Source organism: Delphinapterus leucas, chromosome 19 (assembly GCF_059928025.1).
Source record: "Delphinapterus leucas isolate spDelLeu-1000000601 "Yukka" chromosome 19, BTC_Dleu_Yukka2, whole genome shotgun sequence".
In the NCBI taxonomy this organism is placed as follows: Eukaryota; Metazoa; Chordata; class Mammalia; order Artiodactyla; family Monodontidae; genus Delphinapterus; species Delphinapterus leucas.
In genome coordinates, this window is record NC_143147.1 from 22,469,566 (window position 1) to 22,608,975 (window position 139,410).

The 139,410-nt window shown below is 53.3% G+C and overlaps 2 protein-coding genes and 1 long non-coding RNA gene across 24 annotated transcripts; 2 read left to right on the forward strand and 1 right to left on the reverse strand.

The window, feature by feature from the left end:
• The first annotated feature begins 303 nt into the window (after positions 1-303).
• On the forward strand, positions 304-95,497 carry MYO18A (myosin XVIIIA). 22 transcript variants are annotated; one of them, XR_016388896.1, is made up of 44 exons: positions 2,689-2,894; positions 10,747-11,824; positions 46,941-47,018; positions 50,379-50,466; positions 50,668-50,774; positions 50,889-51,065; positions 51,428-51,641; positions 51,912-52,054; positions 52,654-52,754; positions 53,616-53,679; positions 53,827-54,037; positions 54,383-54,403; positions 56,291-56,467; positions 56,686-56,776; positions 57,035-57,227; positions 58,073-58,159; positions 60,216-60,357; positions 60,519-60,678; positions 60,886-61,072; positions 61,395-61,638; positions 64,005-64,114; positions 67,283-67,348; positions 70,404-70,532; positions 71,248-71,391; positions 71,781-71,870; positions 72,002-72,121; positions 72,320-72,431; positions 72,863-72,990; positions 73,322-73,476; positions 75,282-75,405; positions 75,494-75,694; positions 76,243-76,353; positions 76,826-76,930; positions 77,198-77,344; positions 77,708-77,821; positions 79,181-79,297; positions 79,487-79,570; positions 80,011-80,148; positions 82,233-82,418; positions 82,804-82,943; positions 83,394-83,438; positions 86,838-86,960; positions 94,101-94,515; positions 95,265-95,497. XR_016388896.1 is itself a non-coding variant. In XM_089900671.1 (43 exons), exons 2-43 carry the CDS (start codon positions 10,826-10,828, stop codon positions 94,243-94,245), a joined length of 6,318 nt encoding a protein of 2,105 aa, XP_089756797.1. In that variant the 5' UTR covers positions 304-413; positions 10,747-10,825; the 3' UTR covers positions 94,246-95,497. The 22 variants fall into 22 exon arrangements, 21 of the variants coding, with proteins under 21 accessions (XP_089756797.1, XP_089756800.1, XP_089756798.1 ...); XM_089900671.1 differs by lacking the exon at positions 2,689-2,894 and adding an exon at positions 304-413 and having other exon boundaries at positions 94,101-95,497; XM_089900674.1 differs by lacking the exon at positions 2,689-2,894 and adding an exon at positions 834-1,231 and having other exon boundaries at positions 94,101-95,497.
• A 9,016-nt stretch (positions 95,498-104,513) lies between these two features.
• LOC149744830 (uncharacterized) lies at positions 104,514-113,638 on the forward strand. The gene is made up of 2 exons (XR_016388897.1): positions 104,514-111,908; positions 112,976-113,638. It is a non-coding gene; the product is annotated as an uncharacterized LOC149744830 (long non-coding RNA).
• On the reverse strand, positions 108,048-120,331 carry PIPOX (pipecolic acid and sarcosine oxidase). Its single transcript, XM_022596150.3, has 8 exons — positions 119,025-120,331; positions 117,672-117,820; positions 111,026-111,239; positions 110,563-110,745; positions 109,889-110,035; positions 109,370-109,528; positions 108,706-108,781; positions 108,048-108,407 (listed from the first exon to the last, which is right to left on the reverse strand). Exons 1-8 carry the CDS (start codon positions 119,136-119,138, stop codon positions 108,277-108,279), a joined length of 1,173 nt encoding a protein of 390 aa, XP_022451858.1. The 5' UTR covers positions 119,139-120,331; the 3' UTR covers positions 108,048-108,276.
• Between the last annotated feature and the right edge of the window lie 19,079 nt (positions 120,332-139,410).

Below are 139,410 nucleotides of genomic sequence, written 5' to 3' on the forward strand. Positions count from 1 at the left end.
TCCTGGGCAGCACCCTCTTGGACACAGCCAGCGAGTCCACCAGTGCCTGCCGCGGACAGAGCCTGTTCCATACATTCAGCATGACCCCGGGGCCTGCCCTGGGCACGCTCAGCAGCCCCCAGTGCCCAGTGCAGACAGGATCTCCAGGCAGGGCCTCTCGGACCCGGACCGAGGCCTCCAGGGCAGCTCCCGGTGCCCGCCTGGCCCGCTCTGGAGGCGCGCCCAGGCGCTGCCAGGAAGGCCGGCCGTTTATCCCCGGAGCCGCCAGCAGGGAGCTCCCTTTCGGCTCGGCTCGTGCGGCCGCGGGGGGCGGCGCTGCGCTGCGCCGTGCTGCGCTCCTGCCCGGACCGGGCCGGGGCCGCTGGATGCCGCGTCTTCGCTCTTGCTGCCTGCCGGGCGGGCTCCGGCGGCCGGTGAGTGCGGGGCGGCGGGGATGGCCGCTCGGTAGCGGGCCGGGCCCGGGGTGGGGGTGAGGGGGGCGGCGGGGCGGGCTCGGGCCGGGAAGGCGGGCGGGCGGCGGGGCCCGCCGGCTCCTCCTCCTCCCCTGTCCCCTGGAAGCGGCGGCCCGGACTCCCGGCTCCGGTCCCTGGCCGTGCCGCGCAGCTCGGCGCCGGGACGCGGGGCCGACCGGGAGGCGGGCGGGAGGGCGAGCTCCGGCCCCTTTTGCCACCTCGAGGGGCGGGGGGAGGCCGGACAGGGTGGCCTTCAGTTTTGGGGGGGCGTTCGGGGCTCGGGGGAGCCCAGGTGGCCCCGAGCTGCGGGGTGGAGGCTGCAGCCCGGGGGGTAGGGGGCTTCTCGAGGCCAGGCCCAGGCCCCCCAGACAGACTGACGGACCGAGGCTCTGAGGAAGGCAGCGGGGAAGGCGAGCACCTCCACCGAGTCCTTTATCCCTCCCAGCGGCCTTCACCCTTTCATTGCCAGGCCGACACCGGACTCCTCTCAAAGGAGCAGCTGCCAGACAGCTGGCAAAACAATGGAGACCCTGCTTCCCTGGGCCCCCTCCCCTTGGGGCAGAAGACGGGGGGCGGGTGGGTGAACGGTAGGCTTTGGGGATTAGGGCGTGCCAGCTGTCCCCTGCGAATGGCTGCTCACCTCACCTCTCCCTGCCAAGGGGTGGGGTGCGTGTGGGAAGGTTGGACTATCTGCCCCAGGCCTCTGGGAGAGACTGCCCTGATGCCCCGCCCTGCGAACCTGTCATGCCAGTTGCTTCGCCAATGGGAAGGGGGAGATGGTAAGGTTCGCTGCCCCCCACCCCCTTGTTGGGGGTGCCGCTGGTACCAAGCCTGGTGAGGAGTGGGTCCTGTTCCTGGCTGAGATAAGGCCTGCAGGGACACACCGCACATTGGAGCTTTGTTTGGGGGTAGGGGTGCAGTGGGGGATGGCGGTGTCACCCTGTTGCAAGGCATGTGTGTCCTGCTGATTAGTTGGAAAGGCTGCCGGCCAGAATGAGCTGGCGGGGAGCGTGAGGATGGGGGAGGCTGCCAGTTCGTTTTTTAAGCGGTACTCCTTTTGCCTGGTCCCTTGGCCAATGGGGCATGTGTTTGGCAGTGTCCTCATGGTTTGTGTTTGTGTAGGGAGGCCTGGGATGGTGCTTCCTGGGAAGAGCTTTCCTGCCTAGGGCCTTCCTGCCCTCAGATGGTCCCCCCAAATTATGGAATTGGATTCCCTCCCCTCTTCACCTTGCCAATGATTTATGTAGGTTCGTTTTGTCTGTTGGAGTGCCTAGCATGTCTGTGGCTGAGGAGGCCTAGTAAATCCTCCATGGAGAGCGAATGGTGCCGAGTGTGTCTGCACTGCGGCCATGCTGGAAGGGATGGAAGGTTGTCTAGGTGATTAAGAGCAAGAACACCTTAGCAAGACATTGAACCTAGAGGTTCAAGCTGCCTTTCCATGTGCTTACCAGGTCTGGAGCCCTTTTCTTGGGCTGGTTGGTATCCTGTTGTCATGGCAATGGAGTTGGCCTTGCCTCATGTTCCCCACCCTATTAGCTCAGGGGCTACTTTCTAGTTGGAGATATTGAAAATTGCTCTCTTGAGGTCTCTGGTTTCCGGACAGACCTCACTGGGTCTTTGTCAGTGGCCTGCCCTCTGTCCTTTTGTGATGAGGACTTTCCAGGAAGCATCCTCCTGGTTGCTGGACATGACTGGTTATATATAGCTTTGGGTGGAGGTGTGCTTGTACATTTGGGGTTGGGAACATTGGAGTTGGGGCCTCAATTCCAGGAAGATGATGGGGGAAGCTATTGTGTTGGGGGGTTAGGGGAATGAGAAGCATCACAGGTGGGAGTGGAGGGTGGGTGAGGAATGGGTAGAATGCTGATGGTCACTTCCTGTGGGAGCTTTGAGCTTTGAACAGTCGATGACCTGGCACCTGGCAGCTCTGAATATCTAGTTTGTTTACTCCTGTCTCCTGGCCTGACTCAGGTGCCAGGGTGTGTGTCCCAGGGCTTCCTCTCACGATCCAGGCTCTCCTCAGAAACCTTCAGGTGGATTGTGCCCTTCCTGACTCCTGCCTGGTCCCTCAACCTCACTGCCTGGCAGTCTGGGCAGCCAGCCTGTTGGCTGGAGACCACTTCACTGGCCTAGCTTGAGGCTGTTCATTGAGGGGTGCATGTGTCTTCAGAAGCTGGGCCTGAAAACTCCAGGGTCCCCCAGTGGCAGGTACCTGAAGGTTGACTGGGAGGGGCAAAAGTGGGGCTTGTGTGAAAGGAAGAATCCACCCTCTTAGGTGGAGCAGGGAGTTGTTGGAACTCAGGAAGGCTTGATTCAGACTTGCTGTGTCACAGATCTCCAGGGCAGCAGGGCTGTTCTTACTCCTTCTCAACCAGAGGTCTGTCCCCAGCCAGACCTCCTTCACCTGGAGTGGATACCACAGACTGGAGCCAGAGCATCCACGTGAGCAGGGTCCTGTTGGTGGCCCTGAGCCCCAGTCCTAGGCCTCTCCTGGGTGTGGTGGGTAAAGCTGAGGGGCTCTGGCCTGATATAGTTTAAAGGTTTGAGGGGTTGGGAGGGCCCAGCCCACCCTGTGCTATGATTAACAGGTTTCCCCAGGACTTGGGTTGGGGGCTTGATGGAGCTTTTAAGTTCTGCTTTGGGTCAGGCCCCGGGGTTCTTTAAGATCTGCTCACTGCACCTCACCCCCCATCACCATTTTCTGAGGCAGCCTGAATTAGAGGGTGGGGTGGTGCAGTAGTGGGAACTGGATTGGGAAGGGTGGGGAGCAGACTTGGAAACCCCCGCACCCTCCGCCCCTCACTTTCCTGCCCTTTTTCTTGAGGTAGGAATTGTGTGGCTTGTAAATTATCCACATTCCCTTGACGTTTCAAATAGTTTACAGTCAGGCAGCAGTTTAAATTGTGGACTGAGGATTTTACAGGGCCCAGGGCCCTTTCTCGCAGCCAGGTACTTTATAGTCACTTACAAGGAATTATTTTTGTTATTCTCTAGTATTCAGAGATGTTGGATGATGGGCTGTAGGTCACACAGCAAATCAGAGGGAGAGCGGGATTAGAACCTCAAGTTTGTGGTTGAGCAGAATACCTCTTCAGCGAAACCCAAGTCTGAAGTCTCAGGCCCATGGAGATTTTAGAGTTGAAAAAGCTGAGGTCTAGAGAGAGGACGGGACTTGCTCAAGGTCACACAGGAGGTGGGGTGTTGGGGTGTTAGCTGAGCTTAGCGCCCAGCGGGCTGCGGCAGGCCCCGCGGGGGGCCAAGGAGGTGCATCTGGAAGAGCCGCCGGGGACCTGGCCGGGCTTCTGGCACGTCTCCCGCTCTCGTTTCTCCCGGGGCCTGCGGGATTGTTGCGTTCCAGGGGAGACGGTATCGCAGCGGAGGCGCCGCGGGGCTGCGTCTGCGCCGGCCCGGCTGCCTGGAGGTGCCGAGGGCCGAGGGTTCCCGGCGCTGCGGCGGGCAGGGCAGGGAGCCGGCTGCCGGGCGGCCGGGCCGGCTGATGTCATGTGAGAAGCGTGCAGACGGAGTGAGCGAGCACACCTGGAGCCAGAGAAGCTCCATGTGACCTGGCAGTGAGTCATGGGCCGCGGCGGGGCTCAGCAGGACCAACGGCAAGAAGCTTCACGGCGGCGGCGACAGGCGTCACCCAGCGCTGCCTGGGCCGGGCGAGCCCCCCTGGGCCACGCGTGCAATTCCTCGGTCCGGGCGGGCGGGCGGGCGAGCGCCCCATCAAGGCCTCGGGGCGGTAGGAAACGGCCGCTCAGGGAGGTCAGAGGCCAAGGGAGAGAGGCCGGCTCTCTTGGGAAAGTATTTCCTTTGTATTTATTTATGAGTGTGGTCGAGGGTGGGAGGACTGGCCTTTTTAAGTATACACCCACAGCAGCCAAGTCTGGGCGCCCTTTTCTTGGGATTCTAATGTTATAGTTTCCATTTCCTGGGGTTTCTACTTTGCCAGCTGCAGGGTGACCCATTTAAATCTGTCCCCACTTAAAGCCACAAGACACTAGTGAGATCTATTTTAACCAAGTCCCCCAAGTCACTGAAACATTTTCAAAGCATGAGATGGCCAGCTTTGAACTTGTCGTTGCAAACCGGTTTACAGCTTTAATGCCAAATGGATTGCTTATTACTTTGTCGCACCTTCCTTTTTTCTTCTTTGATCTTTAAAATCACAAAAGTAACATGCTAAAAAAAGGTTTTTTCTGTAGCAAGTCTATGAGGTAGAAAGCTGAAGTGTTACCCCTCTTTGCCATTATTCCACAGAGAAAAATCACTGATATATTTGTGTAACAGATCTTTCCAGACTATTTTTTAAAAGCTTGTTATGAATATTTTATATATTATGTATTTATAGTTTAATACTTATATGTTATATAAATAGATGTGTGTGTGTGTGTGTGTGGTACGCGGGCCTCTTACTGCTGTGGCCTCTCCCGTTGCGGAGCACAGGCTCCGGACGCGCAGTCTCAGCGGCCATGGCTCACGGGCCCAGCCGCTCCGCGGCATGTGGGATCTTCCCGGACCGGGGCACAAACCCGTGTCCCCTGCATCATCAGGCGGACTCTCAACCACTGCACCACCAGGGAAGCCCCTACCTCATTCTTTTAAATAACTGCTAAGTTCTATGATTTAGCCACTCCCCTAGTGATGGACATTTATAGAGACAGAATTTTGCTATTATGAAACAGCAAAGATTAGCCATGTTTATTGTGCTGCAAAGATTAGCCATGTTTATTGTGTGAATATATCTATAGATGTCCTATAAATGGAATGGCCCTGTCAAAGAATATGTACCTTTAAATATTTTCGTAGATACCACACACTTGCCCTCCTTTTATCAACTTATATTCCCAGCAACACATTTGGGACACCCTGCTTCTCATCCTCTGATTGATTGATGTTAGCTTGGTAGTTTTTACTAAACTGCTAAATGAATGCAGTATACCTCTGTTTTATTTCACACAGCTGTGACTATTACTCAGGCTGAATACCTGTTCATGTTTGTTGGCCATTTGTATTTCTGCATCTATGAATTGCCTGTCCTTATCTTGGCAGTAGTTATATGGGGCCTCTGGACTCGAGCCAGTGTGATCCAGCTTGGCCATGTGCTCACTGGATTGCCTTCACTTCTTTGGGCTTTACTTTCCATATACAAAGGTTCTGTAGAGCATTAAGATTGTATGTCTAGACTTATTTTTGTCATGTGTGTGCTGATAGTCATTTGTTTCCTTTATTATCCTCTCTACCATCCCATTAAATGGCATGAATGTGCCTTGCTACCACTAGGTACCATTCTTGAGGACTTAGTTTGGTCTAGGCATTGTATGAAGGGCATATATACATATTTCATTTAATTCCCATGCCTTATGTGGTAGGCACTATTATTTCCATTAAAAAAATGGGAAAATAGAGGCACAGAGGCTTTAAGTGACTTGCCCAAGATTGCATCGCTGTTAACCCGAATTTGTTTTCAGCTTTGTTACCTGACATCTGAAGCCTAAACTCTTTCATGGGTTTTATTTATCTTTATATCCCCTACATTTAGTAGGTGCTTGATAAATACATACTTATCCCAACATTTTATCACAAGGATCTGCAAACATTTAGAAAAGTTAGAGTTTTACAGTGAACACCCCATCTCCTAGACTCTACAGTGAACACTTTACTATCCTTGTTTATCACATCTTTATCCCTTGATCCAACCCTCAAGGCATCTTATATTTTTGATGCATCTCAGAGTAAATTGCAGACACCAGTATACGTTACCCCCAATACATTAGCGTACATATCATTAACTAGAGTTCGATATTTGTTTACTGTTCTTTTCTTCTTTTGAGTGAATATTTCATACAATGAAATGCACTAATCTTATGTGCACTGTTTGATGACAATTGACAAAATGTATACATGTGTCAACCCAAACCCTTATCAAGATATGTAACATGAACATTACCCCGGAAGGTTCCCTCATGCCCTTTATCAGGTAATCCCCACTCCCACTCCACCCCCACTTCCCAGAGGTAACCACTGTTCTGATTTTTTTTCACCATGGGTTACTTTTGCCTATACTAGAAATTCATATAAAAAGTACCATACCAGTATGTCGAAGTCTTCTTTTACAGTCACTTAACAGATGTTTTTGAGATCCATCCCTATTGTGTGTATCAGTAGTAGTTTCCTTTTTATTGCTGAGTAGTATCCCATGATATGAATATGTAAATTGTTTCTCCTGTTGATGAATTGATAGGTGCATACTTGAATTGAAAGGTCCTTGCCCTCAAAATGCTTTCTGTCTTAAAGTAATAAAGCAGCTGAGTTGACTGATTCAGTGGTACTTTGCTTTGATTTGGGGGATAGTAGGGTCAAGATGATTTAGGTACGTACCCTAATTTACACACAGACCTTCCCCCCACTTAAAATTAGGAAAGGCCTCCTGGAGTAGGGTGAGGGGTGAAAGGCAGAGAAGGAGGTCAGAAAAACTGTAAGGTTACCTTCGGTGGGGGGGTAAGAGACGAAGGGGAGGCAGGTAGAAACTGCAGCTTGGAATGGGAGTGGGGAGGTAGTGATTGCTGCTGGAGACTTTGGACCTAAGGACAGGAGATGCGGGAAAGTCCAAGGTCCACAGGAAGTTGACAGGGCCCAGGTCTCTGGTGAATTGGGCTCTGAGATGCATAGGAGCAGCTGCAGCTATACTGCAGGTCTGACCCTGGAGGGGCAGGTTGCAGGTAGCTCTAGACATGTGGCACAGGAGAGAACCCAGGCCACAGCCAGGCCTGGCAATTGTAGGGACAACAGTGGGGAAGGGGTACCTTGTGAGCTGTGTAGATAACAGTGGCAGGACAGGGCTGATGAGGGAAGGGCTGAAATGGACCTAGTCTCCAAAAGCCCCAGGGTTGGGATGAGAGGGGTGACTTTGGTAGAAAGTTAATAAATAACTTATGTCCACAAGAGACTTAAATATTTGGAATTTTATAGCTAGAAGAGACCTAGATCATCTAGTCCAACCTTGAGCAAAGTGACAGGCTCAAGGTCCCCTAGCGCTTTGTTGGCAGATCCAGGCCTAGATACCAGATCTTCTAACATTTCCTGCCAGCGCTATCCCCCTGTGCTGCTGCTGTGACTGTCTGTCGTTTCTGCCTGATGCAATGCTAGTGAGGGACAAGCTTTTGCCAAGACAGCCCAAAGATTCTAGAATTCTGGGGGCTTTGTACCATTGATACTGCTCAGATATGTAGTCCCCAGCAAAGAGCCAGCACTGGGTAAGGACTGCAGAGTGAGAATTGGAGACCGTAAAAGGTGTCTTGGTGGGATAGCATTGTAGGCGGTTTGGTTCTCTGTGGTTGGGCTGAGGCTGAGATACTGGTTTGTTCCCTCCAAGTCCCCAAGGTGGGTTTCTCTCTTCATTTCCCCCACATGTCCCCCTGGAGCCATCTTCTAAACTAGCCTTTTAAGAGAGTGCAGGTAGTGATGGGCAAGAGGTAAGGTGAGCAGTGACCAACCAAAGATCCTGCATCCTAGCATATGGTAGGTCTGTCCATACCCCCATCAGCGTTCAGGAGGAGAGGGAGAGACCCCCTATATTAAAGTAGAGCCCTGAAGAGAGGATGCCTGTTGCCAGGCTCCCCTTCACCCTGAATCAGTCCAGGCTCAGCTAGCCGAGGCTGTCCCTGGCTTTGCACTTCTTGGGCCCTAGATTTTCTGTCTTCCCACTCCCAGGTACTGTGCTTGGAACATTAAGAACTAAAAAGTTCAGAGGGAACTTTGTTTTACCAGGTAGGAACGGAGGTCAGAGGGGGAGAGGGGTGCCTGCTAGGTCCACAGGGAACCAATGACTGGGCCAGATTTCCTACCTCTTTGGATATGCTCTATAACTCAAGAGTTCTCTAGAACTGTACTGCCCGATCCAATAGCCGCAAGCACAGGGCTGTTGAATACTTGAAATGTGGTTTGTCTGAATTGAGATGTGCTCCAGGTGTTAAATGTGCACTGGATTTCGAAGACTTAATACGGAAAAGAGAATGTAAAATATCTCAATATTTTTTACATAGGTTACATGTTGAGATGACAATATTTTGGATATCTACATTAATAAAGTATATTGTTAAAGTTAATTTTAACCATTTCTTTTTACCTTTTTTAATATGGCTGCTAGAAAATTTACAATTCCATATATGACTTGAATTATATTTCTTGTGGACAGCGCTGCTCTAGAAAGGATACTCTGATCTCTCAGGGGCCACATGGGTCAGGGTGCTGGGCAGGGGGAAAGCAGTTAGCCAGTACCCCAGGGCCCTTGGGCACTTCTGGCCTTGATGCCTTCCTAGGCGTTGTACCTGGGCTGGGGGTCCTTCTCAGTAGAATCGGGGGGCCTGGAATGCCCTGCTTGGTTGTGGCAGTGGGGTACACAGAGAGGAAAGGCCTCTCCAGGGCTTGGCAAGAGCTCGCTGCTGCAAGGGGTAAGCTTGTAGGTCTTGTGTCTAGAACTCAGAGCGGGAGGCCTTCATGGAGAAAGAAAAAAGTACATTTAATTTCTAATTAGGTGGTACAGCCTCCTTCTTGTTCCCTGCTGGTTAGAACAAGGAAGGCTCTCTCAACTCCACCCCACCAGGTTTTTCTCCATCCTGTCCCCAGATGGGTGTGCCTAGGGGTGGGAGTAGGTTGGCGCCCTAGGCGCATAAGCCCTGGAGCTGGGGTTTTCTCTCAGGCTGCCACGACTTTCTTCCTGAGGCTATATTTAGGTGTTGGTCTGGGGAAAAGGATGTGAGCTTTTCAGGATCCTGTTTATCCAGCAGACCCCACGCCCACCCCCACCTTGCAGCTGTCTGTCCTCTATTCAGTCTGGAACTTCCCCTTACCTCCCTCCCTGCTTCACTTTGGGCACCCAGGCCCTAGAAAGAAAACAACATTTGCCATTGAATCCTGCAGTCGCCGCCTACTAGCTGTGTGACAACTAACATATACTTAATTTTCTGAGCCCTGTTTTCTCATTTGTAAAGTAGAGATAATGATACCTACCTTGCAGGGATGTTGTGAGGTTCAAATGAGATAGTGTGTGTAAAGTGCCTGGCATTATGCCTGGTGAGTGGCAGTCATTAAATAAGTGTTAGTTCTTTGAGATCTTCTGTCAGGCAGTGGCTAAGGCTGCTGCTCTAGGGATAGCAGGTTTAGGAAAGAGCACAGTAGCATGTGATACCTATTGCCTTAATGGACATTGGCTATGGGGAGGTGATGGTGCACAGAGTCCATTTCCTTTTTCCTTTGTGTTTGAATCTTTTTTTAAAAATATTCATTTATCTATTTATTTTATTTTTGGTTGTGTTGGATCTTAGTTGTGGCACGCAGGCTTCTCTCTAGTTGTGTCATGTGGGCTCAGTAGTTGCGGCGCATGGGCTTAGTTGCCCCGCAGCACGCGTGATCTTAGTTCACCGACCGAACCCGCGTCCCCTGCATTGGAAGGTGGATTCTTTTTTTTTAATTTAAAAAAAAATTATTTATTTAATTTTAGCTGCGTTGGGTCTTCGTTGCTGTGTGCGGGCTTTTCTTCTCTAGTTGCGGTGAGCGGGGGCTACTCTTCGTTGTGGTGTGTGGGCTTCTCATTGCAGTGGCTTTTCTTTTTTTTTTCTTAAATATTTTTATTTACTTATTTGGTTGCGTCTGGTCTTAGTTGTGGCAGGCAGGCTCCTTTGTTGCGGCTCGCGCGGTGGCTTCTCTTGTGGAGCACGGGCTCTAGGCACGCGGGCTCTAGAGCGCAGGCTCAGTCGTTGTGGTGCACGGGCTTAGTTGCATGTGGGATCTTCCCAGACCAGGGCTCAAACCCGTGTCCCCTGCATTGGCAGGTGGATTCTTAACCACTGCACCACCAGGGAAGCCCTGGAAGGTGGATTCTTAACCACTGGACCACCAGGGAAGTCCCTTGCATTTGAATCTTAAGTCAGATCCCAAGTTGGCTTGATGGCATCCTCTAACCAGGAGGTTAGATCTCCCAGATGCCACCACCATGCACACCTAAGCCTGGGTCTTTCAGGGATTACAGGAAATGACAGACTTTGGAGTCTGGGCTTTTATAAACTGATCTAAACCTCGTTTCCATATTTGTAAAATGGGGGTAATGACAGACCTACCCGTAGCAGTGTTGTGAAGATTACCTTAATTGAGACAGTACCGTGTAAAACAGAGCACCTGGCACATAACTGGCACTCAGTGAGGGAAAGCTGTGCTCATTAGTTGGCCGTGTCTGGATTGGAGACACAGAAAGAGGCTCTGCTCAAATAACCTTTCTCTCTGTTTCTGTTTGCAGCGGCAAGGTGGGGCACGAAGGCCCTGTGCTGAGCACCCGTAGTCCTCTGGGGTGCCACCCCTAAAAATAGCACCCCACCATGTTTAACCTAATGAAGAAAGACAAGGACAAGGATGGCACGCGGAAGGAGAAGAAGGAGAAAAAGGAGAAGAAGGAGCGGATGTCAGCGGCGGAGCTGCGGAGCCTGGAAGAGATGAGCCTGAGGCGTGGCTTCTTCAACCTGAACCGCTCCTCCAAGCGTGACTCGAAGACACGCTTGGAAATCTCCAACCCCATCCCCATCAAGGTGGCCAGCAGCTCCGACCTGCACCTGACTGACATCGACTCCGACAGCAACAGGGGCAGTGTCATCCTGGACTCGGGCCACCTGAGCACAGCCAGCTCCAGCGATGACCTCAAGGGTGAGGAAGGCAGCTTACGGGGCTCGGTGCTGCAGCGGGCAGCCAAGTTCGGCTCCCTGGCCAAGCAGAACTCACAGATGATTGTCAAGCGCTTCTCCTTCTCCCAGCGCAGCCGGGATGAGAGCGCCTCAGAAACGTCCACCCCCTCAGAGCACTCTGCCGCCCCGTCTCCTCAGGTGGAGGTGAGGACCCTAGAGGGACAGCTGATGCAGCACCCCGGCCCAGGCATCCCTCGACCAGGACCTCGGTCCCGAGCCCCTGAGCTGGTGACTAAAAGGTTCCCGGCTGACCTGCGCTTGCCCCCCGTGGTGCCCCCGCTACCCCCTGCCCTCCGGGAACTGGAACTGCAGCGACGGCCCACGGGGGACTTTGGCTTCTCCCTGCGACGCACAACCATGCTGGATCGGGGCCCTGAGGGCCAGGTCTATCGGCGGGTGGTTCACTTTGCTGAGCCCGGCGCGGGCACCAAGGACCTGGCCCTGGGGCTGGTGCCGGGTGATCGTCTGGTGGAGATTAATGGGCACAACGTGGAGAGCAAGTCCAGGGATGAGATTGTGGAGATGATCCGGCAGTCTGGGGACGGCGTGCAGCTCAAGGTGCAGCCCATCCCGGAGCTCAGCGAGCTGAGTCGGAGCTGGCTGCGGAGCAGCGAGGGACCCCGCAGGGAGCCAGCCCATGTGAGTGTTGGCCTGGGCAGCCGGGGGCAAGCAGGGATTGGGGATGTTGGCATCTCCTGCGACTGTACCTGGGTGGATGATTGGGGTACCCAGGAGCTACCGTCAGAGCCTAGTGAGGGTGTGACCTGTGAAGCCGTGCCACTCCTTGGGCTCTGGGATGACTTACCTGGCCTGTGGGGAGGAGTGACCTCAGAAGGTGTGATACACAGCGATACAAGCTTTATGATACCCTGGTGGGCTAATATGTCCTGAGCCCTGAATTGGGGCATGGGGGCTAACATGTGCCACTTCCAGATGTGAGAGCCACTCTGGGCTACTACTGGTCCAGACTGGTATCTGGACTAAAATATAGGATTTCCATTATTTAGATATTGGAGGTGAAAAAAAGATAAATTATTTTAAATCAGGGCTCACATTGGTAGCTCCTGGGGAGATGACCTCAGGCCTCCTTTTACCCCTGAGTGACTGAGGAGCTGAATACCAGGTAAGGTTGCAGAGATAATCAGTGGCCAGATCATAGAAGACCTTGTAAATAATGGTAGGAGTTCAGATTTTATCCCAGTGAAACGGGACCATTGTAGGGTGTTCAGCAGGGGAGTGACTGGATCTGATTTATAAAGATCACTCGGGCTCCAAGAGTCTTTATTATCTCTTGGAAGAAGAAAAAGCACGGCCCTGGAAAGGCAAGAGGGATCAGGCCTACACAGATAGTATGACCTGACTGTCCCTGAGATCCCAACTCTTATCCTGCCCACACAAAACAGCAGTGGAAGGGGGTGACATAGGAGCAGAAGAGACTGAGATTAGATGTATGAGCAGGTCTCTAAGGGGATGGAGATCTCTAACCCCAGGGGACTTTTGATAGGGTGGCTACATATCAGTTTGGAGTGTTCTGCCTAGAGACAGTCTAGGAGGGACAAGTTGGCCTCTAGCCATCCCTTTGTCCTGGCTGTGGGTTTTAGGATCGTTCGGATCTGGTCCCTGCAGCCTGACCACTGCATAGCCTGGCCAGGACCTTTCAGCACTAAGTGACCAGCCAGATGTGTCAAAGTCAGAAGTGGGAGGAAATGCTAAGGAAGCAAGCAGAGTCCTGGTCCTGGCTTTCTCCTGGGGAGGGGAAGTGGAAGCTCAGATGGCTGTTCAGCCTGGCAGCATCTCGGGCCCGGGGGGCCTGGGAGCGGCAGGGTTAGGCTCTGGCGGGAAGCACTGGAGCTGGGTTCCCGGCCTTCCTTTACCCTGGGGCTGGTGGGGTCAGGCAGCTTTGCTAGTCAGGAAAGGGTAGTGAGTGGAAGGGAGCCTGTTGTGGAATCCAGGGGAAGACCTGCACTCATTTATTCCGGAAGCACACATCAGGCACCTACTATGTGTTAGCCATCAGGCTAGACTGAACTCAGGGAAGTGCAACTTAGAGGGAGTAGTCTTTATTTCAGAACCAAAAATCATACCATGTTGCCATGTCTGTCTGCTTTCTACCAGGCTAACAGATGGAACTCTCTTCTTCTTAAAGAATGAATCTCCCCTGGGGGATTGTTGCCAGCTCCCTGTTGAACCACAGCACAGGCCTCTGTGGGGCCCTGGGCCTGGCATCTCGGATGCTGTTTAGTTTTGTCTTTACAGCACAGGGATCATCCTGGTATCTCCTATTTCCCAGCCACTCTCCCTTCCCAGCTAGCTGCTGCTACCTCATCCCTGGGGAAGTGGATGGCTTAGCTTTGGAGGCCCTGGTGGATTCCACATTACAGCAGGTATCCCTGAAATGCTGGCTTGTTCTCGTCCCTGTGGGGCAAACCCATCTGGTGGCCAGAGGACGTCTTTGTCCACCTGAGGGATCGGGCAGGGGACGTAGTAGAAAGCGCCATCCTCGTGAGTCTCCTAGAGCTCTCTGACAGGTTAAGAGAAGCCCTGTATCTTTTCCTACCTGGGTAGGTGGTGGGGACTCAGGCCACAGCAGAGGGGAGTGGAATGAGCCCAGCATTCCAGCTTCCTGGGACAGACCCCGGAGCGGGTGTGGGAGTGCTGCAGCCTCTTCTGCGGCTCTCATCCTCTATCTCCTCCTCTTCCTCCTGCTCCTTTTTTTGGCAGCAGTTCTAATCCCAGTTCCATGCCAAGAAAAGAGTCTTCCCGCCTCCTCCAGGCTGCTGGGTGGGGCACCCTGACAACTCCAGCCCCATGGGTACAGCTCCTGGCGGCCACCCTGCCCATCAGGCCATCCATCAACTGTGTCCACACGTTGCCTGTCCCCAGGGAGCTCTGAGGGAGCTGGTTAGCCATCTGTTCTCTTTCGGCACACAGATGGGGGCCAGGCCCCATGGCTTTTTCCGTGGCCTCTTCAGAAGGCCCCAGGGAGAGACAGCCCCTTGGGTTTCCTTCGCACATGGTGTGTGTCCAGAATGCTTGGCTCACACCTTCTTCGTGTATCCCTGTGGCTGCTAGACAGGCTTCCACTGGGAGCAGGGGTGAGCTACGGTAGTAAGATAGACTTGGGGCCTGATAGGAACCACTCAGCTGGCCTGAGAGAAGCAACTCTTCTGCGTCTTTTCTTCCGCTCACCTATCTATCAAACAGACATTTGTTGAGCACTTTCTGTGCGCTAGGTCCTGGGGTCCAGCAGTGAGCAGCACATACCCCCAGCCCCAAGGAACTCATAGTGTGGTGGGAGGGATGGTCAAGTGGCAGACAAGGGCAATGCCATTTGAGAAACTCAGTGACAGGGGCCAGGACACGGCCCTAGGGAGCACAGAAGAGGGACTTCTAGGACAGCCTTGGGAATGAGTCAGGGAGGACTGACATCTGGGTGGGAGATGAGTGTCAGGGAGACGAGAGGAGGAAGAGGAAGGCTGTAAGACACATGTCAAGGTCTAGAGGTTGGAGAGAATGACACATCTGGGGAATAAGACTGGGGGACAGTGTGGGGACATTATTGAGAGAAGCAGCAGGAGAAGCAAGCAGGGGCAGGTCACGAAGGCCCTTGTGAGTCACGCTAGGGAATGTGAACTTTAACCCAAGGGCAATGAAGCAATTTAATTAGGGAGTGTTGGGAACAGGTTTTTGAAAAATCTCTGCGTATGGAGAATGCTTTCAGATGTAGCAAGGATAGCTGTGGGGAGAATAGTGAGGGAGCTGTTGTAATCTCAGTAGGATGGATGGAGGCGTGAACTTGGGTAGAAGCAGTGGAGATGGAGAGATGTATCAGATGGGAGCAACTGAGGTAGGCTCTGTTGTCTTTTTTATTTTATTTCAGCTTTTTAAAAATTAAAATATAGTTGATTTACAATGTTGTGTTACTTTCTGGTGTACAGCAAAGTGATTCAGTTTTATATATGTATATAAAATATATATTTTTTCAGATTCTTTTCTATTATAGTTCATTACAAGATATTGAATATAGTTCCTTGTGCTATATAGTAGGACCTTGTTGTTTATCTATTTTATATATAGTAGTTTGTATCTGCTAATCCCAAACTCCTAATTTATCCTTCTCCCTCCATTTCTCCTTTGGTAACCATAAGTTTGTTTTCTATGTCTGTGAGTCTATTTCTGTTCTTTTTTCAAAATTAGTTAATTAATTAATTAATTAATTATTTTTTGGCTGTGTCGGGTCTTCATTGCTGCACACGGGCTTTCTCTAGTTGTGGCGAGCGGGGGCTACTCTTCGTTGCGGTGCGCCGGCTTCTCATTGAGGTGGCTTCTCTTGTGGAGCACGGGCTCTAGGTGCACGGGGCTTCAGTAGTTGTGGCACATGGGCTCTACAGCACAGGCTCAGTAGTTGTGGTGCACGGCTTAGTTGCTCCGTGGCATGTGGGATCTTCCCGGACCAGGGCTCGAACCCATGTCCCCTGCATTGGCAGGCAGATTCTTAACCACTGTGCCACCAGGGAAGTCCCAGTTTCTGTTCTGTAAATAAATTCATTTGTATCATTTTTTTATATTCCACATATAAGTGATAGCATAGGATATTTGTCTTTCTCTGACTTTCTTCACTTAGTATGATAATCTCTAGGTCCATCCATGTTGCTGCAAATGGCATTATTTCATTCTTTTTTATGGCTGAGTAATATTCCACTGTGTATATATACCACATCTTCTTTATCCATTCATCTGTCCAGGTCTTGGCTATTGCAAATAGTGCTGCTATGAACACTGGGGTGCATTGTAGTCTTGTTGATTGGTTGGTGTGGGAGAAGGAAGAGAAGAGGGGTCAAGCGTGACTGCCAGGTTTAGGAGAAGATGCTACGTTCTTTCCTTGGCTCCTCAGGGAAAATGTTCTAGGGACATCTGTTTTGGGATCAATTACCCTTAAGTTTTCTAAAGGCAAAGAGTTCCTTGCGTTGGCGAGATTGAGGGAGGTGTTGGTAACGATGAGGGTCTTAAAACCCCAGTTGGTTCAGAATTCCTTCCTCCAGGTCCATGAGTCTGAGTGGAAAAGTCAATAACCATTAAGAAGGGGTAGAAGCCTGGCCGGGACTAGGACCTGGGAGAGGGGAGAGCGGTCCCTTCTGTTTGTATCCTCAGTGGGCCCTTCACGGGGGACAAATGTGTTGTCTGGGAATGTAAGATGTTTCTAATGAGCTCAGAAAAGCCCAGCTGGCTAAACCCTGGCCGATGTGGTTGTCCCCCTGCCACCAAGAGCTAGAGGAGCTGGCCTGCATGGGAGCCGTACCTAGAAAGCACTGCTCCCCTGAGCTTCTGAGGATGTGGTGGGAGGGGAGAGATGGGGGTTTAAAGGAAGGCCTACCACTCCCTCCCAGTCAAGGCTAGTTTCCTGAGCTGTCAGGCATTTGCCCGAGATCTGTGGTACAGTTTCTTCTGTTGGACCTTGGGGTTTGTACTTAAAGGCTATAGGGGGCTTCCCTGGTGGCGCAGTGGTTAAGAATCCACCTGCCAACGCAGCGGACATAGTTTTGAGCCCTGGTCCGGGAAGATCCCACATGCCGCGGAGCGACTAAGCCCGTGCACCACAACTACTGAGCCTGCGCTCTAGAGCCGGTGAGCCACAACTACTGAAGCCCACACACCTAGAGCCCGTGCTCCACAGCAAGAGAAGCCCCCACTCGACGCAACTAGAGAAAGGCTGCGCCTAGCAACAAAGACCCAACTCAGCCATAAATAAATAAATAGATAAACAAACAAACAAACAAAGGCTATAGGGCTGTCAGGTTCCTTAAAAGGTCGTCGTGTCCATCTAAACCACATCCACACTCCAGAATCGGGAAGAGAGCATGTTATAGTGTAAAGAGCGTAGACTTTGGAGTCAGAAAGACCTGTGTTTGAGTTTTACTAAAGTTACCAAACTTTGTGAGCCTCAGTTTACCGACTCCCTTAAACATTGAATGAAGTGTGCTTAAGAACCGGCACTGTACCAGGCACAGGGGGATTAAATAAATAAAATATAATCTTTCCTTGAGGGAGCATAGACCTAAGTGAAGAAATGCAACCAAGCACCGTAACTGCTATCACGGAGGTCTGCACAGCTATGCAATGGGGTGAGAAGGAGGACGTGGCCAGTTGTGCTAGGGAGAAAAGGGGTGGCCATTAGGAGAGGCCTCCGAGGCAAAGTGACCCATGACCTCTATAAACCGGCTGTATTCTGTCCTCCCAGAACCTGAGAGGACTAAATCAGAGAAGGATGCACACCCAACCAACTACAGTTTTCTCTGAGAAAGAGAATAAGATTGGAGCTAAAGGGAGACTTGTTTTTTATTCTGTATACCATGCTTTGTGGGCCTTTATTTAAGATAAACATGTTTGTGTATTAGATGATGTCACTTAGATAGACTTCAGCCGGTAGTAAATGTAGGAAGATTAGTACCCTTCCCTCTGCCCAGTCTCTAATGCCATCCAGGAAAGATAATTTTGCAGCCTCTTTAATTAATCCGTCCTAGTGCTCTCCCATTCTTGCCCCTGGTGAGGTTTTCTTTCCAACGGGACGCCTAACGCTTTTGTCCAGACTTTCTCTGTAGCTCTGTCAAAAACAGCCAGCTGGCGGGAAAGATGGGGCGCTGGATGCTCTCTTTCTTTTTCCAGCTTTTTAGAGTCTGGCTTCTCAGGGCTGCAGGCATGGTCATCAGTGGCCTTGCAGCGGACTGGCTGGTCAGGGTTGCCTGCATCTGGGAGAAGGCAGGGGCCCCCTTGCTGTAGTGGAAGGCCCTAGTCCCCTGGGCGGAAACGGTATGAGCCTCACCAACCTTGTCCCCAGGGTCCCTGGGTGCTGTCAGGAGTGGGGCCTGCAAGATTCCAAGGGGAGACTTGAAATTGTGCTGCTTCCAGGCCTTGCCAGGCCAGCCAGCTTCTGGGCAGTGTGGCCTTCCCAGGGGCTTCTGGTGGTGGAGAAGTTGGGTACTGCCTGAGTTCAGGGTTCTAAAATGCTCTGTTCCTAATGTTACTCCAGGAATTTTGTGTGTGTGTGTGGTACGCGGGCCTCTCACCGCTGTGAGAGCACAGGCTCCGGACGCGCAGGCTCAGTGGCCATGGCTCACGGGCCCAGCCGCTCCGCAGCACGTGGGATCTTCCCGGACCGGGGCACGAACCCGCGTCCCCTGCATCGGCAGGCGGACTCTCAATCACTGCGCCACCAGGGAAGCCCCACTCCAGGAATTTTTTACTTCATTTTGCGCCAAAGCTTCTGGCACCTCTGGCATCAGAGTCTCACCATGTGAGAGCCCTGGTTTGGGGGCTCAGGGTGGACCCCAAACTGTGTTCTTTTGGTAATGAGAGGCGGGTGGGTAGGTGTCAAGGGTGTGAGAACTGGTGGGTGAAAGGTCTTTGGGAGCATTTTGGGGGGTTGTCTGTCCTGGATTAGTGGGGTGCATGGGACCAGCATGTAGACTAGGTCACTTTTTTCTGCTAGGTCTCCCTTTTGTCTTCAGAGGACCATTCTGCTTTTTTCCCAGTGAGATGCTAGATGAGCTACAGTCCCAGAGTGCCCTGGCCACCCAGCCCGTCGGTGGTGGGCACAGTGCCCAGGCCACATTGGACTGGGTGTGGGGACATGTCATGGTCATCGGTTGTTTTTGCAGGCACAGCTTGGAGTCCTGGTGCAGGGCAGAGCCTTGATTGAGGTAGCCTCCTCCGGCCCCTTCCAGCCCTGGCCAGAACTCCTCTGGCCCATCCTGATACCCCTGGCCACCTTGTCCTCCTCTCCCTTCTAATCTCTCTTATTTACATTGAAGTGGTTCTGGAAAATACCAGATATGCAAACACCCAGACTGGGGGTGGGTGAGGAGTGGGGTGAAGGGGGGGCGTGTGTGGCGGGTGGGAACACAAGTATTTTAAAAATGCTGCAAATCTCTACAGCATTTCCCAGAAACCACAAGCACGCGTTCCGCCTGCCAGCAAGGCTCCCACCACCCCGCTACACTAAGCTGCTGGATTCTCCTCACTGGAGCCTGGGGTGGAGAGCAGCATCGTGGGGTGGGGACCGGTGACCAGTTGGGGTGAGGGCTCCCCTGCTGCCTGGGCAGGCTGCCTGGCGCCTCCTTTGTCCGTCCGGGCAGCGGGCACGGATGTGCCCCAGGCATCTGCAGCACTGTGGGCGCGCGCTGTGCCAGACAGGCACTGCCAAGGAACGGAGTCTTCATGGCCCCCCACCTCTTGCTGTGCAGTTTGTGGGGGGTGCCCAGCCAACCCTAGAGTCCTGCGTGGTGCTTGGCAGCAGCTTCCGTCCTGTGAAATACAGGGGACAGTGTCAGCAAAGCTTATTTTTTCAGTTGTTGGCTCTAGTTTGGTTGGGAAACTATTTCCTCAGGCCTGGGTCACCACTCTGGCTCCCTTAATCTCCCACCATATGTTCCTCAGAATCAGGGCATGGCTGAGCCAGGCCGCTTTGCACAAACTCTGCAGCAGGGAAGGACGTGGCGTGTTTGCCCAGTGTCCTGTATGGCACCCAGTACAGTGCGTAGCACGTACATGCTCCCCAAGTGGTATTTAATTGATCTGGTAAAGATTCAGCCGAACAGAAATGCGTTGAGGGAAGGGCATGCAAAGTGGAAGCAAGAACAAAGATCCTGGCTGGCGTTCCCTCTGCTTTCATTAGACACTGTTCTAGACGTTTCACACATGTTAACTCATTAAGTTTTCCCAGCAACCCTTTGAAGCAGGTATTGTAATCATCTCTGTTTTGCAGATGAGGAGAAGACTGGTTTACAGAGAGGTTAAGGTTAAGTTACCTACGGTTTCACGGTTATTAAGTGACTGGTCAGGATTTGAACTCAAGGTATCAGCTTCCTGCCCTTCACTATGCATAGGAGAGATGGATATCTATATATCCATATAGAGAGCTGTATAGGGCAGGGGAAGGCAGTCTCTGGATATCCTTATACATCCACTGCCCAGCCCAGGCCTGGGCCTTCCGGTTCCCGCTGCCCTGTCACTAGAAGCCTCTTCTCCGGAAGGAAAGGGGAAGCGGCCGGGAGTGACTGGCCGCTCGTGCTCTGTGGACGGCGCTCTGCAGAAGGGCGTTGCGCTTAGTCTCTGTAGAGGATTAGCCAGAGGAAGTGAGCCCAAGTGGCAGCAGGCGGGATGTAATCTTGTGGGAGCTGGGAGAGGTACTGGAAAGGCGGCTGAGGGAAGCCGCAGGAAGACAAGTGGCGTCTGTCTTGTCAGCCTTCGGGTGTGGTCCCCCGGGGTGGGGGAGGGTGGTGCTTTTGCCCCTCATACGTCTCCCCTTCTAGATCCTGGAGGCCAGGCACGTTGCCCCCTCACCTTTTTTGGCCCTTACTGACATGCTGGTACTGACCTCTGTAGCATTTGGGGTAGCAAGATCCCCGGAACGTCACCTCTGACCAACAACATGCCCTCTTCTGTGGCGCAGGGGTGAATGTGTTCTCTCCTAGTGTGCACTGTGGGACAGAGGTGAGGAGCACGGCCTGGCAGAGCGCCTGGCAGGTGGTGGGTGTGCAACGCAGAGTTCTCACTGGCTTCTACCATCGAGTCTCTGCTGTTCCTTTTGTCTACCATGCTTTTCCCTGCCCACCCTCATGTACTCATACATACCGGCCCCGGTTTGAATATCATTTCCTGAGGGAAGCCTTCCCTGGCCCTCTCAGACCATGTCAGGTCTGCACATCCTCTGTCTCCTTTATAACTTTCATCAAGACTGTAATTAATTCGTTATCTTCTTATTTCTGCCATGCTGGAGCACTTGAGAGCAGTGGATATTTGTGGAAGGAAAGAAGATGGTTCTCTAGTCAGGAACTGGTTTCCCATTCTCTCTTGTCTGGGTTCCCTTGTTTAGCTCAGTTTGGGTTCCTAGAACCCTCCCCACTGACTGTCCTTGGTGACTTGTCTGCAGTGTGTTAGGACTTTGTTTCTTGTGTGCCTGGACCCTCGGCATCCCTCACATGAGTGGAGGGGAGATGGGCTCTAGACAGCCAGGAGCAGGGGCCTGGGGAGGGGGCTCTGGGAGGAGGGTCCCTGGGACAGCCTGCCAAGGAAGGCACCAGGCATGGGTGAGAAGCAGATTCAGGGTCACATGAGGTCACACAGTGTCCGGCCCAGGGGACCTTGGAGGAATGTGCCTGTCTTACTGGCTGCAGGTCTCTGAGGGGGTGGAATGTGGCCTGACAGGGCTCAGGGCGCCTTCTTTCCTTCTGCTTTCCCTGGGCTGCCTGTGTGCTGGAATGTCGGCAGGCTGGGAATTTTCACAGCAAGGATTTTTCCCAGTCAGAGCGACAGATTCCAGCTGGAGCCTGGGGACAGCTCCCGAAGGGGCAGGGGCTGCCGGAGAGGGCGGGGGCAGATGCGGGGCAGCCCCAGCTGCTCTGCTCTTGGGGCCTGGACTCAGTTCCCATCCTCTCTGGGAAATGCAAACATCTGTCTCCCCATTGGGCCAGGCCAGGGGGAGCCTGGGCTTCTGGAGCTGCGGGGCTCAGGAGAGGCAGCGGGAGGCCTTGGGGACCAGAGACTCAACCTCAGTGAGGCGAGAACGTGGCTGGCCGTATCCCACAGGGCCTCACTTCCTCCAGACGGTAAGTGCGTCAGGAAGGGGTACTGCCTCGATTCCATCCTCAGGTGGGGCTGTGCCTGCCAGACCCAGGTTCTCGGACCTGTAGGGGCCACCCAGCCTCGGCAGGAGGTAGCATCGCTGAGTTTGTCACCTGTATCCGTCCTCCACTCTGTGGGCCACACAGCACCTCCAGGGCCTGGTTCCCTCTCTTAGTGACCTTTCCAGCCCCTGTGCCCTCTGCCCTCTGAGCTCCATTCTGCTGGCTCCTCCCTCCAATTCCCATTTCTGCAAGGAGGTGACTCACTTCCTCCCTCCCTGCCCAGCTTCTCTCACTGCTGGGCCCTAGGACAAGCGGGTACCCACAGGGAGGGAGGTTTCTCACAGGGCACTTCCCGGGCTCTCTTCTCTGGCAGCAGGACTGTGAGGCTGCCCCGGCTGTGGGCAGAAGAGGGCTGCAGGTGGGGTGGGCCGGGGAGGGGCCTGGCTCTGGGCTGCAGGGACCAGGTGCCAGTGTCCCCCAAGCCTTGGCACACTCGAGGCAGGAGGTCAGGAAACCTTGAGGAGCACCTGCTTCCTGTCACCCTGTGGGCTTGGTTCTGTGGAGGAGAAAGGCTGAAGATGTCATCACTGTGATCTGGGAGCCTGTGCTTTCTCTAGAACAGAAGACATCTGCGAAAAGATAGATCTCAGCCCGGAGTGGCATGGGCTGGAGGCCAAGCAGTGACGGCACTGTCAGGCAGCATGAGACGGTCATGACTCTCTGTGACACCCAGTTTCATGCCCAGCCCCATCCCATCAAGGGGAAAGTGCGTGGAGAGTCCGGTGGAGCCTTCCGGGGACAAGGCGAGGGGAGGGGTCTGATACAATGTCCTTGTTCCCGCTGGCGGCCTGCATCCTGTCCCTGCCCACCCCCAGGTCCCTCATCCGTGGACTGGTTTGGTTGTGGAGCCGCCTGCAGAAGCACCGGCTTCAGAGCAGTGAAAGGTTTCCTCCCTGGGTGGGCTGGCATCTTCTATCTCACCTGGAGCTGTCCAGGCTGTGAGAGCCTGTGCGCCTGGCGCTTCAGGCGCAGGGCACCCAGCCTGTGCTGGGCCTCCTCCTCTGCAGGCGGCCTAGGTTACCTAAAGGACACAGGCACAGGGTAAGGCTGAGGCCCCACTCACTTGGCCATGCATCAAGATCAATAGAGGCGAGAGGGAAACTGGGCGCACCGCCTGAGAAACCTGGGGGTACGGCTGTGGGCTGTCTTCCTGGAATCAAGTGGCCAGCAAAATCCTTATTCCCCGTAGCACTTGGCTTTGCCTGGAGGAGCCCTCATTTCTCTGGCAGACTGCAGTGATCCTGATTCTGGCTTCAGGATTTCTGGACAATGACAGGAGTTTTTTGTTTAGATGAGGTTGGGGGCGGCAGGTGGGAATGAGGCCTAGGGTTGGAGAAGGTGAGGGGTACCAGCCTGAACACCTTTGCTTGGTAAAAGGCCCTCACCCTCCGTCGTGGGAGGTGAGCCACCCTGCCTAGTCACACAGATGCCTGTCTGCATTCCTCTCCCAGGGCTTCTTTATTGTTTCCTGCCCCCACCCATTATTTCTTGGCCCTGACCTGGGGAGAAGAACCAGGCTCTGTGACGGGACACCCAGCTTGGAAATGGCTTGGCGCACGTACACACACACATACACACACACACACTCAGCAGAATTTAGTCTGGGTTGTCCTTTTCACCCAGACCCTTCCAAAGCATTTCTGCCATCAGCTTCCAGCCCTTCTAACCAGCCCTCGCCTTCTCTGTGCAGAGGAAGGCTGGCCACAAACCAGAGGACTTGGTTTCTGGGGCAGAAGAAGGCACAGCTTTCCTGTTTTTTTATCAGGGCCCTGGGTTCCCCACCCAGCCCCTGTGTCTTCCTTAGATCACTGTTTTCTTTGTGGGTGTTTTGGGGGGCCACGCCATGCAGCATGTGGAACTTCCCCGACCAGGGATCAAGTCCGTGCCCCCTGCATTGGAAGCGCGGAGCCTTGACCACTGGACCACCAGGGAAGTCCAGACCACTGGTTCTGAGGTCTCTCTCTGTGCCTCTGAAAGAGGAGCCCCTGCTATAAAGGGTCTCCCATCTTCCCTCCCCACCCATTCCCTTCAAAATCCCCAGACTGCAGCTCTTATTGTTGCTGTAGAACCAGATGCTTGGCTAATATGAAGTTGGATGGGAAGGCTGGTTTTGGCTGTACGAGCTACTTTCAGCTCATTTGGGGGAGGAGAGGGAAGAGGAAGCCAGCATAGGCAGAAGGGCCCACAAATCGGGAGTTGTGTATGATTGTGTATGTGTTGTTGATCCATTGGTATGTACTGGGCATGGCACAGACTCTGGAGCCGGACTGCCTGGGTTTGAATCCTGGCTCTGCTGCTGACTAGCTGGGTGACCGTGGGCAAGTTGATTTCTCTGTGCCTCATTTTCCTCATGTGTAAAATAAGAACACTAGTACTTTCCTTGTGAGGCTGTTTTGAGGATTAAGGAATCAGCACATGTAAATCACTTAGAATAGTGTTATTGTCATCATCACTGATCTGTCTCTGAGGGCTGAGAAGCACTTGGTGCCTGGGAGCCTGACGGGTCATCTGCCCACAGGAATGCCACAGCCTGTTAACGACTCAGCTCAGCTCATGGAGGGTGGGGTGGGCTTTACTCTTCTCCTTAGGATGGTGCTTTTGCCCAAAGCGCCTTCCAGGTGGAGATAGGGAAATAAGGCCCAGACTGGTCCCCAAGCTTACTCAGGGCCACGTGGTAGCCTCAGAGTAGGATTGCTTTGCCCTGGACATCCAGTCCAATCTGTTTGATGCCAGTTTTCAAAACTGTGCTACTTTGCCTGTGATTTCCTTCCGTCAAATTCTTGGCTGATAACGATACCTTTCGATGACCAAACTTCTTTCCTATTTGTTTTCCAGTTGAACAAACAAACTCTACTTTCTTGTGGTCTCTTTACAACTTACTGTGTTTCCTCGCACCTGTGTTGCCTCTGACAGCCCACGTGGATCAGGGCTAAGCAGGAATTGAGGCACAGAAGAGAGAGGCAGCCCTGACCTGCCAGTTCCCGGGTCTGTTCTCTGCTCCCTCCCTCACACTTACGAGCTTCCCCAGACGCTCCCACCTTGGATTTTCTAGCTACTGTATCAAAACCTTTCAAATTAAGTGCCGGTGGTAGAATGTGATATAGCAGTCGGATCCGTGCCCTGGTCCCTCCTTCCTCCCTGGGGAGCTTGATTGAGGCTCTCTAGCAAGGTGAGCATGCCCCGGAGTCCTTTCTCCACCACGTCCTCCTCCCCCTCTTCCTCATTTGCTTTATCCATCTGGCACCACAGGGAGGTGTCCGGTTATGGTCCCCGCTACCCTATGGGAGAACTCCTAACATTCTGTTCAGTACAAGGCTTCATTGCCTTATTTGCTCTTCACAGTTCAGGGTGCTGCTGGCACTTCTTTTTCTGGGAGCACTAACATCAGATGAGTCCAGCAGCGGGTGATGTGGGGAAGCCCTCAGGCCACTACATTCCAGATGTCTTACCCATGCATGGTCCAGAGACTCTGCAGAAACAAGGAATGATTGTGTGCACTGAGGGGCTTTCTCCCAGGCCTGGGATGCCTTGGGGTGGGGGCTGGCTTCCATTCAGCCTTGCCTTTTCAGCCCTTCTGCATCTGGCTTCTGCTCCCAGGCTGGGGGTTACATTGTGGCTACCGTCCCCTCCCCCACTTCTTTCTGAGGCCTGGGGGGTCAAGGCATGGCACATGGGGATAGGAGTCTAAGCAGACTCTGGGGCAGGGGTGGGAAAGAACAGCAGGTGGTCAGGGACAACACCTGAAGGAGTATTTGGCAAGGATGACAAGGACGAGCTGAAAGGGGGATCCTCTGGACCAGACCTGTCCAGTAGAAAGTTCTGCAAAGTGATAAATGTTCGATAGTCTGTGCTTTCCAACTTGGTAGCCATTAGCCACACGTGGCTATTAAGTACTTGAAATGTGGCCAGTGTGACTGAGAAACTGAATTTTAAATTTTATGTCATTTTTAATTTAATCAGAAGCATTTCCTTGTTTCAATTTAAATAGCCACACTTAGCTAGTGGCTACTGTATTGAACAGTGCAGCTCTAGACAGCTCATTCAGAAAGAAGTGGTGGGGTGCTCTTGAACCTCGTCTCGTCTTGCCGTCCCCCTGGTGAGGCTGGGAGGGTGGTGTTTTCTCTTCCTTTCAGGAAGGAAGGCTTGTTCTCTCGGGCAATTTCTACACTTCACCAACTCAGGAATCCTGATGCCCCAGGGCCAACGGGTCCCTGGCCATGTGCCACCACAACTGGGGCAGTGCTTCCCCAGCTCGCCAAGCATGTTTTCTGCCCAGCCTGGTAATACACAGGTGCTCGCATGCCCCAGTGGATTTGGCCAGGGCTGTTAATGCAGAGGTGGGGGGTTAGTAGGAAAAGTAGAAGCTTTTGCTTCTTCCTTCCTGCTTCTATGGAGATTGGGTCTGTGCTTTATTTTGACTTCAAAGAGTGCTAGAAACAAGCCCAACAGGGGCCTCCAGAGGTGAACACACAGATCCTCAAACATTTATTGAATATCCAGTGTTTGGAGGACACTGAGGCTTATCTAAAGGAGTGTCTCTGAGAATAAATAGCACAGGCCTCCACCTCACACTCCGGGAGGCCATACTGATATTTTAAATTGGTGTGGCTGACCCTTAAACTGGGTTTCCTTTTTTTTATCCTCTGGAAATAGAGAAGAGTTGTCGTTTATGTGAAAAAGAGAAGAACGATTCTTCATTATGCTTATTCTCTCCTGTCTGCCAGAGGAGGTGGGGATGGGAATATCACGCGTGGTGCATTTAGTAGACTCAGAAGTGCCCCAAGTCTTGGTGGGATTTGGGGCAGGAGGGTGGAGGATGTTGGAAAACCAGCCTCAAGGTTGGCCCTTGGCTTTGGGCCTTGTGGGAGCTTGGCAAGCAGAGGCAGTTTGGAAAGTCCCCAGGGGCCATGAGGAAAGCCCCAGCAGCTGAGAGTCCTCAGGGAGCAGCAGGCCTACTGGAGCCACCAGTCAGGTGGTCCGTCCCCGCAGGCAGCCGGGACCTGACTTCGAGGGGATGGTCTCCTGGTCTTCTCAGAGAGGACAAGCCCAGACTTCCCTGCTTGGGCTCTGTGCCCACGAGATGGTGTGGTGTCAACAGGCTCTGAGCAAACCTTTGGGTGTGCCAAGGCAGGGGCTGGGGGAGCCCAAAGCCTCAGTGACCACCTCTGGGGCAGTGATGTGGGGCTGGCCACTCCGAGCCCACTAACCCCCCTGGATTGCTTGTCCCAGACCTCTCCCCACGACACAGGCTCAAGGCATCCCTGGAGTCTTCCGTTTATTCATGAAGTCATCCATTCATCCATTTTATTCCATCAATAAGCATTTACTGAGTGCCTGCTATACACAGGGACTGTTTTGGGCTGTGGGGATGGAGCAGTGATGAAAGCAAAGTCTGCGCCGAGCTCATCTTTGCCTCTTCTGGACGTATCCTTCCAGGGTAAAGGGAGATGCCATCTTGCCGCTTCTGCCCGCCTCAGCCTCCAGCTCCCAGGGGGCGCCTCTTGGGGGCGGGGCCGGCAGGGCGACCCCAAGGAGGTGCTATCCCGCGGCCTGGGCGCCGGCTGGCCCTTGAGAAGGGGGCGGCCGCCCTCTGCCGGGCTCCAGTGGCACTACAGGGCGGGTGCACACCGGGCTTCCAGGCGCATGTGCCGGCCGGGCCCCGCCCCCGACTCCGCCCCTGCGCTGGCGGCGGGCCCGTCGGGGCCAGGAAGCGTAGGCCTCAGGGGTTGGGGGCGGGGCCGGGGGCTGACTTGGCCGTAACCCAGCGAGGCAACTCCTGGGCATCCCATCCCTGCGCCTGCACCTTTGGTCTCGGCGGGTTTCTCCTCAGACCTCCTCCTCCTCCCTGCGGCCATCCCTAGGCTTCAAGAGGGTCTGTTCCCTTCCTTTGGGATCCACTGGTTATTGATGCCCAGTAAAATTTCAGAAAAAACCTTGGTATCTCAAAGAGTACCAGTCACTGTCTACTGACACACTTACACTGTTACTTTATAGGAGAGAAGACATTTCTTACACACCAAAAAAAAAAAAAAAAAAAGGTAATAAAGGCTAATCCTTGCCAACAGAGGGAAGGCACAGGTGCTGAGAGACCTTTGAACTGATCATCCCGAAGAATGCATCTGTCTGGTGGTGGGGAGTCTCCAGGAAGCATAAATAAATGCTCCAGGCCCTCCCCAGCCCTGAGAGCATAGCGCTGGAAACAAGACTCCCCCCAACTTCCTTACATAAAGAGTTCTATTAGTGACACTTTATACATTGCAAATTAGTCATAACACAAGCACTACATAATTAGTATCCATTTATGGAGACAGTGTTTATAGCCCCCCCCCCTTTTCTTTTAAGAGTTTTGATTTAAAGGGGAACTAGAAAGACAAATGGGGTCAGAGGAGTATTCTTTCATTAAAATGCTAATTAGAACCTCAGTCTCAATGTTTTACAAACTACCTCCCTCTAAACCAGCCTCAAGAAGTTCACAGTCTAGTGGTAAGGGGATGAAACAAACAAAAAACAAAAAACCCCAAAACAGGCATTGTGCTTCCCCGCAGTGTTCACCGTGAGGTATTACACATCATCATTAGTTGCAAGAGTAAACGACTTACTCCTCAGAGCCTCCTGTCTAGCCTGCTCCCAGCTCTGCTTAACCACTTTGCCTAACCCAGTGCCGGAAACAGAGCCAAGGCCCTTTCACTCACCCAACACTACCAACGTGGCAGAGCAGAGTAGTTGAAGTTGTTACTCAATCTGGATATTCCTTTGTTCCCCATTCTTTTCTGCGTGGCTAATTACACATGTACCTTTCAGATCAGTTAGTTAAATCCAATGGATATTTATTGAACACCTACTTTGTGCCTGGTTCTGGGGAGTAGGATGGTATCTAAAGGAAGTAGGAAATCGTCCCTGTTCTCCAGGGGGAGAAGGCTTAAACACATGACACAAATAGATTACCATCAAAACATCAGTTTAGTCATGGCATATACTCATTAAACTTCAATAAATTCAACTACAGTTCCCCCCCGCAATCCGAAAGTACAGCGTTCCTATGAAACCTTTTGGAAGCTGAAATGGTGCAAAGTAGAGAAGCAATGACCTTAAGGCACATTTTGCTAATGGACGCATTTTTAAAAATCGAGATAAAGCACACATACAGATTCACTTCAAAGCTATGACAGTCTTTTTTGTTTGTTTGTTTTTTTGTGGTACGCGGGCCTCTCACTGTTGTGGCCTCTCCCGTTGCGGAGCACAGGCTCTGGACGCGCAGGCTCAGCGGCCACGGCTCACGGGCCTAGCCGCTCCGCGGCATGTGGGGGCACGAACCCGTGTCCCCTGCATCAGCAGGCGGACTCTCAACCACTGCGCCACCAGGGAAGCCCAAAGCTACGACAGTTTGATGCTGAGATGCTGAGTGTAGTTCCTGGGGAAGGAGCTTGGCAGTGCTGCCTGGCGTGTGTCCTGTCGCTATAACGCTTGCTGCAAAACAAACACTGGACACTATTTTTGTTCTTAGCATTTTTTTGTAAAAGCGAAAATCCTCTTCAGATTTCTTTTGCTTATCGGAAACAGGTACTAATGTATGCCTTTCGTAAAAGCCAAGTGGCATAAAACAAACCTTCAAAAAATGGAGGATACCTGTATGTGGTTGTGTAGGAAACTATATATTACTGTAGTCTGAAATTATAACCATTGTATTTTGTACACTTTTATTCAATGCTGTACATGACTGTATACATTATGCTTTCAGATATATAGAATGGTATATACAAACCCATGTGTACTATACTTTGTGAGCAGGTTTAGGGATTTTTAAGAGTAATTTTGACTATACTCTATTTTTGCCTTACATGCTGACTTTAGAATCTAATTCCACATGGTATGTGACTCCCCTCTATGTGATAGAGCACCGTGTCGAGTATACTCAAGAACCACCGTGCATATGTGCTTATGTATAGGTATAGACAGTGAACACTGTGGGTTTTTTGGGTTTTTTTCTTTTCACTACACCTTGGTTTTTAATAATAATTTGATCACTACCGACAATTTGCCAGGCCTAATGCTAGGTGCTTTCCATGTACTTCTTTTTTTTTTTTTAATAAATTTATTTATTTCTTAATTTATTTTTGGTTGTGTTGGGTCTTCGTTGCTGCACTTGCGCTTTCTCTAGTTGCCATGAGTGGAGGCTACTGTTTGTTGCAGTGCGGGCTTCTCATTGCAGTGTCTTCTCTTGCCGTCGAGCACAGGCTCTAGGCACCCGGGCTCAGTAGTTGTGGCTCGCAGGCTCTAGAGCGCAGGCTCAGTAGTTGTGGCGCACAGGCTTAGTTGCTCCGCGGCATGTGGGATCTTCCTGGACCAGGGCTCGAACCCACGTCCCCTGCATTGACGGGTGGATTCTTAACCACTGTGCCACCAGGGAAGTCCCACTATTTTTTTTTTTTTAATTCTCACGACAACCCCATAAGGTAAGTGTACTATTATAAGGCAAAGAGTGGAAAATCTAAAAAATCGAGTAACTTTCCCTTAGGTCAGACTGCAAGAAAGAGTCCGAGCTGGGATTTAGACTTTGCACTCTGTTACCACGCAGGTCTTGGGTTTTGGGAAAGGCTTCATGAAGGAGGTGGAACTCACGATGGACTTTGAGAAATGGGGAAGGTGGAGGGGCTGGTGGAGAAACTTTCATAAGTAAAGGCTCTGTGGGAGATGAGGGCAGGGAGCCGTGGGAAGATCTTCCTGAGAGAGTGAGAGCCTGGAGTGCTGGGGAGAGGGCGAGGGTGAGAGGAAGGTGAGGGTGAAGCGCTGAGGAGGACCCAGATTGTGGCTGTCCTTAGAGGGAGGCTGAGGTGCCTGGAGGTGGTCTGGCTGGCTGTGGGAGTGACCGCGTGGCCCCCAGAGCCATAGGACAGGCTTAAGGACCAGGTCCTGAGACAGCACTGAGCTTTGAGCAGCAGAGGGAGTAATGGTGATTATGTGTGAAGCTGAGTGGGTTGCCAGGGCCCCAGTTTCCCCCTCTGAATGAAGAGGTTTCCCTTTTCGCTAAGGGAAGTGAAACTGCCCTGAGATGGTCTCCGTCAGTAACACCAAGCATCTCAGAGACAGAATGGACAGGATCTAGTCATCTGAGTAGAAACTCGGAACGGATGGGCCCACGGTTACTACTAGTAAGTCAGACGAGACTGTGCAGACGAAGTGACACTCGGTCACCCAGAAGTCATCTTCCAGGGCACTGCCGAATGGCAGGTGAGCCTCGAAGGCCCTCAGGCAGCCAGCGTAGAGAACACTGAGTCTGCGTGTGAAAACCCAGGCCTTTCACTCACAGGAGAGGCTGTGTGTTCGCTGACATCCCACGTGTTCTGCTCTGGACTCTTCTGTCAGGCTTGGTTATTTGGCTTTACAGCCTTTGGCAGAAACAGCATATTAGAAGGAGGTGAGACTGCGCAAGACAGGCGTGCTGACAGGCAGAGTGACAGCCGATGGTCTGGCAGGGGTAGGGGACAAAAGAACTAAACAGCAGATACACAGACACAAAGGGCGTCTGGCCTTCCTAACATGGGGGTAGCCCGAGGCTTCAGGTTGACTGCGGTGCCGAGTCGGGGCTGGTGCCCTTGGAGAGTGGTTTGGGGTGTTGGTGGGGCAGAAGCCAGGCTGTCAGTCAGGAGGTCAGAGTTTAAGATGTTAGAGATGAGTTCAGAGTATTTTACCAAAGAAAGAGAGTCTATAAAATGTTCGTTATTTTTATGATTGGAAATAGTAATAGAATTTAGAAAACTACTTAAAATAGAAAGTATTTTGTCCCTTAAAGAGGGTAGGCTTCAGTTACCTGAAAATTTTGCTTGGGATGCCTCTCCCCCACCCCAATGATCACAGATAGATGATAACTGTTAAAACTTATCGAAAACATAGGGGCTGGACCCTGTTCTTAGGGCTTTGCAAGTACTAATTCATTTAATGCCTACAATAACCCTATGTAGTAGGCACTATTACTTCCCCCATTTTATAGGTGAAGAAACGGAAGCAAGAGTGAAGTCGTGTAGTTTACTGCATGGAAGAGCCGAGATTGAACCCGGCAGTCTGGCTCTGGAGGCCTCACTAACTTAACCACAACACAGTGTGAGTAACTCCTTTAAAGCCGTGGTTCTCAGAATCACCTAGAGAGGGCTGGTAAAAACTCAGCATAAAAACATGCTGAGTTTCTGATTCAGTAGGTCTGGGGTGGGGCCCTAGAGTTTATATTTCTGACAAGTTCCTAGGTGATGCTGATCCTGTTGGTCTGGAGACCACATTTTGAAAACCAAAGCCCTTTCCCTGACTGAGACCTCACCAATTTCATGCTAAGAGAGTCAGTGCAGCATAATCCTCATTTTGCGGATGAGGGAAGTCTAAGTCACCTGCCCGTGGCCACACAGCTAAGTCATTCATTCCTTCATTCACTGACTCTCTCATTGATATAACAAATGGGCACCTCTGCACTAGGCCTCATGTTGACCTTGCAGTCAAGCAGCTCTCAGCTGTGGCTGTATGTAAGAATCACCGCGGGAGCTTTTAAAAATCCCAGTGCCCGGGCCGCCCTCCCAGACCAATTAACTCAGAAACTAGGGGGAAGAGGTGGGATGGAGGCATCAGTATTTTTAAAGTCCCACTGGGAATTTCAGTGTGCCACTGAGGCAAGTGATACCACTGTGTCAAGAAAGCACTGGAGGTACGAAGACCTGTGACATGGCACGTGCCCCCGAAGGGCCAGACCATCTCCCCGGGAAGACACACCACTCCCTAGAAAGCAGACTCACGAGCCCAGCGTCCTAATGGCTTGTACAGCGAGTGGCAGGTAGGAGCCGGAGCTGGGCTTCGGTCCTCTTGGGCAGTGCTTAGCAACCTCTTCACAGAGAAAGTAATACTGTTTACAGGACCCGCTGGGCTCACAGGACCGGCCAGGGTGACAGGCCTGGGGTCTCCAGACACCCTGTTGGGTATTGGTTAGGAGACAGCTCTGCTCTGGCTTCTCAGCAACCCCCCCTCCCCTCCCCATTCCCCTCCCCCCCGCCCCTTTTCTTCCTGGAGAGGAAGAGGGAGGCAACCACTGTTTCCTTTTTTGCTGCAGAGCTGACAGCTTCTGAGACAGCTTCAAAAGACCTGTCTTTTGGCTCCTTCCCACCTGCGCCCATCTCCCATTTCAGCCTCACCGGTGTCCCCAGCCCTGGTCTGGGTACCCTGTGGTGCTAACTGAAGAGCCAGGCCAGGTTTCTCTTCATGAGGAACGCTGGCCTCTCACTGGCAGCCCTCGCTCATCCGCCAGACACCCAAGATTTCCTCTGTCTGCAGGGCCAGGGCCCACCCACCACACCCCACCTACCCCACCTACCCCACCCTCCTCTGTGCCTGTGCAGTCACTGGCTGTGTGGGAGGGATGTCTACGCAGAGTGTGCGGTTGATCCTTTGCACGTCCCCGGTGTATTTATTACAGGGGGGCGGCCACAGTGGGCCTCAGACTGATGGTGCGGGTCTCTGCTCCTGCAGGACTTTATAGGATGGCTGTGTTTGCGCACAGTGGGCAGTGGGCCCTGTGTGTTGTATTGGATGTGACGTTGGTGGTTGTCTTGGCCTCTGCCGCAGTTATTAGATGGCTGGGGTGAGCCTATGATTTGTGTGTTCTCAGGAGCACTGTGCTGTGATCGAGTGTTCATGCATGCTGGTGTGTGTATGTGTGTGTGTGTGTGTGTGTGTACACGTGAACGCGCATGTGCCTGTCTTGACTCTGGCCTGTAGGGCTGGGGGGCTGCAGGTCTCAAATTCCTCTGCTATTTTTAGGGGCCATATCAGCTCAGCTGTCGGGAGCTTGGGTGTGTGTCAGTCGGAAAGTCTCACCCTCCGCGTCCCTTGCCCCTAACCCTCCAACACTGCCTGCCCCCCACCCCACGTCCTCACTCCAAGAGCCTCCTCCGTCTCTTCCACGCGTGCTGTATCACCCTCTCCCCCCGGCATACCTGGTACCCGCAGTCCTCCAGGCCACTCACTCTCGCACTCTCTCCCACTGGCTCTGGCCTGGGTTGGGCAGCTCTGGGCGGGAGGGGCCTGGAGAGAGGGAGGGGAACAGGGGCGGGGCTGCTGCCAGTGCTATTTTGAGCTGCTAACGGAGCAGCATCGGAGAGGAGACTCCTTGCTCTGGCCTGCTCCAGGCCAGGCTATGCGGGTGAGTGTCCCTCTGACCCCCCACCCCGGAAATGTCCCAGGCTCCTCATGCTGTTTCCTCATTGAGGAAAGGAGGGGACTTTTTGTTATTTCCTTCGAGGGGGCTGAAGTAGGTGGGGAGGGAGGCGTGAGGCTGCCTTGGTGGGGAGAGAACCATCCATCCCCGCAGCCTCTACCTCTCAGAGGCGAGGGGCAGGGCTTCCTGGGCCTGACTCATGACTCGGGAGGTCTTGTCCCTGCTTTGCGGGAGGTCTTGTCCCTGCTTTGCGTTGCCAGCATGGCCCTCCACCCCCGCTTCCCCCTGGTGGACAAGAGAGAGGGGCTTGAGAGGGGCGGCTTTTGGAGTTGTCAGGGATCCCCCTTTCATTGTCCCCGAGAGTGGACTCACCATGGGCTCCTCCATTTCTGTGGATCGGACGCTCGGAAGGGCCACAGATGGCATCTTGGGGAGTAAGTTCCTTAAAAAAGCAAGTGAGGACAGACACAGCGGCCTCCCAGTCCGTTCCGTTCCCCCACGCCGCCCCTCCCGGCCACCAAGGGTAAGGTTTTCAGTTGTGTCAGCAGTTGGCAGAGAGTATGGACTGGCCTGGTGCGGAGGTGTATCAGGAGCCTGAGATGTGCCTCGGAGCATTTGTATCTCCCTGTGCCCAAGGACTGCCCCGCTCCAGCCACAAAACTGGCACCAGCGCCAACGTGTGTGGGCGGGCTGGGGGTGGGGCCCGAGAGGCTTCTTACCCTGAGAGTGGGTGCTTCCTGGTAGAGCTTATAACCCACCCCACCTTGGGCCTCCAGGTCCCGGCACCAGGTCACAGACTTGGGGCCATGCACGCCGGTGGCCAGGCAGTTGGCAAAGTGCCCTGCAGAGGGGCAGTGAGTATCCCCAGAGAAGGGGGGGCCTCCAGCAGGTCTGGCCGTTGGAGGAGGAAGCCTGGGCCTTTTGCAACTGCAGTGGCAGCAGGAAGCCATCCCAGCGCACCTGCTTCCTCTAGGCTGGCCTGGCCGACAGTGGCCGCGCGCTTGGCTACTTTCTGTTCCGCCCTGGGCGGGGGGAGGGCTCTCGCTGGAGGCTGGACCAAAGGGGCCAGGGTGTCCATGCCAAGCTCTTCTCCCCTTTCTTCTCTGACAGCATGGCCTTTAGGCCACTCCCTGCAGAACCCTCCCAAGCGGCTCTGTATAAAGCTTATCCCAGTCATGGGTGGCTGGAGGGGTAGAGGCCATCTCTGGAAACCCCAGCTTTCTACCCAAACTCTTGCTCTGGCAGGTGATTTCATGGAAGGACAATGGCACAGGTGAACCAAGGGAGGTGGGGGCAGGGCTTCCTTCCATCCCCTAACATGAGCCTCTGAGGTTCTTGCTGGAGGACAGACCTGGGCGTAAGTCCCAATCAGCCACTCACTGCTGTGAGACCTTGGGCAGGTCATTTCTGAGCCTCCTTTTTCTCATTTGTAAAGTAGGAATCATCCTAGTATCTACTGCAGAGGGATGTTGTGAGGATTAAATGAGATCATGCGTGTAAAGCGTTCAGCACAGTACCTGGCACTTAGTAATGCTCAAGAAAGACTAACTGTTCTTACTGTTACTTCTTCCCTGCACCTTCCTCCTCCTCCACATCCTTAGATTAGTCGGTGCTAGGCTAGGACTGGCAGGGATAGGGTCAAGTGGGAGCTCCCTTCTGTGTTCGAATGGGAAAGGAGAGAGAGGAGGATGCCATGAGAAGCCCGGAGCGTGTGTGCGAGTTGGTAGAGGGAAGAGCTGCCACGTTCCCTTGGCCACAGGCAGCAGGATCTTCTCTTCCCCTAGGCAGTCTTTCTCAGGGTGTCCACTGCCCTCGGGGGCTTGCAGTGGGTGGACATCTGGCATGGATGTCCGCGATACATTTGTCCAGGCTGAGCACTCCAGGCCTGAGGGGTGCCTGGTGGGTGGAACGATCCCCCTGGGGGCATTTGTGCACCTGTACCCTCCTGTGCGGGGCACAGAGGATGATAAGTGAAGGGTGGATGGTCCTTGCTCATGATGTAGAGGGTAAAACCCAGCCTGACCCAGACCCCTGAGCCTTGGAAGCCTTCGGGGCTGAGGGTAGATGGGTCCCTCAGCACATTTCTTGGATTTCTCCTCTTTGAGAACAAATGCTTTTAGCTATTATCTCCTCTGCTTTTTCTTTTTTATTGACTGTTTAGCCATCTTTATAAGAGAAATAAATAGTAAGTAACAAATACATAACAAAATAAATACCAAATGTCTCTATTATGTCTAATTTGTACAAGGTTGTTAGGATCACTGTTTGCTTTCTATTTAGGTGCTAGTTTTTTTGTGAATCACTGTTCTTTTAGGAGGAGTTTTCCATATGGTTACATTGGCCACATGTTTGTTCGTTTAAATGGCAACACAACAGTGTATTGTACTGAAGTAACATAGTTTACCTAACCCCTCCCTAACTCTAGGGAGTTAACTATCTCCAAGTTAGGGCTATTATAGACAGTGCATTTTTGTATTGGTCTGTGGAGGTTTTCTTTCTCTTCCTTTCTTTAAGTCAGCTCGTCGCTTATACGTTCCTGAAGGTGGGACAGCCAGGCCAGAGGCTGATGCGTCTCATGGCTTTTGTTGGCTCCAGGGAGAGCTACTAAGCAATTTCAGAGTGTCCTGCCCTCCCTTCAGCCCCATGGCAATCGGGTTTACTATCTACTTATTGTTGCTACATTTAGAGATTATACCTCCCTTGTTTTCCCCACCTCCCTGGGAATCAGGATCGACAAGTCTTATTCTCCGTAGTTTACAGCTGACAGAAGAGACCAGATGGGAATAAGAGGTTTGTACAGAGAACCCACTGCAGGGCCGTCAGGCAGCAAACATTTATTTAGTGCCCACAGTACGATGAGTAAAACAGAGTCCTGCCTGTGAGGAAATCACAGTCTGGGGAGTGTTATAGACACACAAACAGCCCCCCAAGATCCATCCTGGGTGTGAATCCCAGTGCTGCCACTTACCAGCTGGGGGGGGGGGCCCTCAGCAAGGTACTCGCCTTCTCGGTTTTCTTACCTAGGAAGTGGGTTTTTGTGAGGATTGGAGGAGGAGACGGCGTAAAGCGCCTACCACTGTGCCAGATACCACAGTGAGTGTTTGGTGAGCATTGGTTTCTCTTCCCTTCCCCGAAGAGAAGAGGCCAGAAGTGCCAGAGAGGGAGGAGGTGGTCAGAGCCTCAGAGAATGGCAGGGTCGTGGTCCCTTTGCAAGTCCAGAAACTCAGTTTGGGCACGTTGAACGCTAGTAAGCTCCACATTATCGATCCATGCTGTGGCTGGACCCAGACCTCTTGAACCTCAACGCTGACGCAGATCTTAACCAGAGTTGGCTACTAAGGATGACTCAGCCCCTCTGACCCTGCCTAACCTAGCAGAAAAGGTGGGCCTCCAAGGGAGCAGCACAGGCTTGCAGTCAGAGCCACCTGGGTTCAAATCCCAGCTCCATCACTTACCAGCTTTGTGACTTAATCTCTTTCTGAGTCTTTCTCCTCATCAGTAAAGCGGAAATAATAATAATTCCCATGTCGTGAGGCTGTCATAAGATTTACATACGAAAATATACTTTAAATATTTTTACGGGGCCCATCTCATTGTAGGTGTTCCATACTCAGTAATTAATGTTGCTGGAAATGTCTGAACTCTCCAGAGATGGAACAGGTCAGGGAAGAGAGGCTTTGGCTCCCAGGCACCCTTGCTGAGAACCGTAAGTTCTCAGCTCTGGAGGTGACTGTGCCAGAGATATGGCCACCATCTTTGGGAATGTGTTGCCTACCTGTTCTGTATTGGATAAAGATAGGTTATTCTTTTTTTTCTTTTTTTGCGGTACGCGGGCCTCTCACTGTTGTGGCTTCTCCCGTTGCGGAGCACAGGCTCCGGACACGCAGGCTCAGCGGCCATGGCTCATGGGCCCAGCTGCTCCGTGGCATGTGGGATCTTCCCGGACCGGGGCACGAACCCGTGTACCCTGCATCGGCAGGCGGACTCTCAACCACTGCGCCACTGGGGAAACCCAAAGATAGGTTATTCTTGATCCTAAGCAAATCTTAGTTAAAATCTAGTGATAAGGAAGAGAGGAGAAAGATCCAGGCAATTTTGCACAGAAGCCACAGAGAGAATTTCCTCCAGGGAAAAACCCATGTTTGCATTCAGTGATGCTCATGAGGAACAGGCCCAGGTGTGAACGGCCTGGTGTCCTTATAGCCGGAGGCTGATGGGCTCCTCTCTGGACACACAGGAGAACTGGAGCAGGACATCAGAGAACGAATGAGTTAATTAAACAAACAAACAAACAAACAAGCTTGGGGCTTCCCTGGTGGCGCAGTGGTTGATAATCTGCCTGCTAATGCAGGGGACACGGGTTCGAGCCCTGGTCTGGGAGGATCCCACATGCTGCGGAGCAACTAGGCCCATGAGCCACAACTGCTGAGCCTGCGCGTCCGGAGCCTATGCTCCGCAACAAGAAAGGCTGCGATAGCGAGAGGCCCGCGCACCGCATGAAGAGTGGCTCCCCGCTCGCCGCAACTAGAGAAAGCTCTCACACAGAAACGAAGACCCAACAAAGCACAAATAAATTAATTAATTAATAAACTCCTACCCCCAACATCTTCTTAAAAAAAAAACACACAAAAAAAACAAACAAAGCCTAGCATATGAACTGGATAATAGGATAGAAACATCAACAAAGCAAATTTAAAGTAATTCACTGAAAACAAAACATTCTCTGTTTTTTCGCTATTCATTCAGGATAAGTAAGAATAAGAATGAACCAGTTTTTTAACTCCACTGACTTGAACGGATTCTTGAGATGAAGCCTCTCCCTGGGCTGAGGCCAGTTCTGCCTGTTGAATTTCAAGAGGACCCGCTCTAGTTTCTAACCCCCAGACGGGGCAGCTGTGCAGTGCTCCAGGCCTCTTGCCCCTGGCAGGTGCTGGTGAGTTGCAGGTAAAAGGCAAAGCCACAGGAGTCCTAGAGCAGCTTCCTTAATCCCCTCCTGGCTCCCAGGCCCGCACCTTTGGTTCACTGAATTAAGGGCTTGCGTGCCTCTCACCACCCACCCAGCCTCCTAGGGTGCCAGACCTGGAAAGGACTTTAACCATCACCTGGACTAGTCCATCCCCGAATTCCACAGAGAGGTCCAGAGAGGTGAAGTGGCTTATTCAAGGGCGCACAGCTTCCAAGGGCTGTGTCGATGTTCTGTACCTTACCTTGCCTTCTCTTTTCTCTAATATTTTATCCCTTACTCCTTCTCTGACCTTTTGAGCTTTGTAATCCTTCCCCCTCCACTGCATCCCTCCTTTCCCCTGTTGCCCACAATCTTTGTCCCGGCAGGTCCTGGCCTTTAGGAAGACTCCAAGTCCCTGAGAGACCCTGCCCCCCATTTCTTCTCTGGCCCAGAGTGCAGGCTACTTTCGGCACCATGGCCTTTTCATCAAGGTTCGCCTTCTGGGAGCAAAAGGAAAGTTGTATTTCAAAACTCTTTATGCTTTTCTTATGTGTTTGGCATGGTGTGTGCAGGCAGGAGACTGGCTTGTGGGAGCGGGAGCTTTGGAAGCTAGAGACGGGTTGGGGCATGTGTGTGTATTTGGGGGCCGAGGAGAATGACCAGGGGATCCAGGAACTCACTCTTCTGTCTGGATGGGCTCCTGCGCTGAGTCATGCTCCTCCCCTGAGCTCCACCTCTGGTGAGCTGAGCTGCCTTTTGTCCCACTGGTGCCCCTCCAAGTTAACCCCTCACACCCTTCCCACTGCCGCTGCTCTGACTCACCCCTGGGAATGTGAGCTGCTATGAAGGGGCCGCTGGGAATGGCTTTGGCTCTGAGGCCTCAGAGCTGGGTCTCCCCGAGTCTGGGGGCTGTGATGGATAGGGGGAGAGGAGCCAAGAGAGGGGAACCAGGCCAGTGGGCCACCTGGGGCCAGAGGGTGATTCAGGCTGCAGACCTGGGCGTGCCTTTGTGCTGTGCGCAGTCCCCAGCTGGGCAATGACCTACAACTGACAGAACCCTTCGGGTGGGGGTGGGGCAGTGAGTCAGCCTCCGGCTAAATCCAGAGCTGAGCTCAGAGCTAGGTCTAGTGTCCCACACATTTCAGGGGGCAGCCGCTGTTTCCCTCAATGCCTCGCCACTGGGGGAAGACCCTTGAGGTCCCAAGCTTGAGCCAGTGGAAGGAGGACAGATTTGGAGCTGCTGAAGGACACGGAGTGGACTTGGAATCTGGGCCATCCCTGAGCCCGAGCTAACAGCACTGTGTGCAGTAATGAGTGTGTCTGGGTGTGAACACTTGCTGTCCCTCTAACCTGTGTGTCTGGGAGCTCATGCACGGTGTGATGGTGCGGGGGGGGGGGCAGTGATGGGCATTTGTAGGGGCAGCAGGTGCAGACCTAGACTCTCCCACTTCTCTTCCTTTCCTCTCCATCAGCCCCTCCCTTCCTTTTCTCCGCTCCAATCCTAATTTCTAAAGTCGTGGAGTCCACTCTGATGAATAATCGCCATTTTCCCTCTGGCCGTGGCACTGTGTACTAACGCTGAAGCTTGAGCCCATTGTAAAAAGCTCTATGGGCTCTTAGCTTTAAAACTGCAGCGGCCATCATGCTGGTCAGTGCCCCAGGCAATGCTAATTAGAGCTCAAAATTAGCCATGGACCCTGGTTGCAAATGGAGAGTCCCCCCAGGTGGATGATTAAAATGATTTTGGATGAGTTTTAAAGGATCTTTTCCATTAGGAATCAAGGACACCTTCCCATGCTCCTGCCCCCTGTGCTGGGAAAGAGTCATGCTGAGGATGGGGTAGGGCTGGTGGCAGACCTGTCTTTTTCCTACAGTCATAAGTGACTGGGGAAAGAAGAGAAATGAAATCCATGAGGACTGCCTGAGCTTTTGGAGGAAGAGATGCTGGTGAGGGGGAGGGGAGAAGCCTCTCTCAGAATTGAGGCCTGGTCCTCTGGGTCTGTTCTGAGCCAGGCTCTGAGCTGAAAGAACCATCAGAGTGGCCATATTGTCTGTCCTTTGACCGAATATATTATGGTCTCTGCCCTTTGGCCCTGACTCTACTCCTCCCCTCTGACTTGGGCCAACCAGCTCCTGGGCTGGGCACAAACCCCAGACCCCAGGCATCTTTCCTTCCTCCACGCCCCACCCCGAACCTTGGGGTTGCCTCCCTCAGCTGCATGGTTGGCAGAGTTTTGTGGGTCTGAGGTTGGGAAGTTATCTGGCCTCCTGAATCCCCGCCTCTGCCCGACTTCCTGCCTCCAGCCAGAGCTCAGCCCTCTGGTTGGGAAGGCACGCAGGCTCTGTGCTGGGGGAAATCATACGGTCCTAGAAGCAAGCCTGAGCCAGCCTGATAGGGGCCACCTATTACCCCACACTGAGCTCTGCTGGCCCAGCCGGCCCCCCCACGCTGGGGTCATTCCCTCCTCCTCAGTCCCTAGGTCAGGGAGGCTCTTGTTCAGACCACTTCCTGTCTGAGCTGGGAATGGCTCTTGTAGTTTAGCCCGAGTTGAATTCGCTGGATCTTTCTCTCCACCCTGTAACCAAGGCCATGATGTCGCTCTCATGGGTGGACCTCTTTAGGCAGCCTAGGTGGGTCACGTGGCTGGTCACTGAGGGCAAAGGGTACTTAGCTTTAACCACCCCCAGAGACTTCATTCTTGAAGTTGTCACTGGACAATTTTGACCCCAGGATAGGCTATCTGTTGCTCAAGTCCATAGGCCCAGGACTCCTAAGCACTCAGGAGCTCTTGCCTCTCAGAGAGAGCGACTGCTTGGATGTTTTCCTTCTGTGCTTTTAGTGCTGGGTCTCCCCACCCTGACCTCTGACCTGCAAAGTGACTTCTTTGTCTGCTCCCTCAGGTTAAAGAGGAGGACAAAACTCTGCCGAAGCCTGGTCCTCCTGCCAAGGAGGAAGGGGCTGTAAGTGCTTCTCCTAGACCCGTGTGTGTGTGTGTGTGTGTGTGTGTGTGTGTGTGTGTGTGTGTGTATGAGAGAGAGAGAGAGAGAGTTGTGTGTCCAGGTGGGTTGTGTCCACAAGCCCAGGCCTAGTCTGGGAGGCAGTTCCACGGAGCAGGCAGGCACGGCAGGGTGCCCCTTCCCGTGTGGGGTGGCTAGAGGGAATTGCAGTAAAATGCCAAAGTGCAGCATGTGTGATGCCAACCTGGTGTGTGTGAAGGAGATGGCAATGCCAAGGCACGTTGGGGGCCTCTCCCTAAGCCCCCTCTTTAGTTCCTACCTATAGTTCTGGTTTCCTGAACTCTTTGGGGCTGGAGAGGCCTAGGCAGACAAATGAGAGCTCAGCTGTTGGCACTCTTCGTCCTGCTCTGGGTGGCACAAGCCAAGGGCAGGGAGGGGTTTCACTGCAGCTGCTGCTGTCTCTTCCCAAGACCCTGTCAGCTGCTCAGCGCGGGTGACCTAGAGGCAGGCTCCAGCCGTGCAGTGCCACTACCCCCCCCACACAAGTCATTCTGCCTTGGGACAGAGACCCTGAATAAAGTTGGACACTTTTAAGGCAAGAGAGGGGACACGGTTCTAGAATAGCCAGGTCCAGAGACGTGTAGTCAGGAGAGGGCTGCTGTTGATCTAGCGGGCAGGAGTGCCCAGGGCTCGGGAACAGGGCTGGATCACAAAACAGATCTGTACTTCGTTACCCCGCATGGTGCCTGCCCCCCGCCCCCCCCCTACACCCCTTCCTTGAGTGGAGATTTGATTAGCCAGGTGTTATGGCTTCCACCTGATCTGTAGGCAGTGCTGCAAGGTCGGGGTGATTTCAAGGGGATATGTTTGAGATTTGTGAGGGAGGGACCTGGGAGAATGCCAGATTTGGGGGGAAATCACGTGTAAAGTGCTTAGAAGACTGCCTGGCACATAATGAGCTCCGTTTAAGTTAGCAGTTACTATCATCATTGTCACTGTCAACATGAGCTTCAGTTAGAAGGCATGGGAGGAAAGCCAGAAGTGGGGGGCAGGGAGTGAGGCCCAGCAGCTGGGGCCACGGCAGCTCCGCAGGGCCCTGACATGCCACTGAACACTCTTGGCCCAAGAGGTTGAGGAAGAGGCCCCTTCAAGGCCTCCCTTTCCCACCCCTGCAGCAGGGCCACCCTGTACCTGAGGCCTGGGCTGAGGTCGTTTGGCTCAGCTCTGCTCAGGACGTGGGTCTCTGTCCACACGGCAGCCAGAGGCCTGTCCACTCTGTGAGCGCCCTCCTGCATTTCAACAGAGGTGGCCGCCAGGTACACCCTAGAACCAAGGTCACTGTTTGGGGAACGAGGACTCAAGCACAGCTCATTAGTGGCAGGGCACTGCCTGACCAGCAAGGAGCCCCTAGGTTGACCTGGCTCTCCCAGGCCATGTGGCTTGGCTTTGCAGGAAACTGCCCTGCCATTAGCCAGCCGGGCCTGCCCAGTGGCAGTCCCTCGAGACCGCAGACAGTCCCCACCAGGCAGAGTGTGCCAGCATCTTCAGTGGACTCCTGGGTGCCCAGAGGCTGGCTGAGCCTAGACAGAGTGGAGCTGTGGTCGCTTGAGTGCTTAACCCTTTGAGTGCTGCAGCTGCCACCTCTTCCTCCACGTGCACACTCTGGGAGCTAGGAGGCCTCCAGCCCTGGAGAGGTTTGCACAAGGAAAACTGCAGGGAGACTGGCAGAAAGCAGGCTGAGGTGGAAGCTTCCTGGGCCAGCACTGGGTTTCTGCAGCTCTGGAGAGTGTGGGTGAGGGGTAGACAGTGGCCTCAACCCAGAGGAGTGGGGAGGGAGGAGGCTTGGCATGTCTGCGGGCCAAGAATTACTTCCTAACTACGGTTTTCATTCGGATGGGCAGGCTCTGGGTCTGACTACAGAGGAAGTAGTTGGGTGATAGAAGGACTAGGGACCACAAAGGCAGGAAGCCCCAGAGTTAGGCCCAGGATTGATGGTAGGAATTGGTGTTTGACCTCGCCATGCTCCGTCTCTGCTGTGTTTGGGCTGTGAGGGAGCGGGCTTCCTGGGATCCAGGCTTAGTTGCTGTCCTGACATAAGCCAGTAACTCTGGGGTACCTCATGGGCCTCTGGACACCCTGTGCTGGCCTCTCACAGCTCCTTGCTAAGCCTGGAGATGGACAGCAGGTGACCTGCTGTGCTTTATGGGAGAGAGAAGCCAAACTCTTTGATGCAGTTGTTCTATCTGGAAGATGGAAAGAGGGCTTCCTGGGGTGGCCTCTTGGAGCTTGTGTTGTTTGTTGGATGAATGGAAGGTCTGTTCCACGACTAGATGTGAGGTCACACCTCTTACTTCCTCTGTGTGGGGCGGGCAGGGACACGGGCTGATGCTAATGTCTCCCTGTATTTGTGTGACTGTAGCTAGAGGGCAGCTCAAAGGGCAGCAGTGGCCCATCTAAGAGTCCTCAGCCTTCCACCAGCCCTGTACCCTCAAAGGCTCCCCAGAGAGCCAAGAGCCCTGCATCCACACTCGCCATGAACGGCCCGAGGACTGCCTCAGCGGAAGGCCCCAGTGAGGAGGCCCAGGGCCTGTCCCGGAAGAGGGTGGCGAATGCAGTGAGGAAGGTGGTGAGCAAGGTGCTGCCTGGCGAGGAGCCTGGGAGCGCCAAGGAACCTGCGGGCAGAGGGGTCAGATCTCCTGAGCACCCAGCTCGAGGCAGGAAGGGAGAAAAGACAGCCACTCCTACTCCCCCTGCTCGGCCTAAGTCCGAAGCAGAGAAGGAGGCCGCCAAGGATGAGCTCTCCATGGGCCTGCGGAGCCTGATGTCTCGGGGCAGGGGCAAGGACCACAGGCCACGTAGCAGGCAGTCTCCCGGGAAGGGGGAGAAGCCCTCCAGCCAGGAGCCAGGCTCCTCGGGGAAACCAGCCTCCCCAGAGACAGTGGACGCCTCAGAGAAGCTAGGCTCCCCAGCCCAGTCGGAAGAGCTGGCGGCCCCAGGCTCCGCCGACCCGAACCTCAAGTCGAACCTCACTGGATTGCAACAGAACAAGTCACCAGCCCCTGACGTGCAGCAGGAGGTACCTGAGTGTGTCACTAACCTCTGACCCTCCCTTGCCACCCTCACCTGAGGACTGGCAGCCAGCTTTCCCAAGGCTCTTCCACAGGCCCTGCATGATGGCGAAGCTGGGCCCGGGCCACGTGCCGATGGCAGGGCTGCATGGCTTTCCTTCACCGAATGCCAGAACCCAGGGGACCCGTTAACTGCATGCTGCTGCTCTTCCACACTTGCGAGGGAGTTGGGGCCTGGCCCCCAGCTACATGGCATCAGCTTGAGGCCCCAGATCCCAAGTTGAGGATCAGAGTCTTAGCAGATCAGTGAGAGGGTAGAAAGACAGAATTTCTGGGGTCAGGTGGCCTGTGCTCACATCCCATCCCCAACCACTCACTCCTGTGGGACCTCAGCATCTCTGAGCCCTCATCTGTCGAGTAGGGATCACATAGGTCTACCATCCCTCCTCTGAAGCCCCTGGACCAGAAGTATTTTGGAAATTAGCGATTTTTTATATTTGAGACTGTCATGCAATGTACATAATGAGCAGCAACTCGTGACCAAACACATTAATATTCCCACAGGAAAATTATGACTGTTCATGGTGCAGGCGGGGGGGGGGGGGGGCGGGGATTAAACAGTCAGGTTTTGCCACCAAAACTGTTACGAAAAATCTTTTGTTTTGGAGGGCTTTTTGGATTTCAGAATTGCAAATAAGGGATAATACCTACTTTGAAGGGTTGCTGTGAACATTAGAAAGGATACAGGGAATGAATGCTCTGAGCCTAATCCCTGGTGTGGTGGGTGCTCCGTAAATGGTAGCGTCCATAGTGATGCTGGTAACAGTGCTTATTGGTACCATCATCGCCATCACTGCTTCTTCAGGCCTGGCCAGCTGTCCCTCTGGCAGCAGGACTCTTGAGGAGCTCTGGGCCTGGGTGGCAAAGGCGCACAGTTGGTCCCCTTTGTATCGGCGGTCCTGTCTGCACAAAGTGCCCTCTGGGTGGGACAGGAGGCTGAGAGGCACAGGGGAGGGCCAAGGACGATCTGTCCAGCCCTTTCCCTTGGAAGGCGATGCCTGCTTGGCTGGTCCTTGGGTTGGGGGGCATTTCTCTTCAAGCTTTCCCATTTTGTGGACCCTTCTGGGGCCTCAGGAGTTGGGTGGGTGGGTGGGTGGAGGGACGCGTCAAGTCTCACTACTGCTTCTCTGTGCTCCTGTGTGCTCCTTCTGGCTGAAAGGGTACAGTCGGGGGAAGTGGGGCAGGGGACCACCTAAAGACCTGTCCTGTCTCCCAGGCCTTAGAGGCCCTCCTCTCTGACTGCTGCCTGATAGGATTCCTAAGGTCTCAGACGTGCCTTGCTCCCCATTCCATTCTTCCCGGGCTTTGCAGAACTTAGAAGAGAGCAGGCGGCAGCTTCCCTCACCCCTCCTGGCCCACTCTGCATCAGGGAAGTGACCTCCTGGCACACAGGAGTTGGCAGGGGCGTCTTGGTGTGAGGCGAACCACTAGCCCCTAAGAAGAACCTCCAAGGAGCCAGAGAGCGTCATGCGCCCGTTCCTGGGCCGGCTGCCTTCCCTCTGGCTCCCTGTCCCTCCACCTCTCACTCAGGTGGAGTTGGGGCTGAGATGGGCCCCAACCTGGAGTTCAGCCACCTGTCGCCTGGGCCCAGGGCAGGGGCCAGAGGATGCGTGTGAGAACGGGCCGTCCTGGTGCTGGAGTGGTTAAAGTGGTGGGAAGAATTAACCCTAGAACTCCCAGGCACCTGTTTTTATTCTCATCTGAGAGCTTAAAAACTCAAATTGGTGCCCGGCTTGCCTCCCTGACCCTATTCCACTAACCCACGGGGGTCCCAGTGGCTTCCTGAGCTAGAAGCTTGGTGTGCTGTGCCCCCAGTTCCCCAGGCCGGGACTAATAGTGGTTTGACCTTTAGGCAGGAGCTGCCCCCGACGTCCAGCTGACCCCCGCAGAGGAGGCCCACCAGCGGCTTGAGAGGATCTTCACAGCTCCTGTAATGCCGCCTCTCACGTGTGGTTCCCAGTCCCTGGTCTCCTCTTTGCTGGGGCTGCTGGCCAGACTGTGTGTGTCTGTGTGTGTAGGCCCACCTGACAGTGGAAGTGTGGCTCCCTGGAGGCCTGGGGGCCCTCACATGGGCTTCCCATTTGGAGAAATGAGAGAAGGGCACTGTGGAGGGTCTGCGCGCAGTGAGGCCTGTTCCTCCAGGGAACCTGTGGGAGGGACCCCTCTGGCTAGAGATCCAGCCCCTTCTCTGGCCCCAGTCTCTTGCCCCGGAGGGCGTATCTTCGTGCCAGGGCCTGGTGGGTGCGAGGCAGGGAGAAGACACTCCCCTTTCTTGATGCCCTGGCTCTCCAGTCCCAGGTGGGGCCTGTTAACTCCTTGCCCATTTCTAACAGGCAAGGTCCAAGGCCTGGCTGACTCCCCTTCCTCTCCAGAAAGGCCTTTAAATAACCAGACAAAGATGGGGAGGTCGAGGCTGGCCACCGGGTCTGTCCACAGTCCCCTGGTTCTTGGGCAGTTGGCAGGTGGACCTGGATGGGTGGTGCTACCTCTGCTTGCCATGGGGTGGGAGTGGTGCAGGGGTGCAGTGGGAGTCTGAGGAAGGGGTCCTAGACTTGGGGCTGCTGGTGGTCCTGTTTGATGAGCTAGGCAGGGGTGACAGCTCTGAAGGGCCGCCCTTGGCCTGGGGAGTGGCACCCTTGTGTGTGTGTCTGGAGGCCAGGGGCAGCCTGTACTGGGGTCCGGTGGCTACAGGGGAGCTGGGCTGGGAAATGCCCTGGAGATAAGGCCAGAGGCTCCCAGGGGTCCCAGGCCCTGGATGTGGTGAGGTGGTCTGGTCTGGCAACACAGAAGAGGAGGGTAATTCAGAATGGACAGGATGGCCAGCCCAGGAGGGACTGTAGCCTGAGGCAGAGCGGCTCGCTCCTGCCACAGGGAATGACTTATCAGAGCATCTCCTCTGAGGAGTCTGACGGTACCAAGTGTTTCTTCACCAAGCAGGGCCTCTCCTTCCCGGCCTGGCCTCTCCTTGACTAGGTACAATACACCTGCCGGGCCAGCCCTCCTACCGTCCACCTCCTGGTGCTACGCCCCTCTCGCCTCCACTTGGCCCCGGGTGCTTGCTGAAGGGGACATGCCAACGGCCTGCTTGTCTTCACCCCTCTTTTTCTCTCTCTCTTCTTTGCTTGCTGCTGGTAGCTGGACCCTGAGGCCGCTTCTCCTGCCCACAGCCAGGTAGGGTACTCCTGCCCCCCTCAGGAGCCCTCCGCTTCCTCTGGTGACCACCTGCCACCCCCGGCCTGTACCTGGGCTGGCGTCTGTGCCCGGGCCTTGTGCTGGAGTGTAAGGCCTCTTTCCCCTTCTGGCTCCCACCTCACGTGGTATCTGGGGGGACCCCTGGGGGAGGCAGTGCCGGGAGCTGGACATGGGGCAGCTCTGTGTCAGGCCCTGGAGGAGTGTCTAGACTGAGGGTCGCCACTCAGTTTGGCCTCTGTGGCGCATGGTTCTCAGCCACAGAAGCCCAAGGGCCTGGCCAGAGCTTTGGTTTCTAGGTGTTTCAATTCTGCTCCCTCTGGGTAGAGAAAGCTGGAAAGGCTGAACCCCTACCACCCCCACCCGCACCCGCTCCCCACTCTGAAGCCTGAAGATGCGCATCCTCTGTCTCCCCCTGCTGGCCAATATGGGAACCTGTCTTCAGATTAGCTCTAAAGGAACTAGCTGGAGGCCATGGTCCCGTGATGTCACCTTATTCATCCGTCTGCAAACCCTGGACCCATACAACACATGCCCATTCAAGACAAAGGCTTCCCCTGTCTCATGATTTGGAAAAAAAGAAGGAATTTTGTTTTATAAAGTTAATTTTTTCAAGTATAAAGAACTAGCCTTTTTTGGATGTCTTCACTGAAAACGTTGACAGCCCCATAGTGATCCTCCTATTTGAGGGGTAATTTCACTGGCCCATGATGTGCAAAGTCTGGAGACTGCTGTGTAAGTCAGCCTTCTGACTCTATAGCCCAGAAGTGCTGTCAGCGAGGGAGAGGGAGTTATCTGAAGCCAGAATCCAACCTGGGAGTAGAACCCAGATCTTTTTTCTTTCAGCTCCGAGAAATGTAACAAATAACGTATTTGTTATTATTGTTTCTTGTCCTTTCCAATCCCTCACCCAGGGGGTCAGTATCACAGAGCAGTGTCTCCGCCTTGGCCCCAGGTCGGTTTCATGAGGGTGGGGGACCCTAGGAGACTAACTGTACCTCGCAGCTGGGGATCCCCAGAGAGTTGGGGGTTAGGGCTAGCTTGGGGGCTGCTCATGTGGGGGGTGACCATCCACCCACCAAAGGACACTGGATGACCCTGCTGCCCCGTTGCCCACATGACAAAAGGAGCCTGATGGGCCATGGGGGCCAGGCCCCGCTCCTGTTTGCCCAGCTCCCCCAGGCACCATTGCTGACCAGCTCAGGTCTCTTAGGGGTGCCAGGTTTGGCAACCCTACACCCTGACATTGCCCGTGAATGCTTCTTCCTGATCGGTGACCACCTGGGCTTCCGGGGGCTCCCAGCCCCTTTATACCCATTCCCATGCCCATCCATGTGGCATGCAAGTCTCTTCCTGTATTTGACAGAGCACTGCTACCCCTGCCCCTGCCTCATGTCCCTGGCCATGCTGCTTCATGCCCCTGTATGGCCTTAGCACGTCCCCATGGGTCTGTGCTCCTTCTGAGGAGGCACGGAGGGGGAGCAGGGAGGCTAGCATGTGCATCTGGGCACTGCCCCTGCCCAGGAGAGCATCCTCTGGAGGGAAGACCAGTGTCAAGGCTAGGACTCACCCATCATTTTGTACTGAAGTCCTTGGAAGACATTCTCAGATCTTGAGGAAATGCCCTTTCCCAGCTTGGTGAAGGAGGGCCTATTAGGTGGATGAATGGAGAAGCCAGGCCTGTAAGGTCACAGCAGCTGTGGCCTAGGGTGAGGGCTGGAGGCTCGGGATACTGATCATACAGTCTTTGCAGGGAGGGAGCAAGAGGGTGGCTGGTGATTTGCTCTCCTGGGATCTGCTCTCTCCTAGGCACATACTCCATGTGTCCCTGTCTTTCCAGACCCTCAGGGCTGTCAGGGTCCCCAGCTCTGTGTCCTTGTCCTCAGGGCTCCTCAGGACCATCCGCCACCAGCTCCTGGCTTCCCCACCTTCTTCCTTTGATATCTCTGATGTCTCCCGTTCTGTGTCTGCCACCCACCTGTCCCCCTCGCCCAGTGGCTCATCCGGAAGCCCTTCCCCTCACATGTCTCCTCTCTCCTGCTGTCCTTGTCTGCTTTCCAGAACAGGGTCTGACTCTTTATTCTTCCCCTCCCTTTGACAGGTGAAGACAGAAGAGCAGATCGCAGCTGAGGAGGCCTGGTATGAGACAGAGAAGGTGTGGCTGGTCCATAAGGATGGCTTCTCACTGGGTGAGTCTGGGGAGACCCAGGGCCTGGGTCTCTCTGGTTTCAGGGCTGGGTGGTGGGTGGGCCTCTGGGTCTGGAGAGGCCTGAGTGGTGAGCAAGGAGAGGCTGGTGATACAGTGGGGAGAAGGCAGGACCATGAAGGGCCCAAAGAAGGCTGCCACGGCTTCCCGGGCCCACGTCTGTCTGTCTGTCCCTGCTCTGCAGCCACTCAGCTCAAATCCGAGGAGCTCAGCTTGCCCGAGGGGAAGGTGCGCGTGAAGCTAGACCATGATGGAGCCATCCTGGATGTGGACGAGGATGACGTGGAGAAGGTTTGCAGGAGGCTGGTGGAAGGCACAGGAGGTGGGCCGGGCTGGGCAGGCTGTCCGCTGGCAGAGCAGACTGGATCTGTTCCTCAGTGCCCGCCCGCCTGTCCTGTCACACAGGCTAATGCTCCCTCCTGCGACCGTCTGGAGGATCTGGCCTCGCTGGTGTACCTCAATGAGTCCAGCGTCCTGCACACGCTGCGCCAGCGCTATGGCGCCAGCCTGCTGCACACGTACGCCGGCCCCAGCCTGCTGGTCCTCAGCCCCCGGGGGGCCCCCGCTGTGTACTCGGAGAAGGTGCAGCCCCCCTCAGCTACCATGTGGCCCCACAGACCGCCCCCTCTATCCCTTCCCCCCTGCCCACTTTCCCCGACTCTACCCCTTCCCCTTGGCATCCCACGGGGCTCCTGTCCACTCTCACAGTGGCCTTGGGAAGAGGAGTCATTTCAAGGGGTGGGGACAGAAGGCCCTCCCCCGACCTCTCACAGAGGCCAGGACTGGGCTGGTATCTGCATTTCCATGCGTGACCTTAGCCTCAGAACCTTCTGGCTCCCCTGGAGTGAAAAGCCCAGAAAGATGTGGGCCTTGGGGGTGAGGGCTGTCCGTGTGGAGCCAGCTAAGAGCGCCTATCCCTTCCTTCCGTCCTTCTCGCGCCCAAGGTGATGCACATGTTCAAGGGGTGTCGGCGGGAGGACATGGCCCCCCACATCTATGCCGTGGCTCAGAACGCATACAGGGCGATGGTGATGAGCCGTCAGGACCAGTCCATCGTCCTCCTGGGCAGTAGTGGCAGTGGCAAGACCACCAGCTGCCAGCATCTGGTGCAATATTTGGCCACCATCGCAGGCACCAGCGGGAATAAGGTGTTTTCTGGTGAGGCAGGGGCAGCTGGGGAAACAGAATGGGCTGGAGAGGGGTGTGGGGATGGAGGCCCCGCCGAGGTGCCAGCTCTTCTTCTCCCTGGCCTCTCCGTGTCCACAAAACCCCTCGATCCTCAGCAGTCTCGTCTAAGTAACTGGGCCTTCGGGTGCTGGAGGAGCAGCCATGGGATGGGCCTCCCATTCTCCCTGGGCCTCTGGAGCCTGTGGCTGGGGGCAAGCTGCCCGTGGCTTTCCTGATGGGCCCTGGGCCTGTCTTCTGCAGTGGACAAGTGGCAGGCTCTGTACACCCTCCTGGAAGCCTTTGGGAACAGCCCCACCATCATGAACGGCAACGCCACCCGCTTCTCCCAGATCCTCTCCCTGGACTTTGACCAAGCCGGCCAGGTGGCCTCAGCCTCCATTCAGGTGAGGGGACACTCAGGGTAGTAAGAGATTGGCTGCCTGATTTCACGCCCTAGAAATCAGACTCTCCCCTGCACCTCATTTTCCTGGGATTCTTCCCTAACAAAATGGACCCTGGGCCCGGCAGGGCTGGCCTACTTTGCCCTGAGCCTCCACATTCTGCCCCCTGTGCCTCCTGCCCTGGATGGGGCACGGCTCAGCTTCCTGCTCGTCCTGGGGTTGCCCACACCCTAGTTGGGGCCTTGGCCCCTGCTCAGGGGTTTCTCTCAGGCTGATTCACCCAGGCAGGGCTGGCCTGTCAGTAAAGTAAGGCCCAGCTGAGGCTGATTCCCTTCCATGCTAATGAAGTCTCTCACCACAAAGTGTCCAGCTCCCCAGGAGGACGGTGCCTGGAGGCTGGGCGGGGTGGCAGGGCCTGTGTTCTTCCGTGGCTCTGGCGTCTGCCCCAGGTTTGACCATGAGGTGATCTGGCCGCTGGTTGAGCACCTGGAGAATCAGATGCAGCCACTCGCTCCCATGGGCCTGGTTCTTTCTGGTGTGGGTGGGAGAAGCTTGACCTGGCACTGCCTCCTTGCCTACATACCCTCTATGCTGTGCCACAGACGATGCTTCTGGAGAAGCTGCGTGTGGCACGACGCCCAGCCGGTGAGGCCACATTCAATATCTTCTACTACCTGCTGGCCTGTGGGGATGGCACCCTCAGGTGAGATGGGACAGAGGGAACAAGGAGGGTGCTCTGGGCTCCCACCCACTGACAGCTCCTGGGCTTTGCCACTTGATTGCATCCCATGCCGGTTGTTTATTTCATGCCTGCCATGTGTTAGGCTCTGAGCTAGGCCCTGGGGATGGCGAGATGAATGAGCCATAGGCCCTGCCCGGCGGGAGCTCCCTGGCCCCGGGCATGGGGGACCTGGCTATATGTGAGGGGCACCATTGACCCTTCAGCGTTCCCAGGGCCTAGCTAGGATCTGTGCTCCTGGGAAGCCAGATCTGGAGAGGACAGCAGACCGAGATGCAGGTGGTCAGAGGCTTGCCCGCAGTTACACAGCTAGTATGGGGCTGAGCAGGTGTTTGAGTCCACACAGGGGCCAAAAGCCCAAGGCTTTTCCAGTGCCCTCTATGCTGGCCTCCCTGCATCCACGTTGGCTCCTCCGCCAGTCTCTTCCCTTAGACCTTCGGGCTTGCTGTCTGTGTCCACTGAGAAGAGGATAAATGATAAGGCTGAGCAAGCAGCCCAGGGCACTATTGTCTTGAGCTCTCCTTGTCACTGAGGGCACGGTCTCAGTCCTGGCTGGACTCACCTTTCAGGCAGGTTCTCTGCTCCCTTCCAGGGGTCTGTCTGGACACTCTCACCAGGGCCTGTCTGTGACCTGTCCTAGGGAGGCCGGTGCTCTGGCCTGGTGTCCAGGCCAATTAGGAAAGGCCGTAGCAGCTGGCCTGACAGGAGGGCATGATGGGCAGACAGAACTGAGTCTGGAAGCGGAGTCTCTGTCTCCAGCCTGGCAGGGAGATGGACTTGGCGTGGGGACCAAGCGCTGTGCTGATGCCTCGTTTGTACCCCTAGGACAGAGCTCCACTTGAACCACTTGGCAGAGAACAATGTGTTTGGGATTGTACCACTGGCCAAGGTGAGGGGCCTCTGGGGACGGGTGGGCAGCCCTGGGCCTTGGGGTCGGAGAAGCTTGGAATGTCCTGGACTGCCTCATGGGAGTAGCAGGAGCCCAGCCCAGGCCGGGCGGCTCTACTCTAGCTTGGCCGCCCTGATGCTCCAGCAGCATGGGAGATACCAGAGGGACAGCCCCTCTGAGATCTGCTGCCAGTGTGCCCATCTGTCGCTGCAGCCTGAGGAGAAGCAGAAGGCGGCTCAGCAGTTCAGCAAGCTCCAGACGGCCATGAAGGTGCTGGGCATCTCCCCCGACGAACAGAAAGCCTGCTGGCTCATCCTGGCTGCCATCTACCACCTGGGGGCTGCAGGCGCCACCAAAGGTAACGGGGCAGTGGATCCCAACAGCCTAGCGGGTCACCTGGGAGAGCTGGTGGGGACCCAGTCCACTCCCAGTTTGTCCTGGCCCAGCACAGACTCACCTGTTATCAGACACCCCTCTTTGGCTTGTGCCTCTTCCCCATCCCCTTCATCAGAGCAGAAGTCTCCAAACCCCCGGAGAAGCATCTCTGCCAAGGATGGCCAGAGGCCTGGACTGAGGTGGCAGTGACCGGGAGCGCTGTGAAGAGCAGGGGCCTTGGGGGATTGGAGGCTGAGGGGAAAGAGAAGGGCATGAATTCAGAGCAGTCCCCCTGGAATAACTCTCCTTCTTGTTCCCTTTCTGACAGAGGCCCCCGAGGAGCAAGCGGGTAACTGACCTTGACCCCGTCCTGGGGTGTAGGGGCCACCTTGCCCCCCCCTTGGTGCTTGCCCTGGTCTCTCTCTGGGGGCTGGGCTTGTTCTATCATAGCAGAGGACACTGGCCTGGGAGAAGCCCCAGGGTTGAGGGTGGAGAGGGTGCTTACTGGCAGTGGGGCTTCTCAGAGTCCCAGGAATAGCTGCTTCTACCTGTTTTGCATTCAGATCTGGGAATCTCTCAGGATGCCCTCCATGGGGCTTATGTAGGGAAGGGTGTGTTGCTTCCTGGGGCTTCCCAAGGCCAGTTTTCCCTCAATCTTCCCCTCTCTCCACTTGTTTGGTAGTAGGTGCCTCTTCCTCTTGCATGTCAGGGTAGAGGCCACTAGGGGGCAGCAGGCACCGTGGTGTTGAATGGGCTGCAGCTTCAGCATCAGTGCTTGGGGTCTTGTGAAGGGCTGGAGCTTGGTCTGGCTTGGAAGAGCTCCTTTGCCTTCCTCTGAGATTCCATTGATGGTCAGGTGCTCGGAGCTCCTCTTCACCCCTTTCTCCTCCGGTTTAGGGAAAGGGATGCTGCTTCTGAACAGCACCTTGGGCATTGGCTTCATCTTCCTCTGGGATGTGAAGGGCCCCAGGCTGTCAGCAGGAGTGAGGAAGCGCTGGTGGGTGGGAGGGTGGGTGGGTGCATGGAGGAACATGAGTCTGGGTGTTAGGTTCCTTATGATCCCAGCAGGTTACATCCCTGCCAAAGAGGAAGCAGACTCTGAGTTAAAGAAGTTGTCTCCACACTTGTAGGTGGGCAGGTGGGTGGCTGTGTGGCTGTGTCTTGAGGAAGTTCTTTCACTCCAAGGAGGTAACAGTGCAGGTTTCCTGTAACCCTACTCAGCGCTGACTGCAGGTGGAGAGCTCTGGGTGCGTCAGTACATGGACCTTGTTGAGCAGTGTCTGTTACCTCCTCAGAGCTTCCAGTATTTTCTGGGGGGGGGGGGGAGGGTGTGTGCACATGTGTATGTGATAGAAAGTCTTTGCAGGTCTCTTCCCTTGTGTGTCAGTGTGATCACATCCATAAACATACTCCTTTGAGGCTGTGAGTGTGTGCGGGCGCGCGTGTGTGTTTCTGTGTTTCTGAGTCTGAATGGGGTTGTGTTTTCTCTCCTGCTCATCTTCCCAGAGCCCCACCCCCACGGGCCCTTCCACTGGGCCTGGCAGGCTCAGCTGATGACTGTTTGCTAACATGCTGTTTTTCTTTGCATGCTGCATGCTGGTCCTTTGCCTTACAGAAGCTGCCGAAGGTAAAACCTTGTTTCTTGTTAGCTTTCCCTAATGGCCGCGATTAGACACGTGTCGGCTGAGGCGCGTCTGCCCGCGTGGGCTGTTCCCTCTCCCCTGCAGTTTTTCCTCGCCTCTCCACTGTTGGGCCACAGTGGATGTTTGCGGTCTCCCCTGGCGGACGCATTCGGGAGGGTCCTAATGCGTTCAAGGAAGGGGGAGACACCAGTGCTCTCCTGATACTCCACCACCAGGCACAGGCAGTTCTGTGTTCATCCTAGGTGGGCTGGCTCGTGCTCTGTCCTTCCCCGCGTTGGCGCCTGGAGCCAAGCCCTCTAAAGGGGTTTTTGCGGCTGATTGGGAGCCCCCTGGTGGCCGCAGTGTGGAGTTACCTCCTCTTTTAGGACCTGCTCATTCTCTCCCACCCCAAGGGACACAGGAAGTGCTGGCAGCTGCTGGCTCTCCCTGGTTTGCCTGAAGCCCTGCTGGTGTCATCAGGGCTCGTTTTTTTTCCCTCTGGAAGATGCCTGCTCCCTAGTGCTATGGGCGCAAAGGAGCTGAAGGGCACAGTGGTCAGCAGACAGTCTAAGGAGGAAGACCCACGACGTCAGGTCCTTTTTTCTACCCCATAGCTGGGCGCAGGCAGTTTGCCCGCCACGAGTGGGCCCAGAAGGCCGCGTACCTGCTGGGCTGCAGCCTGGAAGAGCTCTCCTCGGCCATCTTCAAGCACCAGCACCAGGGCGGCACCCTGCAGCGCTCCACCTCCTTCCGCCAGGGCCCCGAGGAGAGCAGCCTGGGGGACGGCACAGGTACCCGAGCCCCTTGGCTGCTGGATGTGATTGGAGGCCTCTTCCTGGGCTCGTTGCCATCTCTCGGGTGGGCAAACTCCTGGGGTGAATAGATGCTCCCATTAGGGGGGGAGGCCCAGCCCCAGGGCCCCATGCTGCCTTGGCCTGGGTGGGTAGGGAGCACACCCAGGTGGGGAGTCCCAGGGACCTGGAGATAGAACTGACCCTCCTGCCCACAGGCCCCAAACTGAGTGCACTGGAGTGCTTGGAGGGCATGGCGTCCGGCCTCTACAGCGAGCTCTTCACGCTTCTCATCTCCCTGGTGAACAGGTGAGTGCCAGGCAGGGCCTAGGAGCTCTCATCTTGCTGCCTTGACAAAGGTGGGGGTGATGCCTTTGGGCTTGTGTGATTGCTGAGGCAGAGCCATCCTCCACCAGCAGAGGGCTCACTGTCCCTGCAGGCAGGAGAGGCAAGTCCTCCCCACGGGTCCTGGGCACCTGGGTGGGGATGGGGATGGGGGCAGGGTGAGCTACCTGGGCACCGGGGGCACTGCCCTGGGCAGCTCTGACCCAGGCTCTCCCTGTGAAGGGCTCTCAAGTCCAGCCAGCACTCACTCTGCTCTATGATGATTGTGGACACTCCCGGCTTCCAGAACCCTGAGCAGGGTGGGTCGGCCCGCGGGGCCTCCTTTGAGGAGCTGTGCCACAACTACACCCAGGACCGGCTGCAGAGGCTCTTCCACGAGCGCACCTTTGTGCAGGAGTTGGAAAGATACAAGGAGGTAGCACTTGACCTTGCCCCTGCCGCCTAACACCCCCAGGCTCACCTTCTGGCCTTGGCACCCTCAGTGTGGGGGGGAGGCATCTGTGGATGCAGCAAGGTACCCCCTTCCCTGCTGGCTGCTCCCTTCCCAGCCCTTTACCCTCTGACATTTATGTCCCGCTGTGGTCTCTGGAGCAGGACGCTTTTCCTGCCCAGGCTACGTTCTTTCTTTATGGAGAGTTTGCTCTCCAAGAAGCTGAAGATGCATTCAGGGTCCCTGGGAGCCCCTCTTTGCCCACCTTCAAGGCACCTGCCTAGGCCCCGTGAACTGCCACCGTGCAGTTCCTGCCTCCACGTGTGTCGGGCCTGGCCTTCCCTGTCTCCTGAGCTGTTGGTATGGTGACTGATTATTTAGCCCCCCTGCCCCCATAAAAGGGTGTCCCGGATGGATCTGGAAATCCTACCTCAAGTGGAGGTGAGTTGAACGAGCTGGGGAGAATATTTCTCTTGGGTGAGAGAAGATTCAGGAGGAAAATGACAGTTGTCTTCAAGTATTTCAAGGATGAGTGTGTGAAATCGAGAGTGGGCTAACCCCACGCAGCCTAACCAGCAGGTGGGAGTGACAGGAGTGCGTGCGTGACTTTAGCTCGCTGTATGAGGAGGTTAGGAGAAGGTTAGCTGTCCCAGGACACAATGCGGTGCCTTGAGAGGTGGTGAGCATCTGTCAGTCGGGCTGTTGGAGGGGAGCTCCTGCTCGGATGGGACATTGGACTTGCTGACCCCAGCGTCCCCCACCTGGCCTGCTCCTAGGGCTGCACCCCACACACGGCCCCGTGCTCACTACCTCCCCACCTTCCTTCCTAGGAGAACATCGAGCTGGCGTTTGATGACTTGGAGCCAGCCACAGGTGACTCTGTGGCCGCCGTGGACCAGGCCTCCCATCAGTCCCTGGTAGGAATTCCAGGGAGGGCCTGGGCTGGCCTTTTCTTGCCCTTCCCATTCCTCTCCCTTGGTAGAGCCCTCCCCATATGAGCTGCTGCTGCATGGGGACACTATGGGCTGGGGGGCCCAGCAGTCAGGCCCAGACACCAAGCGCTTTCGAGCTGTGCGCCCTTTCCCTCAGCTGTCAGCCAGTCTGGCCGGGAAGGTGGCACTTCCTTCTGCCCTGGTGCAGTGGGGAGCACCACCCACGGGTGTCTGAGCTCAGGCCCTGTCCCAGCCGTGCCTCCAGTGTGTCTGCCAGGAGCCCTGTTACCACCTCCTCAGTGGTGAGGGCCTGGCTGGACCCAGAGGACACAGTCACCCCCTCCCATTGTCCCCAAGCGGAGGACCGGTGCAGCCTAGCAGAGCAGGGCGAGGAGGTGGCATTCACCCAAACGCAGAAACAGTACCCAGATATAAAATGCCCACTGAGGGGCTGTGTGGGTGTGAGTCCTCGCCGCTCAGTCTGGGGACGGGCCTTGTCACCCTTTGGGCAAGCGTCTTGGGCACCTTGCTGCCTGGGGGACTGGCTGCCTGGTGAGCGCTTGGCATTTGGCCATTGTCTTCAATTAGGGAAGCTGCATAAGGCGCTTTATTGGAGAATTGGCATTTTTGCCAGGCTGCTGATCTCCCTCCTCTGCTTTGAGTCCCACCTCTCTCTCCTGCCTCCCTGCGGGAAGGCCCTGGCCCAGGGAGTGGGGCCCCAGGAGAGCGAGCGTCCCCCGGGACAAGTGCTTCAAGTGCCCAAGTCCCACAACTCCCCAGGGAAGCTGGGTTTTCTTCCTGACACCTAGGCCCCTGCCAAGGCCTCCCTCAAGAGCCTTTGCCATTCCCAGGAGGTGTGGGCAAGTTGACCCGGCTGGCTTAGGAGCAGCGGTGGGTCAGATAGTGTGTTTGAATGGGGCTTGGCCATCCCTTCCCTCCTTTGCTCCCCCCTTTCTGATGGGCCTTGGCATCGGGCAGCTCCACCTCTGGGCACGGGAGCCCCTCAGTGCCCAGCCTGCCACTCACCATCCAGTGGCTTCTTGCTCATTCCTGCCATACAGCTCCAGCTGCTCGGGGGCCTTAGTTGCCCATCGGTCCTCGGCCACCTTCTGTGTCCTCCTGGTCAGCACACAGACTCCCTTGGGCAGCTTGGGTCAAAGAGGGAAAAGGGCACTTCTCTTACTTCTCTTGTCCCCAGTCCCTAGAGGCCAGGCCAGAGTCCTCCTTGCCCAAGGAAGACCCGGGAATTCCACAAAAAAGGCACCTTCACACTTGGTTGTTTGGCTTGCATGGGGAATTAGAAATCAGAATTCAGTATTTCCGCCTTCTCTTGAAAAGCTGGAGGATTTGCCAACACTAGGCCACCGTTCTTCCAGGACAGCAGTTGGCTGCTCCTGAGTGGTGGCTGTTCCCTTTAGATGGGGACACCTGCTCTCCAGGCACCCCAGCTCTGCCCATTTTGGCTGCCACAGCCATTAAGTCAACTGTCTTAGGCTTTTGGCACTTGAGTTTATGACCCTGTAGTGACCCCACCTGCAGTGCTCCGAGCCCTCTCTGGGTTCTCCCCTCTCGGGCGGGGAACCAGGATTAATCACCGCTGTCTCTTGTTGACAGCTTCCTTTGGGCCATGCCCTGTGCTCAGGGCCTTAAAGACCTCATCTCCTTTAATCTGCGTGGGAGGTGATGCCCAGAGAGTGAGGGCAACGCGGGGCTCACCCAAGCCCCCCTGATCTCCAAGGGGTTGAGGATGGAGGAGAGGCTCTGGATGTGAGCTTGCGTCAATAAGAAGCCTTCAGTCTTTGGGGACTTAGGACACGGGTCCTAGGAGTCATATTGTGCTGTGGGCTTCTCTCTCTGATCTCTTGCTGGCCCTTCTTTCTCCTTGCTGGCCACCTGCTCCACAGAATGTCAGCCATGAGTGGCAGGAGCTGTAGCATGTGTATCTGTGTAGCATGTTTATGGTGTGCGGTCGGGACCACAGGTCCTAGCCCCCTTCACACAGCTCCATGTGACACTGCGGGATTTCTTTCCTTCTGCATAGGTTCGCTCGCTGGCCCACACGGATGAGGCGAAGGGCCTGCTATGGTTGTTGGAAGAGGAGGTGCTGGTGCCAGGGGCCACTGAGGACGCCCTCCTGGAGCGCCTATTCTCCTACTATGGCCCCCAGGAAGGTGACCGAAAAGGTAGGTGGCAACCCTGGAGGGCGGCTCCTCTGCTTCCTCTCCTGAGAACCCATTTATGTATATATGGGTCCAGTCGGCACTGCCTGGGGGGCTCACTGAATCCATGGGCTTTTGGGGGACCTGTGCCCTGATGACCTGAACCTTGCTTGCCCCGCCCTCAGGCCAAAGCCCCCTCCTGCACAGCAGCAAACCACACCATTTTCTCCTGGGCCACAGCCATGGCACCAACTGGGTGGAGTACAACACGGCCGGCTGGCTGAGCTACACCAAGCAGAACCCGGCCGCCCAGAACGCCCCCCGGCTCCTGCAGGACTCCCAGAAGTAAGAACAGCACTCCGTCCACCCACCCCGGTTTTCTCTTCCTGCTGTTTGAGGGTTTCTCTGTAGTGTCTCTGTCGGGCGTGAGACGTGCAGCCCCAGCCCAGATAACCCAGGCCCCCGGCCACGGTGACCTAGGAGCTGGGAAGAGGAACGGCCTCTACTGCTGCCTGAATATGACTTCTTTCCCTCCTTTTCCTCCTCTGGCAGAAAAATCATCAGCAACCTGTTTCTGGGCCGGGCGGGCAGCGCCACGGTGCTCTCAGGCTCCATTGCGGGCCTGGAGGGCGGCTCGCAGTTGGCGCTGCGCCGGGCCACCAGCATGCGGAAGACCTTCACCACAGGGATGGCGGCCGTCAAGAAGAAGTCCCTGTGCATCCAGATTAGGCTGCAGGTGGTAAGTGTGCCAGTGCGGGCCCCGGGGCACTTCCTGACCGCTGGCAGGGGGCCGGGGCCTTCTGGGCACACTCAGGCCCCCAGAGCTCACTCAGCAGCCCACTCACCTTGATTGCTGCTGGTGGGGTCCTCTTGCAGTGCTACCCGCTGTGCGTGGCCCCCCGGGCCTAGTACGGGCAGGGTTGTCCAGGCTTAGCACGTCCTGCCCAGCCGGGGGTGGGACACCTGCCATCCTGCACAGAGGGGAGACGCTGGCGCCGGTCCCTGGTCTCTTGGCTCGGGCTGTCAGAGCCCACTGAAGGCTGTCCCTTCCCCTTTGGCAGGACGCCCTCATTGACACCATCAAGAAGTCAAAGCTGCATTTCGTGCATTGCTTCCTGCCTGTGGCAGAGGGCTGGGCGGGGGAGCCCCGTTCTGCCCACTCCCGCAGAGTCAGCTGTAGCAGTGAGCTGGACCTGCCCCCGGGAGACCAGTGCGAGGCCGGGCTCCTGCAGCTGGACGTGCCCCTGCTCCGCGCCCAGCTTCGAGGCTCCCGCCTGCTTGATGCCGTGCGCATGTACCGCCAAGGTGGGGCCCCTTCCTTCTCAACTCCTACCTCTCCCTCCTAGAGCTGCCCCTGCCCCTCCCCACCTCCCTAACAGGGCCTGTGGGGCTGGAGGGGTGCTGCTCCCCCCCACCTCCGACTGGCCCTAGATCCCTCATCTCTGCTGCTACCTCCTCTGGGGGTCGGTCTCTCCTTGCATCTCTCCAGCCCAGTCTGTTCCTTTCTCTTTTTCTTGCCAGCCTGCTGACCATCCTCTTCCTTCCACATTCCAGCCCTCCTCATCCCCTCCCCTGCCCAGCCCACATGCCCTGTTCCCACAGCTCCCTCCTTCCGCCTTCCCTGGTTTGGACAGGTCAGCTCTGCCCACAGCAGCAGACTCAGTGTCCTTGTGGAGCAACTGCCTCTGAGAGTGGGCCAGCCCTGCAATGAGAAATGAAGTGTTAAATCTTTCTGAAGAACTTAGAATTCCCAAGAAAGGTCAGACAGACCCTTTTTATGGACCCATCTGGACGAGGGGCCAGACAGGACGATAACAATAGTAGTTAACATCCTTAGAGCATTTACAGTATACCAGACACTATTCTAAACTCGTCCCACACAGTAACTCATTTAATTCTCCCAACAACTTCATGAGATGTAGGTACTAGTATCATCCCCAGATGAGGTGACTGAGGCTCAGAGAGGTTAAGTAGCTTGCCCAAGGTCACACAGCGCGTGAGTGGCAGAGCAGGATTTGACCGAAACAGACCAGTTTCTGAGTAGGGTTTCGTTTGCCTGAAAAGTTATGAATTGCCAGGTTTCCCGCCCTTTTCTCCCTTAGCTAGAAGAGCATGCAGGCTCCCACCGACCCACAGCCAGGTCCCCTTGAGGCATTCCACAGGGGCACCGTCACTTCCTTAGCAGCCAAAGCCAGGAAACGGGCTCCCAGCCCTGCTCTAAATAAATCATCGATCTGTCCCCACGTCTTGGTAAGGAGTTGCTGTTTAGTATTTCAAAACCAGATTGTTACCGCTCTGAACCAAAATCAGTGTGCTTTACTCAGACAAGCAGATCGATGAGGCCAGGCGCAGCAGGCGCCCACTCCTCCCCCAGCCCCCAGCCCCCAGCCCCCATCGATGGGGTGATGATTAATTAAGATGCCAGGCGTCCGGACCTGCTATCCCGGCCCGTCAATTTAATTGCAATTCAGACACAATCAACAGCTCACTTTGTCTTGGCCCCTCGGTGGCCCCCGCCTCCTGTTTCAATCATCAGGCACATGCGTCAGCCCCATCTCGCAGTTGGAGGGCTTCCCAGAGCCAGCTAGGCCGCTGAGGTGGAGCGAGCCCCCGACGGGCTGTCAGGAGCCTGGGTTTGGAGTCCAGCTCTGCCTCCAGCCGCAGGCTTTGTGACCCTGAGCAAGCCAGTCACTCCCCCTCTCAGGCCTCAGTTTCCATGTCTGGAGGCTGAGTTATATCCGGTCTAAGACCTCTTTTTGGCTTGAAATTCTTGTGATTCCATAGGAGTGGGTCTCTTGGTCCACTGCCGTGGGCTCTGGTGTCCTCGGGGTGCCTCAGGGTAACCTCTCGCTAGCCACAATCCTGACCTTGCCCCAGCCTCAAGCCCAGACAGTAGGGAATCTCTGTTAGAGGAAACACTCTTTAGGGAAAGGGAATCTACAAGCCTTTTTGGTCACCTTGGGCCTAGGGCCCAAGGTCAGGAAGGTGGCAGGAAGGGAGCCCTTTCTGAACACCCACCAAGTGAGCCAACCTGTGCTTTCTACACATTTTCCCATTTAAGCACCATGACTACCATGTGGGGTAAGTGCTAGGGCCCCCATTTACGGATGAGGAAACCGAGACTCAGAGAGGTTGAGTGACTGGTCCAAGGTCACATGATAGCAAGAACCAGGGCAGGATTCCAACCCTAAGCCCTTGCACTTCTCCTCTCTGCTATTCTCCGATGCCCTATTTTCTTTTTTTTTTTTTTTTTTCTTATTAAGTCCTCAAGACATCCTTCTCTGGGTTATCACGGAGTCATAGACCTGGAGGCTAGAAAGCATCTTAGGGGTCATCCAGGCTCTTACCTCCACAGCATTCCTTCCAGGTGGTCAGCCGTCCCCCATTTGCATCCTCACTGACAAGGAAGTTGCTTCCTTCTAAAAGAACCTGTTCCCTGTTTAATCCCCGCAGTCCCAGCGTGGGGCAGCCTGGTTGTCCTCCCGCCTCCTGTCCGTCGCCCCTGCCTCCTTCCTCTCTACTCTCCTTTCCCGGGGCGACCTCGACCGCGGGCTCTCCTCCCCCCGCAGTCTCTTCCCTTTCAGGTGACTCTGCCTGGGCACCGGTGGTTGTTGGGGGCTCTGGGAGCAGGCGAGGCTGACGGGCCTGGCTCCGGGCCGCTCTCTCCCTAGGTTACCCTGACCACATGGTGTTTTCTGAGTTCCGCCGCCGCTTCGACGTCCTGGCCCCGCACCTGACCAAGAAACACGGGCGCAACTACATTGTGGTGGATGAAAAGCGGGTAGGTCTGGGTCCCCACGGCCCCGCCAGACCCTCCTCCCTCTGCTCAGACCCCTCCAGGCAGCTGCCCTTCCTCCCCTAGAGAGAGCCAGGCTGGCCCTGGGTCAGGTGCCTGGTTTTGCCCAACCAGGGCCAGGCCAGGGCCACATGGCAGCCAGGCTATGGCGGTGGGGGGAAGGCAGCCCGGGGCACGGACGGACTGTAGGAATCACAGGAGAGCCACCCGCTTTAAAGGCCCGAGCTGAGGGTGTCTGCTCTCCGGTGAGCCAGACAATCACCCAAGAGCCTCCCGGGTGGCAGATTAGAAGTAGTGTTTTGGGTGCCCCACTGGTAGCACCCGGGCCCCTCAGCCTTGACCTCCACACCAGGGCCTAGTTCCTTCAGCAGAAAGCTGTCCAGGAGAGGGGCAGGCATCCCTCCTTGGAGGAAGATTGATGTGGCAACACCTTCCTGGTGCCAGGGTGAGCCTAAGGCTCCCAGGGCAGGCCCCTTGTCAGCCAGGTTGGTGAATTTCTGGCTGTGTGAAGGGATGTCTCCCTGCCGTTCTCGGCTGTCACCTTGATCCCCAGAGGCAACTCCTCAGAGAGCCAAAGGGCTCCTTGAGCCGAGGAACCCTCCTGCACTGTGCTCTGGCCTCAGGCACTCAGCCTGACTCAGAAGGCGTCTCAGGCCTTAGGACGGCTCTCCTCAAAGAGAGAATGCTGTGCAGGACAGGGCAGGAAGCCCCCTGCCTCCTGCTGCCCCCCGAGTCACAGACCCACACTGATGGAGGCCTCAAAGACCTTCTCCCTACCCTCTCCATCCAGGACCTGCCAGTGTGCAGGGTGACCTTGGTGTGGCTATAGATGACCCACCCACACCCCCTTCTCTCTCACCCTTGACCTCCATTCCCGCCTCCCCCTCATGGCTACACCCAGCACCTCATCATCCCTGGAAATTCTCCGCTCCTGAAATCTCTCACCACAGCCTCCTACCTGTGCATCTGACCCCTTTCTTCCTCAGGACACCGGCTCTATGACTCCATCATCACCGCTCATTTCTGGACCCCACTCCATTTTCTCTGCTCTGTCCATTCCCTTCTGACTTCACTTCCTTTTCCTCTCAGTCTTGACGCCATGGTCCAGCCCTCCGGTCACTCGGCCTTCCTCACGCTCAGCTCTCCTGAGCCTCCCATAGCACCTTCCCTGCTCAATCCCAGCCCTGAAGGGCCGCCTTTGGACATCTGCTCTCCTTGGCTTGGGGCTCCCAAAGGGCTGTGGGAGAAATTTATACAACTGCAGGGACTTGAATTCCTATAGGTTCATGGTCTCCAGGCTCACTGGACCCTTGGGCCCCATTTTCCACGTGCTCCATCCTTACCTGGCCCCTGTTCCGAGCTCCTTCTCTGCTATTCCATTCTCCGTCTTTCTCCTCAAATCCTCCCCCACTGCACCTTCCCAGCAGTGGACCTTGCCTCCAAACTCTGATAAAATCGAGGCTCCAACTTCCTCCTGCCTTTGTACACTCCTCTCCAGGTGCCTCCTTCTTCCCCAGCCCTCCTGTCTGGGTGGGAGAGGTATCCTCCCTCCCCTTGTCCAGTCCCTTCTTCCCGTGCTTTGGAACCAATTCCCTTTGGCCTCTCTGGAGACCTGCTCCATCAGCGATACGTCTTCTCTCTCTCCTGTTCCTCCGGCCTCTCCTTCTCTGCCGGCTCTTCTCTCAGTGGAGAAACGTTCCACAGACGTTACGTTCAGAAAGGAGCCTTCCATCAACCCTCCCTCGTGCCCTGCACCATCGACACTTAGTCTCCTCTTGCTGCCCTTGCTCCGCTGCCATTCATTCCTCCACCGGTAGCTGCCTGGTTGCCACCCCTGACACCTGGGACTGGTCTTGTCCTCCCGAGCCCTCCATGTTGCCAGAGCTAATGGGCACTTTTCTGTGCTTCTTGCCAACATGTGACTGTTGACAGCTCTGTTCTTTTTGAAACATTCTCTGCTCAGCTTCTTTGATGCCACTCCTGGTTTTCCCCTTGTCTCTCTGTTCTTTCTTTCTCGGTCCCTCTAAGCTTCCCTTCTTTCACACCCCCCTGAAGTAAAGGTCTCTCTCTTCTTTAAGACTCCTTCCTTGGCCATTATCTGTTTTCTATTCTACACCCTCTTCCTGGGCAACCTCATTCATGCCCATCACTTCAATTACCTCATATATATTGATGACTCCCAGATCAATGCCTCTAGCCCAGGCCTCTCTCCCACGCCAGACGTGCATTTCTATCTAGCTGCTTTCTGGGCTGCTCTACCTGTACGCCTTTATAGTACCTCAAACTCAGCACGCTCACACCAAACTGATTATATCTCCTCCCAAACCTACTCTTTCTCTTGTATTGCCCACCTTGGAGAATGGCACCACTAACTAATTACTACACAAGTCAGAAACCTCCATGTGTCCCTAGCTTCCTCCCTCTCGTCTAACCCTCCCCCACATCGGGCAAGGCTTCATCTCCTTAAGGTCTCTCGCATCTCCCCCTCCTCTCCTCCCTTTGGGTCAGGCTCTAGCCTTCTCTCCTATGGATTCCTGCCTAAGGGGTCCATGCATCCTCCACTCACGTGCCGGTGGGATTTCTATCAAGAGCAAATCTGACCATGCCCCTCCCCGAGAGAACCCTCCAGGGGCTCTCGGAGCACACAGGCTCATGTCCTTTGGCCCCTGCGCACCTATCTACTTGCCCCTTAACTGCTGCCCGCCCCACCCTCCAGTTATACTGAACTACTCGGAGTTTCCTCGGTGCTCCCTGCTGTCTTATGCTTTCAGGCCTTTGCGCATGCTAGTACCTCTGCCTGAAATGCCCTCACCCCTACTTTGGCTAATTCTTACTTGTATCTAAAGACGGCACAAGCAACACCTCCTCCGAGTGCCTTCCACAGCTCCCTTGTCTGGCTTAGATGCCTCCTCCTCTGTGTACTTCACCAATTTTCTTGTCTCGCTCCCCAACAAGATAGCGTGTTCCTCTTGCAGTCATCTTTATATCCCCGGAATCCAGCAAGGGGCCTGACGCTGCAGAAGCCACCGAAAGTGCTCGCTGAATAAATAGCGGACCGAACGGAGGACGGGAAGGGCTGAGTGACTGGGAGAAGCCCTGCGTGGAGGCGGGGAGTCCCCGGGTGGGCTCCCTGACAGAGGCATCTCTCTGTAGGCGGTGGAGGAGCTGCTGGAGTCCTTGGACCTGGAGCAGAGCAGCTGCTGCATGGGCCTGAGCCGGGTGAGTTGTCCCTACAGGAAGGCAGCCGCTCTCACGCTCTGGTCACACTTGTCCACATGGCTGCCCCTCCCCTCCTGCTCTCCCTGCTCAGTCCAACTTCAGGAGTCTCCTGGGGCCCCTGCTGGGTCTTGCCCCCGCCAGCCCCCTTCCCCCCCAGCCACTCTGGGGCTGTCCTTCCTCTCAAGCTGCCCCCTTCAGAGCTGGGGGCCAGGAAGTAAAATACTCCAGCTGCAGCAAACTTGACTCTCCCTCCCTCTGAATAACTGGCTTGTTCAGTGCACGGAACACCTCTGTGATGTCAGGAGGGAGTGGGTCAGAAGGTGGCCCAGAATTGGCCTGAGTCCTGGTGTGGGGAATGGGGAAGACGGAAGGGAGAGCTGGGAGAGGCGGGAAGGCAGAGCCTCCTTGGGTGAGTCGTCTGGGGCTGCCAGGGTCCCAGAGAGCAAGCAGGGCTTGGTGAGGCTGTGCCGCCACCACCCGTCCAACAGGCCGAATTCCTCACCTGAATGGAACGTCGTGCATAAAAGGCAGGCGCACCCGGCCCCAGGTGCCAGTCTGCCGCGTCGCTCCATACCAGAGGGCCCGCCGAGCGTCCCTCCTGCGGGGCAGGGAGCCTGGACACCCCTGTCTCCCGAGACTGGGAGGCTTGACAGGTGGCATCCACGTTTGTGCTTCAAGGGCCAAGGTAGGACGGAGAGCAGTTGGGAGCCACCGGGAGGGTTCTGGACTGTCTATCTGTCAGCAGAGAGGGAAGGAACGCGTGGGAGTATGAGGTGGAAGGGGGTGCTCGCAAAAAAGCCTTGCGTATTGCTTGTCAGCTCTGTTCTCCCTGCTTTGCCTTCTGAGTCATGGTTTTGGTTCCTCTGCCCCCTCCCTCACTGGGGATCCGTTTCCTGTCCCCTGCCTCTGTCTTTGTCTGTGCTGTCCCTGGTTTATCCTCTTCCTTTGGGCCGTGGCTGTCCCTGTTGGTCTCTATTCCTTGGTTTCAGATCTGTTATTTTCTGCTTCTTTCCTTGTCCTCTGTGCCTTCTGTGGTCCCAGCCTCTTTCCATGTCATCTTTCTGGTTTTGGTCTCTGCCGTTGTCTGGCTCACCTTCTTGCTCTCCTCCTCCCCACCTGTCTCTAAGCTCAGGAGTGGCCAGCTGAGCTTCCTCCCTGGGAGGCCTGCAGTCAGATTTTTCACTGCAGCCTCTTGCTCTCTCCCTGGGTGGGCTCCTGTCAACTCTGGCAGGCTGAGCCGCTGCTGGCTGGCCTTGGGGCTGGCACCTCCTCCAAGGTATGTCTTGGGTAGAAGAAGGCCTGTACAGACTGGTCCTCTTCCCAGCTGCCCTCTCCGACTCTCTGCATCATCCCAGGTGCCTGGCTGAACCAGGAGAACCCCAGGGCCCACTCACGCTCAGAGCAGAATTAGGGGCAAAGTCAGATGTTTGCTGACATCTGGTTTGGGAGAGAAGTTTCAGGGCTTCTGGGCTGTGGTTGGTACTGGCTGGTGAGTGAGGATTCCCTGTGTGTTTGTCCCGTTGCTTCAGAGGAAAGGGGGTCTCCACCTGAGCCCACAGGACCTTGAGAGTTCAGGCAGGGAAGTTTGGGTGTCTGAGAGCTTCCTGATGTTTGTAAAACGTGTATGGATAGGTGTGTTTCACGGGGAGAGATGGCCCTGAGATGTCACCTAATACTCAAAAAGACTCAACCCCACAAATGTACAGCGGTTAAGAGAGGTTTGAGGCTCACTGCTCTAGACTCCAGACCATCCTTTCGCTTCTCAGTGTATTTCTGGGCCTTTCTCCATCCCCCTCCCTGACACCTCACGTCTGCCTAGTCAGACTGACCACTGGCATGTTGGCCCACCCTCTCGGGGGACTTGGGTCTCTCACACCCCCTGTGGAATCTCACGCTCACGCATCGTGGGAAACGGAGGCTCAGGTAGGGCTCGAGACCCACGGGAGATCCCAGGTGCTCAGCCCCGCGTGTTGCAGAGGACTGAGCTGGCTTTCTCCCAGGCCAGCCTCGGGGGACTAGGTTCCTGCCAGAGGCAGAGCTTTCTCAGCAGCAAGTGCGGGCTCTCTCCCCACTTCTTCCCTGGAGCGAGGCCTGGGGACACCGTGCCTATCGGTTCTGAATGTTTCCCGTGGAGTTCACATCTTCTCTTTGCCCCACAAAAGGGAATTTTCTGTCTTCTGGGCAAGGTGGAGGTGGTGTATACCTAGATGGCCTTTGCCCTCTGCAAGGATACTAGTCTTTTTTTCACCTGACGATTCCCCCTCTTCTTCTTCTCTTAGCACAGAACATTTTACCCAGTCCCAGCTCAGGGCACTGAAGAGTGAGAGGAAAGGCTGGGTGTGGGGACATCCAGCTGGTTCCCTCTCACGCCTGCCCTCCAGCCCCCAAACCCGTGTGACAGGTCCCTCGCCTGGGCCAACCCTCACCCACTCCACTGGCTCTTTCACGAGATGAAACCTGGGTGTGGGGGCAGGGTGTTGGCACATGAAAGAGGAGACAGTCCGACATGAAACGGAGCTGGGAGGATGCAGAGGAGGGGCCCCCTCCCTGGCCTCCCCCTTCTCTGCACTGCATCCTGGGCCTTTTCCTTCTTAAACACATGCACCACCATCCGCCTGATCGCAGGCAGCTGGAGGCCAGAGGCGGCTGGAGCCTGTGGCGGGCCTGCAGTGGCCGTGGGTACAGGGGCGTGGGCAGTGCTGCTGGCAGCCCTGGGGGAAGAAGCCATCATAGGTGTTGCTGAGGGGCGTCTCCCCATATTGACCGGCCGCCGCTTCACGTCCTTCTTGTCCCAGATACCTTCCCTCCGGCCTCCCTCTCCTTTCATCTCTTTCCCACCTTGCTCCTCCCCTTCCAAAGCCTCCCCAGCCCCCAGCCTGGCCCTCCTCCCTCAGCCTCTTGCTTCCTCCCTCCTCCTAGACCCCGGGGCTTTCAGACTCTTCCCAGGCCCAGGGCCACGCTCTGGGCCTGCTGGCTTTCTGTGCCAGCTGCTTGTTCCTCCGCTGGCTTGCCCCCAGCCCAGGCTCCCACCTTCACCTGGCCTGCTTCTCCACAGGTGTTCTTCCGGGCAGGCACACTGGCGCGGCTGGAGGAGCAGCGGGATGAACAAACCAGCAGGAACCTGACCCTGTTCCAGGCAGCCTGCAGGGGCTACCTGGCCCGTCAGCACTTCAAGAAGAAAAAGGTGCTGCTCCAGGGACATCCCCATCCCACTCCTAAGCCTAGATGGGCAGAGCTGAGTTCCTGGGGTGGGGGAGGGACACTCGAGAGAACGTGCGGGCCAGGAGGCTGGTCGTGGGGCTATGAGTTATCGTTACCTGGGGGAGAAGAGGCTGGACATCCCAGGGGCAGCATGCCCTGGGCCAGGGCAGGGGATGGGCAGCTCCCCGGTGCCAGTGAGAGTGCTCGTGTACCCAGCGATGGGGTTGTGTGGCCTGGTCCGAGGGCTAGGGTGGTGGGGAGCAGGGCCCGGGCAAAGGTGGGCTCCGGATCATAGGCTGCTCCGTGAAGATTAAGGAGCTGCGTCAGCGACTCCTTTTCTTATTAGCAAGTCCAGAAAACAGCCAGTACCGCCGACTCTTGTGTTTCAGCAAGATTAGGTTTTATAGCACATCTAGGCCAGGGTGCTGGAAATAATCAGGCAGCAAATAAAGCAGACGAAGTTATTCCTAATGATGGCGGAGCGGTTAGCGCCCAGTGCGGTGCTCCCAGGGCCGGGCTGTCTGCCTCCCACTCTCTAAGGAACGGAGGGAGGCTGGGGGCAAGGGGTGGCTTAGGGAGTGTTTGACTCGGGGTCAGTTGGCCAGAGGGGCAGCCCAACAGCTGAGCTGGTGGTGGGGAGGGTCCTGGTGGGCTCAGGACTGAGAGCCTGCTGTGTGCCACGCCTCACCCCAACTTAGATCCAAGACCTGGCCATTCGCTGTGTGCAGAAGAACATCAAGAAGAACAAAGGGGTGAAGGACTGGCCCTGGTGGAAGCTCTTCACCACGGTGCGACCCCTCATTGAGGTACAACTGTCGGAGGAGCAGATCCGGAACAAAGACGTACGTAACAGCCTGGGAAGGCCACGCTGCTGGGAGGGAAGGGCTGTAGTTGATCCACGTGGGCAAGAGTTTTGCCAGCTTCTCTTGGGCTCCTAAGTGCTCCTTTGTTTAGTCCAGAGAGCTGGTATCCTTGAACTATGCCCAGCAAACAGAAGGCATCCCTCTGGGGTGCTGGCTGAGCCCCTAGGTATCCTCTTAGGATAAGACCTCAAGCATCCTTAGCATATGGGGAAGGGTCTAGGGATGGAGCCCCAGGGAGGCAGTGGCTTCCAGTGCCCTTGTGTCCCGGCCCGAGCTTCACCAGCTTCATTCACCCCAAGGGTGCAGCTCCTGGGCCCCAACCTCTCCCAGTGCCTCTGGCTCACTTTGCCCGCCTTACTGCACCCTAGGAAGAGATCCAGCAGCTGAGGAGCAAGCTTGAGAAGGTGGAGAAGGAGCGGAACGAGCTGCGGCTCAGCAGTGACCGGCTGGAGACCCGGGTGAGTGCCTCCCAGCACCAGACAGACCGGCCCACCTCCGAAGGGCGCCCAGCCCAGGAGGCCCCCCACTGCTGTTCTAGCTGAGTGAGGCAGGCAGTTCAACTGGTGGCGACTCCCTCCCCCAACCACAGATCTCAGAGCTGACATCGGAGCTGACGGATGAACGTAACACGGGAGAGTCCGCCTCCCAGCTGCTGGACGCGGAGACCGCTGAGAGGCTCCGGGCTGAGAAGGAGATGAAGGAGCTGCAGGTAAGGGCAGGACCGTGCTAGCGGCTGTCGCACTCTAGTGCCCACTGCTCCCCCAATGATAGGTGGCACCTCTGCCACCAGCCCAGCACCCCTGCCTGCCCCGGGTAAGCTTATGACTGTGGTCTCGGTGGTTCAGGGGCGCGGGTGGTACTGCGCGAGGGGGTGGATCGACATACCTCATAGCCTCCTCTTCTGCAGACCCAGTATGATGCACTGAAGAAGAAAACGGAGGTGATGGAAATGGAAGTGATGGAGGCCCGTCTCATCCGGGCAGCTGAGATCAACGGGGAAGTGGAGGAGGATGACACAGGTGGGTCAGAGGCTGGAGGACTTGGAAGTGGCCTGAGTGGCAAGCTCTGATGCCCACCCCTAGGAAACCACACCCCTTGTCTCCTGTCTGTTGGGCTGTTTTAAGGCTACGTGAAATAAACTGATGAGAAAGTAGAGGTGCCAGTAAGTGCAGGCGATTGTCGTGGAGGGCGGTAACAGCCATGATAATGATGATGTCTGAGGACCACGGTCTGCCGGTCCCTGGGGAGAAGACAGCACACGTGGCCACATCACCCTCTCTAGGCTTCTCCCAGCTAGTGGCTCCTCCTGCCTTGGGAGGAAGCCACCATTCCAGGGACCTTTCTGAGTCCCTCCAGCTGACTCCACCTGCTGCCCCATCCTTTGTCCCCTCGGCCCCTTCTCAGGGACTCTCAGCAGCTCGGTCCTCCCTTGTCTGCCCCCACCCCACAGGTGGCGAGTGGCGCCTAAAGTATGAGCGAGCAGTGCGGGAGGTGGACTTCACCAAGAAGCGGCTCCAGCAGGAGTTTGAGGACAAGCTGGAGGTGGAGCAGCAGAGCAAGAGGCAGCTGGAGAGGCGGGTGAGTCTGGTGGAAGAAGCGGAGGTCTGTGCCTAGGAGGAGCTGGGAGAAGCTGGGAGGGGCTTGGCGCCACGTGTTGGCCCAGGGAATGGCCGGAGCCAGGCAGGCCCTGGGAGCAACGGGGAAGGGTTGACATGTTCGCCTCTCGGTTCGGGGGACAACCAAAGGCAAGCTATTGTTAAGAGTGTCTTAGGTTCCCTGGACGACCCTGACTTCATCCCCCATCCCCACATCTCCCCCTCATTCACGCACTTCCTTCGCCTCACCTCTTGGACTGATACTTCTGGGCCTCTCAATGGCGGCTGGCCCTGCACCCCATCTTGCCCCCTAGCTTGGAGACCTGCAGGCAGATGGTGACGAGAGCCAGCGGGCCCTGCAGCAGCTCAAGAAGAAGTGCCAGCGGCTGACGGCCGAGCTGCAGGACACCAAGCTGCACCTGGAGGGCCAGCAAGTCCGCAACCACGAGCTGGAGAAGAAACAGAGGAGGTGGGTGGGTCCCCTGCCCTGGACGCAGCGGACTTCTAGAGCAGCCCGAGACAGGATTCCCTGCCTCCCTCCGGGGAGGAGAGAAGAGGGGGCCTGAATTTGGCCAGCGGCTTTGCCTGCATGGTCACTCATCCTGGAATGTGAGTCAGAGTCTCACTCCTAAGGAGCACGCAGACCACAGCCCCACCGACGGCCTGCTCAGGGCTTCACTCTCGGACATGCTCCCCTCAGTATGTGCTGTCACCCTGCCTGGGGCCAGGAAGGATGGGTGTCAGCCAGAGCCCATGCAGGAACCTCTCCATGGCGGCCCTGCCTCTTGCCCTCGCCCGGCTCCCCATCTCTCCCTTGCCTTAGCTACACAAACACACTCTCCTGACTAATGTCGTTAAACTATCGTGCCACTTCCATCTCATTATGGTAAATGTAATGACACAAAGGGGGGAAGGTGTAGCCCTCACAGGAGAAAATCCAATCTGAATTAATTTCCCTGGCTGGGGATGGGAATGGGATGCCTCTGTTAGTAACAGGGAGGAACCCTCACACCCTGGGAACAGCAGCGTGCCCCAGGGGGTGGGAACGGCACCCGGTTCCCCGCTGCAGGGGTCAGGTTCTCAGCAGAGCCACCAGTTGCCTTTGTGAAGGGGCAGCCCTACACCCACGCCCCTGGGGGTGAGGACGGCAGGGCTGAGTCCTTTCAGTGACACAGGGTTGCCCTCGGCCTCCTGGGCTCACTCGGGCCTGCCAGGCTGCTGCTTTGCAGAGAGTGGGGGGAGGTAGGAAGGCCTTATATTTCTCCCTCCCAGCTCTGTGACTCTCTGCTTCCCTAGTTCTCATCTTTACCCCCACCTTCCCTTTTACTTAGTGGCAGACACCCTTAGCGGGACACCCCGCCCCCGCTCAGAGCACCCCCCTGACAGTGCCAGCTCGGCCTAGTTACCGTCTCACTGCACTCCCCGCTGGGCACCTTATTAGGTTTCAGCTGCCCGGAGTTTTCTTACTTTTTTTTTGATGTGGAGTTGGGATGGGGATGAGCTGTTCAGTTTTTGACCTGAAGCCCGACTAGCTCTTCAGTGAAGGTGGTAAGAGGAATTTCAGCAATTTGCTCCTTCTGTAGCGTCACTGGGCAGGAAAATGGAAGGCTGGGAAGTGGAGAAGTGAAGAAAGAGGCCCCCGACCGTGGACCGTGTGCCCGCTGAAGCATGCTGCCAGCCGGGCACAGTGGGACTGGGGCCTCCAGCCTGGTGTGGGGTGTTCTGGGGGTGACAGGGGTGCTGCTGGGGCAGGTGGGCCTGGCCAGGGCCTGGTGCTCAGAGGTGGGGCAGCAGCCAGCTGCTCCATCTAAAGTTGCCAGACTGAACTGTAGAAAGTGAGTTAGACACGGCAGGACATCCATTTCTACCCATTCTGATGCCCGCTCTGCCCTCACCCTGGTCCCTCTTCCCATTCTTTGATCTGTTGAAAGGGAAAAGGTCGGGACTTAATGCCAGAGGAGAGTCTGTCCACCTCTTCCCTGGAAGCAGTCTGTGGTTCCCTCTGAGGCCCATCTGGTGAAAAGGCTCCTTGGACCTGTGTGATGAAATCCCTACCCACCCCATCCCAGACCAGGTTGCTCAGCAGGGCCTAGGTGGCCTGACCTGGGACCCCTGAATGTCACCTGACCACTGGCCCCAAGTTCAGGCTGCATGATTCCCCCTGACTTGGGTCCTGTCCATATCTGTGGCACCACTTCCTGGCGGCCTCTGGGTGCTGGAGACCTGGACTCTTCCCTTATCTGATGGAGCCGCCATGGCCACGCTCCCTCGCAGGTTTGACAGTGAGCTCTCGCAGGCGCATGAGGAGGCCCAGCGGGAGAAGCTGCAGCGGGAGAAGCTGCAGCGGGAGAAGGACATGCTCCTCGCCGAGGCTTTCAGCCTGAAGCAGCAGATGGAGGTGCGTGGGGCTTCCCATCATCCATACCCCAACCCCGTCACAGGCTCGGGCCAGCCCAGGGCCAGCCTCATCTTCTCTTTTGCTCCAGGAGAAAGACATGGACATTGCGGGATTCACCCAGAAGGTTGTGTCATTGGAGGCTGAGCTCCAGGACATTTCTTCCCAAGAGTCCAAGGATGAGGCCTCTTTGGCCAAGGTCAAGAAACAGCTCCGAGACCTGGAGGCCAAGGTCAAGGATCAGGAGGAGGAGCTGGATGAGCAGGCGGGGACCATCCAGATGCTGGAGCAGGTGCTGAGGGCTTGGCTGAGGAAGGCACTGCTGTCCCCACAGCTACCCCGGGGTGTGGGCCAGAGGAGGACAAGATCCCAAATTCAGTCAATCTTTCCTTCTCTTATTCACAAAGTATTGAGGGAGCACCTGATCCGTGCCAACCACAGTGTGAAGATAATTAAGCTTTCATGGTACTTTCCACAAGAACAGATCTTAATTGACCTCCACTGGTGAGGGGCTCAGAGTGCATGGCAGCAGGAAGGCCATGAGCCCATCCAGCCTGCCACTGAGCTACCGTGTCAGTTCAGGGAGCTAGAGCCTGGAGGCCAAGTGGAAAAGCTGCAGGACTGCCCCCACCCCCAGCAGCCTTCTCTGGGCCTGTGCCAGACATCTAGGAAAGGAGTTCAGCTTCTCTGGAGAAGCCACTTGCCATAGAAACAAGGTGGGAGCAAAGGGAGACGTTCCCTGCTCCCAAGCCTGGGGAGAGCGGCCCATGAGGGTGCAGTGGGGAGGGGTCAGGATGCTGCTGGGAAAGAAACCCAGTCCCTACTCCCACCCACCTCCAGGCCAAGCTGCGGCTCGAGATGGAGATGGAGCGGATGAGGCAGACCCATTCCAAGGAGATGGAGAGTCGGGATGAGGAGGTGGAGGAGGCCCGGCAGTCGTGTCAGAAAAAGGTAAAGCAATGGGCGCTTACCTGTCTAATATAAATGCCGGTTCCCCCATCACTGCTTTGAAGTAAGGGCTTTTCTGTTTCTTTACCTTAGCCACACGATTTTCCATTGCTATTCAGGACCAGGAATCTCCGCTCGGGATCCTGGCATTGGCTGGGATGTGTGTTCTCAGGGTCTGTAGAGAAGCTCAGGCCCTTGAGGAGTTAATGCCCCCTGCTTTCTGTGCCAAGAAGCAGGCACAAGGACTCTGGAGCAAGGGCTCCCACACGGGCCTGGGCCCCTGTGCATGGCCTGCCGTCCCTCCTCTCCCTCCCAGGCCGCTTTGAAACCCTAGGAACTTCGAATTCAGGGTCTGCCCCTCTGGGGTCATCCATGCTCAGCGCCGCCCTACTCTTTTCGCGGGGTGGGAGGATCCAGCAGGGAAGGGGCTGGCTGGCACCAGACACTGAAGGGACGAATGGGCCCCTGTTCCCAGTTAAAGCAAATGGAAGTACAGCTCGAGGAGGAGTATGAGGACAAGCAGAAGGTGCTGCGGGAAAAGCGGGAGCTGGAGAACAAGGTGGCCACGCTCAGTGACCAGGTGAGTGGAGACTGCTGGCTGCCGCAGGGAGAGCTGGGGACAGGAGGGGTGCTGGTTCCGTAGGGCCCGCTGTCATCACCTGTGGGATGGGTGATCACATCCACTGCACCCTGGGGTTTCTCACCAGCGGGCATAATCCTGGCACTTCCTCTGTCATTGCTCATTAGGCATCTCCGAGAGTGAGGGTAGGGTGAGGAGTGGGCTTGGGGAAGACAGGAGGAGGCCCCGGGGCAGAGCCCAGAGCCCCAGCTTCTGGTGTCCACCCAGGTGAACCAGCGAGACTTTGAGTCAGAGAAGCGGCTCCGGAAAGACCTGAAGCGCACCAAGGCCCTGCTGGCAGATGCTCAGATCATGCTGGACCACCTGAAGAACAGCGCGCCCAGCAAGAGGGAGATCGCCCAGCTGAAGAACCAGGTACCTGCAGACAGGAAGTCATCAGCTTTCTCTCTCTCCCTCCTGCCCCTGTCAGTGGTTCTTGAGTCCTCGGGAAGGGAGGTGACAGGGAAGTGGGGAGAAGCCAGACTCCCCAGGGTCTGCGCATGCTATATGCATGACTGTCAAGCCCCGGATGGTATGGACGGGCCCAGCGTCCACCACCCCTGTCATGGGAGGAGATGCCGGTACACACACAACACATCACAGCCCTGGGGTCTGAAGTAAACAGGGGAGAAGGAGAGCTCCTGGGTTCTCTCTCCCCTGCGAGCCTCCTGCACAGCCCTCCTGCCCCCAGGGAATGGCTGACGTCTCTCCCTGGGGCGGGGGTGGCTCTCTGTCCAGCTGGAGGAGTCAGAGTTCACCTGTGCAGCAGCCGTGAAAGCGCGCAAAGCAATGGAGGTGGAGATCGAAGACCTGCACCTGCAGATTGACGACATCGCCAAAGCCAAGACGGCGGTGAGGATGCGGGGTGTGCCGGGCCAGATTCGGGGGTTGCTGAGGGAGAATGGAGCTGTGACAGTGGCTGCTTTTACCCCAAACAGGGCTCATTCCCCAGCCCGGTCCCTTCACGCCAGGGCTTTCTGCGGCTTTCCTCCCCTCCTCTGCCTCTCCCCACTCAGAGCAGAGGCCTGGGAGGGGGTGAGGTGGAGGAGGGAGCCAGCAAGGGCCCATCTCCCTGTTTAACCACCTGTCTGTGGGCACTTGGCCACAGGCCCCGACACCGTAAATAAAGGCAGCAAATGTGGCTGAGGGATGTAAACAGGCACCTAGAGGTTAGCAGAAGCGCCGATAAGAAGGTGGGATGGCTCCGTTTCCCTCGCCTGCCCCTGGCCAGCCCACTGACAAGCCCAAGCGGCAGCTATAATTAGAGCGCTTATTTAATGCCTTGCTTTTAATTCCCCACCTCTCCCACGGCCCGTCCATCGGCCGAAAACTCATTACTGGGATACGGCCACCGGTACCTCCTCAGGCAGGGAATGGGGCAGGGGAGGAGGCTGGGCCTGGCTCTGGGCTCCCTGGCCCCCCAGCTAGTCACCTGACTGCTGAGAGATGCCAGTCTCCTGGGCTTGATTTATCCCCGTGACATTTATGCTCCTCAGCAGTTTTCAGGTGAGTAATTCAAATTCCTTAATTGTGTTAAAAAGGGCTGTTATAAAATTACCATTTTATTTAAATCCGAGTTAATAAATTTCTTGGCGGAGTCTTCCGCAGCTCCGCACGTCCCGGTAACAAGATGGATGGGGCAGAGAAGGAGCCAATGCAGTCATTTTCGTTTGGAATTACAGGCTAATAGATTCATTCATTTCCTGAAGCTGCTGTTGGCTGTCTCTTCTCCTCCCCCCGCCAGGAGTGGACTTGGCTGTGGGCGCTGGATGGCCAGGGAGCAGGCAGTCCCAGGAGAAACATGCCAGGAGAGTTTCACAGATTTGAGGGGTCCTTCCTTGGGGCCTGAAGGGGGCAGAGTGCGCACAGGTTAGGGCCTGAACACTAGTGCTAGGATGATGGGTCCTTGGTTCTGGACAGACCTTTTCTGCCTTCTCATTAGCCTCCAAAGAGCTGTCAGAAAGCAGCTGTCATTTAGCCCAGGGTCTGCCTGAGCTGCAGAGACAGCCCTTTTCCCTCAGCTCCCTGGCCCACAGCAGGACAGGCAGTTCCCTGAGCATCACTGGTCCTGGAACCTCCTCCAGCGGGTGGACCTGGCCCTATCATCACCCCGTCCCATTGGAGGCGGCCTAGGGAGGTTCAGTCTTTCCACCAAGGGCCATCAGGCAGGCCAGGCCTGATGCTCTCTGATCTGTCTTCACCTCTGTCCAGCTGGAGGAGCAGCTGAGCCGCCTTCAGCGTGAGAAGAATGAGATGCAGAGCCGGCTGGAGGAGGATCAGGAGGACATGAATGAGCTGATGAAGAAGCACAAGGCAGCCGTGGCTCAGGTACCCTGCCCAGGAGTGCCCCACCGCACCCTGCAGAAGCACCGTCCCCTGGTCCTCCTCTAGGTCCCTGGCACAGCCTCTTCTTTGGGGGGGTCATGGTGCCTGTGTGCCCTGGCCTCAGTGAGGGGTGGGGTGGGATGGATTTGGTGCTCATGGGGGATCCTGCTTCAGCACCCTCTCCTTTCCCAGGCCTCCCGGGATCTGGCTCAGATGAATGATCTCCAAGCTCAGCTAGAAGAAGCCAACAAAGAGAAGCAAGAGCTACAGGAGAAGGTGGGGAGCAGGGTCTCCCTTGGTAGAGAGAGGGTGCCAGGGTCACTGTGTGTGGGGACCAACTCCCAAGCTCACAGGCAAGCACGTGCTTCTCTCTGCCATCAGTCAGCGTCAGCAAGTGCAGAGGCCTAGGCTTGGAGCCGTGTCGCCATAGCAGACGTTTCGGCTTCAGCTGCCTCATTTCACATTTCTATGCCCTCTCTGGTCCTTAGCTTTCTCTTTTCTCTCCAAAGGGCAAAATCTGTGCTCGCGCAGGGCCGGGTGGGGAATGCCCCTGGCTCGGGGCCCCATCCTTCCACCTCCCTGTGCATCCCTCCCTCCCTCAGCCTTCTAGTCACCATGGTGATCTTGCTGGGGGGTGGGGAGAGAGAGAACCTGCCCCTTCCCTTTCCAGGCTCAGTTCTTTCTTCCCTTCCTGCCCCTCCCCCCCAACCCCGCAGCTACAAGCCCTCCAGAGCCAAGTGGAGTTCCTGGAGCAGTCCATGGTGGACAGGTCCCTGGTGAGCAGGCAGGAAGCTAAGATCCGGGAGCTGGAGACACGCCTGGAGTTCGAAAGGACCCAAGTGAAGCGGCTGGAGGTGGGTGCACACTTCCCCGTCCAGTCCTCAGCAGGCAGGGCTGAGCGGCCCCAGCGGCTGGAGCCACGCATGCTCAGCAGGGCCCGGCAGGCCCGCAGCCACTCTGCTCCACGGAGGCCTCTGCCAAGCTGCCAGGCCAGCTGACGGGGCGGGTGCCTTCTCCCCCGCTCACCAGGCCTGCTCTCTGGGCACCGCGGAGCCTGCCCGCTTTACATTCTGACCCTGTGCTTGCTTTCTGCCAAGGGACCAGAGCAGCTTAGCTTTTCGTCTTCATGTTTTCCTCCACCGTGGACTCCCCCCCCGCCGGTCCCCTCACTCGCTCTCCGGCAGGGTCATAAATATGCAGCGGACGGCGCCACTTCTGCAAGGGCTGGAGTCTGTCCTCTCATCTCACCCGCTCGCTCTTTCTCTCCCTCCCGTTTTTTAATTCCCTTTTTTCCTCAGTTCTTCCCATGCTTGGATTCTCTGCCTTTTCTCCTTCCCTCTTCATTTTCCTCCATTTTGGCCCCATTTTTTCTTCTCCCTCTGTTTATTTTCTCCCCAATCTCATTCCCTTTCTTACCCTGACCTATCTCTTCCTTTCTCCCCATCCCATTTGTCCTCTCCCTCTACTTTTCACCCTCTTCCCTTCGACCCTTCTCCTTTTTCTGTTCACCTTCATCTTCCCTTTCCACCCCTCCTTCCCCCCAACTGTAATCTCCAACCTCCACATTTAATCCTTTCGGTTCCACCCTCCTGAAGCCAGCGTGCTCCAGCCCCTCCCTCTCCAGCAGAGCAGGTAGGAAGAAAGAGGCCAGCAGAATGATATCTCCGGGTTTACGCCACTCTCACCCTGTTTTAAGTTCTCCTTCTCCATCCCAAGCATGTAGACATCTGTCTGAGCACTGACAGGCCTTCATGAGAAGTATGTTCATGGTGTGGGTGCTGAGGAACATCCCTGCCACCTCCCCATTCACCCCTGAGTCGGTGGAGCAGGAAAGAGGGTGGGGATGGAAATAGGTGACTATGGAGCTGGCAGTGGGCCTCAGAGGGCATTAGCACCCTTGACCTTGGAAGAAAATATGGCTGGACCTCCCAGGACAGGGTCACAGTCCTCTGGCGAGCTAGAGAGAGTGAAGGAGACTTAGTAATAGTCCACGTTCTGCCTTGGTAATATTTTGATCCACGTTTCACACACAGGAAGGGTTAAGTAGGTTGCCTAAGGCCCCGAAGCTATCAAGGGGCAGAGGAGGCCACTGGTCTGGTGGATGTAAAATAGGACAGACCTGCTGCACTTGCCTCCTTTTCTCGTGGGCCCCAGTCCCTTTCCTCAACTCTCTCATTTTCCCTTCTGCTCAGAAAGGCAGTACAGTGGTTTAGATGCACAGAATGTTAAACACATACAGCCCTTAGACATGTAGCCTTATTTTAGAGACATAGAGGCTGGGGGCTGAGAGTGGCGACCCCACGGCCAGTCAGTGGTAGAACCAAGGATTAGGACCAGAAGCAGCGTTCTTCCCTCACGCTCTGCCCCAATCTCCAGGGCTTTTTTTGCTTAGCGTCCTATGGCGCAGAAGGGGAAAATGTGTTCACGTTTCGGGGGAAAGAGAGATTCATCAGGCTTAGAGGAATGGCTTTGTGTTTGGCACGTGATGACTGCTCAGTCTCCTCCTCATCCAGAATTCTGCCATTTACTTCTGAGCACAGGCCCTAGCCTTTGGACCTTCTGGGTTTAGGGTCTCTGAGGGAAACCCTGCTGCCTGTGGAGGCACCACACATGGCATCAGTGTGGACAGGCCCAGACTCTAGCCAGAGCTCTCCTCCGACCTAGGTGGTGATAATGATGATAATAGCACTTTTCATCTTCCAGAGTCCCTTCACGTGCATTACTTTATTCGGGCCTTAAAAGACCCCTGGGGAATAGGTGTTATTCTCCCTTTTTCACAGAAGGACAAAGGAAGTCACCTCCGAGGGCTTTCGTTGCTTGCCCACCTAGCCAGTGAGCGGGGCAGCCGGAGCTGGACCCGGGTCTCCTGAGTCTGGAGCTCTGCCACACCCCGCTCTCTGTCTGGCTGATGGGTCCCTCTTCCCACCTCCCTGTCCAGAGCCTGGCCGGCCGGCTCAAGGAGAACATGGAGAAGCTGACCGAGGAACGGGATCAGCGCACGGCGGCTGAGAACCGGGAGAAGGAGCAGAACAAGCGGCTACAGCGGCAGCTCCGGGACACCAAGGAGGAGATGGGCGAGCTTGCCAGAAAGGAGGCCGAGGCGAGCCGCAAGAAGCATGAACTGGTAATGCCCCCTACCCACGAGGCCTGAGGCTGGCGGCCCTCTGAGAAGCTGCTAAGCACACACCTCACCCGTGGGCTTGTGGAGGGGGGCTGCAAAGAAAGCATGGTTTAATTCTAAACCAGAATTAGAGGGAAGAGAACATGTCAAGAACACAGTCCACAAAGCCTCAGGGCAGGCCAGGGGCCAAGGGTGGTACCGGAGTCTGTGTCAGGCAAGGCCAGGCCTCAACAGCCCAGCAACAGCAGAGCAGAGAAAGCTCTGCAGGCTCTCAGCGGCACCCACGTAGCTGCTGCCTGGCCCAGGGAGACTGGAAGCCGGCCTTTTCTGGGGCAGCTGGGTGAGAGACTGCCCTCCTGTGGACTGGACTGCCCCCTCTCCCTCCTAGGAGATGGATCTGGAGAGTCTGGAAGCTGCTAACCAGAGCCTACAGGCTGATCTGAAACTGGCGTTCAAGCGCATCGGGGACCTGCAGGCCGCCATTGAGGACGAGATGGAGAGCGATGAGAACGAGGGCCTCATCAACAGGTGAGGGGCCTCTATGGCAACCGTGGCCGGCTTGGAGGCCCTCTTGACTGCCTCCAGACCAGGCAGGACAGCTGCAGTCTGGGTCTCCCCACCACTGAGCCTCTAGCCCACCATTGCCCTCATTGCCAGACCCCAGCATGGACCCTGTCCTGCAGCATCTGAGGGCTGGACAGCTGCTGCCCGGGTGAGACTTGCCCCTATCCCACCTGAAGGCCGAGGCCCCATCCTGCTCCTGGGATGCCCGGGGAGCCTGCTCCTTTAGGGTAGGGGAATGATGCCCCAGGCGGCCTGGACCGCCCTCTGAGGACAGCACTGTCCCACCTCCTGGTCTCAGCCAGCCAGAGCCTTGTCTTGCTGAGGAAGGAGGGGTCCTCGGCTGAGAGGTCCACCTTGGTTGACTTTTCTGTGTTCTTCCGGCCCCCTTGCCCACCATTTTCTTTCTGTTTCCAGTTTGCAGGACATGGTGACAAAGTATCAGAAAAGAAAGAATAAACCGTGAGGACTGGAGCGCACGCGCTCTCTGCCTCTCCTCGCGTGGTGTCTAACCTCCCCCTAACCCTGGGCTCCCGCCCTGCTGCATGTCGCATGTGGACACACAGCCTCCTCTCCTCCTCTGAGCTAGTCCCTCATGCTAACACGGCTCACTCTGTCCCAAGGGAGGCAAGGGGGCAGGCCACGCCCTGTATCAGGCGAGGGGGCAGGCCGCGCCCTGTAGAGCACAGGCAACAAGGGTGCGCTCCACCTGGAAGGCTCACTGGCCCCCACATCCTTGGTCGGCAGGATGGGGGCTCTGTCAGAAAGGAGAGCTCATGGGCTTCCCTGGTGGCGCAGTGGTTGGGAGTCCGCCTGCCGATGCAGGGGACACGGGTTTGTGCCCCGGTCCGGGAAGATCCCACATGCCGTGGAGAGGCTGGGCCCGTGAGCCATGGCCGCTGAGCCTGCGCGTCCGGAGCCTGTGCTCCGCAGCCGGAGAGGCCACAACAGTGAGAGTCCTGCGTACCACAAAAAAAAAAAAAAAAAAAGAAAGGAGAGCTCAGCCTCATTGGGTGGTACCCACAGCCTGCCTTCGTGAGCCTCAGCCTCTGCCCCATCAGAAACCAAGTGTAGCCACTTCCCGGCCTCTTTCTCTGGGGAAAAGTCTGTTTGGGCTGGATTTCTCCCCTTCCTTGGGCTCCTTTGGAGCCTGAGCTGCCTGAAAGAAGTGGGTATGTTTCATTTTGAAAGGTCCGCCACCTTCTTTTGGCAGACAAGGGTAGAAGGTGAGGGGCATCTAACAGTTACTTGTTGGGAGAAAGCATCCAGGCAGGGGAAGGGAACACAGCCAGATGTGTTTACTCTCCGCAGGCACCTTGGGCAGAAGGAGGCCCCAGGCATTTGTGCTGCTGTCAGTCAGGTGGCGGGAAGCCCAGTAAATCCACCCCCTGTCCGTTTCCTTCTTTCTGGGTGGGAGCTGGGCAACTGGAGCAGATGTGCGGGCCCTCAGGCAGATCGGGGTGATCCTCCTTCAGGTCTGACAGGGCTGGTCTTTGGAGGTGGTTGTTCTAGCGCCGCTTTGGGTTTCCTCCCCCACTCTCTCTTGCCTGGCAGGCCTCCTCCCCTGGCCAGGATGGGCTGGCGGCAGCGCAAAGGACTCCGTGAGAGCTAATGATAAATGTAATAGTGTGTAACAGTGACAGAGGGCCACTGGAGCCCGGTTGTCACACGCAGTTAATATCCCCTGCCGTTCTTTCGCCGTTTGTTTGTTCCCCCGGGATTCAGCTCCCAGTTAACTAATAGCACATGAGCCTGGACATAAATTGTATTTGACACAAGGTTTAATTCCGACCATTTAAAATTTCAACTGCCCCCCGAGCCTGCCTGCCCCTGGAGTTTGTTTACGGGCCTGATTATTTAAGGAAAAGAATCCAAACATCCTCTATAGGCTTGAAACTAAAGGGAAGGCAAGGGCAGGCAGGCCAGCTTCTCAACCCATTCGCTGCTCTGAATGTCAGGAGGCAAATTCATATTCTGGGCCCATGACTGTCTGTCCCCTGTGTGTTCTAGCCCTGCCATCCTTGGGCTGGAGGAGCTTCGAGGACTGATAAAATGCGCATTTCAGATCATATTCTAAACCACTGCACACGCGCACACACACACCAGCGTGCACTCATGCAGGCACACAGGGCCTGCAGTCCTAGCCAGGTTCCTGCTGACGGCAGAGGGGGTCTTTTCCTCAGCGGCTCTGGGCCCCTGCTCCAAGTTATTGAGCGAGTGTGCTAAGGCAGCCAGAAAAATAACGTTTCGATTTACTTAGAGATACAGTTGTTGTTGCCATAACCCTAATGAAAGCAGTAAACAGCACAGTATTAAGGGAGATTTATACAGAAACGCTTTTAACATGTAGACGTAGATTTTGCAATGCATACAGCACCTCCTTTCTAATGACAATCAGTATGGTTATGAACGGCGGTGATAAGTTACAGGCTCTGAAGCTAGAGAAGGAGGTTTTTTGCACGGGTGTATAAGTCAGGTGGTATTGGCGTTCCACAGGGCCTGTGCACCATAGTAAATCTGCCAGGCTCGAACAGGCACAGGGCTTGCATTAGCCGTTTCAGGGCTGTCTGCTAAACTCCTGTTTAACCGGGGCATCAGCCAGCCTGGTCTTTGTTATAATTCTGTATTTGACGGAAGCCCATAAAATATGCTTCTTTATTCCCCTCCCCACGAGTCATGCTGTCTCATCCCCAGAACAGAGTCTGGTGGCTTCTTCTGTGTGTGTGTGTGTGTGTATATGTGCATACACACCCGCACGCACGTGCGCGCACGCGTGCACACCTGTATGGCTATTTATTCAAGAACATAAATCAGGAATGGGGCTGCTCCTGTTGACACAGATGAAAGGAAATTTATATCATGGAGCAATCCTAGCATATCCATAGCAGGGAACATGGTGAGCAGACATCTTGCAGAATTCTAGAAGCAGTCTCACTCAGAAGCTATATCTCCAAGCCCCTGCTGCTGTGTAAGGAGGTCACCGTGATTCCAGCATCAGAATTTGACTCCTTTGGGCTTTCTTGCAAGTCGAGAGGGCTCAGGCCAGCTTGGCCAGAAAAAAGCCCTGGGGGAGCAAGAGCTGGAGGCTTCCTGAGGGTGGAAGAGGAGACTGGGAGAGACAGAGCCCTTGTTGTCTGGGATTTCTGGGCCCCACTGGATCTCCAGGTGCAGCTTGAATCTCTTACGAACCCCTCGGGAAATGCTGCGGTCCCTGCCTTGTCCTTTCTGTTTCTTAAGGGCCAAGGGGAGTCGCAGGATGGGTCTGCGATATGGCCTGTAGTGCCCAAGTTGGCACTGCATCAGCTCAGGAGACTCCGGGTTCAAGCTCACTTGAAGTCGTAATGAAGCCCTTCTGTTCTCTGTTCCATCACCAGCAGCCCAGCTCTTGCAGCAAAGGCATGGAAAGTGGCAGCAGCTGTAGCCACATTTTTGGGAACAGGCAGACAAGAACAGCAGAATAGGCCCCAGGGAGGAGCTGAAGGGCCCAGGACTCCTCTTTCTAACCAAAAGCCATTTAGCTGTAATTGATGAAGGGACGGTCTCCCTGTCGTTCTCACTGGATTGGTTGGCTGCACAGTAGCCTGTCACAGAAAGTGGGGTGGAGGTGCCTCCGTGCTCCTCAGGGTCTCCTCGGTGGCTGTCACACAATGTGGCCTGCTGAGCGGGGCAGGGTCCTTGTGGATGGTGTGCTCCTCCATCTGACTTGTTCTCTTGTTCTCTCTGACTCACTGATGCGCATGCTGCCCTGCATCCTACCCCCACCCAAGACAAACTTGCTTTGCCACTTTGGTGCTGCCTCCTGGGCCACCAGGTGATCACCTCTTCCCAGCCTTGCCTACCTTTCTGCTCCTCATCCCACAGCGAGGGGGACTCAGATGTGGACTCAGAGCTGGAGGACCGGGTCGACGGGGTCAAGTCATGGTTGTCCAAAAACAAGGGGCCTTCCAAGGCGGCTTCCGACGATGGCAGCTTGAAGAGTTCTAGGTGAGCATGTGGCCGTAGGTGGGAGGAGAGGCCACCTCGTGCCCCTGGGATGGATGAGCAGCGCCTTGATCCCAAAGAGGGTGGGCCTCACGCCACCTGCATCTCTCTCTTGCCTGGTATGTGCGTGAGGGGCCCAGGCCTGCCCCTGGCACATGGGATGAGCACAGGAGGCCTGGTTTCTTCTTAGTCAGGGTCTGCGGCACCCTTAATTTTCCGAGGTAATGTTTTCCTACCGGGCTTCAGGGCTTTGGTTTGGTGTAGGTTTAACTTCATCCCCATTTATTCATTCAACAGATGTTGAACGAACTACCTGATGGTTTGGGCCCTTGGAATCAAGACTGAAATGGGGCACAGGGGGACTCTGGATCCCACACCCTGGACAAGGCCAGTCCGGGCTGGCTGTGGACCTCTGAGGTCTTAGTAGGAATAGCAGCATAAAAGGCCCCAATTCCCCTGACTTCCCTGTCACAGCTACAGACACATTTCTGTCTTTCTCTGCCCATTCTCTTCTTCTTCTGGTCTCTTCACTCGCCCTCCACCATGCTTTCTGCTAACACCCATCCACTGGGGGAACTTGCTCCCCTATTTTCCAGCCCAGTCACAGTCTTCTGATCACACAGGCAGCTAGCTACCCCTGAAATCCAGGTCTCCAATTCCCATCCCTCACCTACAGGCCAGCCGGGGTCCTCTGCTCCCACCCCTCCCGTGGCCACTTCCCTGCTGACTCCGCCCTGCCAACTCAGAGCCATCCTGATCCCCCAGGGCTCGCCTTTCCACCTCCTCCCAGAGAGCGCTGGGTGAGCTGGGTAGAAAAAGTAATCCCTCTCCTTCTCCAGCTCCTCTGAGGCCCCTTCCCAAGTCCAGCCCCTCACCGCAAGCACCCAGCGGCCCCCTCTAATTGGTTTAATTTACTCGGCCAAACAACATTTTGTTATTGGAGATAATGCCACCTTCCCCGCCCCACTGCCATTCACCACGGCGCAGCACCAGGCTCCAGGTAGTTGACAATGAAATAAATTGAACTAAACGTTTTCGAGGGGAAAAAGTGATGAAACAGAACAATAGTCTAATTTACATGACATTCTCCATGAAGCTATTTTCACTGACGCAAATTATTTTGCTTCATTTCCTCCGACGCTCTCACGGCCACTTTGCCAGGGCTGCTGCCAAGTTCTCCTCCCTTCTCCCTCCCCCGGTGTCTTTATTCTCTATGTTTAATGCTTGTTTCTCTCTCTCATTCTCTCTCTGCTGCTGCTAATCCACTCCCGGTTCTCTCCTCCCTGGCCTCACCCCCGCACAGCAGAGCGGCCCTCAACACCCTGGGGAAGGAGGGCAAGGGGGTGGAGGAGAGGCCGGCCTCCGTGCTGAGCTCCCTGAGCTATCGGAAGCGGCTCACCCTGAAGGACTCCATCGGGGGCACTGGGGATGAGGATTCGCTCTTCACCACCCTGAGCGAGCGGCCAGCCTCCCCCGAGAGGCCCCCCCGGAAGGCCCGCGGGGGCCCCAGGGAGGAGCCGGGCCTGGGCAGGAAGTCTGAGGAGCCTGAGGAATGTGGCTCCGTCTTCTCCGGGGTCAGGGGCTGCTCTAGCCGGGGGCTGGAGAAGCCGTGGGGCTCAGACTTTGACCGGGCCTCGGCCATTTCTGCGGCCGTCAGCCGGGCCTCCTCGGCCACACAGCGTGGCTCCGGCGAGGATGGGGCCTGCTCCTCCACGAGCTTCTCGCTGTCGGGCTCCCCCAGTTCCCGCCGCAGCACCTCGAGGCTCGACAGCCTGTCAAGGACCCTCAGCCCTTCCTTGGGCCGGGCCTCAGCCCTCAGCCGGGAGAGCCCCGATTCCCACCTGTCCCTGGGCCGGAGCTGCCTGGATGATTGGGACGATGGAGCCAGTGTGGCCTTGAGTGAGGCCCGCTCACAGTATAGCTACCCATCCCTGGCCCGCAGTCTGTCGGTGCCACCCCAGCCCCGCATCTCCGCCTCCACCACGGATGAGTCTCTCGACTCCAGTGTCCGCCCCATCAGCCGTCACTCCTACCTAGACCCAGACCTGGAGGCTGCCATCCATGAGGTCTTGAGCTACAAGCCCGTCCCGTTCCACCGGAGCAGCCTGGAGCCTGACTCTGAGGAGGATGACCGGAAGAGCATCCAAAGTACCCGGAGCGCCCAACTGGACCCCCCGGCACGAGCCACCAGTATCCGCCGCTCAGCCTCTGCTGCGGACGTCTCTCGGTCCCGCAGCAGCCGGAAGAGCCGGAGCGAGAGAACGAGCAGCTCCAGCTCCAGCTCCGAAGATTCCTCGGAGCACAGGTGGCGGAAGAAGGGGAGCTCTCGAAAAAGCAAGAAGAAGTCCAAATCGAGAAGGAAGAGAACAGAGACGGAGTCTGAGTCCTCCTCATCGACATCCAGTGACTCCACTGTCTCAGGCCACAGCCGCTCGAGCGTGAAGAAGGGCCCGGCTGCGGAGGACAAGGAGGCTGGGCAGGCACGCCGACAGTCTCGGAAGGAGGAGAAGAAGCGCAAGAAAGAGGTGGACAGCCTGATGATGCGGTACCTGTACCGCCCCGAGAGCGACTAGTGCAGTAGGTGGCACCTGGCGTGGAGTGCAGAGCATGGTGTGTGCCGCTTGGTGTGAACTAACGTGCTCCCGTCCCACCCGCCACCACCCAGGCCCCTTCCTGCATTCCTCGCGGGCAGGCCTGGCCTCGGAGAGCCTCCTGGCTACCTCAGAGAGCGGGGGCCAGCTGAGCTGAATAGTCATTCTGGGCCCTGAGCCCAGTCAGCTGAACTCGCTGGTGATGTCCGTCACAGCTCCCACTTATCAAGTCCTAACCCTGGGCCAGGGACCACCCCCCACCCCCCCCGCCAGATACGTGCCATATTTTATTCACTTAATCCTCACACTAACCCCACAACAAATGTCTGATTAGCCCCATTTTATAGAACAAGAAGCTGAGGTTCAGGGAGGTTAAGTTATTTGCCAAGGTTACATAGCTGGTAAGTGATGTTGCCACGATCTGAATTGAGTCTATTCAGCTTGCCCTCAACTACTCCTCCATACGACCCAAGGCAGAGCACATGGGCAAAATGTTTCTTCTGTGTGTCTGGCAGCACCCGCATGGAACTTCCATCCATGACCCTGACACGCTGGGCCCAGGAAAGGGCTCTAGCTGACCCCCGGGCGTGGGTTGGTACGTCACTGGCCATCAGCTATTAAGGGGCCTTTTGCTCAGCTCTCCCCCGCCTGCAGTGTCACCCTCCTCTCTGGCATGCGTCTCGAGCCTAAGAGTGCAAGGCTTACAGGGCTGCAGCGCCCACACCACCGCACCCTGCAGCAGACCTGGAGATGCCTGACTCTCTCCCCACCCCTCCTACCCGAAGCCCACACATGAGCGTCACCTCATCTTAGCTCATCTTGTAAAGTTTTAATGAATAGAAATTAGCAGCTGCTGAGTGACAGCCCCCTCCTGGCTCTCCTGCCTCCCCCAGCCTTCTCCCTGTGGGAGGGAGATCTAGCTGTTAGGCCCTTTGTGCCCACACCCCCACTTGGAAGAAAGGCGAAGACTGACTCACAGGAATACTATTGTTGCCAGTTTCCCTGGTGGGCGGTGACATTTGGATCACCCTGGTTATGTGAAGTTGTTTTTGGCATGGTACCCTCCCAGCGCAAGCTTGCTGCTTCCCAGGAGGTATGACCCCAGAGCGCAGGCCCCTGGGGCACGGGCAATGTTTCCTAGATGCATGGACTAACACACACACCTGTCGCGTGCTAGTGGGCCTCTTGTGCAGTGGAGCAGCTGCCCAAGCACACTGTCAGCTTGGGCGGGGTTCTACCGAAAGGGGCCGGTTTTGTTTTAAGGAATGGAGCCCATGGAAGTGAATGTTACCTGTAGCTATTCGGAGATGGTGATGGGATGGGATTGGGGGGATGGTATGGGGGAGGTGGAACTTGAACCCAGACCGGGCTCATGGCCAACTCAGATTCTGTGGGCCCTGAGCTGCTCAGAAACCAAGCCCTTGGGCTTACCCCTGCTCTGTCACTCCCCCCACGTGGCAGATGGTTGCAGGATGCCCTGGGAAGAGTAGGAAGCATCTCAATTGCACTAGGGAGCTGTTGTCAGTACACAGTGAGAAAAGGCAGGGGTCATAATATTGTGTCTACCATCTCAGCCCTTCCTTCCGCAGCCCTGCTGAGTGCCCTGCTCCCCTAGCACGGGAAGTCAGCTGATGGGCCATGGGAGGAGGTTTGGAAAGCAGAGAGGGCCAGGCCCTTCTGAGCCCGGTACCAGTACCTGAAGAGGGAGACGTGGGCCTAGGCAGGCCATCCCACACCGACCAGCAACTGGTGGATTTCAGACCCTAGTGACTCAGCCCGTCATCACCCTTGACCCAGCAAGAACAAGAACACAGAAAGCCTGTTTCTTCCCTCAGCCACCAGCACAGTTCTTGTCCACCAGGAAAACAGGAGTAGTCCTGAAACCCTGCACCGCCACCTCCAACAAGGATTGGATTCACTGCGGCCAGAGTGGGCACCAAGCCAGAAGCTAGCCACCCAGTACAGAGCTGGCAGAGAAGGTCCAGGGGAGGGAGGACCTAGTTGGACTCAGCGTGAACTGGCTTTGGGTGAATAAACTGCCAAGAGTGGGGGCAGTTTAGCTTCCCGCCCGGTGATGGGGCTCTGCAAGAATGCAGAACACTGAAAGCCTCCATAGCAAAGGCAAGGGGAGGGGGCTGCTCGCCCAGTGGGAATTAGCTTATGCACCAAATGGTTTGTGACAGTGTTGAGCAGGAGACACTGGCTTGTGAGGAGGAAAGCTTTTGAAACAATGTGGTTAAAATGTTCAAACTGCAGCCCTGACTCTTGCCCCAGGGAAGGGGGCCAGCTGCCTGCTGTTGACTCTCTGACAGCTGTGCCTGTAGAAGCCGCAAAGGAAACTGGCTAAAAGAGCACCCAGGGTGGGAGCAGGCGTGTCTCGTGGCTGCACAGAGCAGGGGAGAAAGGCCTGGCATTTAGCGCTCCCGGCTGCCTCTGCCACTGCACCCAGCATCTGGACGGAACAGCGTTGAAACCCAGCTGTCGTTCACCCAGGTGTCCGCCTGGCCGGCACAGGGATATGGAAGTGGGGTCTGCAGCTCCGCTCTGAGGAGAGGTGTGAGGATGGAAAGGAGCACCCCATTTGCATCTGGGTCCCAGCCCTGGCACCTACCTCACCACCCCCCCTCCCCACAAAATTACCCCACTGTCTTTCCACAGAGCCATTCCTTCCTTTGCCCAACAGCAGACCTTAGCATTGGGTGCCCAGAAGTTCTGTCTAAAAAAATGAAAATAAAATCAGGCTCCCGCTAATTCACAATTCAAACAATCCAAAAGCTAAAATAACCCCAGTTTTTTCTATGTTGCACAGTCATCATTGAGCTTTATAATTCTGTCCCTGAGACGTCCCAGAGTCCTTAAGTGCCTTTGGCCCATCAAAGTAAAACTCATTTATGTTCAGACTAGTTTATATTAAATGTGTTCTGTGCTATTCTGATTCCTTTAAAAATGGTAATTCGTTCATGAGAAATACGATAACTATTAACCACACTGCCCCATTCCTAAACCGTTTTGCATAATTGAACAAGCTCTTCTATCAGACTCTTCCATCTCCCCAGGGAGAGAGAAAGAGAGACCTGTCTTTACACACCCCCTGGGCTCTCGCCCAGGCCAGTGGGGAGAATGCAGGTTTCATCTGGTTTTCTCCTCAGGTCAGCCGTCTGGCAGCAAGGTGGAGTCATCAAAAGGCTTTGAGGTCTAAGGTCCCAGGTTCAGATTTACACACTGGCTGTGTGACCTTGGGCAAGGTGCTTCGTCTCTTTGAACCAGCTTCCTCATGCCATTTCATGTGGTGAAGAATAAGATAGCACATCCAGAGTGCCTAAGACAGTGTCTCACATTACAGGAAATACTCAGTGATGAAATCCTTTCTTCAACACAGTTGGAAAAGCTGAGCATGTGGTTCTTTCTTGCAGAACGCTGTGTCCTCCTCTTTTGGTTTGGAGATAGAAGAACTTTGAAAGCGCTAGTAAACAAGGGCCTTCCTCAGATTCTTAAATCAGAATTGTAGACAGTGGGATCACAGGATTCCTGTTTATCCTAGCAGAAGCTCTCTAGGATCTGGAAGCAGGGCTGCGTTCCTGAGATCACTGGGCAGGGAGGGGCCCATTGAGTGCAGGGCACTGGTAGGGGTGGAGCCACCCCGGGCTGCATTTTCTCCAACATTGCTGAAATTACAGTGCACTTGGACTGGCAGAGGCAGTGGAGGTGGGAGGGGCAGGGGAAGGCTGCTCTAAGACTTTGGAAAAGAAAGAAAAGAGAAGGTGACTAGAGGTGGAAATGAGATCCCATCCGTGCTCAACGCCATGAGTCTGCTCCATCCAGGGAGTAATGCTGCTTCATATCTTGGTCAGGGGAGAGCGAGAGGCTCCCACTGGCCTGATGAAAGCCTTGGGGTTGGATTATGGTACCAAGAAAGGGATGACTATGCCACCCTGAAACAGAGGTCTTAACCAGCTCCTACATCCTGAGTCTCTATTCCTTGTGAGTAGATGATATCATGGTCAAGGGCAGAAACTCTCACCGGCCTTAGGAAAACCTGATTAGGAAGAAGGGTTATGATCTGGGAGTATTCAATGGGGAAAGCCCGTCCTTCTTAGAAGGAATCTTTTTGGGAGTAACTTTACTAAGACAGGTTGTAGTCGTGTAATCACCAGACCTGCAGTCTCCAAGTCAATGCAGTCCATGGACTGCCTGTATCAGAATCTTCTGGGGAGGGAGTTGAAAATGCAGAATTCCTGCATTCCACCCAAGAGCTAGCAAATCAAAACTTCTCAGGGGAAGAACCCGGGGATCTTGCAGCCAATTCTTACGCACATTCAAGTTCGAGACCCACTGCTCTTCAGCATTGCTTTTCTCGGAGTTGTAAAAGGTTTCAGAGTCAAAACGATATGCTCCTTTCTCTTACTACTCTGAGTATCTTCTGGGGAAGCTAGGGAAGTCTTCTGCTTCTCAATTTGTGACAGGGTTTGGGGGGCCTCCTCAGGACCAAAGGCTTTGGTGTGGAAGGTAAAGAGCATCCTTCCTCTGTGACCTCGTTCCTCTCTCCCTGCAGCCCCACCAGCTACTGGAAGTCCCTTGCCCCTGACCGGTCAGATGATGAGCACGACCCTCTCGACAGCACCTCCAGGCCCCGATACTCCCACAACTATCTGAGTGACAGCGACACAGAGGCCAAGCAGACAGAGACCAACGCATAGCCCAGGGGAGTGGTGTGCACCCCTCCCACCCACGGCCTACAGCTGCCACGGCGCCTCTCCCGGGAAATGGCGGGGCACGGGTCTCCCCCACCTGACTGCTGATCTGCATGGGAAACACCCGACCCTCTTCGGTCAGGGGGCTTCCCAGGCTGTGGGTATCTGACGTTTCCACGTGGAAGAGGTGGAGGGAAGAGCAGTTCTGAAAAGAGAGCTTTCTGCTCCTGCCTTGGGCACCGTGGATGGCAGGTGGCTTGGCACTGCATAGAGCCGGCAAGTTGACCTCCATCTCAGCCCCCTCCCCCCCCCACCCCCGCTCAGGGACGGTGGACAGATTGCCTACTGGGACATTCTCGGGTTGCTGGGTCCATGGGGAGGAGTTTGGGGTGGGAACAGCAGTTCCTTCCCCATGACTTGGGGGAGGGCTTTCTCTTCTCAGTGCCTGCTGTCTTATTACTTTTTAATTTAAATACCCAACATCTCCATCACAGCTGCATCCCTGAGAGGGGGAGGGAGCTGTGGTGGCAGCTGGCCCGCCTCCCCGCACCGGGAATGACTAGGGGAACCTCAGCTTCATCTTTACTCTTAAGAGAGCAGTCCTTTCTCTGTGCAGCTGGAGAGACCCGTGAGCAGAGCTGGGCCCAGGTTCTTAAGAGTCCGTGTGGGGAGGGGCTCTCAGGTGCTTCTGGGTTCGAGCTGAGCAGGCCTACGCAGACGGGGGTGCATCTGTACCAGCCAGAACTTCTAGCCCCTACCCTTCTTTGTCTCATCAGTGTGTTAAGTGCAATGACCCATTGAAGAGTAAACCCATTCCACCTAATGCCAATTCAGGGCTTATCCAAGCACTGCCTCCCTCCCCCTCTGTCCAAGTTGCCTGGATCACAATCTCAGCTTGAGAGGGAAGGCCTTGGGTTGAGGGCTTGTGATCAGAAAAACTGAAGATGGAAGCTTTGGTCGGTACTGATGTGTATTAGATGCGAGTCCTCACCCTGTGTCCTGAGCCTGAGTCATTTTTCTTCCAGTCGCCCTGCCCACACACACTTATCCCAGACATGACAACATGCAGACTGACAGTCCCAGCTCCCACCCTAAAGATCATCCCACCAACGCCACCAGACAGGGGCCCAAGGGCAGTGCCTGGTGCCGCTCCCATCTGCTGTCTCCCCTTCTCTCCTGCAATTGGTTTGTACTCATTGGGCTGTGCTCTCTTCCCCTGCTTACCTGATGTATGGAAATAAATGTCCTTTTTCTCCTGGCTCTGCCAATTTTCCTGCCTGTTCCTTCAGGCTCAGGTAAGGTCCAGGGGTGGTCACAGGGGAGCAGAGTGAGGACCCTGGTGGGGACCTGGGGGAATCACCCTCATCCCTGACCTGCTCCCACATCAGACCAGTGCTGCTCAGAGAGCTTGGCAGGTCATCTGGAGCAGGCGGAGGCAGTGGATGAGGGGGCTGGTCAAGGAAGACACAAACCCCACCTTTTAAGAGCCCGTGGATTGTAATTCACGTTGGCAGAGCCGTCCAGGCCTTGGCCTACCCTGGCCTCCACTTGGGAATGTTGAGGTCCCTCTGATTGTTAAATCTTGCCAATTACAGAGATCCTATCTTCTCTCTCTCTCTCTCTCTCTCTCTCTCTCTTTAAGTTTAGTCATCCCAAAGATGACTTTCTGATCAGAACTCTCTCTGGCCTCCAACCCCATTGGCCACGGAGCAACTTGAATAGGCTGGGCGTGCCGGCTTCTCCACGCTGCTCAGTCTCCGCCTTCATGCCCCAGTCCACACGTGGTTCCCTCACTGACAGCTGAGAGGCAGTGGGCAAGAAACAAATGACTCCCTCCTCCTCCTCCTCTACCTTCTGTAATGTGACCAGTTATAATCCCTGCGTGCATGAAGTATTTACAGCTGGCCGATCAGGCTCCTCTGGTTTGGACAGGTAGGCAAGAAAGGGTATCAGACAGGCCTGATGCTGACGCTCTGGTGATGTCACCCACCCAGCAAGGGGCAAGAAAGGGAAAGAGGGGGAAATGTCATCCCCAAAATGAATGGGAGAGAAGTGTGAAGTGGCTGCATCTTGAACAAAAGAAATGGCCCCCAAGGTGGAATAGAGAAGGTAGTCAAAGTGAAGTCACTTTTTTTTTTTAAACTGCTGGCTCCTCATGTTCGGTTCTGTCACTCACATCTTTCACTCCTGCTTTCAGATAGCTCGGTGCACTTTTTTCCTCCCAGGAACTAGTGTGACAAAAGTCCCTGCTACCTACAGACAAGATCCCAACTCTGCTCACCCACACTGACTCAGGCCTTTGGTTAATTGTTGATAGAAAGTCCCAGCATCAACCTCTGATAGCCTTCCCTGGGGCGGAGGGCTTTGTTCAAGCCGGAAAATACGTATTATTCATCTGCTCATCACTCAACAGTCAAATATTTCATAACTGCCGCTATGGTCTAGGCACTGTTCTAAGTGCTGGGGATGGGCGAGGTCCCTTCCTTCAAGAAGCGGATATTCTAGTGGAGGAGTTAAACACAAAAAATATGTGCGTCTAACCTCCTAATATGTGCAAGGTTTGGGTGAGTAGAAAGGAGTACATCATAGTGTTTGTCCTCCAGGGGCTCATGTGTTAGGGTTAGGGCAGATCCCTTTGGAAATAATTACATGAGACATAAAAGGACAAAGAAGTTGCTTTGGGCAAGTTATGAGGGGAGACACACTCACTGAGAGAGGGTGGGGAGGGACTGGGAAGGCTTCTAAAAGGGGCTGGTATTTTGAGCTGGGGCTTGAAGAAAGGATAGCACTTACACAGGTAGATATTGCTGGGATAGGTGTGCTGGGAAGAAAGGAGAACTTGAGCAAAGGCCCTGAGGCTGGGAAATAGAGGTGGTGGCAGGGAACTCCACAGGCTGTCTGGGGAAGCTGGACATCACCTCACATGACCAACACTTCTCCAAGCTTCAGCAAAGGCCTTCGGCCAGCATTCTGGGCTCCAGGCTGGGAGGAAGGCAATTCCCTCTGCACAAACTCCTCAGGGAAATCCAGGGACCTGCAAGGCCATCAGAGCCCATCTTCGTTTGGGGTATGCCTTCAGAGCTCTATAAGCTCCTGCCCTCACCTGTGCACTCATGGTCGCTCTGGTCCCTAAAATGTAAGTGATTCCCACAAAACAGGCAGCAAATCTGTCCCTGTGCCAGGCTCAAAGCCTCCTCGCTAGATTTTCCTCTCTAATCTCAGACCCTCAGGATTGCTCTGAATCCTGGATAAGAGGCATTGGGAGGGGGGGACCCTGTGAGGCTCCCCATGGTGCCCAGTCTGTGCCCAGAGAAGACAGCAGCACATGGTGACTCCCGAACTACCTCCTTTTGTCCTGTGTCCTCTTGGCAGATGATCCCAGTTGTCCTTCCCCCATGCCCCACCCCCATGCCTGGTGGCACAGACACTTAGCAATTTGCTCCTTAATTGTCCCCCAGCTAGGCTGCGCAGATGCTGCTCTTTAATCTCTCCTGATAAATGAATCGCGCCTCTCCTTTAATCATATGTTCATATCCAAGCCAATCTGAATCCATTTGGCAGGGAGTGTGTTGCAAGATATGCCATGACTGCTGCTTCTCCCCACCCAGGGCCCTGGAACCAGCGCGTCTGCTGTCCTCACCCTCAGCGAAGAGCCCAGGAGGCCCATCCAGGCGAAGGATCTCCTACCTGAGTGATGGGGACTTTTCAAAGTCAATCATTCACTCCTGTCCTCAAAGCAGGCCCGTGTGGGACTGGAGGGAGATGGATTCCCAAAGGCCTCAGAAGTGGGAGGGACAGGGTGAGTCCACAGCCTTCCTTGGTCATTGAAGAAAGGGCCCCATTATCACCCCTGGGAGAAAGTGCTGCCTTAAATCTAACCCTAATCCTTTCTGTTCCCCTTTCATTTCCTCTGAGCTGGTTCTCAGGGAAGCTGCGACACTTTTTACATAGCAACGTATTCCAGACCAGTCTATGATCATTTGTACTTGCCTGCTACTGCTACTGGCTGCCACCCCCAACGCCTTTCATCTTTCCCCAGGAAGTCTTCTTTTCTAAATCCTCCAGCCTGGTGGGCAGTCCAGGACATGCTTGGTAATGTACCAAGTTCTGCCACGTTTGGGGCTGCTGCTTCTTTCACCTACCGAGTGGTGTCCCCCGACCCTAGTGGAAGCAAAACAAAACCAGACGAATAAAACCTGCTAAACTGAGCGCTTCTGCCGCTAGCACTGAGACCTTGGAGAAGAGCCTTGACCTCTTGGGCCTCAGTTTCCCCATCTGTAAAACAAGGTGGAATTGCTGGCAAGAATCTTTTGGATCCTAGGTTCGGACAGAGCCCCTCAATGCTGCCAACAGAACCTCTCACCCCCACCTTTTTATCACCCTTGGTGAGGAGCCGGAGGGGACCGATGGGTGGCGCAAGTGGGGCCGGGAGAAGACAGACGTCTTCTCCCAGCGCGAGGGCTGTCTGGGCTTGGTTCCGTCCAGCAGCCCCATGCGCCTCCACGTCCTCTTCATTTCCTTTCCTTTTTCCGGGCTGGTTCTGCCTGGCCAGGCAAGCGCCCTCCGGTTCACTGGGAACCCGGGCGTATTAGCATATTCATATATCATTTGCATGACCTCGCCCTCCGGAGCCCGGAACCTCTGGCTCCGCCTCCGTCTGGAGGTTCCCCGCCCCCGTCCCCCACCCGCCCCCGCGCTCTTCCCGGAAGCCGTGCCCCTTAAAAGGTCCTTGAGCCTGTGACAGGACGGAGCCCGTCGGCGTTACCCTTGAAGGATTCCAGAAGCGTAAGGACAGGTCTCCTCGCGCGCAGCAACCCGACGATACTGTTCCCCGCCCTTTTAAGGGCTGCTGGAAGTCTTCAGCAGGAGCTGAAGCTGTGTAGCAACTGGGGCTGAGGGGCCTGCCCGGCCTGTCAGTAGTGACCCAGAGGATGAGGAGGACAAAATCAATATAACCATGGTGAGCACCTACTTATGTCCCCAGTGCTTATACACTTTGCCTACATCTCACTTAACCTTTATCACAACTCAGTGAAGTATCATTGTCCCCGTGAGGAAACAGGCCCAGAGAGGTGACATCCGGCCTAGCAGGGTCCTCAGCTTGGTTCCAGCAACTGGCCAGGCGTCTTTGAGCTACTCTGGCCTTGTCAGAGGGTGAAGGGGGAGGCGAGAAGGCCAAGAATTGCTGTCATGATCCTCATCTCAAATCACTGTGTGCCTGGTATTCACCAAGGCCTGCCCTTAGGAAGGAAGCACTTCTTGACAATTTGGGGGGGGAAATGTCAACCTCACGTTTGTGTTGCTCCTTAACAATTCTCAGAGCATCCCCCATACATGATCACATTTGTGTTTCAACAACGGTGCCAACAATATGGATAACAGTTCCACATGGCCTGGAATGCGTATTTTAGGCTCTATTCACCTCAATCTAATTTCATTACAGTACAATGGAACAATCCAGACCATTCTCTGGGATTTGATCTGGGAGGAGTGATTTCCAGAGCAGGAGCCATTTTGAAGTTAACAAGGATGCTAGATTTATTTAGAAGGAATTTTACAGAGAACTTGAATCTTCTGTAGTGTCAGCCCCAGTGATGGGTCATATACATGAGGGAGATTCCGAAAAGGATGTGTGCTTTGCAAGTGAAGTCAGTGACATAAATCTCCCAGCGGAATACTTAAATGCGTGGATAGAATTTGCTTTAGATATCAAAAGTCAGCTATGACGGTATGGAAAAAAAAAAAAAGGATATTAAGTTTTGACACCATCCAGGCAAATTATATTTGAGGTGGTTTAAGAGTCAAAGAGTTTCCACATTTTAATAAATTTTTATATGTTTTGTGCCACATCTACGATCTGACTAGATTAGAAAAAGAAGCAAAAGGATTTGCGGAAGAAAGGACACTAGGGAATTTGAAAGTGGAGAATTAAAAAAAAAAAAAAAATCCTGGTACGGGAATACAGCCAATAGCTTCAGAAATTTTACCTCTTTGAAAGACAGGTCAACAACTGATGACGAGGCAAATATGAAACTGTACATGATGAAATAGGCCTCGTGGCTTATATTTAATCCTGGGGACTGGCGTCAGTTACAGGTTGGCACCCTTGCTTAAGGGCTGCTTCTGGCCCCCACAGGAATAGTGTCCTCTGGAGAGCAAGGGAGATTGACCCTAGTGAGCGGCACTGCCCTGGAAGGTTCTGCACTAGAAGCACAGGTCCATGGCCTGCTTTTGAGGGTCCAGGAGCTCATCTGTGGGGGCTTGTCTTTCCAGTGAACCACATACTGAGCCACTGGACAGGATTTAAGAGTAGAAAAGGAGCTTCCGCTCCCAGGCACTGGCAAAATAAGCCTAGAGAACCAACTCGAAAGTGAGGCAGTCTTAAGCTCTTTGAATGGGTTCTTAAGGGAACATGTACACATGACAAAAGTACATGTGAAAACAGATAAATAGATAAACGTTAGATGAGACTTCTGAAAAATAGAAATAGCTTTGTTTGGGGATGTGGGATTCTAGATGAAGTATCTGTGCTTGTAATAAAGTTTTCATACAATTTTTCTTTTAAGTCAGTACAGATGTGTATCTGTGTCAAACACCAAAGAAGGCCCCAAATTGTCATATTAGTGTGACTATAAGAGTAGCGTCTTTCCCGGCATTGCATATATAGAAATAGTAGCCCTGGGCGGGGAGGGGTAAACCATGTGGCAAAGCTGCTTATAAACTGCTTAGATCCCTTGCTCAGGGAAAGCCATTCTTAAAGCAGCAGGCGTCTCTTGGCATGGCTGAGAATGGAAGCTGGAAGAGGAACAGATTGGAGGGTGGAACTTGAACAGGGTATTTAGGGGAGAGGAGCAGTGCGGGAGGGGGAGATAAGAGCATCCAGACATGGCCTCCCATGCAGCCTGGAGCCCTGCAGGTGACAGGTTTAGGCAAGGAGACTCGTGTTGAGGAAGGGACCGGTGATGGAGTGGGGTGAGGAGAAGCTGAGAGTCAAGAAGGTCATTTAGGATATTTGTGTTATGGTTATATACTATTTTTTTTTTTTAAGATCTGTAAGGGTGGACATGACTCAATGGCCAGACTGTGCCTAAATAATGGATTCCTGCTTCTCATACCTGACTCGGTCTAAGAAGGTTTAGCCCCTTAAGGAAAAAGTATTTTCGCTGTTTCAGAGAGTCAACTGACCGGTGAGTTCTCTGAGAAAATGAGAAGGTATTGATTTTAGAAGGGGAGGACTAGGGGTTCAGACCTCGCATAAGGTCTGGGAGGAGTAAGTCTCCTGGGGCCTGGAGGTGATCTTCATCTCCCTCCCCGCCCCCACTCCTTGCTCCCCAGTAGAAATCGGCTACAAATCTCAGCTTGTTGGGAACAGATGGCCTTGGCTGACGAATAAGCCACCACAGGCTGCTCCACCTGTTCTCGGGTTGGAATAATCAGCTCGAGACAAACATCGGCGCTGAAATAACTCATGGCAGCGGGTGATACGCAGGCACAGATTCCAAAAATCTCTTCAATAGACCCCCTCCAACTCTCTCCCCTGCCCAGCCCCTAGAGGCCATCAGGGGAAGGTAATGGAGCGGAGAAGAGAGACAGAGCCCCAAGCTGAGCGCGATGATGGAGCTGGTGGTTGCTCCGGTGGAGGTGGGGTGGGGGCGGGGCTGAGTTCTGGGGGCGGGGCTGAGTTCGGAGGGGCGGGGTGGGGGAGGGAATGCCTTGCACCTCGGCAGGGCGGGAAGTTATTTCTCAAGAGCATGTGGAGAACGTGGGAATGGTTGATCCGTATCAGGGACAAGTGTGAGGAGATCCAATCTGTCGGTGAGAGTAGAAAACTGAGAATTTGGGATTCTTGTGAATGTGTTCGTTAAAGAAGTGATATGCAAATGAGATCAAGCTACCGCGAATCTCTCAGCAGCTCAGACAGCTCTGCCGGCAGCCGCCGGGGTGGCTGCCTGGGTGCCCGTACTTCTGTGGACTGGTGTTCAGCCTCCCCTCACGTCCTTGATGAAGTCTGCTGGGCTAATGTTCCCTGACAGAGGCAGATGAGCCCGTCGGGCGGGTGACAGCGCTGGGTAGCAGTGGTGACGGCTTGCGGGGGGAAGGGGGTGTTGCCGGCTGAGATGGGGGCCTGGCTCCTGTGGAGTCAGTCGAGAGAGGGCAGGGATTGAGAGAGAAGAGACAGGCTGATTGCTTGCTCTCGGTGCCGCAGGCAGGCGGCTCCCCTTGGTCCAGCCTCCTGGCCTGGTGCAAAGGGCCTGAGTCCCCAGAGGCTGTGCTGGGGTGGGGGAGGAAGCCTGAAGGGCTCTTTGGACACCCCCAGTGCATCTCTGACTGCCAGCTCTGGTTCCTCACAAGTGGTCCCTGTGACTCTGCCTGAAGCCTAGGGCATTGGAGGACAGGGCTCTCACCTATCGTTTAAGGTCCCACAAACCTGGTCTCCTTAAAGTCGGTTGTGCCCACAGAGGTGCCATGGTGGCCCATTTCCAGCTGAATGCCTGGCTCTGGGGTTCTCACCTTGCTGTATATTAGAAACACTCAAGGAACTGTTTTTGTTTTGTATACAAAGAGTAAAAAACATAGTATAATGAACCTTATCCACCAAACAGCTTCAACAATTTTCAACACAGTGAATCTTGCTTCATTTGAACCTGGCCCACTTCCCCATTCCCTTGGATTATTTTGAAGGAGACCCCAGATATGATATCACTTTGTTACAATGAAGATATTTGTTTAGTATCTACCCCTCAAAGAAAAGAAAATGACTCCTTAAAATGTAATCACAATACTCTTATCACACCTAAAAAAAATTATCAATAACTCCTTAGTACCAAATATTCAGTGTTTAAATTTTCCTGATTTTAAATATTAATAATGTAATAAATTTTACGTATATATATATATATATATATATATATATTTTTTTTAAGTTAGTTTGTTCAAATCAGCATCCAAACAACATTGAGGAGGTTTTTTTTTTTGGCCACTCAGCGCGGCATGCAGGACCTTAGTTCCTCAACCAGGGATCGAACCCATGTCCCCTGCTGTAGAAGGACTGGACCGCCAAGGAAGTCCTATCATTGAGGAGCTTTGTAAGAAATACTACTGTGCCCAAAGCCTTCTCCCTCAGGGATAATGATTTAATTGGCCTTGGGTGGGGCCCAAGCATCATATTTTTTAAAGCTCTCTTGATGGTTTTAATGTGCAGCCAGGGTTGAGAAGTGCTCTACCTTTCCCCCTACCAGTTTCCTGCCAACTCCTCGTCCAGGCTCTTAAATACTTCTTCTGCCTCCTGCCAGTAGACCAGAGCAGTTGGCCCTAATATGCCTACCTAGAGGAGTCGAGGGCTGCCCATCTTTTCCAGGCTTCTCTTTCCAGATGGGCTGAAATTCTCTATGGACACAAGCATTCCCTTCTCTACAAATTCACATACCACGTAGGCCTGTTCCTATCACTTTCTCCCCTAATATATGCCTGGTGCCTGTTCTGGCCTTGCAAAGCATAGTAGATTTTTTTTTTTTTCATGAAAATAGCAAAATTCCTGCCTCAGGAAAAAGTGAGAACTTCCCTGGGGGCAGTTTTCATCTGGCTGCTCAAGTGGCTCAGCACTGCACTGGAGCTGAGAGAGAAGCCTGCTGGGGGCTTGGCAACAGATGTAAGGGAAACGGGATTGAGTGGGACTTGAACCCAGCACATTTTGGGGAATCTAAGAAACCTTCCTCTCCTGAAGATGCTGGCCTCAGGAGCATTTCAGAGAATTATGCCCACGTTCCTAGCTCACAGCCGTCTGCCTGCCTTCCTGTGGCTGCTGCTTCTGTTCGTTCCCCTACCCCCCCACTCCACCTACCTTTTGGATTTATTCCTCCCTCCTGTGTCCCCCACTCCATGCCTCACTGAATGTTGGTGAAACAAATCTAGTCTAAAATAATGAGCAATCAACTACCCGATGCTTGGGGCAGGCTGGGCAGGGGCTGGGGGGAAAGGGTAGGGAGCTGAATCACTTATAAAACCTAATAAAGATGCAGATGAGCATGTTGACTAGGAGCCCCAGAGCTGGGCTTATTCATTATTCAAAGTTATGTAAATGCCACTGGGCCCTGCTTGTTAGACTCCTGCCCCTTGTCCCTGCTGCTTCTTCCTGCCTGACAGATCCAGCCTGCCTTATGCCTCACCTCTCCCCCAAAGTGCTTACATTCATTCTCCCTGCCCAGAATCTCTTCTCAGACCCTACCTCCTCTCGAGCCAGAAGTCTTCCAGAGATTTGTTGGGAGGTCCTGGCCTTCAGGCAAGACTATACAGACCCAAATAGGTGGGCTTCTCGTTTTTAAAGATTTCCAAGGAAAGAATACCCTAAGCAGTGCTATATACATGTTTTAATATCTCACAAATCTACTTAGTGGGATGGATTCCCCGAGTTCTAACCTAAATCCCTCTTGCTGCATGGGAAGCCCACCACTGAAATAGAATATCCAATGACCAAATTCTCTTTAATCACTCTTTTGAGAAGTTAGGGTTAGCATCAAGTCACTCCAGCCTAGTACCCCCAGATTAACTCATCCTTGTTGCTGCCACTTACCTTGCTAGACAGGTGAACCTCATTCCACGTTACAATCACACTCCTTAAGCTCTTAAACCTGTCCTGGGATACCAAACTCTGGTTAGTGTTTAACTCGTACTGACTACACCATATACCTCCTCTTTTTCACATTGGGATTACTGACTTGTACCCCACAGTTGCCTAGGCCTTAGGACTCAAATTACTTTCCCCTGACTCTCCTCAGTCTTTCCCTTTTCCCATCACCCCCTAATTTTTCAGATGATGAGGCTGAGAAATGAAGAATTGGGTCAGAGTCGCAATGGCATCGATTGCCTCTGCTTTCCCTTCTTTTCTGGGCTGCCTCTCCTCCCTCCCCCAACCCCAATCTATTTTGAGCCTGCCTCTGTTTTCCTTAGTCTGGTTGGCAACCATGCCCGCCTCTTTCTCTTCGCTGCCCTTATCTCTCCCCTGCAGCCTGTGAGGACCCCAGTTGCCCTTTCGGAGGTCTCTTATTGCCTGCCCGATTTATTTTGATTTTCTTCCATCTTGAAGATAGGTAGGGTCGGCCTGAAAGTGGATGCCTGGCCACACTAAAGCAGAAGGTAGGCAGGGAGATAACGCTGGTGGGTCTGCTTGGCAAATCCTTCAATGTTACCAAAACCCTCAGGTTGTCCTCCGAGCCCATCTACAATGTCTAGTCCTCTTCTCCATATCCACAGACTCTATTTCCTACATCCCTTCTTCCCCTCTATGACCCCAATCCACGCTCAGTAAGAAATGCTCAGTTCCTCCCACTTGGGTTGTGTGCAGCATCCCTGCAGGTCCTCACCTGCCTTCTTGGCCTGCACATTGCCAGTCTCTTCTTATCCAATTCCTGTTTCTCTCCACTCTTCCCTGACCTCATCCCTCCCCCACACACCCGTCCCACCCCACACGCCCCTGCCCCTGCCCTTGCTTGCACTCTGTTTCTAGGACACACTGGCTCATTTCTAAAGAGACTTTGCCAGCCCAGGCAGGGCTTGTCAGCATCCCCCACTTGTCCTTTCTCAGCCTCCTCTAGACACTTGTCCCCTCCTTTAGCTGTCACCGGCAAGCTGAATAAGACTGGATATTTTGGAAGGGGAGCTGCAGCTGGCTGGGGGAGGAGGGTGGCACTGAGAGAAGCAGGAGCAGAGGGAGCTGCGGGCAGCCATGGAATGAGAGGGAGAGAGAGGTTCCCAACATCCTTCCTCCCCAACTTTGCCAGCTTGGGAGCTGGCAGGATCTTACACTGATCCCTCTCTGTACCGCATTTTTCTCTCTCTCAGTAATAACACAATACCTTGCTTTACAATTTACCACATTCTCTTACAGACCTCCAGGTATCTGCATGGTACACTCCCTCTCCTCCAAGTCTGCTCAAATGCCTCCTCCTCAATGAGTCCTACCCTGACCACCATTGAAAAGGGCAGCCCCTCCCCCAGCATCCTCTACCTTCCGCATTCTGCTCTGTTTTATCCCCAATGCACTTGTCACCCTCTCATGTACAATACAATTTATTTATACGTATTATTAACATGTCCTCTCCTCACTGAACTGTAAACACCACAAGAGTAGAGATTTCTGTTTTGTTCACAGATACATCCACCATGCCTAGCACAGTGCCTGGCACACAGCAGAACTCAACAAATATTTGTGTGTTGAATGAATGAATGAATGAATAATCTTATTGGATCCTCACACACTCCTGTAGAGTTGGTTAGTATTATTATTCCCTTTTTATTTATTACGGTAAAGTATACATAACTTACAATGTACCATCTTAACCGTTTTAGGTGTACAGTTGAGTGGCATTAAGTACATTCACAGTGTTGTACAGCCATCACCACCATCCATCTCCAGAACTTTTTTATCTTCCCAAACTGAAACTCTGTGCCCATTAAACAGTAACTCCTTATTCCCCCCTCCCTCCAGCCCCTGGTAACCACCATTCTACTTTCTGTCTCTATGAATTTGACTACTCTAGGTAGCTCACACAAGTGGAATCATACAATACTTGTCCTTTTATGTCTGGATTATTTTATTTATCATTATGTCTTCAAGGTTGATCCATGGAATGTATCAATAGTATTATTCCCATTTTACAGATAGGATTATTCCCACTTTACAGAGGCTGTGGTTCGGGGAACTAAGTGAGAGCACCCCAAAAGCAGACTTGGTGTGGGGTTGACAGGATTGGCTGGCTTTTATAATTCCCAGGAGAAATCAGTACTAACCCATGTGCCTAGGCCTATAAGGCAATTGAAGAGTAATTTCCTCTGTGTTGTTATTTCCTTTGGGAATATTTTTACTCTTATTTCCATTTCCCACTCTTCCCCTCTCAGCGATTCCTTCGAACATTTCCACCCCACCCAGTCCCAGTTCTTTTCTCCCCGGAGCACTTTAACTCCTGTTCTTTTGGGTCAAACTGGCCCTGTCTAGAAATGCTCCTGCTTGGGTTTCATCTGAGTGCACTCAGCCTTGCTTGAGTCTCTATTTACACCTCTCACCCCTCCACCCACCCTGGGGCAGTTATGAGCCTGTTTCCTTCCAAAGCAATTAGTGCAAGGAGGCCAGCCGACTGGGTGTTAATGCCATTTCATTAAGTGGGAGCAATCCTAATGATAATAAAATGGCACATTTAACATTCAAACATTGAACAGGGTTTCTAAGCGAGTGTGTCTCTCTCTTCCTTTCTGGTAGAACAGCTCCATCTTCATAAAGACCTGACAATACACCTTAATGAGAGACTGGGGAGCTGAGCATCTTTATAGAACCAGAGAGAGGATGAGAACCAAACAAAGAATCCAGAGAAAGAGGGTGTGGTGCACTGAGGGGATAAAGACCCCAAGGAGTCCTGGGGTAATGGATTCTGTGGTGCTAATTTAGACAGTTAAAGTCTATAAGAAATAAGGTCACATGGAAAATAAAGCCCACCACAGGCTTTCATGCAATGCAGTCATTTACTTATCTGTCTGTTCAACACATTTTTTGCAACAAACATTTACTGTGCACCCAAGATGAGCCAAATTTTACAGGAGTTTGTGATAGAGGGTGGCTCTAGTTTTATGAACAGGAATGCCAAGGGCCTTAGTGGTCTACAGATCATCTTATTTACTCTCCCCCAGGCAGCCTTAGTCAAATCTATCCCAAATTCATCAAATGCCCCCGTGAAGAGAATTTTAACAACTGCTTTGGTCTCCTGAGCCAGTCCTTATGCCCCCTCCTTATTGAGACATCCAGCTTCAAGGTCCTTGCTACTCTGTGATCATAGAATATCTGATTGAACTTCTGAAGCAAAAAAAGTGTGGGATTGGGGAGCTGGCTAGGGAAAGAAGGTAAATTCAATCAGCTGGTGTTTATGGGGAACTGAAGAGGGGCAAGAAAAAAGGATAACATCTCACAGACACTTCCTTCCTCTGAGAAGTCTTTCCCAGAAGAGGGCTTTGTTCCGAGCTCCTGCGCACAGAAGGGAAGCAGCTGGCCAGTCAAATGTGGGCTTTGCCCAGGCGGGGGAAGCGGCTGATTCGAAAAGGTGTCAAGTCATAGGATGGCATTAATTTCATGCTTAATTCATACAGGATCTTCCCCACAACAGGGGACAGCTTAAACCCATGCCCTAGGGAAAGGAGAACAGGTGGTCAGGCATCCTCAGAGACAGGTACTGGACTCCCTGGACATCCCCTACACAGTCCCCAGATAGAGCTAACCTCCCCATTGGTCGCATCCCAAAGCTGGAAGTTGCCTCCCACCATGAGAACCCTTTCTTCTCTGATAGCCCCTCTTAACCCCCTTATACACTCAAGGTCTATGCTTTGGCCCCTCTCTGTCCAACTAAAAGCATGAAAAACACCATTTTGCCTGGCACTGAGGTGGGTCATCTTTAAGGCACCCCATCTTCCCTTGCTCAGGCTCACCAGAGAATCCAGCACCAATGACAATGTTGTCGTACTTTGGGTGTCGATCAAGAATGAAGTGCTCATCAGGGGTGTTCTAGAAAGAAACAATCACACCTGTGTCCTTTGAGGATAGAGGGAGGAAGAAGAATTGCAGGCTCAGAAGGGAGGAGACTCAGCTGGATTTCTTTCCAGAAAGAATAGGAATGGGGCACAGGAATGCTTTCTGCATGCCAGTGCCCTAGGGTACGCCAGTCTTTCTCATTTGTCCATCTGTCTCTTCTCGTGTAGAGCTATGAACACAGTAGGTGCTCAATTAACGCGTGTAAAGTAACTTTAGCGAAGACGCCTCAGGCCCTGGTGACATCTGTCTCTTCTCTTTGTCCCTAAGGCCTGCTCAACTAGAACATCTTGCCAAAAACTCTTTTAGAGCTCTTCTGGGAAACATAGTGAAGGACAGCCAGACGTATGCCTAGTTTCCTAATGAAAAAGAATACGAATAACCTCTAGTGGGCCCTCTCTGGTGGAGGTGAACTGACCCGCAGGAATGAGCTCATTTGTTTCAAGTCACATACTGTGTCAGGGGTCAGGTAGAGTCCAGCCTGAGCAGCACAAGGCCAGTCTGTCTCATTCCCCTGTTCTCCAGGGCTGCAAGAGAGCCTGGCCCAGTTGCCCACACCCTTACCGTGTACATGCAGTGCTCCATAACAGCAGGCTCAGGCTCTAAGTTAGGTAAGTGATCTCTGACAAAGCAGCTCAGGATGTGGACGTCTTGGATGTCTGAGAAAGCTGCAGGGCAGTCCCGCTCCTCAGGATCTGCATTGTTGCCGTGGTGATAGCAGACCTGGCTCCCAATCAGAGCAGTGTGAGCTGGGATGGCTGGCCTCCTGCACACCACCCCCAACCCAGGGGGCACGTTGTACACAGAATGCACCCCATCCATCATCCCAGCCTTCCCCAGTCCTGACAGATGCTGTTTGTTGCCACATGAGTTTGCCTAGCTGTCCATTCCCCCGCCAACCCTATGATTGCAAAGGAAGGGCTCCAGGACAGCCAGGGGTCTTGTGTTGCGCATGGTGAATAGTGAGGTCCGTTCCTGCTCCTGCCCACTGGGATCCGAGGGAGTCTGGTGAGAGGAAAGTTAGAATAGCTGCCCCAAATCTGCCTGGGCCCCTATTAGCCTTCTCTCGGCCTCTCCGCTCACCTTCATCAGCCCTGGGTACTCTCCGGAGGGCAATCCATAGATGTGGTAAGGAGCCAGGCCGAAGCCCAGGAAGCATGGAAAGGCCTGGGACACACCATAGCTTCCGGGAACCTTCTCTCGCCAGTAACACACGTTGATCCGCAGGGTCTTGGAGCAAGAAGAAGAAGTGGGAAATGAAGGGAGAAAGCATTTCTGCGGTCCCGTAGCCCTTTAATATAAGCCCAGATGCCCTGATTAACTCACCCATCTTTGTTTCACTCAATTCTCATGTCATTTACATGTTACATTATGTTATGATGCATAAAAATTGCTGAATCTGTCTCTTCCCCTATTCTTAATCTTCTCCCAAAACTGCATCCAGCCTACTTCTCTCTCTATCCAGGAGTTAATAATACCTCATGTTTATTGAGTGCTTACTATAGGCCAGGCCATCTCCTTAGGTTTATATATATATATATATATATATATATATATATATATATATATATGATTTAATTTAATTCTCCAACAGCCCTAGTCCCCATTTTACAGGTTATAAAATTGAGGCTAAGTGAGGTGAAGGTGAATGAAATTTGCCCAAAGTCATCCACTAGCAAGTGGCAGATGGAAGACTCAAGCCCATCTGGGTCCAAGGCTTCTTAAGCACCACCTCTCAGGCTTCCAGCTCCCCTTACCTGGAGAGGCAGCTCAATGCCTAGGGGACGGAGGAGCCGGTTGGTCCAAGGACCTGCTGTGATGATCAAACTCTTGGCTTGGTAGCTCCTGGAGGTGGTTTTCACCACGACCAGTAGCCCTGGTTTTATCTCCATCACCTTCTCTCCATCATGCACTATGCCTCCTAGCTGTCGAATTGCATCCTGAAAGGGCAGGAGCAGGAAAGGGCAAATCAGTTATGTATGTGGTTCACCCTGGACAAAGAATCCTTCATCGAGTGCAGAAAAGAGAGGGCGGAATCTAGACCTCCTCTCCCATATTGTCGAGGCCTAGCAGGGTATATAAAACTGCCCAGTCCAAAAAGTCAAGACTAAAGCTGGCAGGGCAAAGGCTGTCATCCAACTGGGGGTCAGGGGATGGCTGATGGGGACCCAGGATGCCCAGAGCAGGAGCTGCAGTGCCCCTAATGCTGCACGATATCACCTGAAGGGCTCTGAGCGCCTTGTCAGCATAGAGAACTCCTCCAGACTTTTCCAAGAGCCCCACTTCTCCCCTGGCCAACCGAATATTGGGGAAACGTTGCTTCAGTTCCTCAGATGGAAGACACTGGTGTTCCACTCCCTGCCTAGACAGAGTAGCCTGGATTATCTTTAATTCTGCATTCTCCTTCATTCCCAGCAGCAGTAGTCCAGTCTGCCTATAAAAAAAAAAGACACCTGAGTGAGAGTCTGCGTCCGGGCCCTGGGCCTTCTCTGTCATTTTTCAGCAAGGGGCCCAGACCAGGCATCAAGGGGAGTCCTGGCCTCACATTCAAAAAACAGGCAAAGACACCTACATTCTGTTGTAACAGTCCAGTATTGTTGCGCTGGTTTCTAGCCCATCCCCAAGTCTGCCCTTGGCTCTCACTATTGGTTTGCTTATCCCTCCATCTTCCCTCATCAGGATCCATCCTGCCCTTGAGGTCAGAGATCCTAAGTCCTCTTTTATCTCCACACCTAGAAGGTGGTAAATGTTCAATGAACTTGATAAGATTTCTTCCCTTTCCTCCAGTCCCCTGACCCCACTCACTGTTTTGATCTCAATTCTTTATCCCTTTTCCCCTCCCCAACTCCCTGCTGTTTCTTTTCCCTGTTCCTTTTTCTTGTCATATAATGTTTTGTCTCTTCTTGTACTCTATCTCTCAGTTCCTTCTCAGAGGCTGCCTGTTTTGTGGAAAGGGTCCTAAGTTGGGAGCTCTGGCCCTGGGTCCAGTCCCGGCATCCCCTCTGTGACCTTGGTCTGATTGCTCGCTGATCCCAGATTCCTCCTCTGTAACACATGACTGTTGGACTATTGGTGGTTCCACACCAGGGGAGTTGTGGAAATGGTATGGATCATTTTTTTGCTTGTCACAATGCCTGGGGGTTGCCACTCACATTTGGTGGGCAGGGGCCAGGGATGCTAAACCTGCAGTGCTCAGGAAGATTCCACCCAAATGCCAATAGTGCCCTCATGCAGAAACCCCAGTAGGTGAGATGGCCTCTTAGGACTCCAGCAATTAATTCAGCGATTCAATGTTTTTGTTTCTCCCTATACATCCCTCTGTGTTTCTTCCACCATAAGAGAATGAGAGCTGTTTCTCTTTAACGCTTTCCATCTCTATGTCACAAGAGATCAGAGCTCCCTTTTGGGGGTAACTGATCAAAACAATAGAAGGGTCACTTTGGCCCTTGGGACCATTCCTGTAGTCCCTCTCGGTTTCAGCAGCCACAGTGACAAGCATCAGTCTGACACATCCCCCAGGTACTGTATATAAAGCTTGTAATAGCCTATAATGGAGTCTCATGGATATTACATGCTTCCAAATCCCACATTATCTGGTTGGGGGGATTAAAGAGAAGATTGGGAGGGGGTAGGGACACAGCGGGCCCTGGGGCCAGTGTCAGTACACAGAGCCACGCAGCATGCCCAATCCATTTGCCATGGCCCCTGCCTACCCAGCATTCACCACTGGTGAGAAAGCAGTGAACGCCTCTGCCTCTTCAAAGCTCAACAGAGGAAAGATGCTGTAGAAATCCCCACCAGCCAGCAGACTGTCTTTTTCCTGTGGCCCCAAAAGAACTTCAGATTGGTTCTCAGTTAATGAAGATTTGCCTAGTAAACTCCTTGGTCAACAGGATAATTAAGTCACCCAAGCGTACGTTCTTGAGCCCTTTGTACCTGATGAGGTTGTAGCTGTGTAGAATTCTGGGAAATACCTCACCTTAGCAGTCACAATGTCAGATCCCTGGCCCGGAAATTCCAGAGCAGCATATTCTAACCTCTGCCTGCAATATACTAGCCTTGGTCTCTCACATACTCTGAGATTTAGTTACTTTCCCTTCCTTCCCTTCCTTTCTCCCTTCTTCCCTTCCTTCCTTCCTTCTTTCCTTGAAATAAGAACTCCTCTTTCAGGAATGTACTACATGGAGGAAATGAACTCACGCCAAAGCAACGGGCAAATCTGTCGAATTATGAAATGCTGAGTGATGTTCTAATTCCCAAGCCGTCCTGCGGTGGATGAAGCGGGAGCTCCCTATGCCTAGGAGTAATCAGCAAGTTGATTCTGCTGGTGAATGTAATTGTGCCAATTGTAATCATTTTGCTCCAGCTCTCTGCCCCTGTGGCATTTATTTCTCAGCCCAGATATTGATCTAACAGCGGGAAATTTTCCATCTGAATTTGTGATGCTGGACCCTCCCCTAGTCCGGAGGTGCGTTTGGGAAATTCTCATTTTCCGTGGATCACAGCTGAACCATTTGGCCTGAGGGAAACCATGCACTGCCAGAGAAATGCCTTGGATCGGAGAGAGATTTTTGACCATTATGAGCAAATCGGAAATAAATGTAAAACACTGCCTGGAAATGCAAAGGCCTGTCATTATGGGAAATAGGTGAGAGGCTCCTGTGAGAGATGCTTAGAGAACTGGAAAGCAGTCAATCAGAACCGGGATCGGAGAACGGGCCTTTTTCCCCCAGTATGAAGATAGATGACTTCCATGTGCAGATTGAAAATCATTTAAGTACTTATTTTCTTAATGGCTTTTCCTAGATCCCAATAAACAGTCTGCTCATTCTGCATCAATTTCTCACCCCTATGCTCTGGGCCTCCCTTTCCTCTTTTTCTCCTCAGATCCAGGCTACGAAGTTTGGGGAGGAGGAGGGTGAGAAGGGACAAGGGCATTGCAGGAAGAAAAAAAAAAAGACCAGGAAATGAGCGGCCAGGGCTGGTCTAGAAAGACGGCACCTTGTAGTGAGGCTGGGGATCCCTGGAAAGAGTGCAGCTCCCAAGTCCCAGAACACCTTCAGAGCATTTGGTACTAACTGTGCCTTCCTCCCAACCCTAGCTGGATCCAGCCCTAGGAAGAGATAATCGAAGATTCCTCCCAAGGGCCTTGTTGACTTCTCTATGGCCCAACTAAAGCCTAAGACATGATGTAGGGAGTTGGTGATGAGGGATTTCCACCAGTTACTATAGCAGGACAGGAGGCAGGATGGAGTGGGGAGGATTTGGGAGGGGCAGACAGCTCTCCCTGCATCTGCCATCTCCCATCCCAAGCTCCAGCTTTCCCCGCTCTGGGTTAAAAGTGCCAGGAAAGCCAGCTCTCAGAGTCACCTTGGGGAAGGGACTCCAACAGGGACTTGGTAATGGCTGCTGTCTGTGTTGGTTTGGGAGGAGCTCTTGACGTTTCATCTTCTGCTCAGTGGGCCGAGGTGGAATTGGTTAACAAAGACTGCTCCAGGGAGGGGATGTGGCTGACAAGCCAGACACTTCGCAGACACAGGAAGCCGCAGCTGCGCAGGGGGCCACCAGGTTCTGGTAGCAGCTGTACTGCCTACGGCTGTGATCTTGTCTGATATTGTCAGCTAAGCAGGGGCAGCCCAGGTCAGGAACTAGATAGTAGGACTCAAAGGGATAAGGTGGGGCAGGAAAGAGATGGGCCACAGAGCTGGGATTTGCTCTTGGTATCAGCATCCTGGCTGTACACATCACAAAAGATTCAGACCTTGTGATCTGACACATGTGTCATCGTCTGTTCCCAGAATATATGCAAATATCCTGAGCCACCCATATTTAGTATGCCACTGTCACAGGAAGCAGCAGAACAGAATGAAGAGAATTGGACAACCACCTTATCAACTCCTGAAGGTTTTTTTTTAAATCATCATCAAATATCATTAAGTTAATATGTTCATATCTATCAGTTCAATTATGATATTGTGCTGGTTCTTCCAGAAGAACCTAGGAGAATAAGAATCACACAGCTAATGAATCATTTAGAAAATCAGAATTAGGAACAAAAGCTAAAGGAATTGCAATAGGAAGTATCTGTTCTGTGTCTCTACTAAGTAAAAGAACCAAATAAATCAGTGTGCCTGAGTAAATTAGGTTGGCCGTAAGAAAGGACTTGCTAATAATAACAACAATAATAATGCCTAGCACTATATAGAACTTCAAAGATTTTTCAAAGAACATTCACTTTACTCTTTATTTTCCATAATTGGGGCTGTGAAGCATAGGGATAGTCTTTTAAGAGGAGCTATGATATGTCCCAGTCTTTAAATGTATGTTAGCAGCCTTCTGACCTGGGATGATTTAGGCATGAACTCGTTTGGAAACAGGGGATGGACAAGGTAACCAGTTTGTGGTATTTCCTAAATCAGGAGCCAGCAAGCGATGACCCAGGGGCCAAATCACCTGTTTTTGTCTGTCCCACAAGCCAAGATGGCTTTTACAATTTAAAATGGCTGATAAAAAGCAAAAGAGGAATATTTCTTTTTTTTAATATTTATTTGTTTGTTTGTTTGATTTTGGCTGCATCAGGTCTTAGTTGTGGCACGTGGGATCTTTCATTGTGGCACGCGGGCTTCTCTCTAGTTGTAGCATGCAGGCTCCAGAGCATGTGGGCTCTGTAGTTGCGGCAAACGGGCTCTCTAGTTGTGGCACGCGGGCTTAGTTGCCCTGCAGCATGTGGGATCTTAGTTCCCTGACCAGGGATCGAACCCACGTCCCCTGCATTGGAAGGCGGATTCTTAACCACTGGACCACCAGGGAAGTCCCGAAGAATATTTCATGACATGAAAATTATCTGAAATTTGTGTCCATAAATAAAGTTTTATTGGAACCCAGCCATGCCCATTTGTTTACATATTATCTGTGGCTGCTTTCACAATGGCACAGTTGAGTTGCTGGCAGAGTTGAATTGTTGCAATAGAGACCATATGGCCTGCAAAGCCTGTAAGACTATGTGGCCATTCACAGAAAAAGTTTGACAAACCCTGTTCTAGACTGAAAGTTGAGTAATTCTGCGACTTGCACTACAGGTTAAGACCCTGACTACTCAGTAGCAGCCCTCTCATGAGTTTGTGGGGAGAATTAAATGAGTTAACATGGATCAAGTACTTTTAGAACAGCCTTAGTTTCTCATTCTAAGCACGAAAACACGCAGTGATAATGATAATGATGATGATTTGTCAGGTACTATTGCAAGCCCTTTACAAACTTTATCCTCACAACAGACACAGGAAATAGATATTATTACCCCTACTTTACAGATGAGAAAACTGAGTCTCACAGAGGTTAGACAGCTTGCTCCAAACCACACAGCTAAATATGTCAGAGCAAGATGATATCTAGAGCCAGCCCTGCCTGGTTCCAAAGCCCTTCCAAATTCCTGTCCTCCTGCCAAAGAGAGGGATTGTGAGATTATGAGATTCTCCTACCCAAGGTTCCCTTTCCCTCTCTCCAGCAGCCCTTCCCCTCGATGTCCATGGTTGCTGCATCCCATCTGTCTCCTTCTGCCTTTCTTCCCCCCTTGCTCAATGGAGATAGGATACAGCTGACCCAGAATAAGTGGCAGGAACTGCCATTTATTCAAAAGTGCTAGGCATAGCGCCAAGAGTCTCGTTTAATCCTCACAAAGCCCTGTGAGAAAAATGAGGCGCAGAGAGGTACAGAAACTTTTCCAAGGTCACACAGCTGGTAAGAGGTAGTGCACAAAGTCAAATTCAAGCCTGTCTGACTCCAGAATTGTCTCCCCTCTGAAAGATTCCAGACACTCTCCAAACATCTTCTAGTTGCTTCCTTGTCTGCTGGGATGAAGTGTGCTCTCTAAGGCCTCAGCAGTTCTTTTAACACAAGATGCTCAGCAGTATTCACAGATGGCTGACAGAGAGAGGTCCCTTTGCCAGGCCACGCCTCAGCAAGACATGCTCCTTTATTTGGGTGCTGGGTGTATTAGCTGCCTCTGGAATAAATCTGTAATTAGCTGCCCTAGCTGTATTTGCATAATGGATTTCACTTTGTTCTTAAGTTAATGGTGTTTTTGCAACAGAACAGTAACCTCTTGGTTCCTGGCCATTAAAATAACTGCCACCCTGTAGGGTAGAGCAGTGGTTTTGTAGGAAGTTCAGTTAAGAGCCACAGAGAAGGCGGGAGGGATGGTAGCATGGTTGGTAAAAGTTCTCTTTGCCTCCTGGGTTGTCTGCCTTCTTCCCCATGAATATTTGAAAGGTCAGTGAGTGGGGGGGGGGGGTCTTGAGGGTCAGAGAAGGCCATGCAGGCAACAGAGAAATAGCTGCAGGCTCACTCCCTGGTCAGCAATGCAGCCTGAGGAGCATCCCCATTTGCTCCTATGGGAGGAGGTATTCAGAGAATGAAATGGATTTATAAGGGTTGTTCTAGGGGAGAGGACCCAGCATGAAAGTTTGTGATACTAGTAGGAATCTAAAGAATCAGGCAGAGGCCTTCTCCTCTATTTCAATCCCTGCCCTGAGAGGTTCTCTGACGGTTCCACGGAGATGTAGATACAAACTCCAGCTCTGAGCATCTGCCCAGTGTCTTTCCAGCAGTTTTCCCCAAACAACCTCTGCAAGCCTTGGACACATGGTCTAACCCCAGCCCTGGAACTCAGAGACTGTCAAGAGCCAGCTGGACCTGTCGGGTGACCATGATGACAGCAAGCAGAATGCTTCCACGTGTCTGGCACTTCTGGAGGCCCCGTGTCCCTCCGTTGCATGTCAAGTATTCCTGGCACCGCCCTCTTGCATAGTAAAAGCACCCCCAGGTGCTGAGCCCCATGATCCAAGGAATTCTCCCCCACCAACCCAACCTGTATAATTGGGTTCCCGCCTCATGCTCCAGCTGGGCCCATATCTGGTAGCACTCAGCCATCATCTGGGTGTAGAAGTCTTCAGGGTACGCCCTTCGGATTATCCGGCTTTGCCCATGGGAACTTCCTCGGGAGTGCGGGAGGAAGAACTGGAGAAGGAGGACAAGAGACAACTGCAGCTGTCACCCCTCCCCTTTCGGAGCCCACTCATCATGTGCTGTCAACAAGGACACTTATTCTTCAAACATTTCCATACAGTCTCCCTTTGTGGCCAAGTTACTGACTTGGCTTCAGGATAGAATTTCTTCAGTAGCTCTAACTCAGGCATCCTTTTTGCTAACATCATTCACTTCCCGAAGTCCCTCTGTGAGTTAGTCTTCAGTCATCCTGCTGCAACCTTGCCCCACTTAGACTCATGGAGAAGCAGAAAGAACCTTTGAGATCATTCTAGTCTAGGCTCCTCATTTTTATGCACAAGAAAACTGATGCTGACTCTTTCTCTGTAGTTTCAGATTGCTCAGGACAAGAGAACCATGTTGAGATTTAGCAAAAGATGGAGTGTTTCCTGAAAGGTTGGACCAGGAATCCCTCAGGCTTTGAGAAAACCGATAGAGAAATGAAAAAGGTTTCTAACCAATCCAGCTCATTACCAAGAATAATAAACCAAAACCAGCCTGGATAGATTTAGGCAGAATGGGAGGGTAGAAATCTTTGGAAGGTGGGCTGGGTGCACCTGCCTCGGGAAGGCTGCGGATATACAGGGCCCAGGCATATGTACAGTGGCCAGTAGACTGCACTTCATGGGGTCACTTTTCTATAAGGAAAAAAAAAATACCTAAGTCTTATTTCCCGTGTATCAAACAAGGAGGCTGCTATTATCCAGAGGTGGCAGAAAAAACAGAAGCCTCTGCTGGGTTCCAGGGTGAGAGGCCAGAAATATGCAGGGAAGAATCCTACCTCCTAGACTGACAAATCAGCCTTTCCCTCTAGGCAAATTATCTCTATTTAAGGTTACCCAAAGCAGAACTGATTACTTTTCTGGGCCAGGGCAACCATTTTGGCACAGAAGAGACTGGGTGGGAAGAAAGAAGAGAATGGGGTCTGGGGTGCTTCTTGGTCAAGAGCAGGATTTGGGAGGCAGCAAGAGGAGGAAATGTGCCTAGAAACCCAAACTGGGTCTTAGGGAGGGTGGAACTTTCTTTGCATTGTCATGAAACACACCAGGCAGCTAAGCTACAAATTGCATAGAATTTGTGAAGATCAGGCCCTTTGGCCTTCACCCCACAGAAAACCCTCTTGGGGGAGGAGAAAGGGACAGTCCCTGAGGTCAGGAGTGCAGAGGGGACACGGTACCTGCTCCAGCAGGAGGACCCTCTTCCTGTGTTTGGCCAGGTGGTACGCAGTGAAGCAGCCCTGGATGCCTGCCCCGATCACAATGGCGTCATAGAGATCTTTCTGAGCAGTCATCCTGCCCAATGAGTTAGCCCTACAGCCTCAGAGACCACATACAAAGGAGAAGGCAAGCGGAGGCCGGCTCCAGCCTGAAGGAGGAGGAGTAAAGCAAAGTCCAACCTGGCCAGCATTCCCACAATTCCCTGGGCCCTGTCCTTCTCCCCACTCCTCCCAACCCCCAAAACCTGGCACAGGGCTGAGCCCCCGCCTCCCCTGCAGAGCAGAGCTGGGTAGTATGATTTGTGAGGTTTAGCCCGGCTCAGCTGCCAGCCTCACCCTTGCATCCCTCTAGCTTTCTATTCTTGGCTCAATTATTGTCATGCAAATGGATCCTTCCTATGCCACCTTCCTGTCTCATTATGATCTTTGTCTCAGGCCTTCGGCCCTGGAATTTCAATGCCTCCTAGACCAAGCTGGGCACCCGGAATGCTGCCTCCCCCTGCTGGCCTCCCTCTCTCCAGCCTGATTTCCTTTGGAGATTCTAGAGGGTACAGACCAGGCATCTGCCTAGGGTGTGAGGGCCCCTGGAGTGAGGGCTCCCTCTGTGCAGGGCAGTGTGCTAAATGAGTACTCTTGCATGCATGTGGCACAGAGCTGGGATTTGTAAGGCCTAATTCTTTTTTTTTTTTAATTTATTTATTTTTATTTATTTTTGGCTGTGTCGGGTCTTTGTTGCTGTGCACAGGCTTTCTCTAGTTGCGGCAAGCAGGGGCTACTCTTCGTTGCGGTGCACTGGCTTCTCATTGCCGTGGCTTCTCTTGTTGCAGAGCATGGGCTCTAGGCGTGCGGGCTTCAGCAGTTGTGGCATACGGGCTCAGTAGCGGTGGCTCGGGGCTCTAGAGCGCAGGCTCAGTAGTTGTGGTGCACGGGCTTAGTTGCTCCGCGGCATGTGGGATCTTCCCGGACCAGGGCTCAAACCCATGTCTCCTGCATTGGCAGGCGGATTCTTAACCTCTGTGCCACCAGGGAAGCCCAGGCCTAATTCCCATACAATTTGTGGGGGGGCCTCTGTAAGGAAAGGAAAAGAGGGACTTCCCTGGTGGTACAGTGGATAAGACTTCGTGCTCCCAATGCAGGGGGCCCAGGTTCAATCCCCGGTCAGGGAACTAGATCTCACAAGCTGCAACTAAGGAGTCCATGTGTCACAACTAAGGAGCTGGTGAACTGCAACTAAAGAGCCCTGGAGCTGCAAGTGATGAGCCTCCGGCCACAACTAAGACCTGGTGGAAAGAAAGAAAGAAAGAAAGAAAGAAAGAAAGAAAGAAAGAAAGAGAGAGAGAGAGAGAGAGAGAGAGAGAGAGAGAGAGAGGAAGGAAGGAAGGAAGGAAGGAAGGAAGGAAGGAAGGAAGGAAAGAAAGAAGGGAGGGAGGGAGGAAGGAAGAAGGAAAGGAAGAAGAAAGAAAGAAAAAAGAAAAGGAAAAGAAAAATTGTGAATACAAAATTAAGTGCTAGGATTTGGACGAGATTGTGCAGTTAAGGAGCCCTGTGGTTGAAGTTTCATTAGCTTCCCGATAAATCAAACTCTTCATGCATTGTTTACTTTAATCCTCACAGTCCTAGGTGTAAATATTTTTATCCCTACTTTTGTCACATTAAAGATAGCTCCCAATTCTTGGTCACTGTTCCCATCACAGGCTCTGTGACTGCTTGACCTATAGAATATGGTGGAAGTGACACTGGGACACTTTCTGGCCCAAGCCTTAAAAGTAGCTTCCTCTTCTTGTCTTGGAACACCCACTCTTGGACCCCTGAGCCTCCTTGTTAGTCCAACCACCTGTTGGAGAGACCACATGGGGAGGCCCTGAGACTACATGGAGAGCCAGAGTGAAGCAATCTTGGACCCTCCAGCCCAGCCCAGCCACCAGCTAAATACCACTGAGTGACCCAATTAATGCCACGTGGAGCAGAAGACTCATCCAGCCAAGACCCATCTGAACTCCTGACCTACAAAATCATGAGATAGAATAAAACAGTTGGTGTTTTTAGCCGCTAAGATTTGAAGTAGTTTTTTATGCAGCCATAACTGAAACACCACTTCACAGCCAAAGACATGAAGGCTTACGGAGGTTATAACTTGCCCAAAGCCACGCACCTGGTAAACATAGGCACTGAGGTGTGAACCTTGGTTTGCCTGTTCCAAAACCTGTTCCCTTAACCACCGTGCTATACCAAGGAGTAGTCAGACTTGTAATGATGATTCTGATTTGAATATTTTGCTGTTTCTCTCATGGCCATACTGTGAGTGGGAGAAAATAATAGATCAGGACATCCATGTGACCCTAGAAAGATGCTTAGCCCTAGCAAAGAATCCTCCAGAGTGGCCTTGGCAACTAGCTGTTCTTTCAGCCCAGGCTTCCTTTCCTAGGAAGATAGGGGCCCAGGGAGGGGGTGCCATACGACTGGCATTTCTTTTTCTTCTGAAAAAAATTTCTCTAGGATCCAGAAGTCACCTCAACTCTCCCCAATCCCTGACCCACATGGGACAAGATAGCATCCACCTCCCGATGGGACAGCTTCCTTATGGTAAAAAGTGGCAGACATAACTGAGAAAAGTGGACTCTTTAAGTATGTAAAGGCTTGCTATAAATATATAAGGTCAGCCTTCGGATTTCTCTTGATAAGATGTCAGAGGAGATGAACAGTTTACACAAAGGAGAAGCAGACAATAAATCCTCACGTGGAAATGCACCCAGTCTCACTAGCAACGAAAGAAATGGGGATTAAATAACTTCAAGGTACAATTACGTGCCTATGAAATGAGCAAAAGTAAATAAAAATGATAAAATCTGTCAGTACAGTGGGGACGGAGAGAGAGTAGGGTGGCACCTCAGATTGTCTGGGCTTTCTGGAGAGCTCCGGGGTGGTAAAATGGTTCAAAGCTTCTGACCTAGAAATTCGACTTGGGGAACTGTACCCCAAGGAAATATCCAAGGGAAGAAAAAGACATTTGTATGAAGACATTCCTAGTCGCACTTTTATAATATAAAAAAATGGGAAACAAACCAGCCACAGGGGACAGCTGAACAAACTCTGGCCCGTCGACACAACGGAATACTAGGTAGGATTCAAAATGACAAGTGTGAGGACAGAGGGCTCCGCAGACCTGTGTATATGAAATCATACTGAGGAAGAGAAGCAGAACACAAATAGACACACACGGATCACAACCATGAGTTACGTGTGTGTGTATCAAAGATCTAAAGAGAATTTGGCAAGGTGATTGAGCTTAATACTCATTAATTCCCGTATTCTATAAAAATTGCACTTCCATTCATAATTTGTAAAAGGATAAGGAGAAATCCCCTGAGGAAGCAGATGCTTCGTATCTTCCCGGTCACCGGTTCTGGGGCCTGGGGAAGTTCTTTTTTTGTTCTAATCTCAGTTTTCCCCAGCTGCCCCCCCCACCCCATCCCCCGACATTTCTTATTGTTTGTCCTCCAGGGAAGCTACAAAGCAGCTCTGTATCCCACATCTTCTTTGTTTAATATAATATAACTTCAGAAATAACAATTCCATTTCCCCATCCCTGCTTCACAAGCCTGCCCTGGATTCCTGGACTCAAGCATTCTGCTTCTCGTTAAGAATTTCAAACGACTCCTCTGAAAGCAGACACTGGCCATGGTCCAACCTTCAAATGAAAAGCAAACCGGCTTCTGAAGGCTGCCCCTCTCTCTCAGGGCTGCCCATCCTTGTGGCCATCCTGATAGGGGCAGGTAGAGAGAAACGATCCCCCCAAATTCCCCATTAACACCCATTCTGGATCGGAAGACCATTAAAGGGAGAGCCAGCAGCGCTACACCGCTGTCATTGTGTCAGCAATTGCCGCTGTGTCCTGGGGCAGAGCCGTGGAGGATGTAAGGCTGAACTGCTCATCTGATGGTTTGATTGACACTTTGCAGACATGGGTGGGAGAGCCGAGCCAGGGAAGCAGCAAGCTGTACAGCTCAGAAATAATGAGAGCACCCGAATCGTGAGAGAGAGAGAGAGCACGGAATAAATAAGAGAGACCTACCTGGGAGTTGAATGACTAGGGAGAGGCTTCTGTTCTCTTTCCTCTGCACCTCTTTGCCAAGGAGCTGGAGCCCGGGGCAAGGAGACAGGCAGGCCGACCAGGAAGTGGCCCCTCCAGACCCATCCTGCCGGGTGCTGAGAGTGTTTGGGGAAGAATGTGCAGAGGATGCCAGCATGAGAAAACCAAGAGCAGCAAAGCTGGATCTGTACGTGGTCTCCATACACATTTCGGACCTATTGCATGTCTCAGCTTTCATCCCTCTCCTCCATCCCCACTCCCTCTGCCACAGGTCATCCACCTGCCTTCCTTCACCTAGATTCTTGCATTAACCTCATAAGCAGTCTCTCCACCCCATCCTTGCCCCTCTTAATCTATCCTTCCGTGTTCCTGCCAGAATCCTCTCTCTAAACAGCAAATCTGAACATGTCACTCCCCTGCTGAACATTCTTTAATAGTTGCCTATTTCCCATTAGGATAAAATCGCAACTTCTTAGCTTGGCACACAAGGCAGTAGGCGTTGTGGCCTCTGTCTGCTCCTGCAGTTCTACTTCGGGTCCCTTCTCACTGTGCACTTTAGGCCCTGGCAAGGCTGAGCTGAGAGAGGTTCCAGCGTTCCCTATGATGATCCCAAATCCTTCACACACCCGCAGGCTGACTTGGATGACTTCTCTCCTATAGTGCCTTCCTACCCTGTCTTCATCTCCATGATAACAACGAGCAGAGAATACTGTATTGATAAGTGTCTGCATGTCTGCCTTCACCCTAAGCTCCTTAAGGAGAAGGGCCTTCTTTTGATTGTCATTTTTTAAGGTAATACAGACATAAGGAACAGCAATGAAAAGGTTCAAAAGAAAACACTACAAAAAGGAATTCTCCTTCCCACCCTGTCCTCAGCCATTTCCTGCTCCTCGCCACATGCAATACTGTCACTATTTTCTTTTGTATGCTTCCAGAGATGTTCTATGGGTGTACAAACATATGGTATATTCCTTTTTTTTTTAATCTCAGAAGTAACGTACTATACAGCACCTTGCTATTTCCATTCCCTATATCTTGGCTTCCACCTGAGTCATCCGGGGCTGGCACTTTCTTCCTGATGGCTGCATAGTATTCCCTGGTGTGGAGGAGGCATATGGGACAGAAAATCACCCACACGTGTTTGCTGAATAGACAGTGGGTTTCTCTGGCTGTCACAGACACCTTAGACATGTGGCTCTCTAGCCTGCTGGTATTAGGTGTTTAGGGAGGTGAGAGGTCTGTTCTGGACTCGCCCAGCAAGTTTATCAAAGGCTGACAGTGTCTTCTGTGAGTTGCTGAGGACAGTACCCTCCTTCAAGCCAGGAGGTAGGGGGTGGAATCCCCAGAGACCCTGACTTCTGCTTCCTGCCGTGCCTTTGTTTTGGGTTTGTTAAATGGCAAATATTAGGGTCAACTCTGCTCCCTCAAGACAAGAGTTCGACTACTGAGCAGTCTCCAGGGGAGGGAGGAAATAAGGAAAGTCCTGGAAATTGGGCTGAAACCTCTGAGAAAATATTAAATCATCACTTAGCCTGAGCACTGGGGATCTGCCTATGAAAGGATGCTCTCAGACCTCCCTGGGATGAGAGGAAATTCAATAAAAATGAGGGAGAAGAGGTTTTCATTGTCTTAAGGGAAAACATCCCTGAAGACGAACAATGGAATCTTCTTAATCTTGTCTTGAGGGCTTTCTACCCCAGCTCTATACAAATATGTGTGCATATTTGCACACTCATCTGACTGTGGTGCTCTAAGATATACCCAAGTGTTCATTAAGTAGCTGTATTTACATGTATGTGTATCTGAGTGGGTATATTTCCACCACTAGGCTTTTGTTTGTTTTTTATAAAATATTTATTTATTTGGCTGCATCAGGTCTTTGTTGCGCCATGCAGGACCTAGTTCCCTGACCAGGGATCGAACCCGGGCCCCCTGCATTGGGATCATGGAGTCTTAGCCACTGAACCACCAGGGAAGTCCCCTCCACCACTAGGCTTTTGGAGAAGGTCCCATTAAAGCTCAGCAGGCATTGAGGGAAATGGCAAATCAAGGAGTGTTGAGAATTGGTGCCCCAGTTCTGCTCCTAGGAGGTGAGGGTGTGTCTGGAATGGAGACTACATAGGAATCCTCTGTCAGGAATCTCCCCTTCCTCTCTCTTCCACATCTTTCTTATGCTTCATAGCCTGGATATGGGGAGATTCCTGACAGAGGAATCTGGGCTGGGGAGTTGCAGGGAGGAGTGAGAATTGGGGGCAGGAAAAGAAAAGTAGCTTTTGCATGAATTGGGCTGGCTTGACAGGTGACAAATAACAACTAAAATTCGGTAGTGTGCAGAAAGATTAACTCCAGGGGTTCAACTCTCTGGTATTGTCCAGTTTTCAGGGAGATATTGTCTTCCCCTCTCCCACCTCTGCAGATGTTGCTGTTTGTTAGGGAAGGCAGATGGGTATGGGAGTTCGGGTCCTCCCCACAATATACTGGCAGACGCAGGGTCATAGCGGCAGAGAATCAGAGGGAAGCCTGAGGGAAAGGAGGGAAGGGAAGAGAAACGGAATTCTAGACAGCAACTTCTAAGTCATCTTCAATTCCCATTTTCTGCTTGTGACCTCCAGGCTGCCCCCCAAACCAGTCTAGCCCATCTCCTGAGCATTAATGCCTACAACATTCATCTCATACTCTGCTTTCTCACTGGTTCTTTTTCTTCTGTTCTTTTTTGTTTCTGCCTTGGGCCTCCTTTCTTCCCTTGAGATCAAGAGAGAAGGAGAGGTTTGAGGGAAGCCCTTTGTGGATGGATGGTATGGTACCAGGGCCTGGTTGGAGGAGAGGCCTCAAGGCAGTGGAAGAGGGAGAAAGGCCAAAAGGAGCCAGGGAATCTTAGGTACCAAAGCCACAGGGCTCTGCTTCTTGGTGGGAGGCTTTATGGAGGTTTAGCCTGCTGGGGCTGGGAAGGAAACTCAGCTAGCTGTACCACTCCCTCCTTTCTCATCTGGCTGCTGATTTAAACAGGACTTTCATGCTTGGGATTTACTGGCCTCTTAAATCTGTGGACTAGTGTCTTTTATCAGTTCTGGAAACTGCTCAGCCATTATCTCTTTTAAAATATTTGCCTCTGCCCTATTTGTTCTTTCCTCTCTTTCTGGGATGTTAATTAAACACGTATCAGGCCTCTATCCATTGTGTCTCTTATCTTCCCTATTCCCTCCTCCCTTTTTTTCTCTCTGTACTGCATTCTGGGCAATTTCTCACTATTACCTTTTACTTTGCTAATTCTCTGTTCCACTACATTTAAGATGCTTTTAAATTAATGAGTTATGGGACTTCCCTGGTGGTCCAGTTGTTAAGACTCCACACTCCCAATGCAGGGGGCCCAGGTTCTATCCCTGGCCAGCGAACTTGGTCCCACTTGCTGCAACTAAGAGTTCACATGCTGCAACTAAATAGCCCGCAGCTAAGACCCAGCACAGCCAAATAAATAAATAAATATTTTCTTTTAAAAAGTAAAAAATAAATTAATGGGTTTCGTTTCAATTGCAGTTCCTATGGGTTTTTTCTTTTTTAGAATTTCTATTTTTTTAAAATTCGTTTTGTCACCTTACACAATTTCTTATTCCCTGTAAATATTTTCAGGCTTGTCTTTTATTTCTTTGACCACAGGAAGCATTATTTATAGTCTACATTTGTTGTTGTTGCTGTTGTTTTTCGGCCATGCTGCGTGTCTTGCAGGATCTTAGTTCCCTGACCAGGGACCGAACCCAGTCCCCCTGCAGTGAAACCTCGGCTCCTAACCACTAGACTGCCAGGGAATTCGCTATAGTCTACATCTGATCATTCTAATTGTGAAGTCTCTGCTGTTTTTTTGGTTTCTTTAAACATTTATTTATTTGACTCCACTGGGTCTTAGTTGTGGCACGTGGGATCTTCATTGTGGCATGCAAACTCTTAGTTGCAGCATGTGGGATCCAGTTCCCTGACCAGGGATGGAACCTGGGCCCCCTGCAGAGCCTTAGCCACTGGATCACCAGGGAAGTCCCCCTCAGCTGTTTCTCATTTGTCTCTTGTTTCTATGATTCTCACTCATGGAGCCATATTTTCTTGTAGGCTCCACTCTCTTCAACCAAGTTCTGGTGACTGCACTTGAACAAATTATTATTTATTATATATTGTTCCAAATAAATAGGAATAATTTGAGTATGAAGGAGCCTTTCTCTAGAGAAGAGTGTGCTTACTTCTGCCAGGCATCAGGGGCACCACCAGTCCTGAGCTATCTAAACAAGTTCTGAATCTTAGGTTCCCTGGATCACCTAGGCAATGTGAACCTGGGCTGGAGTACTTCAGTCCACCCTTACCCTGATAATGTAGCCATTTGGGGTCTCAGTGTATTGAAAAAAGGATCTTCCATTAGACTGTCCACCATGTGAAGGCACTGAGCTTGGAATTCTAACCCCCTCCCTCTTACAGGTGATTAAAATGAATGTTCAGATTTGCTAAGACAGCTGGGCTCTTTCAGGGAAAAGTGGTTTCTATGCTCTGGTTTTCTCTTCCATGTTGGCCCATTAATTCCTTACTATTTTATCAACTCTTTGGGGCTTTTAAGGTGTTTTTGATATTTTATCTAGCACTTTTAGTTGCCTTTACTGGTATAGTTGGTCCAAATAACTCAGCCTGCCATAACCAGGCTTCCAACCTCAGCTGCAGTCAGATTACTAGTACCCAAAATACATCACCCCTTCAGTATGTCCTCCATTTACACTCCCCTGTCCCCTTCCTCCTCAGATAAGAAGTGAAAAAAAAAAAAAAAAAAAGGCAATTGTCAACAAAAATGACCACCTTCCTCAGAGGACAACAAGAGTGGGAATCTCATAATAGCCACCATGAGAGTCAGATTTAGGGGTGGACCAGCCAGCCTTGGCTGAAGGGCCAGTATACATGGGACACTAAAGCATCATCATGACTGGAATAAGAAGGGAATTTTGCTGACCAGATGCCTTTTAGAGAATCACTCTATTTGTATAAAAGGAAAACTATTTTGATAAGATGCAAGTGTAGACCCCACCCCATCACCCAGGTTAACTGCCTTCACCTGAGAGTGGGTCCTACTTACTTCACAGTTTTTGTTTTAAATAATGGGGCATGCAACTGCCCACCAGAGCTGAATTGCTCAGAACAGTGAAGAAACATGGTCCTCTGTTCAACCTTCCTCTTTGCAGCACCTAATCCCTTTACATAAAGTGTTGAACAAATATTTAAAGAAAATCAGTTTTCTTTCTATAAGGATAACAAGAAACTTGCAACACTAGTTGCCTCTGGGGAATGAAGCTGAGTGGAATCTTGTTATATAGGAAAAGGCTTAGAAGAAAACACTGTACAGATAATTGCTGTCCTGAGGGGGCTCAGGGACAGACTCTGGACATAGCATCCTGCCTGCACCTAAGTTCCCAACCACAGGCAGGGTTTGGCCTTGGTAGGGTCAAAATCCACAGAAGGGCCAGAAAGCAGGTGAAAGATGGTGTGCAACACCTGGAAATGTAGGGAATATAAAGGGAGTGGGATTTCGGGACCCACTCTGGGTCTCATCTCACTGAGCAGGGTCTCATACAGAACCTTGAAATGATCCATGATGAGTTCCCAGTGACATGGAGAGTATTAGGCAACTGCTTCTGCTTCCTGCCTTCCTGCCTCATCCTTGGAACCCTCGTTCTCTCAGTCTCTCTCTCTCTCTCTCTCTCTCTCTCTCTCTGTCTCCCTTCCTCCACCTATCATATTTTTCCACCTTTATTTTCTTGATATTTGGAGGGGCAGAAGAAGGAAAGGCTTAGAAAATACATTGGGAATAGTCCAGCTGTGTTTGGAACAGACTCTCTGTGCTCCTTGCCCAGAATTCTTAAAGGAAAAGAGAAAGCCGAGATTCATGGAATAGGCTGAGAGAGGTCTGCCTGGAAACCATCCAGAAAGCTCTCTGGACACCCTGGGGGGTCTGGACAACCCTGGTTCTTATCATTGCTCCTTAATAACCTTTCGCTACATTGCATAAGGGCCCTTGCTTTATAGACATCTCACCGAATCTTCACAACAGCCCTGGGAGGTGGGCAGGGCAGGCACTTTTACCCCTATTTTGCAGATGAGGGAACTGATAGCTGGTAAGTGACAGAGCCAACATTCCAACTTCCAGCCAGGATTTCAAGCCCCAAGCCTTTCTCTACATCCAGAGACAGGCCCAACGGTCTTGCTCCAGAGCATCCTGGGTGCTGGGCTCAGCACCTATACGGAGAACGGGCAAGAATGTGGTTCATTCCATGTTGCAAACCATAGCATTCCCCACCCCATCCTCTGCAAAGACAGAGAAGGAGCATGACCCCAATGGGAAGAAATTCTAAAGCAGCCCCCTGGGGACCTTTGGAGAAGCTGTTTGATTTATTCTAGTCCCTACTGGTTTTCTGTGCCACATTTATAAACGTCAACACTGGAAATGAAGTTCCCACTGCCTCGGGAGCTGCTGGTTGTTGCTGTTGCTCACCAAGGGTTCAGATGAAGTGCTTCCCCCTCCTCTTGACTGATAGAGAGCTGAGAATAAAAGAAAAATAAAAGCCCCCTGGAGCACTGATGGGAGGAGGCAGCTTCTCAGAAAGAGAAAGAGTGGCCTCGAAAAGGCTGATACTGGTGGAGCAGAGAGGGGGTGTGTGTGTGTCTGTGTGTGTGTGTGTGTGTGTGTGTAAGGAGAAGACCCAGTGTTTAAGACCACGTGGAAAACAAATACGTTCTATTTACGTAGAGAGAAGGAAAATAGCGGTTCATTTCAGGAGCTCTGACACAAGATGAGGGAAGGAAAAGATATCCGTGAGGCTGTCTTTGTAACCTCTGGGCTTCTACTCTCCCTAAGCAGAATCTGCTATCTTCTGGGGTCGGGAAAGGGACAGAGAGGCTAGCAGAGACTTAGAGCAAGGGGGTCCTGGAGGAAAGTGGAAAGAAATGAAAGGTAAAGTTTCCCAAAGGACCACACAGATACAAGGCATTGACATTATTAACACAACCAGTGGCTGAGATTGGAGACGCCCTGTGGAACTGACATGGACACTATACAATAATACCTTCCCTTGCTGGTCTCCTAAATCTGTGATGCCCTCTGGTCTTTGAGATATGCTGGTTGGGACCAACGCCAACAGCCCTGACCAAGTGCCTGAGAAATGAAGCTGTTAACCAGGGATGGCCTCAGTGGTTCCCAAATCAACAAGCCATTTCAAAGTTGCTTTTAATTTGATTTTTTTGTACATGTGTTTTTTAAAGTACTAAACCAAATATTTCCAAATGACCATTGTTCTCTTCAAAGTCTCCCTCTTGAGAGCTTGCGTTGTTAATCCAGTGGCACTCTGTGTGCGGCCCAAATCATCTTAGAGGGCGATGTGTGAAATACTTTCAGGGCCAGTTTATAACCTGGGGCAATAAAATGTCATGTTACTTTATAGGGGGTTCCTTCTTTTCCCTTAACTTGATTTATCAGACCTGTTTCCTGGTAACTTTTGCCCCTTTTCAAGTACCAAATCCTCTGCCAAGCTGCTTTCTCAGAGTGGTCTGGCATGGTCCTTGGAGGACAAGATTGTTCAGTTATTAGCAAAAGAGAAAAACACACAAAAGGAAGAAGAATTGTTATGTTAATGCGATGGGACCCTGGGTGGGTTTTCACTTTTCACTTTCCTCGCGTGGATAGAAATGTTTGTTTGTTTGTTTTTAGTGTGGAATAAACAAAATGTGGTATATTCATACAATGGAATATTATTCAGCCTTAAAAAGGAATGAAATTCTAACACATGCTGCAATATGGATGAACCTTAAAGACATTAAGCTAAGTGAAATAAGCCAGTCACAAAAGGACAAATACTGTACGATACCACTTATATGAGGCACCCAGAGCACGCAAGTTCATAGAGACAGAAAGTAGAATGGTGGGTGCCAGCAGTCGAGGGAGGAGGGAATGGGAATTACTGTTTAATGTGTACAGAGTTCCCCTTGGGATTATTAAAATGTTCTGGACGGTGGTGATGGTTGCACAACTGTGTAAATGTACTTAATGCCACTGAACTGTATACTTGAAATGGTTAAAATGGTAAATTTAAAAATAAAAATAGGGGGCTTCCCTGGTGGCGCAGTGGTTGAGAGTCCGCCTGCAAATGCAGGGGACACGGGTACGTGGCCCGGTCCGGGAAGATCCCACATGCCACGGAGTGGCTGGGCCCATGAGCCATGGCCGCTGAGCCTGAGCGTCCGGAGCCTGTGTTCCGCAACGGGAGAAGCCACAACAGTGAGAGGCCCGCGTACCGCAAAAAAAAAAAAGAGAGAGAAAAATAAAAATAGGGAATTCCCTGGCGGTCCAGTGGTTAGGACTTGGCGCTTTCACTGCCACAGGCCCAGGTTTGATCCCTGGTCCGGGAACTAAGATCCCACAAGCTGCGTGACATGGCCAAAAAATAAAATAAATAGAATGGTAAATTTTATGTTATGTGAATTTTACCACACAAAAAAGTATGGATAACAAAATCAAGTCTACTCTCAAAAGATGAAGACTTGACATCACTAATATTCAAAAGAATTTGCTACAGGGTGAGCCAAGGTCCAAAGAGAAAGGCCCCAAATATTCTTTGCTCTGGAGCAAAACTGGAGTGCTGGGGTGAGGCTGGTGCTGGGCTCAGACTTCTGCTCTGGGACAGCTCCGGGAAGGGGCCAACTCCTCCAGGTGTTCTCTCATGTCCCATAACATCGTCCACCTGCCACGGCTGCTATAACACCTCTCCCAGTCCTGGAACATTCCACAGCCTGGGCCTCCCTGGCCTGGCCCGCTGGGGTTGGTCTGCTCCCCTGGCAGTGCAAACACGGCTACAGCAAGTCCTGGCTCTGCTGGCCAGGAGGCTGCTGAGGTGGCTTTTTAATCCTCCAGCCGTGCCATCCTCGTGGTTGCTTTTATTAGGAAATGTAATGAAAAAGGCTATGTGAAGGCCCTGCCAGAGGGGAAAAAAAAAAGCTGGTAAGATTCTGCGCCAAGTGTGGCGAGAAAAGAAAAGGGGGCAAAAGCACATTAGGAGTCAGATAATGAGATAAATGAAAGACCGCAGGGAAGACCATTTCTGCAGACTTGCAGGATGGTTGTAAAATTTTTAATTTGCTGAATTCTCCTTTTTCGTTGCCTCTGACTCTCCCCATCTCTGCCTTTCACTCTTTCTAAGCTCTGAATCTTGTCTCTGTCTTTCTCTCTTTGCCTCTCCCTTTCTCTCTTGGTTTTCCTCCCTCTGTTTCAGCTCTTGCTTTTCAGGTGTGTGTGTGTGTGTGTGTGTGTGTGTGTGTGTCCTTTCAGAACTTGGGTCGGAGGACGGTACCTTGGGCAGCGAGGCCCTGCCCAGTCAGAAGTAGCAAGAGGACAAAAAATCCCCCCCCAACCCTGCTCCCCACCACACACACACCTGCCTTCCAGGGAGCTGCTGTGATCCTGCTGAAGGGAAAGAAAGAGGGAGGCATCAAGGGAGGAAGGAGGGAGGAAATGGGACTGTGAGGAAGGACAGGAGATCAAAGACCAGGGAAGTAGGGAGGAAGAAAAAGCCTCCGCTGCTCCCGCAAATCAATTCTCAGCAATGCCCGCCCTTCCATCTGTGCTCTGAGCTGCTGAGCAGAATGCCACCTCCGTGGGATGCCAGGCCTGAACAGAAGGGTTCTGGGACACTGGCAGGCACACAGGCCAGGCTGCTAGGGACCACTGGGCCTGCGTGGCCCTGATGGGAGAGGTTCCGCTTCACCAGAATCACCCTCTCACCACCTGTAAGGCTGTAAGGATGTCCTCTCCAAAATCTAGCTTCAGTACTTGCTTTGGCGGACTTCCTCCTCCTGTTCCACACTTCTACGATGGGAGGGATTGAGGGTGGACACAATGAATAGCTTCCCCACAGGGAGCGGGGTGCCTGTGAAAGTACAGGAATGAATGGTTCAGAATGGAAGACACATTGTTAGTTATTAGGAAAATCCCTCTCCATCCTCCGTCCCTTGTTCCTTCCCCGGTAGAGACTACCTGCTCTGCTTCCCTCCCAGGGAAGCCATCTCTCTCTGTGCTCCACCTCCTGCCAAAGTGTGCTGCTGGTTACCTAGGGGATGGGCATTTCCCGTACCAGCTACAGCAGAAGGTGAAAGAGCCATGAACATCAGCAAGGTCCGTGGGTATGAGAGGACCTGTTAGAAATCTGGCAAAAGACCTGCTGAAATCTAATTCGTGTCTACAGAACTCTGGAGTCACAGGGAGCCCTCCAAGAACCTGGGGAGTGTGACAGTGGGGCCCCAAGCCAGGCTGGGCACAGGAAGGGGGCTGGGAAATAAGGTAAATTGGGACAGAGACAGGCAGTCCCAAGAGGGAAGATGAAATAAGTTCAAGATCAGTTGGGAGAGTTGCAATTTGACTGTGGAGTAAAATAAGCTGGGAATAAGGGCAAATACACCTAGTCAGTGCTTCCTACACTCCAGGCTCTGAGAACCTGAGAATATTTACTTCTTTAATCCTCACCACAATCCTATGAGGGTGGTACTGTTGTTAACATCTCCATTTTACACATGAAGAAACTGAGGCACAGTGATTTACACATGAAGAAACTGAGGCACAGTGAGAGGGTGAAGAGGAGGAAAAAGGATTCCAATCTCCAGAGTCTGTGCTCTTTCTTTTTTTTTTTTTTTTCAGAGTCTGTGCTTTTAACCACTTCTCTCTGCTCCTCCAGAACAGGAGACAGGTTTGGCAAAGTATCAGAGACTAGTTGAGAGGGAGAATAGCACTGTGGTAATGAACGTGAACTTCTGGGCCAGATAGCCTGACACTGACTAGCAGTACGACCTTGGATAAAATCCTTAGAATTTAAGGTCACCCCTCAGAGTGAACTGAGAAGTGCCTGAAGGCTTATAGGTTTAAACACTGGCACAGCACCTGGCCCCGGAGCTCAGTCAGTGGCAGTTTTTAACATCATTACTCTGCTCCTCCCATGAGAGGAAGAGAGCATCTTCCGTGCTTGGCAGCTGGCAAGCCTCAACTTCTCACCTCTGGGAAACATTTCCAGAAATGAGAAAGGGCCCTTCCAAGGATCAACTTCATAGGGGCACACAGTGCTGCAAACAGGCCCAACACCCAGAGCACAGCCCCTGTCCTCAGATGCCCCCTGCCCCTGCCCTGACCAAGTGACCCCAGCGGTTCCCAGGCCACAGGAGCACCCCCCAGTCTTGTGGCTCATTGAATTGTTTCAGGGAGTGGCTGTCACCGCCACCGCCACCGCCACCATCCTCTTTCCCATTCTCCTTCCCTCCCCCAGCCCCTGCTTTTCGCTTGATGGAGAAAGCACAAATTAGGCAGAAAGGAAAATGTTGACAGTTCCCAGCCCTCCCTTGCTGGGGATAAAGAGAAATACGTTAACGGTTGAAGCTTTAGGCGGATCAAACACAGTTTGTGAGATGCTTCACATGTATTATTCATCTCACCAATGAGATGCAATCTTGGGTTTTCTCTTTTCCCCCCATCAAGAGGAAACCTCGGCTACCGTGGAGAAACTGGACTCCAGAGAGGAGGGGCGCTTTCAGAATGCCATCTTTTCAATATTAATTCAACAAGTCCATCTTGTGTCCCTCTTGTTCTTCCCAAAGACTTCCAAATGGGATGGGTCAACTTGCCAGAGAATCTAAGGGAACAAAGGCTATAAGTGAGACCGTCAAGAATTGGGCAGCAACAGGCACCTAGAATCAAAGAGAGGACTGACTGTGACATTTAGAGGAGGCAGGAGTTGGAAGATCCTCCATATGCCACATAAACTTGAGGGTTGTAACTCTCAAGGGCTCAACAGCTCTAAGAGGAGTCATCTCAGCTGTGCCTTTAGCTCTGAGACCCTCCCAGATAGTGGGGCTACACTCAGCCTATGGTTGGACGCCTGGAGGAAGGATCTGGATCCAGACTCAGGTGCTTGATGCACACCCCTTAGGCCTCGTGATTAGGACTAGCTGAGGCCCCTGCCCTCCTGGCCTGAGGGTTTGGCACTCATTCCTTGCTCCTTCCCCTTTTCACTTTGGCCACTGAGGTCCCCTCGGGGCTCCTGCCAGCATCCCAGGGGTCTGAGGCACCAGCGCAGGCTTCTCAAACCACACACTGCCCCCTTCTTGAACATCACCCAGAGAAGAACCTGTGCCTGCCTCCCCTGGCTTTGCCCCACTATCTCACAAACCTTACACTTATGCTGTGCTGAACAAATCGGAAGTGTGGGTGGGGAGTGGGCACTGCTGATGGAATGGGAGATTGAAACAGCCTGTAAGGAAATTTGACATGATGGATCAAAAAGCCCTTAAAGTGTCCATTCCCTTTAGCAATTCCATTTCTAAGAAACTGCCCCAAGGAAACATTGGGTGAGTGTGCAAAGATGTACAAAATGTCCACCCCAACTTTGTTGATAATGGCAAAACCAGCAAACATCTTCAAACCACAATAAGAAAGGATTGGTTATGGGACTTCCCTGGTGGTGCAGTGGTTAGGAATCCGCCTGCCAATGCAGGGGACACGGGTTTGATCCCTGGTCTGGGAGGATCCCACATGCCGCGGAGCAACTAGGCCTGTGTGCCATGGCTACTGAGCCTGCGCTCTGGAGCCCGCGAGCCACAACTACTGAGCCCGTGTGCCACAACTACTGAAGCTCACGAGCCTAGAGCCCATGCTCCACAACAAGAGAAGCCCGTGCACTGCAACAAAGGGTAGCCCCCGCTTGCTGCAACTAGAGAAAGCCCATGTGCAGCAACAAAGACGCAACACAGCCAAAAATAAATAAATAAACAAAAAAAAAGAATGAAAGGATTGGTTGAATAGTTGCTTTCGGATGCAGTCATTTAAAATCAGATTCTAGAATATTGGAGGGAAGTAATGTACAAATATATTTGCATTCTAAATTTCATATAATAAATACAAAGCAAAGTTCCCCCTTACCCTAACCCAGTCCAGTTCCTCTCCTCAAGATACCAGTTATCAATTTAGCACATACCCTCTCAGACCTTTATTTTTGAAGAATCAATATTTAATGTAAACAAGTAATAAACTGAGGTTATGCAAGTTTGTAACTAGAGATGTGTGTCAGTGCAAAGAGAAAAGACTCACTGATTATACACCAAAACGTTAACAGTATTCAGCTCTGAATAGTGGGATTGCATATGATTTTTATTTCCTTCTACAGGAATAATTGTATTTTCTACATGAACAGAAAAGGGAAACAATGGCATTTTTAAATATAGTAAAACACAAAGAATGGATAACATTGGCTGCCTCTGAGGAATGAGAGATACAGTTCACCATATACCGTTTTATGCCTTTTGAATTTTGCACCTTGGGCACGAATTACCTATTTGAAAAATGAATAAAATTTTTTAAAATTTAATATGGCAATAAAATAAAATGAGGGGCAGGTGGAGAAGGCCTCTGAAGGATGGCAAGCCCTGGTATTCTGGGAATCTGCAAAATTCCTCAAGCTGTAGTTATACAATAGTTTCTCCAGTAGTGCTCGACTCTTTCTGTCTCACCAGGCAAGGAATTAGGGCCTATAACCTAAGAAATGAGGTAGGGTCTAAAATAAACCAGGCTGCCAGCCAGAAATAACTCTGCAATAATTTACAGCACAGCAACAATAACGGCTTCCTTGAGCCCGTTTTCATACTTTTTCAAAGTACTTTTCATCTCCCTTTGGTTCTCCAAATTTTCCTTGAGGGGACTTGCTGCTGGCAGGTTCCTGGGCAGGAAAGGGTGGAGCTGAAGGCCTTGTCTAAAGGGCCATTGTTTGCAGTCTGCCCCAAAGATCCACAATTCCCAGGACTGGGTGTTGGGTCTCAGACGACAGTGCTCTCTCCTTTCCAGATCATGTCATTCATCAGCACCCAGCCTGTCACCTGTATATGAGCCTCAGGTTCCTAACTTGTAATATGAGTGTCATCAGCCCCGCCCCGTAGACTGAGATGTGGGTGATGGTTGATAGACTGTAGGGCAGAGTGCTGCCCAGTCAGAACAGAGGGTTCCCAAAGCTGAAGCGGCTTCCAGGAAGCCCCCTGGATGGGGGGCAGGGAGGGTCTAGACAGCCCCTCACGTCCTGCCCCTCAACGTGCCCGCCCTGCCCAGAGACCTAGGCCCAAGGGTGAACCCCCCGCCTTCACGCTGCTCAGCACAGGGGTGCCCACCGGTGATCCTGTCTCACCTAATAAATTCCTGTCAGAGAAGCAGTCAGGGCCTGGGAAATAAATAATTATATTTAACATTTTGTAATAACAACAATTAACCAGTAAATAATGTCCTTTAAACTGCAAACGCTGGAGTAAATTAATTCTTCTAATGAGCTGTCAGGCACGGAAGAAAAAAAGTCCCCGTTTCCTTTGGTGCCACGAGGCTGCCGTGTGAGCAGCTAGGGAAGCTCACCTCGGGCCCCGGGAGCTCATTACCGGCGCGGATTTCCCGGGGAATCAGCCGGCCTCGCCTGCTCCCAAGTGGGCGCTCCGCACCGCCCCGTCCCCCCGTCCCCCCCCACCCCCCCACCCCCGCCCCTTGCGCACCCAGCGCACCAGGCGGGCCGCATCCGCACCGCGCACCGCCAGGTGCTGGCTGCAAAGGAGCAGCGCGGAGAGCATTTCGATTAAAGACGGCCCCCTCCCTCTCTTTCCCCTGTCTGGGCAGCCTCAGCCTCGAGGTGGCCCGGGCCAGGAGCCGAAGACTGAGCTGGGGAGAGAAATCAGGGCGCATCCTTAGTCCTTGCTGCGTGACCTTGGACAGCTTTCCTGCCCTCTCTGGGCGGGGAAGTCATAAATGGAAATGTGAAGCTAATCAAACCAGATGTGATTACTTCTGAGCTCCCGAGAAGCCTGTGACCATAAAAAGACACCTAAGAGTAAGGCAGCTCTTTACGTACTGAATCAGAGTAATCTCCAAGATATATTGTCAGGTGACAAAAGCAAGGCACAGAACAGTGTGTGGGGCTATGCTACATCTTGTGTATTAAAAATGGGACTAAAGAAAGAGAATATGTGTCCCTATTTGCTTGTATATGTGTGGATAGGAAATGCAGAACACTGCCTGCCCCTGGGAAGGGGAACAGGGAGATTGGGGTGGGACGGAGGATTTTCAATGAACCAGCTTATTTTTTGTACCTTTATTTTTTGAACCATGTGCAAGTATTGCCTGTTCAAAATATAGAGTCACACACATCAGAGGTCACCTTGTCTCTCAGTAGCTTTCAGGAGGTGGGAGCCACAGGGGGCAGCTGAATTGAGACCCCAGCTGAAACCCCTCCAGAGACATTGCTGCGTCTCTGATAACCTCTCCTGGAGACAAGCTCATGAGTCCGGAAGTGCTTCCAGGATCTGTTCCCATTCCTTCCTGCTTTCTTTGGAGTTTCTCTCTTCATGCGCTGTATTTGGTGGGTGAAAGGGCTGATAGATGCAAAATGGGGACGGGGGGTGGGGGCGGGTGAGGAGCAGCCACAGTACAGAGAAGAGGGAGTGCAGGCAAGCCCAGCCCTCTGGAGCATATAGGCCTGGGTTTGAATCCGCATCTGTCACTCCCTAGCTGTGTGGTATTGTATGTCACTCTCCATTGCTAGGCTTCAGAGTCCAGACATCCCTGCCTCCCTCGGGGAAGACTAAGATGCTGGGCCTGATGAACAGGTGTCCATCCCCACAAGATTCAGCTCATGCCCTTTGCTCCCCAGGACAGACAGAAGACCCCCTTCACAATCCAGGGCCATCTGGCCCCCAGACCCAAGCCTCCCCAGCTGCAATGCCCAGTCCCAACCCCCAAAGGAGGTAGATATATGGCCTCCCTATGGCTGGTGTAGCTTTGCCCACTTAGTACCTAAATTGTTCTAAATCCAAACAGGCTCAGGGTAGCTGGTGGCTGAGAGATAGTGTTGGAGGCAGAAAATCAGCCAGGCTCAGGGCTCAGTCACAGCCCCTGGGGGGCTACTATGGGGCTGGGGGTGAGGGAAGGGGTGGAGCAGCAGTGCTCCCAGCCCCCATCGCTATCTGACCAACTCCCTTTTTATCTGTTTGTATCCTTACCTTCCTCATTACCTGTCTCCTGATTTTATTTTATTTTTAAATTTAGTTATTTTTTATTTTATTTATCTTTGGCTGCATTGGGTCTTTGTTACTGCGCATGGGGTTTTTTTCTCTAGTTGCGGAGAGCAGGGGCTACTCTTCGTTGCGGTGCGCAGGCTTCTCATTGTGGTGGCTTCTCGTTGC

What these genes read in the sequence shown, in the direction of transcription:
- MYO18A (XM_089900671.1), top strand. Translation starts at nt 10,826, where the DNA reads ATGTTTAACCTAATGAAGAAAGACAAGGACAAGGATGGCACGCGGAAG. An exon ending in AGAGGATCTTCACAGCTCCT is followed by an intron (nt 47,019 to 50,378) that starts GTAATGCCGCCT and finishes TCCCTTTGACAG; the next exon opens with GTGAAGACAGAAGAGCAGAT. An exon ending in GGCCCCCGAGGAGCAAGCGG is followed by an intron (nt 54,404 to 56,290) that starts GTAACTGACCTT and finishes TCTACCCCATAG; the next exon opens with CTGGGCGCAGGCAGTTTGCC.
- PIPOX (XM_022596150.3), bottom strand. Translation starts at nt 119,138, where the DNA reads ATGACTGCTCAGAAAGATCTCTATGACGCCATTGTGATCGGGGCAGGC. An exon ending in AGGCGCTCAGAGCCCTTCAG is followed by an intron (nt 110,746 to 111,025) that starts GTGATATCGTGC and finishes CTGCCCTTTCAG; the next exon opens with GATGCAATTCGACAGCTAGG. An exon ending in TGGAGCACTGCATGTACACG is followed by an intron (nt 108,782 to 109,369) that starts GTAAGGGTGTGG and finishes GTTTCTTTCTAG; the next exon opens with AACACCCCTGATGAGCACTT.